Source organism: Cupressus sempervirens, chromosome 7, assembly GCF_028749045.1.
Source record: "Cupressus sempervirens isolate cs-2001-9-10 chromosome 7, ASM2874904v1, whole genome shotgun sequence".
NCBI classification, from domain to species: domain Eukaryota; kingdom Viridiplantae; phylum Streptophyta; class Pinopsida; order Cupressales; family Cupressaceae; genus Cupressus; species Cupressus sempervirens.
In genome coordinates, this window is record NC_143124.1 from 820,096,846 (window position 1) to 820,241,024 (window position 144,179).

The 144,179-nt window shown below is 33.9% G+C and overlaps 1 protein-coding gene and 1 pseudogene across 1 annotated transcript; both read right to left on the bottom strand.

The window, feature by feature from the left end:
- Positions 1 to 71,733: 71,733 nt before the first annotated feature.
- LOC149549909 (GDSL esterase/lipase At5g41890-like) lies at positions 71,734 to 118,506 on the bottom strand (annotated as a pseudogene).
- An 11,276-nt stretch (positions 118,507 to 129,782) lies between these two features.
- LOC149549910 (uncharacterized) lies at positions 129,783 to 131,704 on the bottom strand. Its single transcript, XM_089794978.1, has 3 exons — positions 131,542 to 131,704; positions 130,863 to 131,380; positions 129,783 to 130,564 (listed from the first exon to the last, which is right to left on the bottom strand). Exons 1-3 carry the CDS (start codon positions 131,682 to 131,684, stop codon positions 130,056 to 130,058), a joined length of 1,170 nt encoding a protein of 389 aa, XP_089651104.1. The 5' UTR covers positions 131,685 to 131,704; the 3' UTR covers positions 129,783 to 130,055.
- Positions 131,705 to 144,179: the final 12,475 nt, after the last annotated feature.

Here is a 144,179-nt window from a genome sequence, read left to right on the forward strand (position 1 = left end):
CAAGACGGTGATACTAAGGCCTAAAATAACCTATCTCATTTTTGAGATATCACATTCCATTTGGATTCAACACATCGATCTTGCTCGATGTCAAAACTCATAGTGTGCCTCAGTTCATAGGTGCACCACAACGTAACTTTGAAACCGCTGATCTTGGCATCGAATCGTCAGTGCCATTAGCTCCGGATGGGTGAGTGAACCCTAGTCACACCCTTGTTCTGGCCATGAAGACCATCCATCATTTGTCGCCACCCCGTACCAAGGAGTCTTCAAGGTGCTCTAAGTGCATTTTGAGGTCGGTCCTTCGAGGGTCATAACTCAGAGCTCGTGAGGGCTATCAATGAACCGTTAGAGGAGACAAGTTTGTAAGGATGGAGTGGCTTAGTGTTTTTGCTAAAATAAGTTAGTGGGAATGCTTTATTAGAGGGTCTTGGCCAAACTAGTGGGGTGTTTGCCCACTCTCTAATTTTAGAGACAGGTAGGTTTTGGAGGGAGATTAGGGGAGCTCTACTACAACTATTCTTACCCTAGCTTGGACCAAGGTTGGTATCTCAAACTTGCTTCTTTTCCATTTCTTTCTTTTAGCATGGTTAAGCAAATATGCAAGTGTGGAGTTTATCAATGGAGTATGCATTGCATTGCATTGTGGAGTAGCATTCATGTGAGTGCTTGAATGGTGTTCATTCCATGTAGATTAGTGTGACACCATTGTGCATCTTGTTGTATTGTGTGGAGTATTGTGAGTATGAGGTTTGGATTTCATCTATTTCCTTGTTGTATTATGGGTATTGATATTGTGTTGTGAAAATGTGATGTGCTCTTGAAAATTTATTGTTTTATTTCTACTTGGTTTTGTTTTCTTGTTTTGTGCTTGAGTATTGTTATGGGCGTGGGACTTACACTCACCCTTGTGGGAAGGGAAGAGAAGTCCAGGGTGAAGGGCTTAAGTTGGGTTCGAAAAATGTATTGAGAACCTTGGAGTATGGGGTCGATTGTATGCCATAACATTTCATATCTTGCTGGGGGTGATAAGGAAAGTATGGTGTAGAAAGGAAGTTTGAGGAGTTACAGCTGATGGTAGTGGGTTTGGAGGAGGAAATGTGGAGGCCTCGAGAGGGCATTAAATGGTTCATTTATGATAGCTCCGAGAGGGCATGAAATTTTCTGAATTATGATAGCCCCGAGAGGGCATGAAAATTGTTTATTGCAAATATGGTTTGGTATGTCAAGTCTCCATTTCGGAACACACCTTCACCCTATGTTTATGGTTCCATCTATGAAGCCATTGTGAAATAGTCTTGGGGGGAAATTGTTCAAGTTTGAAATGTAATGTTTATGCATTGAAAGATTGTATGTGTATCCCAGTTTGAGCCTTGTTCCCTAGCGCGGGGGTGGTCTCTTTGAGGCCTATGGTTGGGTGGAAAGCACCCATGGTCCTTGTTATTTTTTTGTGTTGCATATGTAGATTTGTGTCCAAGGGAGCAATGGAAATGGCTTGGAATGATCATCTTGCAGATTGATGTTGGATGAGAAAACTTTACATTGTGCCCTCATTTGTGAAGGAGGATTCACTAGCTTGTTCATGTTCTCAACGATCATGTTGGAAAATGTTCATGCTACTCATTGTCCATATCTTTCAATGTCCATGTTCCTTATGATTTTGAAAAGTCCCTTATGTTGCCCCATTGTGATGGAAGGAGATTGTATCATTGTTACCTAATGTACATGTAGAAGAAATAATTTATAAGGTTGTATATGCATGTTTCATTTGGAGTTTATATTGTTATGAAAGCATTGGTACGAGTCACAGATTTGCTTTGACATCATTTTTATCATTTGAAAATGTGAAAGAAAGTTTTCTCCTTGTGGTATTGTAAATGACTAGTTGATAATAACAATCCATACATGTTATGTGATACCATTGATTGTATAAATTTAAAACTTAGTAGATTGCTTACAATCTTGTTGTGCACTTAATAATTTGGAAGGAAAATTTTATGTTCATATCACATGCATGGATAACATTGATTTTAATTACCAAGCTTAATGCAATTCTAAGCAAGGAAATCATCAAATTAATTTTATGATATAACAAAATGAAGTTTGTTGTAAGAGAAGACATAATAAAATCTATGAGATACATTGCTGTAGGCATGCATTTTCCTCTCTAGAAAATGTATGGTAAAGGCAAATAAATCCCTTCCTTAATACAGAGCAATAAAATATTAAAGAATATTCCCAGATTCTAGACTGCTATCCAATAAAAATAAAAATAATAATAGCATGTAGAGACTAATGAGTGTCCTAGACTAATATATTTTCTAAGTGACATAATGGTACACATTACAATCTTGTAACCTCTAAGTCACATCCAACACTCAAATAATAAATTAGTAATTAAATAAATAAAGGCATATTAGTGTGCATGTTAGAGAATATGACAAATTTAAATATTTAACTCAAAAATAAAATAAAAGCCAAGATTGATTGGATGTACATATAATAGGGTTGATGTGAAGTAAGTTGTCGGGATGATGGGATTGGAGAATCAAGGATAAGGATGGATGGTGGATTAAAATAATAACTCAAATCTAGTTTTATCTAGTCAATAAAGCACATTGATACATTGATACATATATTTCAGAACGACAAGGTATGTTATATACAAACCTTATTTATACGCTTGCACCTAATCCTTGCATAAATAATTCATCTAACAAATTTAAATTGACACACTCAATACGATGGTGTAGTAGGATGTGTTTAAATACAGATCATGAATTATTATTGAGTTAAGTACTTTGAATTGGCCCTTAGACTTACTAAGAGTTCCTTATTTTATGTGCTTACTAATTCATACTATGAAACTACTTTGAATCTTAACATGTTTTGATAATAATAATATTGATAGTGAGAAAGTGAGCTTATGGTGAATAGTTAGATGTAATAATGTAAAAAGTAAATGTAATAGTATAGTAATTATAGTAATTAAAATAGTAAATGTAAAAGCATGGCAATGTAGCTAGATTAGTTAGTAGTTGATGAGCTAGATAGTTAGTAATTGTCTTTTAATAGAGTGAGTTTAATTTATGTATTGAAATAGTAATTTTTGTGTTTAGAAAACTGTAGTGAGTGCTAGTTTGGTGAGGAAGCAATGTTGATAAAATGCATAAGGATGACTAAATAGAGTAAAGAGGGAGAAAATGATTCAGTATTGGTCCAATCTTCGAGAGGACCTGTAACTAGTAAGATATGGATGCAAGCACATGATACATGTTTGGCACATAAAACAAATTGTTTATTCCATAAGTTGTGTAACTAATGTGTTGAATGATGGATACTATCAATGCAAGTGGCCCCTTCTCCATCATGTATACTTCAAAGCTACCTTTGGGGCATATCTTTTCTAATTTCCAATGGTTAGATCCGATATAGTGTGGTAGATAAGTGCACATTTTCTTATTTGACTAAGGGTGCTCATGTGATGAGTACTAAATCTAAATTCTCTAGATATGTGTGTTTAATCGATTAAGATACACTACACTTCCACACCATATAGTAATTGTCACATTAATATATATTGTAATGATTAATGAATGTGTACATTGGTAATGAGGATAATAAGTAATTCTGATCCCCTTCCCTTACATGCTAGAATCACGACCTAGTCCATATGATACAACCGATAGACCCTAATAGAATATTAGTATTAGAGGCTTGTTAGGATATGAATTACCTCACTAATTACCTCACTAACTTGAACTAGACTATCATCCAATCTATTTGAAAACCACCCGTGACTAAAATGTTAACACCTTCACACCATCCACATGAGTCTTGAACTCCTATTCAATGATAACCTTGTTTTACAATATGTAATTTCTTATGCGACTTCATAAGCTACAAAAAAAAAAAAAAATTGTTGTGTTTTTACTAGTAAAATTTAGGGCATGACACATGATCCACGATAAATTGAACAATACTATATACTAAATTAATATGTATATCATTGTGCACGTAAATGACAAAAATATATATCAAAGATCATGTATCCATAGACAAAGTACTAAAAAAAAAAAAATATATATATATCTATATATATATATATATATATATATATATATATATATATATATATATCAAAATACATAGATCCATATACAAAATGTGGCTGATCTTGCCATCAGAATGTGTATAATATCAATGTTTCTGTATACAATGTGGCATATGCCATCTCAAAATGTCTCATGATGCATCGTACGAAAACTATACTATCCTAGGGTGCTGGTGGATGATCAAAATGTAGCCTCTTCGCTGCACTAGGCAGATCGGATGCCTCCTACATAATCAAAAAAGGAAAACCCAAAGTTAGACTACTAAATTTATATGATTCTACATATCTAACATTGAATTACTCAAATGCATAATGATCTTTTCCGTAATGGAGATTAATACTATCAAAATTTCATAATAAATACCTCTCTCGTCGACCTCCTGCGCCAGTCAGGAGTCCTCTCGTATGGCCTCGACAATGCTGGTACCTCTCTGATTGTGGGTTGTATATGTTCAAATACCTTTGTCAGATGAATCTACAATTTAAACTATAACATTATAATTCATAGCATGCTAAATTTTTAACACATTTAATCATGAATTCAAACTACAACTTACTATTGTAGGTTCCTCCTCAAGAGTGAGTGGCCGCATCATCAAATCTACATCACTGTCTCGTCAAACCTCATGTGCACTAGGAGTCTCCTATGAGATACAAAATAGTAGTTGTTAATATCACGAAAATTAGTTTTGAATTTATTTATGAAGATAAGTGATGCAAGGGCATCCCATGCTCATTAGGGGAACATTGAAGATCCAAGGCATTACAGAGGTCATGGAACATCTCTTGAAGTCAATTGGGCAATCCTTGCACCAATTATGGCTCATGGAAGCATACAAAGTTATAATGTTGGACTCATATGTGGAAAAAAGTTGTAATTGGGCATGAGATAGGATTTTAGGATTTCATATGGTAGATGAGTCATTTGATAGGTTCATGTAGGTTATCATGATCATATCTTGTCATTAGACAAGTCAAAACGTTCTAGAATTGAGTTTTGGGGTTTGAACAAGCAGGCCCTGGTTTTTAAGCTATTTTAAGGAGGGTTTTGAAGTTTGGGTGTTTAGGAGTGTGACCAAAACCTATAATCTTGAAAATCCTTAGTGTGCTAGTCCCTTTGTTGAAGCCTTGGCATGTCTAATTCCTCCTTGTGTGTCCTAGAGTTGAAAGGTACATAAGTGGTGTCCAGAGATTTCTTGGTGAGGAAAGAAAGAGAATCAGTGAGTTGGCCCTTCGGAAGGAAGAAAAATTGTTGTGAAAATGCCTCCTAAAAATCAAATGGCTAGAGAACTTGAAGAATTGAGAGAAGAGTTGGTAAAAGAGAAAAGAGAGAGGAGAGAACTTGAAGCATCTAGAGTGAGGGAAGAAAGATAGATGAGAACAGAGAGGCTGAAGCTTATTGCAAGGATAGAATCCTTAGAAAAGGAAAGGCAAGAACCTAGAGGAGAAGAGGTTAGAGGAAGAAATCATGGAGAGAACCATGAAGAAGAAGAGGTTGGTAATGCAAGGCAAGAGCATGAGACAACAGATGATGCTGAAGAAAGGAGATTTATGAGAATCATTAAGGTAGTAAAAGGTAATGGTGGGAAGAACCATATTGATTTTCCAATATACCAGGGTAAAATGGATAGTGAAGAAGTGCTAGGGTGGATAGAGGCCCTTGAGAACTACTTTGATCTTGAAGACATAGAGGCAGATAAGAAGGTAAAAGTAGCAACAAAAAGACTGAGAGGAACATCACTCACTTGGTGAACTAGTGTTCAGAATGAGAGAGAGGAAAGGTGGTGTAGGGCACCTAACCTATGTGGGAGGGGGAAACAAGTATCTATGTTTCCGGACACCTTGCCACTCCATGAAAGTGAGGATTCAAGTAGATTAGGAAGTTGGAATAAAGGTTTGATCCATATTTTACAAGTTAGTCTATGTTTTGTAATAAAGGCACATGTAAGGCCCACAAGCATTTTGGTGTGGTTATAAACCAAGTGACTCCATGGGACCAAAAGGCCTTAGAATAGGGTATTTAGAGTCTAAACAGAATTAGCAAAAAGTGGTTGTTTGTTTGTTTTATGGTTGGGAACGCCTATATGGTTGTTCCAATGGTAATGTAGACCTTTATATATTTCATATGCGATCTCAGTTGAAAGGGGGAGATCAGAGTGTATGGTGGTTTGGAGAAAAAACAATAAAAACTTCATTTTTTTTGAAATTTACTGGTAATCGCTCAGCTGTTACGCTAGTACAGATCTGTACGGAACTTTTATGATTGCTAAGTGTATGAAATAGTTGTAGGGGTGAGTTAGGAAACTTTTGGTTTTGGTTTGACTCAAAAAGGAGTTGGGGTTTAAAAGTTATTTGCATTTTAGTAGAAAGTGGTCTGAAAAACCTTGTTTCCTAGACCCTTCCACAAATGCATCCCTAACTTGCATTCCCACCAGTGGAACCCTCTAAAACTGAGGGATATGAAAGTTAGGAGACTAGGCAACATAATTCTAGAGATTGGAGGCCTAGAGAGAAGGGCAAATATTTTTCCAAGTCGGCCCTAAGTCAAGCAAGCCCATGTGCTTGACCGGTTTTTGCAAGATAATTGGTGACAGTCATGGTTGCAAGCACTTCTGATTAGTTTGAGTGCTAGAGTTGGATGCATTGACTATGTTGGAGATTTCCTTAAGTGTTTTGGGTCTTGGGAACCCACCTTGCCCATTCTTCCTTGAAGCCCTAGCCTAACTTGATCAACTAGGCCTAGGTACCAAGAAGCAGTTTGGAGGGTGCTAGAGCAAGATCAGCCCAAAAGCTTTTGGATTCTTAGTAGGTGCTAAGAAGGGTGTTTGGACCTATGGAGAAGTCCCTATGCTATTAAGGGATATTGGGAGAAAAGTGCAAAGAATCTAATTGGAAGGCTACAAGGTTTGTAGGCCTAGAGTGCAAAGGTGTGTTGGGAGTTTGGTGGAACCAAACAAATTGATGAGTTTGGGTTGGAATAGTATGTCCATGATTTTCTCCATTTTTGGTGATAGTTGGTGAGGCTTTTGAAGTGGGATTGCCTTGTTTGGCTTGGAGGTTGAGTATACCCGGAGTGGGTAAGAGGACTTGTGAGAAGTCCTAGAATCCTAAGTTGGATTGTGACAGCCATTTATTGGCTTTTGGAAGGTAGTTGCTGCAGACTCTGCATCAAAAGGGGATTGAATAAGATTTCAAATTAGGAGATAATGAAGACCATGGTGAGAAATCAATTCTTGCCATCTGATTTAGCAATCCAAATTTAAAGATAAGAAGGAACAATTTGAAATAGAGGGATATGGATGTCATGTCCTATACTGAGAAATTCTATACCTTGAGTATTAGGGGAGGACTGGAAGATGAAGATGATAAGGTGGCTAGATACATTAATGGCCTCAAGTACAATATTCAAGATGAAATAGGATTAAATGTACCAAGGACACTTGGAGAATGCTTTCAGTTGGCAATTTGGGCAGAGGAGAAGTTGAAAAGAAAGAATGAGAGGCAAGAAAATCAGAGAGGAGGTGGAACAATGAGAGGAAGAGGTGTAAGAAGTCAGTTTGACACTTCAAACAATCAAGACAAAGATAAAGGAAAAGAGATTACATCTGAGACAAGAGGAAGTTTCAGGGGAGGAAGATTTGGAAGTGGAAGAGGTAATAGTGTTTTCACAAGTAAATGATTCACATGTGGAGGAGTAGGCAATCAGTCCTACAAGTACCCTGAGAAAGGTGTATTTTAGGAAGGAGGAGAGGAGAGTCACCTTGACCCAAGGAGAAGAGGAAGAAAAGAAGTACGATAATGCAGACCCTGAACTTGAAGGAGAATCTTTGATGGTGAGAAGAGGACCACAAATGTAGCATCAAAAGGAGACCATGCCATCCATTTTCAGGACAAATTGCATGAGCCATGGTAGGATTTGTAAGATGATAATAGACTCTAGTTCCTTAGATGATTTAGTGTCTTATGAAATGGTAAATAAACTAGGATTGAAGAAGTATCCTATTGATAGACCATATAGGGCATTTTGGGTCAGTGATGCACAAAATATTGTTGTAAGGGAGCAAGCAATAGTGGATTTCTCTATAGGAGAATATAAAAGATCAAGCTATATGTGATCACATTCTAATGACATGCTACCATGTAATCCTTGGAAGGCCTTGGCAAGCCTCAAGGAACACTATTCATTTTGGCTCATCAAATGTTTATATAGTACACAAAGATGGTGTGAAGTTTAAGCTAAATCCTTTGACTGGTCATGATGAGGAAAGAGTTATTTTTTTTGGCAAGAAAGATTTTGTGGACTTGCAGGAGCAGAGGGAGAGTAAACATGATATGACAGATCTACCACTGAAGCCATCTCTTTTGGTTATGAAGGATGAGATTGTTCAAGACAAAACTTAGAATTCTGCTTACAAGCAGACAGTGACAACAAAAGGAGTGATGATAGGAATAGTATGGTGTCCTTTGGTGACGAGAGTGAAAAAAGAAGTGAACATATCCATGGAGGATAAGAGATAGGGTCAGCATGACCTTAGACAACAAGTTATTCAGCCTTTGTCAAGGATAAAACATGACTGTTCACAATCAAAAGGCAGTAAGGTTACCATGACTAGTAACAAGGATCCAATGCTTTTTGTTTCTAATGATTTGTATGCAGGTGTGCAGGGTAATACATTGCAGGTGCAAAGTTGCAAACATCCCTCTAGAAGGATGGGAGGAAAGAAGATCGTACCCCTTAAATCTTGGGACAAGAGTTTCTTTGAAGGTGGGCTGTTTGGTGCAGGGCCACCTATTAAATCATCTAAGAGAGCCTTGGTACCAAATGAAGATAGAGGATCAAAGACATCATTGATTGTTAATTGGGATATATTAAAACCAATAATAGAATTATGTAATAAACAATGTAATTTGAAAGACAAAAGTCATAAAAGTCCTAGTAAGGACCTAAGGGCAACATGATGTAAAATGGCCAAAAGAGCCATATGGGGTAGTCTTAGGATAGTTCCATACTTAGTTGCATTTAATAAATCCATATGACCAATTTTGAGTCAATGGAATAGTTTAGAAAGTTAGGGAATGCATAAAAACTATAGTTTGAAATTTGAATTTCAAATTCAAACGGTCATATTAGTTTTGGAGGGAAAGTAGTAATTTGGTATTTTTTTGATTAAATAAACCTTTGTAACCAACTTGGTCGGTTGGACAGGTGCATATAAGCCTATTTAAGTTGTAATGAACATATGCAAGACATGAATCATTATTGGTACAAAAAAAATCACAGAAATTGTATAGAACAACAATCATACTTTCCTCTGCATCAATTAAAAAAAAAAAAAAAAATGATATTTATACATACAATGGGGCTCTCTGTGCGAATGAAAATCCGTGATGATCTAGGACGCCGAATCTGTATAGGCTCATTGCCAGTAGCCACACCCTATATATAATAAAGAATGTAATTAAATGAGATTACCACAAACATTTTACAAGAATGCATCAATATTTAATCAATTAGAAAACATCTAATTACCTTTCCTTTGTCAATGCATGCTGGCTCACCCCCCACACTTTGTCCCCCCGGGGTAGGTGGTATCTACAAGATAAAAGAAAGATTAGCAACCATATATGCTACAATATCAAATAGAAAAAAAAAATGTGAACACAACATAATGTACTGTAGATGTCTCAAGGCCAAATGAAATGTCTAAGAGTGTAGCATCATCTATCTATCTGAGCTCCTCCTCGGTCATCAACTAAACATGAATGAAGATCACATACATGTAAAAGTCAGTATGGCTTAAAAATTAAAATTACTCTATTATAAAAATTAACTTTAAATCACATATGTCATAACAAAAAAATGTATACACGTACCGACACCGAAGGAGTCCATGCCTCTACATTCCCCTCCTCTCTCGCATCAAGGTCTGTAGCCTCTGCACATGCGTCTAGTGTATCCTCCTCTAATACAAAATGATACTCAGGAAGATCACCTATGGGACCCAGGAAAATATTCTTGCATGTAATGCAAGTGTGAGGCACACAAACGTGTGATGAGCTAGCTGATGATGAACTGGCACCAACATCATCAACACGAGGAGGTAAGACTGACCTAGCTTGAGATATCATTAGGCTACTCAGCCTATGAATGGATTTGATGGTCTGAGAGCTAGCCTCTTCCATAATATCTGGATGCTGCACTCGAGGAGGGGGGGAGATATTAGGGGGGGGGACAAAAGTGCCAACTTTCTTCCGATGGGAAGAGGGTCTATCCTGAGGAGCTCCTAGTCCTAAGCCCATGTTGGATTTCATGCTCCAATAGTTCACTTTAAGTTTCAACACAAATTCTACATATAATTTTCTAAGGAAATAAAATGGTATGTCTAAATTGCCATGTAGAGGGATATCAAAGACCATCCACCAATGGTCCCAAAAATTTGCACGTATGGCGTCATTTGTGCACCATTTAATCGATAGTTTGGTTTTTTTTGGGTCAACTGGTATACCCATTTTTGGGTTAGCAAAAAGGCTAGCCAAATCGTCTTTGGTTATGTTGAGGGCCGCGACCTCATCATAATCCAAACCATCATCAAACATCTGGTGCATTTCATCACGCCAACGAAGAGCGGCATTTTGTTAGTTTGTAAGGGTTTCAATGTTATCCACTATGGTGTTTAATGTGGATAACATAGGAGCCAGTGCAGGTACATTATTGTATGTTCTATGCAAACCTCTCAACTTAGTGAGATTTTCATTTATCAAATCCTCGATTCGAGGAGGGTTTTGAGGAGGTAGAGGATCATTTGGTGGAGGGTTTTGTGGGGATACTGGATTGTTTGGTGGTGGGTTACAAGGAATATTATTCCCTATCTCAGTGTCATCATTTTGATCAGCCATTCCTATTGAATTGCAAAATGTAATATGTATTAAAAAAAATCTAAATTTTAACCATTTTTGTCAAAAAAACCCTAGATTCAACTAAAACAAACAAAATCATGTTAAAATCTATTAAATTTAGGTTAAAAATGAGTCGGGGGGGGGGGGGGGGGGGGGGGGGAACATACCTGATATCTGAGATTCAATCTCGTATCTGATATCTAATATTCGATCTCGTATCTGATATCTGATCTGCTATGGCAATACTGGCCCCAAATTCGCGTAAAATGAGGGCCCACGGGTTTGTGATTTTATTTAATCCAATGTATAGGTATCGGATCTCTGATACTATATCGGATATTCGATATAATATCAGATATCCGATACAGCACAATAACATAAAATGAGTACAATATATATAATATAACATATAATACATAATATATATTACATTTTATATATTTTTATATTATATTTTATATTTATTATATTAATATACTATATATTATAATATAAAATATTATATTATATAATAATATTATTATTATATTATATTATTATAATTTATTATATATTATACTTTTTTATTATATATTATATTATAAGATATTACTTTTTATTATTATATTATATCTTATATATATATTATATTACATTACTATATATTATAATATATGAAATATTATATTATATTATTATAATATAATATGTTATTATAATATAATACATTATAATATTATTATTATAGTATAATATTATACGATTATAATATAATAATAATAATAATATTATATTATAGTATAATAATAATAATAATAATAATATTATATTATAGTATAATAATAATAATAATAATATTATATTATAGTATAATAATAATTATAATAATATTATTATATTATAGTATAATAATAATTATAATAATAATATTAAATAATAATATTATTATTATAATATAATAGTATGATATATTATTTAATATTATTATTATTATTTAATATGATATATTATTTAATATACTAATAATAATAATAATATTTAATATAATAATAATAATATTATATTAAATAATAATATGATATTAAATAATAATTAAGTAAATATTAATATTAAATAATAATAATATCATTAAGTAAATATTAATATTAAATAATAATAATAATATTAAATAATATATCATACTATTATATGATTATAATTATTAGTCGGATATTTGATTTAAAATTGGATATCCGATATTATCGGATATTCGATGTCAAATCGGATATCCGATAAGGCTCGGCTTAACCTTCCAGGTTTGGTTCCTGGATAGGTAAAAAAAAGTTAGAGCGGATTTTGAAGCACTTTTAGGCATCTTCAAACTCTTTTTTTTTCACATCGCCACTTTTTGGCACACCATGATCCTGCACATACCCTATTATAAGCAACAAAAGATTGGTTAAATGGGCTGAACAATAATATAGCTCTTACAATAAGTTTAACCTTGAGTTTTAAGCTCAAATGACTTGGGACTCAAATTCCAAGCCATACTCTATAGGATACCTGAGATTATATATATGATGACTCTTAGGGCCTACATGTACATGGTGAGACAAACTTATTAGAATGCCAAAAGTAATATCATACGATGAAGCTCAAACCTCTAATGCTAACCCATACGTGTAGGATATCCAAGAAGAAAATCATTTGGGAGAGTAAAGGTCAATATAGCCTTTTCACATATTAGAAGATTATGAAGATGGAAGAAAATTACTTAATTTGTTGGTCATTTAAAATTTATATCCTTCTCAAATCAATCAAAATAGAATTTTCCCACTCGTATTAGATTCTAGAAGATGGTTAAGATAAAATTCAAAACTACAATAAGTACCAGGAAATAATGGAATGAACCCAGCTGCTAAATAAAATGCCCTATTCCAATTGTAATTACAATGGTTGCAAACATCCTGATTGAATTTGTATTATCTTCCCAAGTATATAAATGAAAAATAATATTATTGTCATGAACAAATCAAAGCACTAAGAAATACTGCTAAATAAATGCCCTATTCCAATTATAATTACAATGGTTGCAAACATCTTGATTGAATTTATATTATCTTGCCAAGTATATAAATGAAAAATAATATTATTGTCATGAAAAAATCAAAGCACTAAGAAATTAATCCATTAGGTTGAGGATTAAAAAGTGATCAATCATCACACAATGAAGAACTCCTATAGTGTGGCACTATATGTTGATATACAACATAACAAGAATATAGTTGATCATAAAAGTAATTTTTTATTTTCTAAACAAAAATAAAAGCATGGTATTATTGTTAAAGTTTCTTAGAGCCAATGACACACATAAAATTCAAATGGAGAATTTTTGAATCAATGACATAATGATATGATTTACAAACATATGCGATGTTGAGTACTTTTGTTTTTTGAAATAATAAGAGGAATAACTAAACAATATGATAGAAAAAATTCTTATTGGTTCAATGTTGAGCATTGAGTTCTTGAGGTGTATGTGAATCAAATGAACCCCTCATATTTTGACATTTATGTACATTGTAGAATTGGGTTCAATTTTCTTTTGCAAGACTCATAGATTGCTAATGTTATGGTTTGAACAATTTAGTCTATATATGTGATTATGGAAAGTTGCACATGCTAAGCATGCGTAGTTGAATGATTCAACCAACACCAATCATTGAATTGACAATTCCTTCAGCTCTAAAATTGAAAATACAAAAAATCCTTAATAGATGAAGTTTTTATGCGAGATGAGATTAAATTCCCAAAAGTTGTAAGTAACAAATCACCATACAAAATAGGTTAAAGGAAGAATTCATGTTTTGCATGCAAGGAAGTCAACTTGATTAGGGATATTGTTTATATGGGTATTGGAGTTTAAACAAGAATGAAATAAAGTAAAGGAAAACAATAAATACCACCACTAATTAGCAAGACATGACCATCTACAATGCTTTGTTAATCTAGGGCCAGTCTATCTCAAGTCTTTCTTTCTAATATAATGTTTCCACTGGTTAAATTGATAGTTTTTCCAACAATATCCCTGCACCCTTCAAGGGCATCTAGTTGTTTGAAAAAATGAGCTTTATAGCTAGGGATGCCATGCAACTTTTTCCATCGACCAATGAGTGCTAAATCCCTAGGTTCATCCTTCTTGCAAAGAACCTCAAAGTGTAATCCCCTACAATTATTGATCAAATCATGGTTTTGATTAGCCATATAATGATACAAAAAAATCTATATAAATGGGTTATGGGTTTGAATTAATGTCATATTTTAGTTAGGAGTACAAAAATAAGTCCCATTCGATGCCCCTCTAAAATCCTAACACAATATTAAATGCCCTCATATGTAGAGATTACATGAGAAACTTCCAATGGATTATGATTATCTAAAGCTCCAATTAAAAGCTAAACAAGTATCTACATGAGAAATAATGTGGTGGACTTGCATATTCTTTAGCATCACCACAACAATAGACCCCTCTTTTATTCCCCTTATAAACCCTACTAAATCCCATTGTCAAGTAAGGGCAAAACACAGTGAACATGCAATACACAATCATGAATCATAACTAATTTTGTAATATCCCCCTCTAGAAATAAATTTTAATAGAAAATCACAATAGAATTGAAATATTAAATAAAGGAGTGATAAGTAAATAAATAATATATAGTACGGGTATGTGCAGGATCATGGTCAACCAAACTATGGCCTTAAGTAGTAGTGAAAAACCAACAAATCAAGGTTATGGTAACTTGACACATAATTTTAAAGTAGTTATGGACTTTATATCAAAGAGTTGTAAAAAAGGAATTTGTAGCAAATTGAATGCAATTTCTAAACTGCTAGGCCTTATCTAGAGAAAAAACTATTTGATTGTTCAAAGTTTTTGATTTTAATGCAATACTGCAAAAATTTAAGGGTGAAAATAAAAAGTAGGTGTATGTCTGACCACCTTAATCAAAATCAAATGATAATATTTTAAATATAACTATAGATATAAAAAGTAAACTCATGCCCAAATGTGACACATATTTTTGAGTATTTTCATTCCAAATAAATAATTAAATATGAATTTTCTATTATAACTTTTTCATAATAAAAAACTCTTGTGTATGACCACCTTAACTAGTTGAAAACTTTACAAAATTATTTTTAAATTTTTTTCTTATACTAGGCGAAGCATAGAATGTGACGTAACTTTTAGATTTCAAAATTTTTATACCATTTGAAAGTTATGGCTATTTTTCAATCAATATGTCAATCATCAATTTACAAACATCTTCATTAGAAATTATTTGATAAATACTTATCGAAATCATAATTTGACAGTAATTATATCAATGGAATCTTGAGAGTGTTCTCAAAAAACCACTTGCATTTCATTGAATTTGGATGAATAAAATAATTTTAGATGGCCAGTCGAAGTTTGAATGTCAAAGAAACATGTCTCAAAAATTTTTTTTGAGATGACCAAAGAGGTTTGGTAAATACCAAGCCTAATTAGGTATCCGATCCAAAATTAGGTACCCAAAATGTTGCGACAAAATAAATAAATTTTAAATTTGAGATAGTGGGAACTAATTGTACATTTTAAACCAAAAGACTTACAAACATATTTAAATATGTTTTTACATTTAGGATATAATGATATTTGAATAATAATAATAATAATTATATAATATATAATAAAAAATTTGTTGTTATAATATTAAATATGATTCTACAGATAATATATTGGCATCATAATACCATATATTATTATATCGTATTCTATATTATCTATGATATTATAAATATTATCTAATTATTATTATTAAATACATATTATTACATATATTACTATAATATATATTTTAACATAGTATTATATAGTTTATTAAATTACATATGATTGATTACCATGTGTCCCTAAGGGTCCTATGACCCTTAGGGACACATGTCATGATGAAATGGGTCAAATTCAACCCATATGATCGATTACCATATGTCCCAAGGGGTCCTAGGACCCCTAGGGACACATGTTGTTCAAAATGAAATGGGTCAAAGTGGGTCATAGGTTAGTGTACAACCCCCTTTAGCCCATATGATCGATTACCATATGTCCCTAGGGGTCCTAGGACCCCTTAGAATAAATTTCATGATGAAATGGGTCAAAGTGGGTCATAGGTTAGCCTATGACCCCATTCAACCCATATGATTGATTACGATATGTCCCTAGGGGTCCTACACATCTCATGATGAAATGGGTCAAATAAACCTATGACCCCCTTAGACCCTTAAGATGGATTATGATAGGGATGTACATGTTGTGAGGAAATGGGTCAAAGGGTGTCGTAGGTTAGCTTATGACACCCTCCAAGCCTTAAGATGGATTATGATATGTCCCTAGGGGTCCTAGGACCACTAGGGACATATGTCACATGTTGTGATGAAATGGGTTGAAGGGGGTCATAGGTTACCCTACAACCCCATTTGACCTATATGATCGATTACCATATGTCCCTAGGGGTCCCCCCTATGAACACATTTTGTGATGAAATGGGTTGAAGGGGGTTGTTAGTTAGTCTACAACCCCATTTGACCCTTATGATCGATTACAATATGTCCCTAGGGGACCTAGGACCCCTAGGGACACATGTCATGATGAAATTGGTCAACCTACTACCCCATTCGACCCATATAATTGATTACCATATATCCCTAGAGATACATGTCATGAGCAATGGGTTGAAGGGGATCATAGGTTATCGTATGACCCCATTCAACCCATATGATCAATTACCATATGTCCCTAGGGGTCCTAGGACCCCTAGAGACACATGTCTTAATGAGATGAGTTGAAGGGGGTTGTAGGCTAAACAACCCCCTTCAACCCCCTAGGGACACATGTCACAATGAAATAGGTCGAAGAGGGTTGTAGGTTAGCCTATGATCCCATTCAACCCATATGATTGATTACAATATCTCCCTAGGGGTCCTAGGACTCCTGGGGACACATGTCATGATGAAATGGGTCAAAGGGGGTCGTAAGTTAGCCTACAACCCCCTTCAATATTTAAGATGGATTACAATATGTCCCTAGGGACACATGTCACGATTAAATGGGTCAAAAGGTGTCGTTAGTTAACCTATGACCCCATTCGACCCATATGATCAATTACCATATGTCCCTAGGGGTCTTAGAGCCCCTAGGGACAAATATTACGATGAAATGGGTCAAAGGGGGTCGTAGGTTAGCCTATGACCCCCTTTGACCTATATGATTGACTACCAATGCCCCTAGGGACACATGTCATGATCAAATGGGTCAAAGGTAGTTATAGGTTCGCCTATGACCCCCTTTGACCCATATGATCGATTACCATATGTCCTTAGGGGTTCTAGGACCCCTAAAGATACATATTGTGTTGAAATGGGTCAAAGGGGGTTGTAGGTTAGCCTACTACCCCATTCAACCCATATGATCAATTACCATATGTTCCTAGGGGTCCTAGGACTCCTATGGCACATGTCGCAATTAAATGGGTCAAACCTATGACCCCTTCGACCGTTATGATCGATTACCATATGTCCTTGGGGGTCCTAGGACCCCTTGGGACACATGTCACGATGAAATCGGTTGAAAGGGGTCATAGATTATCCAATGACCACATTCAACCCATATGATTAATTACCATATGTTTAGAGGGGTCCTAGGACCTCTAGGAATATATGTCACGATGAAATGGGCCAAAGAACCTACGACCCCATTTGACCCATATGATCAATTGCAAAATAATATATCTATATTATATAATAATATATAACAAGTAAATTCTATGGGTATGTGCAGGATCATGGTCAACCAAACTATGGCCTTAAGTGGCAATGAAAAACCAACAAATCAGAGTTATGTCAACTTAACACATAATTTTTAAGTGGTTTTGGACTTTATATAAAAAAGTTGTAAGAAAATAATCTGTAGGAAATTGAATGTAGTTTCTAAACTACTAGGCCTTATTTGGAGAAAAAATAATTGATTGGTCAAAAGTTTGGATTTTAATGCAGTACTATGAAAATTTCAGGGTGAAAATAAAAAGTAGGTGTATGTTTGACCACCTTAATCAAAATCAAATGATAATATTTTTTAATATAATTATAGATATAAAAAGTAGACTCATGCCTAGATGTGACACATATTTTTGGGTATTTTTAATTCCAAATAAATAATTAAATATAAATTTTCTACTTAAACTTTTTCAAAAAAAAAAAAACTCTCATGTCTGACCACCTTAACTAATAGAAAAATTTACCAAATTTAATTTTTATTTTATTTTTCTTATACTAGGCGAAGCATAGAATATGACATAACTTTTGGATTTAAAAAATATTATACCGTTTGAAAGTTGTAGCTATTTTTCAATCAGTATGTCAATCAACACTTTACAATCATCTTCATTGAAAATCAACTAATAAATACTTATCGAACTCTAAATTTGATAGATATTATATCGATGGAATCTCGAGAGTGTTATCAAAAAACCCTTTTCATTTCATTTAATTTCAATAAAAATAACATTGTCAGATGGCTACCCGAAGTCTAAGTGTCAGTGAAACCCTTCTCAAACAAGTTTTTTGGATTGACCAAATAGGCTTGGTAAATACTGAGCCTAATTGGATACTCAAAATAAAATTGGGCTATCTGATTAGGCCTGTGTTTTTTCAATTAAAATTTTGGAGGAAAATTTGAGAGGAAAGATATTCCAATTGCAATTTTAGAGGGAGGGAAATTTGAGAGGAAATAAATTTGAGAGGGAAACTTTAGAGTGTTTTAGAGGGAAATTTATTTGGGGGAAGTGTGAAAATTGATATTGTTATTATTATATATGATTATAATTATTATTATATTATAGTAATATGTATGATTATTTTTTTAAATATAATATAGAAATATATATAATAAATATTATTATTATTAAATATATATAGTAATATTATATGACTATTATTATATATAATAATATATATGGTTATTATTATTATTATATCTATAATCTAGTAACATATATGATTATTATTGTTATATAATCTAATAATATATTATTATTATATTAAAATATACAATATTATATTTTTATTAAATATAGTATTGTCATAAAATAAATCAAAAGGGGTCATAGGTTAACCTATGACCCCTTTTGATGCATTTCATGACAACATATGTCCCTAGGGCCCTTAGTGACCCCTTTTGATGCATTCCTAATGGGTCCCTAGGGGTCCTAGGGGTCTTAGAGACATAAATTTTCATGAAATGTATCGAGAGGGGTCATAGGTTAACCTATGACCCCTCTTGACACATTGGAACCAACCAAATAAGTCCCTAGGGGTCCTAGGACCCCTAGGGACATAGGTTGTGATGAAATGCGTGTAGAGGAGTCATAGGTCATCCTATGGCCCCTTTTGACCTATATAAATGATAATAATATGTCCTTAGGGGTCCTAAGACTCCTAGTGACATAAGTCATCATGGAATGTGTTGAAAGTTTCGACTCATATAAACAATTATAATATCTCCCTAAGGGACCTAGAACCCCTAGAGACAAATGTCATTATGGAATGTGTCAAAAGGACCTATGGCCCCTTTCGACCCATATAAACAATTCTAATATGTCCCTAGGGGTCCTAGGACCCCTAGAGACATATGTCATCATGGAATGTGTTACAAAGGGGCCATAGGATGACCTATGGCTCCTTTCGACCCATATAAATGATTCTAATGTCCCTAGGGGTCCTAGGACTCGTAGAGACATATGTCATATGGAATGTGTTGAAAGGGGTCATAGGTCATCCTGTGGCCCCTTTTGACCCATATAAATGGTTCTAATATGTCCCTAGGGCCTCTAGAGACATATGTTGTAATAAAATGTGTCGAAAGGGATCATAAGTCATCCTATGACCACTTTTGATCCATATAAATAATTATAATATGTCCCTAGGGGTCCTAGGACCCCTAGAGACATATGTTGTAATAAAATGTGTCATAAGGGGTCATAGGTCATCTTATGGCCCCTTTCCACCCATATAAATGATTATAATATGTCCCTAGGGGTCATAGGATCCTTAGAGACATATGTCGTCATGGAATGTGTTAAAAGGGGTAATAAGTCATCCTATGGCCCCTTTTGACCCATATAAATGATTCTAATGTCCCTAGGGGTCCTAAGGCCCCTAGAGACATATGTTGTAATAAAATGTGTCAAAAGGGGTCATGACCCTTTTCGACCCATATAAACAATTATAATATGTCCTTAGGGGTCCTAGGACCCCTAGAGACATATCTCATCACAAAATGTGTTGAAAGGGGTCATAGGTCATCTTATGGCCCCTTTCGACCCATATAAATTATTCTAATATGTCCCTAGGGGTCTTAGAACCCATAGAGACATATGTCATCATGGAATGTGTCAAAAACATAGGTCATCCTATGGCCCCTTTCAATCCATATAAATGATTATAATATGTACCTAGGGGTACTAGGACCCCTAGAGACATATGTTGTCATGGAATGTGTTGAAAGGGGTCATAGGTCATCCTATGACCCCTTTCAACCCATATAAACAATTATAATACGTCCCTAGGAGTCCTAGAACCCCTAGAGACATATGTTGTCATGGAATGTGTTGAAAGGGGTCATAGGTCATCCTATGGCCCCTTTTGACTCATATAAATGATTCAGATATGTTCCCAGGGGTCCTAGGACCCCTAGCGACATATGTCATCATAGAATGTGTTGAAAGGAGTCATAGGTCATCTTATGGCCCCTTTTGACCCATATAAATGATTCTAATGTCCCTAAGGGTCCTAGGACCCGAGAGACATATGTCATCATGGAATATTTCGAAAGGGATCATAGGTCATCCTATGGCCACTTTCGACCCATATATACAATTCTAATATGTCCCTAGGGGTCCTAGGGCCCCTAGCGACATGTGTTGTAATAAAATGTTTTGAAAGGGGTCATAGGTCATCGTATGTCCCCTTTCGACCCATATAAATGATTATAATATGTCCCTAGGGGTCCTAGGACCTCTAGAGACATATATCGTCATGGAATGTGTTAAAAGGGGTCATAGGTTATCCTATGGCCCCTTTCAACCTATATAAATGATTCTAACATGTCCTTAGGGGTCCTAGGGCCCCTAGAGACATATGTTGTAATAAAATGTGTCGAAAGGACCTATGACCCCTTTCGACCCGTATAAACAATTATAATGTCCCTAGGGGTCCTAGGACCCCTAAAGACATGTTGTAATAAAATATATCAAAAGAGGTCATAGGTAATTGTATGGCCCCTTTCGACCCATATAAACGATTATAATATGTCCCTAGGGGTCCTAAGATGCCTAGAGACATATGTCGTAATGGAATGTGTCAAGAGGGGTCATAGGTCATCCTATGGCCCCTTTCGACCCATATAAATGATTCTAATATGTCCCTACGTCATAGGTCATAATAATAATAATAATATTATTATATGTTGTTATAGTAACAAATAAAAATAATATAGTAAAAATATAATAATATAATAAAATAATAATAATATAATATAATAATCATATATATATATATTATATTTATAGATAATAATAATAATAATATATATTAATATATATTATATTTATAGATAATAATAATAATAATAACATAACATATTATTATATATTAATAGTTAACATAGGTCATAATAATAATAATAACATATATTATTATATTTAATAATAATATAATCTAATAATACATTATAAGCTAATACATTATAGTAATTCATTTTTCCCTCCAATATTTTGGTTCAATATCAAATATCCTATTTGAAATTGGGTATCTGATCTAAAATCAGATACCAGATTTTACTGGGATTATTTTCCCAAAATATTCCTTGTCACTGCAGACCCGACAACATCGCTTTTTATGGGCCTTTTTCACGAGTTTTAGAAAATGTCACATTTTTGGGCCCAAGCAATCAAAAAAAGTTTGATAATATATCCCTAGGTGTCCGATATTGTCATCTGAATGGGGAGCAGTAGTCGTCAAAAGGCTAAACACAAAAGGAAGGTATCCAATGAAGACATTGCGGCATATAGGGAAAGGGACAAAGTAGAACATCGAAGGAAAAGATAAGGTATACTAAATGTGAGTCAAGTTGACGATGAATTAGTTGAAATTGAAATCATAGAGTCAGATAATGAATATGTACAGTTGGAGAATGAAAATGTACCAATTGAAAATGATAATGTCGGGATTGAAAATTTAGAGAATGAAAATTTGGAGGATGAAATGCTACCAAGTCATAATGTAAATTGCATGATTGACCATGCTAGACATGACAATGCACAGGAACCTAATGCACATGAAACTTACATATCTCCTAATTATAATTGACATGAAGGTTCCAGAACACCAAAATGGATAATTAAAATTGATGAAATGATCATTACCAATTTGGAAGGAAAAAAATTAGAAAGAACCATTCAGTTATGGGCTTCAAGACTATATAAGATGTTTTTTTTGCAACAAGATAGTGGTGGAGCAATGTTAGCTTTTTATGCACTTATTAAAGATGCAAAAAATGAGACCTATGCTTTACAAATTGAAGATTCATGTTAATAAAAAATTGGAAAGAAATGCCATTATTGTGAAGAATCTTTTCAGTGCTCTCAATAGCATTGGTAAAAATAGTAGGGAGAAGGATAAGAGAGCTGCTCGAAGAGTTATTACAACCTCTTTGGTAAGTCATCATTTGAGAAAGGGTAGATATATGAGACAAAATTTTCTTGACTTGAACCTAAATTGTACAACTTTGAGAAGAACACTTAGTCGACGAGAGAGAATTGATGATCTTCTTCAAAATAAAATATGGACTTTTGGTGAGAGACTTCCACGTTCTGATAAGAAGCTATCTAATGATGTGAAGGAAGAAATTACACAATTTTTCCACTCTAGCTCACAAGTATCACCTAATGCTAAACATGTTTTAAAGTTGAGAATTGACATTAGAGACTACATGCCACATCCTAAACACTATTTGGAGGTAAGTCAAACTATGTTGTTCAAAGAATTTAGAGAGAGTCATCCAAGTCTTCATATATCACAAAGGGCTTTTGAATCTTTGAAGTCATTTTATTGTGTGCCACTAAAAATTTGAAATACATGTTGCAAATATCATGTCGATTTTTCTATGCACCATGAACTATTACACTTTGTCCATTCTACTCTGCATAGTAAATAAATGTTGGAGAATTGTGGTGCTAGTGGGCTTCCAAAATCATCAAGAGACTTGCTAGATCAATTTTTATGTCGTAGAGTTGATGGTTGTTTCTTTTATAAAAATGCTTGCTTAAATGAGAAGTGTTCAGAATGTGGTGGCTTATCCAAGTTTGACACATGTTTCCATGAGGGGTGTGAACAAGATCTTGGAAAGACAATAGTAAAAGAAAAGGTATATGAAACAGTGAAATACACATTGAAGAGTGGGGGTGGGGGCTCTAGATGTGAATTGGTTGCAAAAAAAATCAGTGTGGCTAGTTTTATTTCAGATTTCAAGGCAAATATTTTCTACAAGTATGCAAGACATAGTCACAGGTCTCAGTGGTTGGATCAACAATTTAGAATGTGTAAGGATACTTTTCCCATTGGCACTATTATATCAATTATTTTTTTTCTTTTGAGAACTACACATTGAAACCTCAAAATGAGACACAACCTTAGTATTACAACTCCATTCAAATTGCTATTTTCATCCACATAACATATAGACATGCCCCTGATAGTGTGGAAGATAATCGAAAGATTATTAGAGAGTATCATTTTTATATGAGTGATGATAGATCTCACTCTCAGGAGTTTGTACAACATTGTTTCGAGAATTATTTTGATTTCTTATAGGTGCATGCAATTGCTATGGATAGACATATCATTTGGTTAGATAACTGTACAGGTCAATTGAAGAATGCTTGCATGTTTTATTGGTTGTGTAGGATACACATAGAGATGGGGTTGCCTCATATTTGGAGTTTTTTTGAGTCTAGCCTTGGGAAAGGGGAACATGATGGAGCAGGGGCACGTGTGAAGAGAGCTCTAGTTAAGGAGCAATTGAAAATTTTAGCAGCAGAGCTTCTTGGTGCTCAGAGCATTGTTGATTGGTGTAGTTTAGCATTATCATAGGGGGGACTCTTGATTCAGTGGTACGCAGGTTCTTTTGGTTGGTTGAGGAAGGGTCCATAGGTGATAGATCAGATTGTGCTATAGTGAGAGACTTATCAAAAATGCATTCATTATGGAGCTCTAATTCTAGTACATGGACCTTTTGGACATGACAACTAGCTTGCTTTGGTCCTAGTTGTTTTTAGTGTGATTGGGATCACTATGAGTCAAGTGAGTGGGTGGACACATAGACTCCACATTATCTTACTCCATTTTCTATCATACCCTCTATCAAAAATGATGACATGGAATGTTCACTTGAGCATAACCATCTATCAGATCTTCTTCAGCCAGGACATGTCTTTGCATTAGTTGCACTACAGGGGAATGATGAGAAATCTAATTAGTGGTTAGCACGTTGTGTAAGAGGTAAACAAAAGCTTACACAACTGATGAAAAATGATGATGGATTCACATATCCTATTGGTTTAGTGGTTGTCAATGGAATATGGCTGTGAACATACATGCTTAGAAGGAATGGAATTCCTACATTCAAAGACTATCCAAAGCACAAAATAATTCTCATATATTCACATCTTATTATTGCAACAAATGTAAAGTTGTTGAAGCATCAAGGAAGACCAAAAGTAAAAGAACTTTTTACTATTACTAATGCTAATCATGAAGCCCTGTTGGAGACCCTAAAATAGAGAGAGGACCCTATTGGAACACTCAACTAGGTATATTTACTTCTTATGTTATTTTCTTCATAATGATTCAATGAACTGATGATTATCTTGTTTAATACAATAAGTTACTAATATTTTTTATGATATTAGAATGTAGGTACATCATGAAGAGTTGGGGGGGGGGGGGTGTGGGCAGTGTGTTGGGGAGAATTCTTATGATTTATGATGTATTATGATGTAAAATGTGAAGTTTTTTTATATACGGTTTTTTTAATAATGAAAAAGATAGGTTAAATTAATTACATATCCTAATTTGTATTTTGGTAGGTTCTTTGTAAGGAATTATAAGAGGAAGGTTATTGAACAAGTTCTTGCAAATCATATTTGCATGTGATACAAGGCTAGAAGGACAATTTTAAGAGCATTTATAGCTATATGATCATTGAAGCAAGGAGACAATGAAAGAAAATTACTTGTAGATATCTTATTACAAGTTTGGCTTTTTTCTTATTTGACATAGAGCTGACATTATGATTATTAAAACCATTTTTATCAAACTAATCAAATAAGACAAATCTAGAAAATATGGATGAACAATTAGAATACTTGATTCCTTAAAAAACAATCTGGGGAAGGTGTCAATAAGCTTGAATACTCATTCGCAATGAGGCATTGAAACAAGAAGTGATTTTATGATGCTAATATTGTGTAAGCCTTTTACTACAAGTCTTATCAATGCACTTTATTTCTTTTTATGGTGCGAGGTTTCCATTTTATATTTTACTCATTATTTTATTCTAATAATGTGATCTTGTATATTGTCAAAGTTAAACCCTTGTCTTTTTTTTCTCTTTACCTATTTGCGACAAGTTCTTGCGTGCATGTGTTCTTTAGGGTTTCATGAATTTATATTGCTCAAATTCTACAATGGGAAAAAACAAAGCAAGCCTCCAAGTCTCCTTGTGACCATCCACTTTTGTAATGGACACAAGACCCCATGGTGCAACTATAAGCCTTGGGCATCAATTGGTCCAATAAAGTGGATTTTCAGTTATTTCTATATTTTCTAGGTAGTCTAGGTGTTTAGAACACTAGTAGGGTCCCAAGGAGTTTGTGGAATTCATTTACAAGCAAATTTGCAATAAAAGTTGTCTTAGCACAAAAATTGCAAAAAGTTGCTTAGCAACTTTTCTAATTTTCTTGACAACTTTTCAAAATGTAACTCCTTATAGCCACAACTATCCATAGGTTGGTTTAATCAGTTGAAAATAGCCTATAAAGGCTCTGAACATTCAAAGAAGGAGATAGATTGAAAAAACACATTGTGCTTGCTCTCAAATCAATAAAAACTTGCTATTTCCAGTGCATTTTTTTCTGATTTCTCACGTGTAGTACGGAACCAAATGGTTGAAGGTTGAAATTTTTACATTGATAAGTTGGTTGAACCTTGTTTGTGTTGAGACCAAGTTGTTCCAAGCCCTTGCTGGTGGTGGAAAGGCCTAGAATTGTAAAATCCTCATTTTGCCCATTTTGAGGGAGGTTGTCATATTTGCATTGAATTGGGTGCATGTGGTTTTGGGTCTTACTTGTGGAAGGTAAGTCTAGAAACCTTTTTCAGTGTTTGTTAGGAGGAGTATCCATTGAAGGAAGTAGACCAAGTCTTTTGTTAAATCCTTGTGAAAACCTTCAAGGTTGTGTAGGATTTTTGTGTAGATTCAATGTCACCCAAACATGTTGAGCCCTTATGCCCACCCATTTGAATTAGTAGGAAAATTGATTGGTTATCCAATAATGCTCATGCTAAGAAAGCTTGTTAATTGATCACATATGAACAAAATCTCATCAAAATAAAATAAAATCAAGTAACGCATACATGAGATATGCACAATCACTAACCATTCCATGCACTTTTTTATCACATCAATACATGGAACACTGGTGCAGAGCACCTAATCTTTTTTCTTTTCTTGATGTAATAAGGTCTAGGGATAGATGTCTTCATTTTTCTATTTGGGGTTCTTGACTTTATGTGATTTGTCATCTTGTGTATGCATTTGGTACATGTCATGACAATCTGTATGCACTTGGCTCTTGTAATGCCTCAATGGTTCTTTACTAAATGTGAATTTGTAAATGTTCTTTGTTAATGTTCTTATTAAAATTATTGTCATTGTGATGTATGTGAATGGTGTATGATGTTGAAATTTTGTATGTCATGTGTTGATCAATTGCATGCCAAGCATAACACAAGAAATGCAACACATATTTCCAAATACACATCCATAAAAGTGCATAAAAATAACATTCGACGACATTAAAAGATCGTCACAACGTAACTTTGAAATCACTAATCTTGGCATCGAATTGTCAATGCCATTAGCTTTGGGTGGGTGGGTGAACCCTAGTGACACCCTTGTTTCGGCCACAGAGACCATCCATCATTTGCGACCACTTTGTACCAAGGAGTCTCCAAGGTGCTTTAAGTGCATTTCAAGGTTGATCTTTTGAAGGTTGTAACTCAGAGCTCATGAGGACTATCGATGAAATGTTGAATGCTATAGGACGGTGATGCTAAGGCCTAAAATAACCTATCACACTTTTGAGAGATCATGTTCCATTTGGATTCGGCATAGCAATCTCGCTTGATGCCAAAACTCGCAGTGTGCCTCAGTTCATAGGTACACCATAGTGTAACTTTGAAATTGCTAATCCTGGTATTGAATCATCAGTGCCATTAGCTCCAGATGGGTAGGTGAACCCTAGTGACACCCTTTTTTTGATCGCGAAGACCCTCCATTGTCTGCAGCCACCCTATATCGAGGAGTCTCCTAGGTGCTCTAAGTGCGTTTCGAGGTCAATCTTCCAAGGGTCATAACTCAAAGCTCATGAGGACTATCAATAAAATGTTAAATACTACATGATGGTGATTTTGAGGCCTAAAATAACCTATCTCATTTTTGAGAGATAATATTCTCTTTAGATTCGACGCAACGATCTCGCTTGATGCCAAAACTCGCAGTGTGCCTTAGTTAATAGGATCACCACAACATAACTTTGAAACCATTGATCTTGGTATCAAATCATCAGTGCCATTAGCTCCAGATGGGCAAGTGAACCCTAGTGACACCCTTTTTCTATCCACAGAGACCATCCATCATTTGCAGCCACTCTGTACCGAGGAGTCTACAAGGTGCTCTAAGTGCGTTTCAAGGTCGATATTTTTAGGGTCGTAACTTGGAGCTTGTAAGGGATATCAATGAAACGTAAAATGTTACAAGATGGTGATGCTAAGGTCTATAATAACCTATCTCATTTTCAAGAGATCACATTTCGTTTGGATTCGGCACAACGATCTTTCTCTATACCAAAACTCATAGTGTTCCTCAGTTCATACGATCACCACAACATAACTTTGAAACCATTGATCTTGGAATCAAATCATCAGTGCCATTAGCTCTAGATGTGTGGGCAAACCCTAGTGACACCCTTGTTCTGGCCATGGAGACCATCCATCATTTGTAGTCACTCCGTACCAAAGAGTCTCCAAGGTGCTCTAAGTGCGTTTTGAGGTCGATCTTTCAAAGGGTCATAACTCGGAGCTCGTGAGGGCTATTGATGAACCATTGAATGCTATAGGATGGTGATGTTGAGGCCTAAAATAACCTATCTCATTTTTGAGAGATCACATTCCATTTAAATTTGGCACATCGATCTTGCTCAATACCAAAACTTGCAGTGTGCCTCAGTTCATAGTGCACCACAACGTAACTTTCAAACCACTAATCTTGGCATCAAATTGTCAATGCCATTAGCTTTAGATGGGTGGCTGAACCTTAGTGACACCATTTTTCTAGCTGTGGAAACCCTCCATTATCTATGGCCACCTCGTACCAAGGAGTCTCTAAGTGTGTTTCGAGGTTGATCTTTCGAGGGTCATAGCTCAGAGCTCATGAGGGCTATTGATAAACCGTCAAATGTTATAGGAAGATGATGTTGAGGCATAAAATAACCCATCTCATTTTTAAGAGATCACATTCCATTTGGATTTGGCACAATGATCTCACTTGATGCCAAAACTTGCAGTGTGCCTTAGTTCATAGGTGCACCACAGTGTAAGTTTGAAACCGTTGATCTTGGAAAATAATTGTTAGTGCCATTATCTCCAGATGAGCAAGTGAACCCTACTAACCCCCTTGTTCCAACTGCGGAGAACCTCCATTGTCTGCGGCCACCTCGTATTGAGGAGTCTCCAAGGTGCTCTAAGTGTGTTTCAAGGTCGATCTTCCAAGGGTCATAACTCAGAGCTTGTGAGGGCTATCAATGAACCATAAAATGCTACAAGATGATTATGTTGAGGCCTAAAATAAACTATCTCATTTTTTAGAGATAACATTCCATTTGGATTCAGCACAGCAATTTTGGTCAATGCAAAAACTTGTAGTGTGCCTCAGTTCATAGGTGCACCACAACATAACTTTGAAACCGTTGATCTTGGCATCGAATCATCAATGCCATTAGCTTTGGAAGGGCAAGAAAACCCTAGTGACACCCTTGTTCTAGTTGCATAGAGCCTCCATCATCCATGGCCACAACATACTGAGGAGTCTCCAAGGTGCTCTAAGTACATTTTGAGGTCGATCTTTTGAGAGTCATAACTCGGAGCTTGTGAGGGCTATTGATGAACCATCAAATGCTATGAGATGATGATTTAGAGGCATAAAATAACTTATCTCATTTTTGAGAGATCACATTATGTTTGGATTCAACACAACGATCTCGCTTGATGTCAAAACTCGCAGTGTGCCTCAGTTCATAGGTGCATCACACTGTAACTTTGAAATCATTGATCTTGACATTGAATCATTAGGGCCATTAGCTTTGGATGGGCAGGTGAACCCTACTAACACCTTTGTTCTAACCATAGAGACCATCCATCATCCACGGCCACCCTATACTGAGGAGACTCCAAGGTGCTCTAAGTGCGTTCTGAGTTCGATCTTTCGAGGGCTGTAACTCAAAGCTCGTGAGGGCTATCGATGAACTGTCAAATGTTATAGGAAAATGAGCCACAAATTTTTCTTACAAAGTGAAAATGAGTGCAAAGAGTTAGTTAGGGGTTTGAGCATGACCATACAAGGTTGGAAACACCTATATAAGGTGTGAAATGATAACATGCATTAATGAAGCCAGTTTTGTTAAGTGGATCAGTATGGGTAATCTGATCAATGTGAGAAATGTATAGATGCTATTCATATGGATATGGTATTGGGGAACCAAGTTAGAAAGGTTTGATCCAATCAAGTCTCTTAAGTTAGGATATTTTGAGGTTATGTTGAAACTGAAAAGTTGTAGTATGAGGATAGTAACAAAGTGAAGTGCTAGTTATCAAAGATTATGAGTTGAGGGATGAGTTCATGGTTGGGAATAGAATCCATGGTTGAGGAGTGGATTCCTTAAGTGTGTTGAGATTATATTTGAAGCCAAGAGTTAGTTTCAAGGTTGAAGGTGGAGTTTAAAATCAAATTTGGGGTTATGTGAACCTTGTGTAGGAGGTTAACAAGTGTGTTTATGTCATGATAGTACTTCAAATTAAACATTGCATCCAAATTTGATAATAAAGGTTGGTAAAATTTTATTCACAAATTATTACATTTTAATCGAATATAAAAAACATAATCAAAATTAGTGATATTCCATAAACATGAACAATACACATGATCCACGATAAATTGAACAATACTGGATACTGAATTAATAGGTATATCATTGTGCACATAAATGATAAAAAAAATATCAAAATAGATGTATCCATAGAAAAATTACACAAATATATATCAAAGATCATGTATCCATAGACAAAGTACACAAATATATCAAAATACATAGATCCATATACAAAATGTGGCTGATCATGTCATCGAAATGTGTATAATATCAATGTTTCTGTAAATAATATGGCATATGTCATCTCAAAATGTCTCATGAAGCAACTTACGACAACTATACTATCCTAGGGTGCTAGTGGATGATCAAAATGTAGCCTCTTTTCTGCACTAGGTGGATTAGATGCCTCCTACATAAACAAAAAAAGGAAAACCCAAAGTTAGACTACTAAATTTATATGATTCTTTGTATCTAACATTGAATTACTCAAATGCATGATGATCTTTTTTTTAATGAAGATTTATACTATTAAACTTTCATAATAAATACCTCTCTCTTCAACCTCCTACACCGGTCAGGAGTCCTCTTGTATGCCCTTGACAATGCTTGTACCTTGCTGATTGTGGGTTGTGTATCTTCAAATATGTTTGTTAGATGAATCTACAACTTAAACTATAACATTATAATTCACAACATGGTAAATTTATAACAAATTTTATCATGAGTTCAAACTACGACTTGCTAGTGTAGGCTCCTCCTCAAGATATAGTGGTTGCATCATCAAATCTACAAAACTCTCCCATCAAACCTCATGTGCACCAGGAGTCTCCTATGAGATACAAAATAGTAGTTGTTAGTATCATGGAAATCAGTTTTGAATTTATTTATGAAGATAAGGAAAATTTAAAAAAATGATACTTATACATATAATGAGGCTCTCGATGCAAATGGAAATGCCTAAGCGTCTGAGACACAAAATCTGTATGGGCTCATTGCCAGTAGCCACACCCTATATACAATAAAGAAAATAATTAAATTTCATTACCACAAACATTTTACAAGAATGCATTGATATTTAATCAAAAAGAAAACAAATAATTACCTTTCCTTTGTCAATGGGTGCTAGCTCATCCCCCACACTTTGTCCCCTAGGGATAGGTGGTACTTGCAAGATAAAAAAAAGATTAACAACCATATATGCTACAATATCAAATAGAAAAAACAATGAGAACACAACACAATGTACCATAGATGTCTCAAGGCCAAATGAAATGGCCAATAGTGTGGGATCATCAACCTATCTGAGCTCCTCCTCAGTCATCAACTAAACATGAATGAAGATCACATACATGTATAAGTCAGTATGGCTTAAAAATTAAAATTAATCTATTATAAAAATTAACTTTAAATCATGTATGTCATAACAAAAAAATGTATACACGTACTGACACAGAAGGAGTCCATGCCTCTGCATTCCCCTCCTCTCTCACATCAGGGTTTGTAGCCTCTACACGTGCGTTTGGTGTATTTGGGTCTAATACAAAATGATACTCAAGAAGATCACCTATGGGACCCGGGAAAATATTCTTGCACATAATGCAAGTGTGAGGCACACAAACATGTGATGAGCTAGCTAATGATGAATTGGTGCCAACATCATCAACATGGGGAAGCAAGAATGACCTAGTTTGAGATAATATTAGGATGTTGCACTCGAGGAGGGGGGGGAGATATCAGTAGGGGGGACAAAAGTGCTAGCTTTTTTCCATTGGGAAGATGGTCTATCCTGAGGAGCTCCTAGTCCTATAACCAAGCTGGGCTTCATGCTCCAATAGTTCACTTTGAGTTTCTACACAAATTTTGCATATAATTTTCTAAGGAAATAAAATGCACCTCTAAATTTCTATGTAGAGGGATATCGAAAACCATCCACCATCAATCCCAAAAGTTTACACGTATGGCATCATTTGTGCACCATTCAATCGATAGTTTGGATTTTTTGCAGTCAACTGGTGTAATGGTTTTTGGGCTTGCAAAAAGACTAGCCAAATCATCTTTGGTTATATTGAGGGCTGCAACCTCATCATAGTCCAAGCCATCATCAAACATCTCATGCATTTTGTCATGCCAATGAAGAGCGGTATTTTGTTGGTTGGTAAGGGTTTCAATGTTATCCACTATGGTGTTTAACGTGGATAACATAGGAGCCAATGTGGGTACATTATTATATGTTCTTTGGAAAGCCCTCAATTGGGTGATATTTTCAATTATTAAATCCTCGATTCAAGGAGGTTTTTGAGGGGGTAATGGATCATTTGGTGGATGATTTTGCCAGGGCATAGGATTGTTTGGTGGGGGGTTACCAAGAATAGTATTCCTTGCCTCATGGTCATCATTTTGATTAGCCATTCCTATTAATTTGCAAAACATTATGTATATTAAAAAAACCTAAATTTTAACAATTTCTATCAAAAAACCTTGAATTCTAAAAAATTGAACTAAAACTAACAAATTTATGATAAAATTTATTAAATTTATATTAAAATTGATAAAAAAACAAAAAAAACCTACCTTATATCGAATACATGATATAAAACCTGATATTTGAGTGGTTAGCACGAAATAACACTTTGAAAACAACCCGCGAGTTATCTTTTTTTTATTAACAATGTCAAATATTGGGTATCCGATATAATATCAGATATTCGACATAATATCGGATATCCAATATCTGTGGCTATTAAAAAACAACCCGCGAGTTGCTTTTTTTTATTTTAATAATGTTGACAAATATTGGGTATTTGATATTATATCAAATATTCTATATCAAATCAGATACCCGGTAAGGGTTGGGTCTTACTTTCCAGGTTTGGTACTTGGATAGGTGAAAAAAGTCAGAGAAAATTTTGAGACGATTTTAGACATTTTCAAACTCTATTTTTTTCACATCGCCACTTTTTGGCACACCATGATCCTACATATACCCCTATATATTGATATAATTGTTCTCAGATATATATGACTATATAATAGATAATATATATGGTTATATTTATACTATATAATAATAGTAGTAGTAATAATACATTACTATATTATATATGATAATAATAATAATAATTTATTACTATATTATATAATAACACTATATTATTATATAATAATAATATATAATTATTCTCAAGTAAATAATATATATGACTATAAATATTATATATTATTGTCCCCACTTGATTTACCTCCAAATTTTGGGCACAAATTTCAGGTACTCGATATCATATCGGGTATCTAATTTGGGATCAGATACCTGATATGGGATCGGGTGGCCGAATCTGTTTATTGGAAAACTTTTACCAAAATATTCTCTGTCACTGCAAACTTGACAATCATGTTTTTTTAGCTTTTTCATGGGTTTGTAGAAAAAAATTTGTTTGGGGCTCATTGTTTGAAAAAGTGGCTAGAAAATTTGGTTAGGTGTCTAGTATTGTTTTTTGAATGGGAAGCAGTAGTCATCGAAAGGTCAAATGCAAAAGAAAGTTATCGAATGAAGACATTGCAACATATAGGGAAAGAGACATGGTAAATCACTGAAGGAAGAGACAAGGTATGTTAAATGTTAATCAAGTTGATGATATATTGCTCAAATGTGAAATCATAGAGTCAAAAAATTAATATGTTCAGTTGGGGAATGAAAATGTACTAATTGATAATGACAATGCCAAGATTGAAAATTTGGAGAATGAAAATTTACCAATTCATAATATGAACGCCATGATAGACCATGTCAAAAATGAAAATGCACAAGAACATTACATATCTTGTAATTATAATCGAAGTGAAGTTCCTAGAACATCAAAATGGTTAATTGAAATTGATGAAATGATTATTAGTAATTTGGAAGGAAAAAATTTGCAAAGAACCATTTGGTTATGGGCTTTAAGACTATAATATTTTTTTGAGCAATAAGACAGTGGTGGAGAAATGTCATCTTTTTATTCACTTATTATTAGATGTAAAAGATGAGACCTATGCTTTCCAAATTGAAGATTTGTATCAATAAAAAATAAAAAGAAATATCATTATTGTGAAGAATATTTTTAGTGATCTCAATAGAATTGGAAAAAATAGCAAGTAGAAGGATAAGAGAGGCACTCAAAGGGTTATTACAACCTCTTTAGTAAGTCATCATTTATGAAATGATAGATATATGAGACAAACTTGTATTGACTTGAACCTAAATTGTACTACTTTGAGAAGAGCACTTACTAGACGAGAGAGAATTGATGACCCTCTTCAAAATGATATATGGGTTTTTGGTGGGAGACTTCCACATTTTGATAAGAAGCTAACCAATGATGTGAAGCAAGAAATTACATAGTTTTGGCACTCTATCTTGAGAGTCTCACCCAATGCTAAAAATGTGTTGAAGTTGAGAATTGGCATTAGAGACCGCATGCCACATCCTAAACATTATTTAGAGTTAAGTCAAGCTATGTTGTTCAAAGAATTTAGAGAGAGTCATCCAAGATTGTATGTATCATAAAGGGATTTTGAATCCTTGAAGTCATTTTATTTGTGCCACTTAAGATTTGAAACACATGTTATTGAAAATATCATGTTCCAATTTTTTATGCACCATGAACTATTATGCTCCATCCATTCTACTTTGCATAATAATGAAATGTTGGAGAATTGTGGTGCTAGTGGACTTCCAAAATAATCAAGAGACTTGCTAGATAAATGTTTATGTCCTAGAGTTGATGGTTGTTTCTTTTATAAAAATTCTTGCTTAAATGAGAAGTGTTCATAATGTGGCAGCTTATCCAAGTTTGACACATATTTCCATGAGGGGTGTGAACAAGATCTTGGGAGGTCAATAGTAAAAAAAAAAAGTATATGAAATGTTGAAATACACATTGAAGAGTGGAGGTGAGGGCTCTAGATGAGAATTGGTTCCAAAAGAAATAAGTATGGCTACTTTTATTTCAAATTTCAAGATAAATATTTTCTATAAGTATGCAAGGCATAGTCATAGGTCTTAGTGGTTGGATTGACAATTTATAATGTGTAAGTATACTTTTCTCATTGGCACTATTATATCTATTGTTGACTCTGTAGAGAACTACACATTGCAACCCCAAAATGAGACACAATATTAGTATTACAACTCCATTCATATTGCTATTTTTGTCCACATAACATATAGACATGCCCCTAATAGTGTGGGAGATAATAAGAAGATTATTAGAGAGTGCCATTTTTGCATGAGTGATGATAGATTTCACCCTCACCAGTTTGTACAACATTGTTTCAAGAATTATTTTACTTTCTTACAAGAGCATGACATTGCTATGGATAGACATATCAATTATTTAGATAATTGCATAGGTCAATTCAAGAATGCTTGTATTTTTTATTGGTTGTGTAGGATGCATGTAGAGAGTGGGGTGCCTCATATTTGGATTTCTTTTGAGTCTGACCATGGGAAAGGGGAACATGATGGAGCAGGGGCATGTGTGAAGAGAGCTCTAATTAAGGAGCTATTGAAGGTTTCAGGAGTAGGGCTTCTTGATACCCATAACATTGTTGATTTGTGTAGTTAACCACTATCATAAGGGGGAAACTTGATTCAATAGTACATAGTTTCTTTTGGTTGGTTGAGGAAGGGTCCATAGGTGATATAGATCAAATTGTGCTACTATTAGAGATTCATCAGAAATGTATTCAGTTCGGAGCTCTGATTCTAGTACATGGACCATTTGGACATGACAACTAGCTTGCTATGTCCTATTTCTTTTAGTGTGATTGGGATCACTATGATTCAAGTGAGTAGGACACATGGGATCCACATTATCTTATTCCAATGTCTATAATACTTTGCTATAAGAAATGATGACATAGAAAGTTCAGTTGAGCATAATCATCTATCGGATCTTCTTCAGCTAGGACATGTCTTTGCATTGGTTGCACCACAACAAAATGATGAGAAATCAACTTATTGGTTAACACATTTTGTAAGTGGTAAACAAAAGCTTGCACAACCAATTACAAATGATGATGGATTCACATATCCTACTTGTTGAGTTGTTGTTATTGGAACATGCCTACAAACATACATGCTTAGAAGGATTTGAATTCCCACATTCAAAGACTATTAGAAGGACAAAAAAATTCTCATATATTCACATCTTGTTAAGCAACAAATGTGAATTTTTGAAGCATCAAAAAAGACCAAAAATAAAAGAATTTTTTACAATTACTAATGTTGATCATGAGTCCCTATTGGAGACCCTAAAATAGAGAGGACCCTATAGAAACACTCGACTAGGTATATTTACTTATATTCTTTTGTTCATAATGATCTGGTGAACTAATGAATATCCTATTTAATATGATTATTTATTGATATTTTTATGATATTGGAATGCAAGTACATCATGAAGGGTAGTCATGCATGAAGATAACAACTAAATAAGGAGTGCAATGAAGAAAAATCTATTCTATTTTTGATACTATGATTTTTGACACTACGATTTTTGGTAGTTGTGTATTGATGTAATAAAGATGAAATACTTGAGATATTGTAAATATAAACTTGTTGATTTAACTTAAGAAACAAGGATGTTTTTACTTAATGTAATTAATATGGAGGGACCTTAAAAATGATGTTTTTACTTAATACTAACACCAAACTTGCACTATGCCCAATGCCAAAAACTTGTGGGAGCCAAAAATAATATTTTTACTTAATATTAACCCTAGTGACACCCTTGTTGCAATTGTGGAGAGCCTGCAACTTTCGCAGCCACCCCATACTGAAGAGTCTCCAAGATGCTCTAAGTACGTTTGGAGATCGATCTTTTGAGGATCATAACTCAAAGCTCATGGGGGCTATCAGTGGACCTTCAAATATTATAGGATGATGATGTCAAGGTCTACAACAACCTATCTCATTTTGGAGAGATCACATTTTTTTTGGATTTGGCATAATGATCTTGCTCGATGCCAAAACTTGTACTGTGCCTCAGTTCATTGGTTCATCACTACATAACCTTGAAACCAATAATATTGGAATAAAATCATTAGTGCCATTAGCTCCAAATGGGAGGGTGAACCCTAGTGAAACCCTTGTTTTGACCGTAGAGAGCCTGTAACATTTACAACCACCCCGTACTGAAGAGTCTCCAAGACGCTCTAAGTGTGTTTGGAGATTGATCTTCCAAGGGTCATAACTTAGAGCTCATGGGGGCTATGGGTGAAATTTTGAATGCTATAGGACAATCATGTTGAGGTCTACAATAACTTATCTCATTTCAAAGAGACCACATTTCATTTGGATTTTGCATAATGATCTTGTTTGATTCTAAAATTTGTAGTGTGCCTTAATTCATTAGTGCATCATTGCATAACTTTGAAACTGCTAATCTTGGCATCGAATTGTCAATGTCATTATTTCTAGATGGGAAAGTGAAGACCAGTAACACCCTTGTTTTGACTATAGACTCATGAAGGGCCTACAACATTCGTGGCCACCCATACTGAAGAGTCTCCAAGATGCTCTAAGTGCATTTGGAGATCAATCTTCTGAGGGTCGTAACTCAAAGCTCATGGGGGCTATCACTGAAAGGTTGAATGCTAGAAGATAGTGATGTCGAGGTCTACAATAACCTATCTCATCTTGGAGAGATCACATTCTATTTGGATTTGGCACAACAATCTCATTCAATGCTAAAACTTGCAGTATGTCTTAGTTCATTGGTGCATCAGTATGTAATTTTGAAACCACTAATCTTGGCATACATTATCAATGCCATTAGCTTCAAATGGGTAGGCTAACCCTAGTGACACCCTTGTTCTGACCATAGAGAGCCTACAACATTCATGACCACCCCATACCAAAGACTCTCTAAGATTCTCTAAGTGCGTTTGGAGATTGATCTTATGAGGGTCATAACTTAGAGCTCGTGGGGGCTATCATTGAAATGTTGAATGGTACAGGATGATAATCTTGAGGTCTATAATGACCTATCTCATTTTAGAGAGATCACATTTCATTTGGATTTGGCACAATGATCTCACTCGATGCCAAAACTTGTAGTGTGCCTCAGTTCATTGATGCATCACTGCGTAACTTTAAAACCGATGATCTTGACATCAAATCATCAATGCTATTAGCTTTGAATGAGTAGATGAACCCTAGTGACACCCTTGTTCTAACTATGGAGAGCTTGCAACATCCATGACCACACTGTATCAAAGAGTCTCCAAGATACTCTAAGTGCATTTAGAGATCAATCTTTGAGAGTTGTAACTCAATGCTCATGGGGGATATCAGTGGAACATAAAATGCTACATGATGGTGATGTTGAGGTCTATAATTACCTATCTCATTTATAAGATATCACATTTTGTGCTATTAAGTGTGGAGCCTAATTAGTCCCCAATTGGGAGATTGTTAGATTGTGGTGACTAATTAGGGAAGTACTGCACATACTCCATAATTCCTTGGTAGGGTTTGGGGCCAGGTTGGGCTCTGAGTAGGGGTTTGGGGGCAAAGCCCCTAAGAATTTTTTTTGGGCCCTATCTTATCGAGATTTTGGGCCAACATGTAATTATTAATTATAACCCTAAAGCAATAAAAATACTTGTATAAAAGGGCTTAGGGTTAGGGATTGATTCATCGGGGTGATGTAAAAATTGGTTCTTGTGCCGATATTGAGTTGTCAGGGATTACAGACTATAATTAGGTTATAATCACTGGATCGTAGAGTAAAAGTGGGTGAGAGTACAAAACTGTGTCACCCTTTGTGATATTGAAGAAGGTTATGGCTGAAATGCTTATGGGCATACCAATTTTGGCTGTACTAGTTTCGACCAGACATACGTGGCAATTTTGTATGCCTATGTGGCCTGTACTATTTTGGCTGAAAGGGTTTCAGCCGAAATGCTTTTGGCTGAAACACTACAGTTTTATAAAACTGTTGAAAGCACTTTGTGGCTACCATTTTCAGTGTAGTAGTTCCAAATTTCTTGGAGAGCGGTCTAGGTGTTTTAGCCGTAACAGGTTAGTGGCTTTTTTTCCTAATTTTTTAATTTTTTAATTTTTTTATTAGTAAATGTTAATGTTAGTCAAATTAATTATTTTTTACATGTTTAATGAATGAATTATTTAGATTTGTTAATTTTTTAATATATTTAAATTGTTTTTTAGATTTTTTAGTAAATTATTTAAAACATAAGAAAGAATATAGTCAAACATTAGGTAAAAATCTAGAAAAACATTAGTTAAAAATGTAGAAAAACATTAGGTAAAAATGTAAAAAAATATTAGTTAAAAAATGTAGAAAAATATTAGGTAAAAATGTAAAAAAACATTAGTTAAACAAGAGATGCAAAGCATCATAGTTCCTCCCTATACCGACAATCCCTGTCCTCCCAATGCAAGTGTCAATTAATAGGCTAACACAAAGATGAATGCTCATTTAATTTAGATGGACAACTAATAGGCCTCATTTAATTTAGATGGACAACTAACAAGCTTTCATTAAATGATATTCGTGCAAATTGAGTTGCTCAAGCTTTGATTTTTTTAGTTTTTTCCTAATTTCTAATTGCAAAAGATATTTTTCTTCTTGCCTTTATTGTTTGAAGACAATGAAATCTTATATAGATAGTATTTTAATTGTTTGAAAAATATGTGAAAAATAATAGACTTTGTAATAGACTATTGAACTACAAAAATGTTGAAATCCCATTGGACAATTTAATAATGTATAAGAATAAGTAACAATTGCATAAGTATTCCTGCCATGGGCAGGAACTAAAAATGCAAAAAAATATTAGGTAAAAATGTAGAAAAACATTAGGTAAAATGTACCTTTATATGAATTTATATAAAATTTAGAAAAAAATGTTTAACCCTACAGTTAAATCAAAATCTAATTTAGTCAAGAATTTTAATTTTTTTATCGCATATACATGTGTACACTTAGTTATAATTTAATCAAGAAATTTTATTTTTTAAATTATCACATGTACATGTACATGTACGAATATTTATTTTTCACATTTGCATGAGCATGCTAAAATACATTAGAAATGGTCTCTAAGATAATCTGTTTTAAAAAATACATACATTACATGATTGAATAACACCATACATTTAATGTTGTGTCTTTATATGTACGTGTGCTTCAAATTAAATTTAACTTTTAATGATTTAAATTTATACACTTGTATGTTTGTATGTGTATAAATATATGCATGTGCAGATCTCTAGATATTTATTAGTCTGGTAGCTTCACACTCATATCCTCATACATTATATACATATATACATTATGGCATCTGGTTCTAAGGATTGTGGTCCTGCATCCTTAGGGGATGCTAGTGTCCATAGAGGGGGTCAGAGTGCTGATTCTAGCATAACACGCAAATTGACATCCTCTACTAAGGATAGAGAGTGGTTATTTAGAGATACGCTTGCCAGATTATCTCGTGCTATAGGGGTTTTGGACTCCTTGCTTTCCTCTTCTACCACCCTCCCTAATAGGGAGAAGATCATAGAGATGCAAGAGGAGTTGTTTCGTATGATTTAGACCATTGAATCATACAACCCTTTTGATGATATTAGTATTGAGACATTTTATTCTTCTCTATCTCACAGTGTCACTGGCACTGTGAAGTATAGACAATTTGACACTGAGGCCTCCACTGCCATGGTGAAGACCAGGTTTCCATTTTATATAGATAGAGCTAGAGTTAGAGGCTACTCTATGATGAAGTGTACTAACGAGCTCGTCACACCATTCATATATCCTTGTTGGTTGGCTACTCATCATAGATGACCCAGAAGGATGAGTTCCCTTTGTATTTCTACAAGCAATTGTTTGCAGAATTTCATTTACACCACAATGTTGATTACATAGATTATCCAAGTCATGTTGGGAAAGGTCTAGTGATACTTTCAGATAGATTTAGACCCACAAACACTCCAACACCCATTAAAAAATGAGCAAGGGTGGGTCCAAACCTTTTGGTTATGCTAAGAGGTCCATAGATGGTTGTTGTAGGCCAGAGTGTTCCTGATGACACAATTAGGACATAGATTTATTCAAGCATTGCCTTTGTTGCCACATGGTTGTAGGAGATTTCTTATGATCGGTGTGTTTGATATATGTTACGGTCTTGAGGTACCGATGTAGCTACATCATCTAGCACATGTGTTGATGATGCATATGGGGTAGTAGACATGCCTTCTCCACTAGAGGTTTCTATAGTCTCAGATTTGGATGCATTGTGTCATTTGGGATCCTGTTTAGTATTTGATCTTTTGGATTCATATCGAGCATTATCTACAGTCACAAGGATTCCACTTTATGACATCAGCTTTCAAATTAGTTATATTCTATCATGTACAATAGGATCAAAGGGTTCATAGAGGCAGGAGGACATTCTTGCACCTTCTACTGCTCCTATTGCTACACAGGCCCCTACAACACCAACCCTAGCTACTCAAGACCCTACAATAGCCCCCCTACTCAGGATTTCACTACTAGACAACCTAGTCTATTTACCTCTATGCTTTTAGGTAGCACTATCCACTTGGATGCTGGTAATGTTTTATCATTGCATGATTCATCTATCGGTCAGATTAGCAGAGCATTACATGATGCTATGGTAAATATGTCGATATGTTTAAATTTATTTTAATTATGGTAAATATGTCTATAATTTATATATATGTGTGTGTTTGTGTATGTGTTATAGGGTCTAAATGATAGTATGTTACATTTTGGTGATCTGCAAACATCGACAGATCCTATACATCTCGAGTCTTAGGTATGAATATTACAATTTAAATATATATTTGATTTATATGTATGATATAATTTGTCTGTACATAATTTGACACTATCATTTGACATAGGGTTCAGACATAGCTGATAGACCCTTTTGGCCACATCTAGGATCAGGAGGGGGATGTAGCTTATTAGATCATGGCCTTTTATTTTATACATGTTATTTTGGAAACATTTGATATAGTATTTTGGATTTACATGTTTATATGGACACTTCAATGATGTTTTATATGTTATTTCTAAATAATTTTTATATGGAGACATTTGATACATGATATTTTTATACATTTGATATGCGTACATTATTCTCCAGATATATTTTAGTATATATATGTACATGTCTCAGATGTTATTTCATAGATGTATATGTAAATATGTTCATGTTGAATGTGCATGCATGTTTTCAATATTCTTATTTTTATTAATGTTTATGTACATGTTATTAATCTTTTAATGTCTTAATCTTTTATGTTTATGTATGTGTTATTCATGTTTCTGTAAATGTTATTCATCTTAATGCCTTATTCATATTTTCAATATTCAAGTTTACATGTATATGTTATTCATTTTAATGCCTTAATCTAAGTGTAATTAACTGTATTTAATGACATGACTTAAGGGGAGACCCTAAATTATACATAAGAATGTAGATTAATTTAATGTATTGTTTATTTCATAGATGTATGTATATATGTTCATGTTAAAAGTAGATGTGTATGTTTTCAATATTCAAATTTTTATTTATATGTTATTGATTTTAACATCTTTCTCTAAGTGTATTTGACTATATTTAATGACATGTCTAAAGGGAAGATCCTAAATTATACATAAGAATGTAGATTAATGTATATTTTATTTCATAGATGTATGTAAATATGTTCATGTTAAATGTAGAGTACATGTATGTTTTCAATATTCATGTTTATGTATATGTTATTATTTTTAATGCCTTAATCTAAGTATAATTAACTATATTTAATGACATGTCTTAAGAGGGGATCCTAAATTTAATATGTTATAAGAATGAAGATTAATGCACAAGTAAGAATATAACATATACATGTACATAAGAACATATAAAGTGTATGACCTAAAGAATGCATCTTACAACATTTAATTAATAAAAGTTAATAGATATAAGAACATAACTTAGATTATATACAAACATAAAGAATGTATATTTTATTTCATAGATGTATGTAAATATGTTCATGTTAAATGTACACATGTATGTTTTCAATATTCATGTTTATGTATATGTTATTGTTTTTAATGCCTTAGTCTAAGTATAATTAACTATATTTAATGGCATGTCTTAAGGGGAGATCCTAAATTAAATATGTTATAAGAACGTAGACTAATGCACTAGTAAGAATATAACATATACATAAACATAAGAACATATAAAGAGTATGATCTAGAGAATGCATTTTACAACATTTAATTAATAAAATTTAATACATATAAGAACATAAAGATTATATACAAACATAAAGAACATGTATCATATAAGAACAGAAATATTATATACATGAATATATAAGAGCATTAACAATCAATAAGAAAACATAAACAATGTATATAAATACATACAAATTTACTAAAGGGGCTGTCTTAAGGAGAGGTCCTAAAAGGTGGTACTAAGGGGATGTCCTAATAGGTGGTCTTAAGGGGAGGTTAGGTAATAGGTAGTCCTAAGGGGAGGTCTTAAAAGATTTTCTTATGGGGAGGTCCTAAGAGGTTGTCTTAAATGAGATATCCATGTCTAATTTAAATAAAAATAACAAAACATGTCTAATTTTGCATATCCACTTGATAAATGATCTAATGTATACAAATTTATAAAACAAATATCCTATCAAAATTAAATGTGAAAGTATAACCTAGCTATATAGACATAGTTGAACTAGAGCTCCAGAATAAGTACATAGGTAAAATAGAGCTCCACAAACATTGTATTGTTAGGATCCTCTCTAGTTTTTATTATCTTTAGAATTTTTTCATGTTCTTCAATAGATAGTTTGCACTTTTGATTTCCATGACATCCTCTTCTTTGTATTGCTTCAAATTGTAACTTTGTTTCTATAACATGGTTACTGTAATGTAAAACTTTTCATCCAGCCTTGTATTCAATAAATTCAATACCACTATCAGTTACCCTTGTTTGTTGATAATATGTTCCTTCAATAACAACTGATCCAATTAGATATGATTGTCCATCAGCATCTATAGTTCCTTCTAGCAACTTGTGTTTTTCTTTTGCGCATCTTAAAAGATAATAGTCCACATTTTCCGCATTATCTAGTAAGGCTTGAGCTGCAAAAAATCTCTTGCATGTATATAAAAATAGACAAATATAAAATAATTTTAAAATGAATATACATGCATATTAATTTATATATATGTATATATGCACACAAACCTACCATAACTAAATAAAAAATGGGCTCATAATCAACTAAATATAGAGGATCATGAATGTCAATGTCAATGTCAACATCTTCAAAAGGAGGATTTCTAACTATCTCCTTCAAATTCCAATGTGAAACATATCCATTCACAATATTTTCACATACACTCACTGGATTGTCCTTAATGCAATCATCACAAAAACATATTTTCTCTCTTACTTTAATTACTAGAGGTTTATGGTTTTCTATAGTCATCACTTGATGTAAACTTCTAATACCAGGAATCATTTGACAATTGTAAGGATTAGATCGATCTATATCTATTAAAAATACAAAAAAGTAATTGTCATATTTCAAAATAAATATTTAATAAAAAATTCAACAATTTGAAAAATACATTAAAAATAAATATAACTTAGTTCACCTTTCACTTTCCAAAAGTAACGCTTATTGTATTCAGTATCTCTAGTAACAAAATGAACTTTGCACCATTCAACAATTTGATTTGTACTCTCTACCTATACCATGTATGTACATACAACATGCATATATATAATTTAAAATATATGCTACTAGTATTAAACATGCACATTAAATGCATATTTACCTGCAAGTTCATGTTGTCAAAGCACATGCTTTGTACATGCTCCTATTCCATCATGCTCCCCTTTTCCATTTCCACTTTCAAAGAAATTCCATAAAAAACCTAACATTGGTTCTAGCACGTTGCATTGCTAACCAATTAAATGCTTTTGTAGATTTGAATTGTCCCATGAACATGAAACATGATAAGTAGAAACAATTATCTATGTACATGTATCAAATTGAAATAGGCATGTCCAAATAAATATAAGTTAAAATAAAGTTAACTAAATGTGTAAGTTCATGTATACTAACCTGCACATCCATTAGACCAAATCTAGTGCTCTAAAACATTTATTCCACAATTTCTAAAATCTTCAGAGAACATTGCAAAACAATGAGCCACATAACTCCTATCATGAATGCTATCATCACTAATATAGAAATGAACCTCTTTGATGATGATGCATTCACTTTCATCCAACCTTTCTATCTCATCCACCTCAAATTGTGCATGTCTATAGGTCACTTGCACTAATATTGCAACTTGTTCAGAATGATAATATTGCCCTTGAAGCTCTATTGAGGTGAAAATGTATAATTCTCAGAAAATCTACAACTGAAAGTATAGAACTAGGTGGAAAATAATTTTTGGAATCAAGAAACTGTTTAGCTTTCCATCGCACACCATGACAACGTTGGATATGTGGATATATCAATGGACGAAACTTGGTCATAAACTCATCATAACGCAATTCACTCTCCTTCAATACAATTTTTTTGGATTCATCTCCTGTCTTATTTTGGTATGTCTCATATTCATAGCCCATCCATGAAAATGGTGTCGATTCATTAATATTCTTAATTTGCATTTCAAAAAATTTGCATAAATCTCCACAATCTTCACATTGATTTTTGATGCATTACACTTTGAACTCATATGAATCTTCTAATTTATCACATAATATGGACTTCACAAATTGTGTTGTACTACTAGGGATGACCAAATTAAGATCAAATACTACCATAAATTTTTTTATATGATTGCAAGTGTAGATCAAATTCAACATGATTTCGACAACAAGTTCCACACATCTTATTTATGCGTACAAAGGAAGGACACAAACTCTCAAATATTCTTTGACATATTTTGACATTTGAAATTCTTGCTTGAATGTTTGAAATAATTCATGTTGAGTTATATCTATGATATATTCTAGATTTTCAATTTTGGTCCCTGTCTCTTGATCTTTAATTTGTATAGTATCACATCTGTTGGAAGAAACATGAGAATTTGTGGTCCAAAATTCAATAACTTGTCTTTTCACATCTTCAAAAAAATTTTCTTTTTGAGGAACTCTACAAATATTCATCCAGTTATTCTCAATGTTATTATCTAGCATATTTCTCCTCTTGATGTATCTTTGAATAGTTATTCTAGATATATGCAGTACATCAGAAATTGCATGTACCTATTTTCTATGTGTCAATTTTCTACTAGATATAGTAGTCATCAATGCTCTACATATTAATTAAATCACCTCCTTGAGTTGTGTTGTCACTTTTGTTATAAGCATTTTGCAAGTTTTCAACTATTGTTTTATTAATATTATGTGCATGGTTTTTCCTATTATCAACACCCAACAACTCCAAAATAGGTCTCATATCTTTTCTCCTAAATAACTTGACAAATAATTGTGCCTATCCAAATATACTTTTATCTTTGAAATATTCATCCCACATGTTCTGACAATGCTTTCTAATAGTGTTATAATTTATCATATCTTTAGATGGAATTTGGTTAAAAAGTCATTCCTCATCCAAATCCATCAAATTTGTTATGCCTTCTAATTTGTTTCTATAAGTAGAACTGCCAATTTCTTCCTCTTCATTACTTTCATTCTTTTCATGAATCTCATCCTATTCAAATTTTTTAGTAGTTTAGCTTTGGTTACATTTTGTATGACCTTTCATTTTGTCATCTCTTATTCTATCATATTTCCTTAATCTTTTCCTTTTACTGCCCATTGAATACTTTAATCTATAGAAAAAAAAAGATTTTGAACACTAAATACCAGCCAATGCTTCAATTTTAGAATACATAAAAATAAAAATAAGTAGACAGGAAAAAACAACTTAAAAATATTTAATCCTTTGCAATTTTGATTAAATCTGTGAAATAGTTACTGAAAATGGCTTCAAAAGTCATTGTCTTCCAGAAATGTTCTTCTATTTTTTTTTGTTTTCTATATTTATTAAAAAAAGAAAACACAAATCTTATTTTATACATGAAACAACCAAACTAACCACTAGTGGTTTGATGGGCTAACAGGCATTTCAACTGAAACACTTTCAACCAAAAGGGTTACGGCTCAAAGTGTTTTGGCCGTAACTGTCTATGTGGCATCCTAGGTGGCAACCAAATAAGCAAATTAAGAACTTCTGCAAACATCTCACTTTGAAGGTCAATCTGACCTACTAAATTGAAGTTCTTTTAAAACTAAAAATATACTTTTGTAGGTCTCAGAGTCAAGATTATGATCATATAATTTTATTATTATTTTGATTATGGATAATATGTTATAATTTGAAAATATTACAAGTAGGTATTTTAAGATCCAGGAAGATGTCTATTCAAAAATAGAAAAAAAAAGGTAAATCATGTTCAAAAGTTATTATTTTTTAATGCTGCACTAGAGGAGAGAGTCTTCTTCAAGAATATGTAATTTGTTTTTAAAAAATATGTAGATTTGATGGAAAAAGTTTGACGGGAGAAAAAAAATTGTCAATTTTTGATAACTTTGACTTTGACCAATTATAACTTGAAAAATATTAGCCGAATTTCAAGTTTTCTTTTTTGGTGTACTAGGTATACATGTCAACTCTAACATATTCCATAATCAGACCAACATATGAATATTTTCATATATTTGTGAGGGGAAGAAACTCTATATTTTAGCATTTAAAAAAAATTAAACAATAGACTTAAAAAATTCAAAAATAAATAACATTTTCATCAATTTTTTTTTTAAATTACAGACATAAACTTCATCCAAATTTACACATTTCATTAGTTTACATCATCTTCAAATTCTAAACACAAATGCCACTTTGATGTCGTTAAAGTTGATGAGTTTAAATTTTGATATCAGTTTTCCTTTATAAAAGGTGACACAGGTTTGTGCTTTTACCCAAGTACAAAGCTGTGTCACCTTTTAGGCTGACTAATCAGATTGACTAAATTTCAGTATTCCTATCTAAAAACCAATTTTTTCAAACTTATGATCTTGTTAAATTTATTTTAGCTAAGTTATATATGGTCTCACACTTTTCCAATTGGAAATTTTTATTAAATGCATGTTTTATAGTGGTTAGTATCAAATTACAAAAGAAATTAAATTATTTCAGAAATTTGAATAACTCTTACTTTTTTTTTGATATTTTTTAAATAACATATAAACACCATTTTATAGAGCTCAAAGTAAAGAATATTTTCATATAGAGTTCATAGTGTTTTAATTAGATATAATATATATATTATAATTTAAAAAATTAACACTCGAGAAGATGTTGATTTTGAGAAAGAAAAAAATAGTAAATCATATTAGAAAAATTTAAAAATCATATGACATTCTAGAGGAGAGAGTCCTCTTCAAGAATCTATAATTTTTCTTTTGGTTGGAATAAATTTATTTTTAAAAATGTGGGGGGAGATGAAAACTATCAATTTGAATAAGTTGAAATTTGAATCGTTATAAGAGAGAAAATATAGGTCTAAAGTCAATTTTTGTTTTTGATTGTTCTAGCTACATATATTATATATAGCATAATCTAAGATTAAAAAGAAATAAGTTTATTTCCTTATAGTTTTGTGGTGGGAAATAGACCCCTAATTTCAAACATTTTTCAACAACTAAAAAGTTATCTTTAAACAATAGGAAAATTTGTCATTTCTTTTTGCAAATAATTATGAAAAATTATAATCCTAAACTTCATCGATTTCTACACATTTCATTTGTTTACTTCATTTTCAAATTCTAAATAATAATACATGATTTATGGCATTGAAGTTGAGCCTTTGTAAAAGGGTGACACAGGTTTGTACTTTTACCTTGTAATAATATCAGACTTGTTGTTTGGTGGATGTAGCCCAGGGACTGGGTGAACCATGTTAAAATCTTGGTGTCTTGTGTTCTTTCTATGTGATCTATTATTTTCTAATATTTTTTATATTTTCATGTAATTTTTATTTATATCTGTGGTTTAATCCTAACATTCTATTTAGATTTGGCAGAACAATCTCGCTCGATGCCAAAACTTGTAGTGTGCCTTAGTTCATTAGTGCATCACTACATAACTTTGAAACTATTGATCTTAGCATCAAATCATTAATGCCATTATCTCTAGATGGGTAGGTTAACTCTAGTGACACCCTTGTTCCAATTGCAGATAGCTTGTAACATTCACAACCACCCCATACCGAAGAGTCTCCATGATCCTCTAAGTGCATTTGGAGATGGATCTTCCAAGGGTCATAAATCAAAGCTCATAGGGGCTACTGGTGAAACCTAAAAGGATACAAGATGGTGATGTTGATCTCTATAATAACCTATCTCATTTCAGAGAGATCACATTCTGTTTGGATTTGGCACAACGATCTCGCTCTATTGCAAAACTTGTAGTGTGCCTTAGGTTAATTGGTGCATCATTGCGTAACTTTAAAGCCACTGATCTTGGAATAAAATCATCAAATCCATTAGCTCTAGATGGGTAGGTGAACCCTAGTGAAACCCTTGCTTTGATAGTGAAGAGCTTGCAATGGTCACTGCCACCCCGAACTAAAGAGTCTCCAAGATGATTTAAGTGTGTTTAGAGATCTATCTTTCAAGGGTTGTAACTCAAAGCTCATGGGGGATATTGGTGAAATGTTGAATGCTATAGGATGGTGATATCAAGAACTATAATAACCTATCTCATTTTGGAAAGATCACATTTCATTTGGATTTGGCACAACAATCTTGCTCGATGCCAAAACTTGCAGTGTGCCTCATTTTGTTGGTGCATCATTGTGTAACTTTAAAACTGCTAATATTGGCATCAAATTATTAGTGCCATTAGGTCTAGATGGGTGAGTGAACCCTAATGACACCCTTGTTCCAACCATAGAGAGCATACAATGTTGGCAGACACCCTATATCAAAGAGTCTCCAAGATGCTCTAAGTGCATTTGGAGATCGATCTTCTAAGGGTCATAACTTGGAGCTCGTGGGGGCTATCAGTGAAATGTTGAATGATACAGGAGGGTCATGTTGAAGTCTATAATAACCTAGTGACACCTAGTGATACCCCAATTTTGACCACAAAGCCCCTATAATGTTTGTGACTAGTACATACTAAAATGTCTCAAAAGACCAAAGATGGGCTCCTAAGACCAAATTGGTGATAGATTTGGCTAATTGTAGACATCTTAACTGATTGGAGAGATAATTTAAATTTAAACACAAATGATCTAATTTTAAATTGAAAATTTCTTCAAAATTTGATAGTAAAGGTTGTTAAAATGTCTTTACAAATTATTGCATTTGAATCGAATATAACAAACATGATCAAAATGAATGATATTCCATAAACATGAATAATACACATGATCCACAATAAATTGAACAATAATATACTAAATTAATATGTATATCCTTGTGCACATAAATGAAAAAATAAATAAAATACATGTATCCATAGACAAATTATGAAAATATATATCAAGTTCATGTATCCATAGACAAATTACGTAATTATATATCAAAATACATGGATCAAAATGTGTATAATATCAATGTTTCTATATACAATATGGCATATTCCATCTCAATATTTCTCATGACACATCCTATGTTGTTGGTGAATCATCAAAATGCAACCTCTTCCCTAAACTAGGTAGATTAGATGCCTCCCACATAAACCAAAAAGGAAAATCCAAAGTTAGACTACTAAATTTATATGATTATATGTATCTAACATTGAATTACTAAAATTTATAATGATCCTTTTTTTAATGAAGATTTATAGGTTTAAACATACATCATGAATACTCTATCATTGACCTCCTATGATAGTTAGGAGTCATCTCATATGTCATTGGTAATGCTTGAACCTCATTGATTGTGGCTTGTATATGTCCAAGTATGGTTGTCATATGGATCTACAACTTAAAATATAACATTATAATTCATAGCATACTAAATTTATAACATATAATCAAGAATTAAAACTAAAACTTAGCTCTTTCCACTCCTTTAGATATAATGGCTATGTGAGCAAAGATACAAAACTCTGACGTCTAGCCTCCTATGCACTAGGTGTTTCCTATGAGATACAAAAGCCTAGTTGTTAATATCATGGAAATTGGTTTTGAATTTGTTTATGAAAATAAGGAAAATAAAAAATAAATGATACTTATACATATAATGAGGCTCTCATTGCAAATGCAAAATCTAGAGGGTCTGTGATGTCAAATCTTCCTGGATCATCAATGGTAGCCACACTCTATATAATAAAGAATGTAATTAAATTTCATTAGCACAAATATTTTAAAAGATTGAATCGATATTTAATCTCTTTAAAAATAGCCTAACTACCTTTCCCTTGTCAATGGGTTGTGCCTCATACCCTGCACTCTACCCCCCACTGATGGGTGATACCTGCAAGAGAAAAGAAAGATTAGAAACCATATATGTTCCAATATAAAATAAAAAAAATAATGAGACCACAACATAATTTATTGTTTGACCTCATTGAATCAGAATTTATAAAATAATAAAATAATATAGTGGCTTGCCACTTTTGCCTAAAAAAAAAAAAAAACATAATGTACTATAGATGTCTCAAAGCCAAATGAAATATTCAAGAGCATGGCATCATTAACCTATCTGAGCCCCTCATCACTCATCAACTAAATATGAATGAAGATTAGATACATGTATAAGTCAGTATGGGTTAAAATTATTCTATTATAAAGATTATCTTTAAATTGTAACATATGCCATAACAAAAAATGTATACATGTACCAACACAAAAGGATCCCATCGCTCTGCATGCCCCTCCTCTCTCACATGAGGGTTTGTAGTCTCTATAGGTGCATCTACTGTATCATCCTCCTCAAATATAAACTAATACTTAGAAGGATCACCAATGGGACCCAGACAAATATTCTTGCACGTTATACAAGTATGGGACACACAAACATGTGATGAGCTCGCCAATGCTGAACTCACATCAGCATCATCAACATGGGGAGGCAACATTGACCTAGCCTGGGATATCAATAGGTTACTCAATCTATGGGTGGATCTAATAGTCTGAGAGCTAGCCTGTGCAATGATATCAGGATGTTGCACTAGAAAAGGGGGGGAGATATTAGTAGGGGCAAAAAAGTGCTAGCCAGCTTTCTTCCTCTAGGAAAAGGGTATATCCTAAGGAGCTCCTCCTCCTACACCCATGTTGGGCCTTATAGTCTAGTAGTTCACCTTGACGTCCAACACAAATTCAACATACAATTTTATAATGAAATGGAATGACACCTCTAAATTGTTGCACCATGTGGAGGTTTGTCAAAAACCATCCACCAACAATCCCAAAAGATCACATGCATAAACTCATTTGTGCAACATTTAATTGATAATTTGGGCTTTGTGTGGTCTAGTTTTTTTATCATTTTTTGGGTTTGAAAAAAGGTTAACTATATCATCTTTACTTATGTTTACGGCTGCAACCTCATCATGGTCCAACCCATCATCAAAGATGGCATGCATTTGCTCATGCCAGTAAAGAGTAGCATTTTGTTCATCAATAAGAGTCTGAATATTATCCACAATGGTGTTTAATGTGGATAACATGGGAGCCAATGTAGGTATAATGTTATATGTGGTTTGCAAACCCCTCAGTTTGGTAAGATTTTCTTTTATCAAATCTTCAATTCAAGGAGGATTTTGAGGGGGTAGGAGATTGTTTGGTGGATAGTTTTGTTTGGTGGAGAGTTTTGAGGAACATTGTTTCATGTCTCAGTTTTATCATTATCATTCAAGTTAGCCATACCTATTAAATTGCAAAACCACATTTTAGTTTTTAATTAAAATAAAACAAATCAATAATTTCTATTAAAAAACCAAATTTTAAATATAATTCATTGAAAAAAATCAAATAAAACATATTTAAAATATAATTCATTGAAAACATCAAATAAACAAAAGAATTAACTTCAATCATACATCCATTTTCATATCAGGTACCCAAAATAGGGAACAAAAACAATGCCAAATGATTGATTGCTCTCAGCTTTTTGTTTATTTCTAGTCGCAAGTTTCTGATATCATATTAGATACCCATATGACATCAGGTACTCAATAAGGGTTTTCCTAACCTTTTTGCCTTGGTATCAGGATGGGTGGAAAAAAGTCAAAGTGGATTGTGAAACACTTTTAGACGTTTTAAAACTCCACTTTTTGGCACACCATGATCTTGCACATACCCTTAAATTATATATTAAGCAATTGCTACTATTATGTAAAAGAAATAAATATTGATCAATAACATTTTTGAAAATAACATATATAAAATATTATTACAATTATTCACTAGCCAAGGGTGAAATGGTACATTGAAATTTTTGTTGTTAGATAAAGATTAAATATAAGTGCACTAATAGGCATATCTTTCTTAGACCAATCATGACATTGCCATTTCATACAAATGGAGGATAAGCACATATATTATTAGAAGCATATGAAATACTCAATGACTAACTGTTAGGTTGTAAATGAAAATATTAAGTATCAAGTAGTAATTATGAGAGGGAATTGATCTATAGTTAGCAATGATGTTAATAATAAATTTATGATTAATAAACTACTGTGGCTATTGCTAGCATCTGGAATCCAATGTTTATCAAGTAAAATCCCAATAATGATAACAATAAATATGGAAGTGACGTATCAATAAAAATAATTAAATGGAATGGTACAAATATCAATTACATGTATCAAGTGAAAACAACATGTAGTTCATTGTCAAATTAAGGGGATTGTTATCAATATTAAGGTAACATTGATACATGAGTATCATAAGACAATTAAAGAATATCTAGAGATCATTGGCATTAGTAAGTGTAACTCTAAACATTTAGCCCACCAACATATAAGAAATATCAGGTGGTGTAAGAAAGGGAATATACATCATCAACACCAATTAATATTGTTAAAGACAATGCCATTATCATAGACACCATTGTGATTCACTCAATTGGAACTGAGAATTAATAATAAAAGATATATGATCAACTACAAACTTTCTTAGTTACCACTGATCATGAATATAATCTAATGTGAATGGGCATGATTAGGGAAATGATACAAGTCATATCTTTTGGCAATATGGTTGGTAGTCTCATGTTAATATATTATACCATCTTTGAGTGGAAGAACCTGTTTGCAGGAACTTGGTCACACTTCTATAGGCCATTATTCTCAAGAATACCCATGGTGAAGAGCATTTTAAGATGCATCCTATAGCTTCCTATCTATGATGTGCAAGAGCTACGAGATTGTGACTCTTAAATGAACTCAATTAGAAAACCCTTGCAAGGTGCACCACAAAATGGAAGATTCAAATAGTAGAGGCAGGAATGCCAATATCCAAGAATTAGAAGCATGTAATGCAAAAGCAAGCTAAATGAAATGAGATGCAAGATCTAAGCTAACAAGAAGTTACAAAACCACCTAATTAAGCTATGTGACTTAAGCTACTGTATGAATGAAAATCTAAGCTAGAGAGTATGTCATAATGCAAGTAAAATGAAGATTAAGATAAGAATGCAAGTGCAAGATGAGTGCCCCACGTGCTCTAGAATGAAACATGCAACATAACAATAACATCAACTAGCATCCATTCATAGAGAGTGAGGAGAGAGCATCCCTTTTAAAGAAAACAAAAGGTAGAGATTTAAAAATATACTTGGAGGAGAATTAAAGTTATTCTAAGAACAAAGATTCCTATAGACAAGTGTGCCCTTGCATGAGAGGCAAAAATACTTGTATTTTTATTTCTAAAATAGGAATATTCCTTTTCATGTGCCTAATTAGGATAAAGGAAAATTGAGGATTTTTATTTATTAAAAGGAAGAAAGTGTTTTCAATTAAATAAAGTACTTAGGATAAAGTGGTCAAACCATAGGTTATAATCAAATAAATAAAAAAGTGACAATTTAACAAAAAATAAGCGATAGATAAATTATTCATATTTGTTAGAAAGGGGGCTCATAGTCTAGATGACCATTTTTGGGTGATTTCATTTACCCCTCCTTGAATTGATGTGTGAGCAACACATTGATTCAAAGAACAATCCAATTTTGAAGCATAGAATGAGAACTAATATCGGTTTTGAGTTTTATGATTTGAAGAGTGGTAGATAAGATAGAATTAATTCTAAGCTTGGTTGGATGAAAGTTAATCCTTAAAAGTTTTGCTGATATAGATGGCGAGAAGTTGAATACCTTCCCATTGCAAAGAGTTTACGATTATCTCCAGAATGAAGCTTGATCCTCTAGAGTCCAGATAGAACACCTAGATATCAGTCCATTGAAAAGAGGTTAGGATTATCTCCAAGATGAAGCTTAACTCTCATAAGTCTAGATAGAACACCTAGATACCTATCCATAAAAGAAAATAAGAATTGTCATGAGGCATAGGATCATCCCTAGAATTTGGTTTAGTCCCTAAGAGTCTAGATAGAACACCTACATACATGTAGTGCAGGAGCACCCACATAAAGTATTTAGGTCAAGTTTTATGCATGGGCCAACTCGAGAAATTTATTTTGATTTTGTCATTAGGATAAGATATTTTCTTGAAATTTGTTCAAATCATTGTGGGGTCATTCTTCCCCATTCTATATCAATCTAGAGTACTCTATAGACTATTTTTTCCTATTTTGTAATAATCTAGAATTTTTTGAAGATCATCTTAGCAAGTATAAATAGAGTTTTAGGTTTAGGTTTAGGTTTAGGGAAAGTCTTTGGAATTTGAAATTATGGGAGAAGAAATTTGTTGGAGAGCAAATGTATTTACTATTCATTTGAAGAATTAATTAAGAAGAAATTTCAATATATATTTCTTGCTGGTGCTAGTTCCTTTTTTTAATATTGCTTTTGTTGAATTTATCTCTGCATCATTTTTGGTATCAGAGCTTGGGGAAAGCTCCTGAGGCAATTAGATTTTATGTCTAGATCAAAGTTAGAAGCTGAAACATCAAACATGGTCACCAATTCTGAATTGGCAAAGAAGATGCAAGAATAGGAGAAAATCAATAAGTGGTTATTAGATGAATTTGAGAAGATGAAGTGCCCGATGGAAAAGAAAGCAAAGGTTTCCTTAGAGAAAGAGCAAGAAGGGGAAGAAGAGGATACCCCTGAGTAGGAGGTGGTTAACTTACCCGCAGACCAGAGATACTTTATAGAAGCCCTTGAAAGAGTTGGTAAGAAGGATGCCAAAGGTCACCTAACCATCTTCTCAGGAAAGATGGATGCTAATGTTGTTGTGGATTGGATAGAAGCCTTGAACAACCATTTTGAATGTGAAAATATAGTAGAGAAGGATAAGGTAAAAATTGCCAAGTCAAAGTTGAAGGGACTAGCCCTCACTTGGTGGAATTTTATTCAAGGAGAAAGGGTCAAAGAAGGTAAGAACATGATAACTTCCTGGGAAAGGATGTGTGTCAAGGTGAGAGAAACATACTTACCTGAGGATTATGAAATCCAACTTCATCGAAGGAGAAAAAGTTTAAGACAAAAGGAGCTAGATGTCACTGCCTATACTGTAGAATTCCAAAAACTAAGCTTGAGGGCAAAGAAGAGTGAATGTGAAAGTGTAAAAGTTGCTAGATATCTCAATGTATTGAGGTTTACCATTTAAGAACTTAATTTATTATGTCTAGATATAGTACAAAAATGTTATCAACTAGCATTGAAGGTGGAAGCCAAATTGAAAAGATGGCAAGAACAAAATAATAGAGGAAGAGGAAGAAATCAAAGGGGAAGAGGAAATTTCCAAGGAAGAGGACAAAACGAAGAAGATCATAAGGAGATAAAGCAAGAAACCAATAAAAGGGAAGGAAATTTTAGAGGTAACTTTAGAGGTAGAAGAGGCAATTCAAGAGGTGGATTTGGTGGCAGAACGGTGAGTCCAATTGTTTGTTTCAATTGCAATAAAGAAGGACATTATGCATCTAGGTGTCCAGATAAAGCTAGTTCAAGTTCACAAGGTGAAAGAAGAACACATTTGGTACAAGATGATGAATACCAAGAGAAGGAGATGGCTGACTTAGATAGTGTACCTGAAAGAGGAGAAATTTTGATGATGAGAAGAACACTTTTGAAAGTGTCTACTACCATGGAACCACCACAAAGGAAAATTATCTTTAGGATTGCTTGCAAATTTGGAGGTAAGGTATGTAAAGTCATTATTGATTCAGGATCTACTGAGAATTTAGTTTCTCTTGAGATGGTGAAGAAGTTAAAACTTAGGATAATACCTCATCCTTTTCCTTATAAGGTTTCATGTCTAACAAAGGGTCAACACACTCTTGTAAATGAGCAAGTATGGGTTGATTTTTACATTGAAAAGTATAAGGACATAATTTTGTGTGATATAGTTGACATGGATGCATGCCACCTATTATTTGGTAGGCCCTGGCAGCATGATTTGCAGACACAACATGATGGAAAACTCAATATATACACCATCAAGAAGGATGGAAAGGTGATCAGATTAATTCCATTTGCTGATCATGAGGAAATGGAAGAAAATAAAGAGAGGGAAGCCAAAATTATGATGGTTGATAAAAAAGAATTCTTATGAGACATGAAGGATGAACCTAAGCCTTGTTTTCTTTTGATGTCTAACCCACAACCATAAGACCCTGTTGGAAATGAAAAAAAAGGAGGCTGAAAAAAAGAAGGCAATTCCTAATGAAGTGAAAAAACTTTTGGATAAATATGAAGGTTTGATTTCAAAAGGTATGCCAAAATCTTTACCACCTATATGAGACATTAGTCATTGTATTGATTTCATTCCTAGAGCTACTTTACCCAATAAGGCTACATACAAGATGACACCACAACAAAATGAAGAGATTGCTAGACAAGTAAAAGAGTTACTCAATTCTGGCTTGATTATGAAAAGCTTAAGCCCATTGCCGTACCTGCTATTTTGACACCCAAGAAGGAAGGAACCTAGAGGTTGTGCATTGATTCTAGAGCCATTAATAAGATTACAATCAGATATAGGTTTCTAATGCCAAGAATTGAAGATTTGCTTGATTGTTTGGGAGGTGCAAAGTATTTCTCCAAGATTGACTTAAAAAGTGGGTACCATCAAATAAGGATAAGAGCTGGAGATGAGTGGAAGACAACATTCAAAACCAATGATGGATTATATGAATGGAAGGTAATGCCATTTGGACTCTCTAATGCTCCTAGTACTTTCATGAGACTTATGAATGAAATCCTCAAAGACTTCAATGGCAAGTTCTTCATAGTATATTTGGATGACATATTAATTTTCAGCAAGACAAAGGAAGAACACCTAGAGCACATTGACATGGTTTTGAGAAGACTTCATGAGGAGAAATTAGTAATATATTTGAAAAAGTGTTTGTTTATGCAAGAGGAGCTCACATATCTAGGTTTTGTGATCTCCCAAGGTAGCTTGAAGATGGATAAAGAAAAAGTAAGTGCTATACTATCTTGGCCACCCTCGAGAACAATTGGAGATGTTAGAATCTTTCATGGTCTTGCTACATTTTATAGGAATTTCATAAGAAATTTTAGTCATATGTGTGCTCCTATGTTAGAAACTAGTAAAGGAGGAAGGAAGTGTAAGTTTGCATGGAGTCAATAAGAAAATGAAGCTTTTGAATTACTTAAGAAAAAGGTTAGTGAGCAGCCAATTCTTTCTTTACCTGATTTTAACAAAGTTTTCCAAGTAGAATGTGATGCTAGCAAGGTTGCTATAGGAGTAGTTCTTAGTCAAGAAGGAAAACCAATGGCTTTCTCAAGTGAAAAACTCAATGAAGCCAAGCAAAAATATTCTTTCTATGACCTAGAAATGTATGCATTCATTCAAGCTCTCAAAAGGTGCAGACACTACTTGTTGCCAAAGGAGTTTGTTGTGTATATTGATAACCAAGCACTTAGTTTTTTGAATAGCCAAGACAAATTAAGTCATAGGCACATGAAATGGATGGAGTATTTATAGGCATATACCTTCACCATCAAGCATAAGAAGGGCATATCAAACAAGGTTGCTGATGCTCTTAGTAGAAGGAATCTGACTGTCTCCTAGATATAGCTATAAAGTGTGAGAATTAAAGCACTCAAGGACATGTATGTAGCAGATCTAGATTTTGGAGACATCTACAAGGTATGTATGGAGTTTGGTGAAAGGTACCATACTGATTTTCCTAATTTTTTGATACAAGATGCACTTCTTTTCAAAGGAGGACAACTATGTGTACCCAGGTGCTCTATGAGAACAAACATTATCAAAGAGAAGCATAGTGGAATAATGGGTGGACATTTTGGTTTGGATAAAACCTTAGAATTGGTTAGAAGGTACTACTATTGGCCTAAAATTCAAATTGATGTTAGAAACTTTGTGGAAACATGTATGATTTGTCAAAGGGCCAAAGGAAGGACTACAAATGCAGGGCTTTATCAACCTTTGCCAATACCATCTAGACCCTGGGAAAGCATAACAATGGATTTTGTAATGGGGCTGCTAGGAACACAAAAGGGGCATGATAGTGTATTTGTTGTAGTAGATAGGTTCAACAAAATGGCTCACTTCTTACCATGTAAATCGACCAATGATGCTTCTCATATAGTAGATCTCTTTTTCAAGGAAGTCATAAGGATTCATGGGCTACCTCTTAGCATAGTTTTAGATAGGGATGTGAAGTTTGTAGGACACATTTTGGAGAATTTTATGGAGGAAACTTGGAACCAATCTATCGTTCTCATCAGCCTACCACCCTCAAACTAATGGCCAAACAGAGGTAGTTAATAGAACTTTGGGCAATTTGTTAAGACCACTCACAAGACAACATGCAACAAAATGGGATGTAATCCTTCCCCAAGCTGAATTTTCATATAATGACTCCATCAATAGAAGTAAAGGAAAGTCACCATTTCAAGTGATATATGGAATTCATTCTAGAGGGATTTTTGAGTTAAGAGATATGAGTTCACAGCAACAAGTTAGTGCCCAAGGAGAAGAATTTGCTATTTCCATAAAAGAAATTCATGATGAAGTCAAAGCACAACTCCAACAAACCTCTAACAAGTATAAGAAGCTTACAAATTAGAAATAGAGACACTTAGAATTTGAAGTGGGAGATTTAGTATGGGTAAATCTCAAGAAGGAGAGGTTACCAAAAGGTAAATCTACCAAACTTATGTTGAGAAAACTAGGTCCTTGTCAAATATTAAAGAAGTTTGGACCAAATGCTTATGAGATTCAATTGCCATCTGAGATTGGAATTTCTCCCATCTTCAACATAGCAGACCTCACACCATTCAAAGAACCCATTGAAGAAATTGATATAGGACAAATTTTTGACACAAAAGACATTCAACGTCTACCATTTTAGTAGACACCACAACTAGAAAGGATACTTGACACCAAAGTCATTAAGCAGAGAAGAGGAAAGGAGTCCAAGCAGTATTTGGTAAAACTAAAGGTTATTCAAATGTAGATCATGTTGTGTGGATGACTGAAAAAGATATCAAGAGGCAAGGTACCACTCTACAAGAGCTCATCTCAAGTGGGCTTGAGATCAAATTCCCTAGGGAGTATGGTGCAGGAGAACCCACATAAAGTATTTAGGTCAAGTTTTATCCACGGGCCGACTCAAGAAATTTATTCCAATTTTGTCATTAGGATAAGATCTTTTCTTGGAATTTATTTAGATCATTGTGGGGTCATTCTTCCCCATTCTATATCAATCTAGAGTACTCTATAGACTATTTTTTCCTATTTTGTAATAATCTAGATTTTTTCATAGATCGTCTTAGCAAGTATAAATAGACTTTTAGGTTTAGGTTTAGGTTTAGGGCAAGTCTTTGGAATATGAAATTATGGGAGAAGAAATATGTTGGAGAAAAAATGTATTTACTATTCATTTGAAGAATTAATTAAGAAGAAATTTCAATATATATTTATTGCTGGTGCTGGTTCCTTTTTTTGATATTGCTTCCATTGAATTTATCTTTGCATCAACATGTCCATTGAGAGATGACAAGAACTATCGTGAGCTTACCAAAATGACCAATAGAAAGTGAATCACTTGATCAATAGATAAGACAATACGAGATTAATTTTAACTAGAGATAGTTGTGGGATACCAATTCAAAATGCGATATGAATAATGTGTGATCAATCTAGGAATACATTTAGACAAAGAATAGAGATGTTAATCTGACGAATAGATTTAACTTTGAAGAACAAAGAATAGAGAGAATAATTTATCCTTAATGAACAATCAATAAGAAATAGAAATGAACATTAGGAGATAGATAGATCAAGAGAAAATAGAAAGGTCAAGCATACGTGCACCAAGAAGAATAACATATGTAATATAAATTGATTTGCAGTATTGAGAAGCAATGATATAGTATTCCTAACCCTTTGGGATAAAAATTGAAATGAGGTAGATGAGGTGTATAAATAAGATAAATTTGATCAAATTGAGATAAGCCAAGGTACATGATGATGGATAAGAGATTAAGACGAAAGGTTGATCACTAAGTGTTGATAATATGCCCTAGTGTGACTAGGTTTGACCATGAAAGATAAAGCATAAGAATTCGGTCAAAATGAGAAGAAAGATGAAGTAAAATGAAAATAGAATGAAATAGGAGAAGTGAAGAGATTAGAAATGATGAAGATATGAAGAAATGATGATTGCCTCAGCAATATTCAAAAAATAAGCTTCAAAAAGTCAATCAACAACATAGGGGGCATTATTTAAAATCACAAATTTGACCATCAAGATAAATTCAAATTTCTCTTTCAATCCCAAAAATGGATCTAGGATGTTGAGATTAGGTAAGGGTGGAATTTTTGCAGAAATTTGAAGTGATAAAAAATGCTATATAAGGGATCTATATGTGTGTGTGTGTGTGTGTGTGTGTGTGTGTTGAAATAAGAAACGATGAGATGAAAAGATTAAAAGAACATGAAGGCATGATTGAGAAAAAAAAAGGAGATAAATGCAGTTGACTGACATGTCCATGGAAGATAAAGAAAACTCTCTTGTCACTCAAACTAGAAAGCTAACCTAGAATAAAGCCTAGAATGCAAGCTTGTATGCAAAGTGCAATTCCAAGAGTTATATAAGTAGGTCCTAGTTTTTATCATTGATCCTTATTAGGAACATCAAAAGATCATACAATCATCACTAGTATTAACTATGAGGATATGAATATGATCTATATCTCATAGGAATGTGGGAACCTAACTTATGCCTCAAAGACAAAGGTCAAGATGACAGTGCAATTGGATTCCCTAGGTTTAGTGTAGCAAGATTATGCTTGCATCAAGGCACAAATGTTGAGATGGCCAAAAGCATAGTCTTGTGGGAGCAAACACAATGATCAAACAATGATGCACCTTTGAATATCCTAAGTGGCAAGTGGGTCAAGCAAGAAGCTCAAGACACCTAAGATCTACAAAGTACACTCAAAGACATAAATCAAATGAAAACATGCACCATGCCCCCAATCCTCTAGTTCATGACATTCTTGAAAGACTATTAGGGAAGGAACAGTCAAAAAAGAAATCATCATAGACAACACACAAAGAAAATAAGACAAGTCTCAACTAGTTTTAGTTTGTGTACATGTGTGTGTGAAAGTCACATGACCATCTTCCTAAGATCTACCAATGAGAAATATTGCATCCTAGACTAGAAAAATGTGTCAACTCAAGGTAAGGTATCTAGTAAGTATTGAGAAATACTCAATGTCAAGGGAAAGTGTTGAAAAACACTATTTGGAAACAAACTGTATTTTGGAAACAAATTATGAATTTGGGAATTTTGGTATTTGTAGTTTTCAATTTTAGCTCAATTCTAGGAACCATACAAGCCCTTAGATTGTTAAACATTGTGCCTCTTGTTTATTTTTATATAAATTTTATTTATGGGAAGACAATCATTGTAGAAATAGATTTTAATTTTAATACTATTTACATTGAATTAACTACTTTGTTCTAAAATTATATAAATACATTAATTTCAACTTTTTAGAAGGATTATCTAGTAAAATATAGAGAATTTTTTACAACAAAATATATCTATAGGTTAATCAATTTTATTTTAAAATGACACTCCTCAACATACTTTGTATAATTTTTTAAAATACAAAAATACCAATTTTAAAAGTAAACTCTCTTCATTATTACCATTCTAATATTTTTTCTATTAATGATAGAGGATCAAAAAAACTTCAGATTACATTAGGCCAAAATCTAGATGCCACCAAAACTACATCTAGAGATGCTTTTTTTCTAGTTAAAAAGACCATCAACTAAACTAAGCCAACTACCAAAACAACTAAGTTGGACATATCATGACTATACAACACAAGTTTAGTTATACACAAAAGAGAGCTATTCAACTTAAAACTAGTTAGTCCCAACCATCCTTTGGGCTACTAGTTATTAAGACTGATATTGCTGAAGTTCCAACCATCTTCATAGACATTATTCTCAAGAGGTCTAATAACATTATCCTCTTCACTATTAGTATATAGATTAGTTTGATGATTTTCCTATTGACTATCATTAATATCTATTGGGCTAGCAATCACAACTTCTTGAGGCAATCTTCTATTAACGTTGTTGGTAATCTCCTACTCTTTGCATCTCTTGCATCAGAATATTTTCCATGAGTACATCCTCTTTGAACAACACCATATTGTTTTATTTCAAAAAATCCATGAACCTTTCTTTTGGGACCTCGATAACAACCATAACCTGAGAAGAAATGATGAGAAGGGTGAGTTTTAAAAAAAAACTAGTAAGATCTTGTTGTCTCCCTTGAAAAATCTCCTCATTCCTTTGCCTCCAAACGAACCATAGAACTTCATTACTAAGAGTGAACCAAAAAGCATTCATTTTAAGGTCAAATGACTCAACAAATCTAGTGAGGACCTCATGCCAAGAAAGAATAGGTTTGTGATTCCAAACAAGGGGGTTACTCAAGAAAAAAGACCAAATACATTCAAAGAAAAGCTGTTCAAAAGTTTCATCACAATTGCATAACGAACAAACAATTGGTTTCTTACCATTACTAGACAAAAAATAACCAATAGGGAATTTTTTAAGAAAAAACATCCATATAAAACAAACTTTCTTAGGTTTAAAAGGAGAATGCCAAAACATATCAAAAATGAAAACCCATCTAGTATGAGATAACTAAAACCCCCATACCTAGTTGATTTTGTCAAAGATATCCATTTTCTAATTAAGAAGAGAGTAAATCTATTTACTAGAGAACTAATTTAACATCTTACCATCTTACTAGTGAAGTTGTTCAATAAACTATTTAGTAATCAAATATTTACTCAGGAATCAGGAACCCAAATCCTTGCTAACTAAAGTGAATGTCTTTTTTTGATTGTTAGGAATATTGAATTTTCTTTTAATATCCTCCCAAGAACCCATTTGATGATCAATAACCACATCCTGAATTAAAGAAATATTCTTTTTATTCCAAAATTTAGCTAAGCAACATTGTGTTAGAGCCAATGGCTTCCCATTAAGATACAATCCCCACCAAAGAGATATGTATTTCACTAAATAATGACAAGTATCTTTACCAACAACATACCTTGATTGGATCAAAAGTCTCACCTGGACCTAGGCCTTCCAAATAGAGTGAAAAAACTTTGAACCAACAATTTTGACATCAAAATCCCCAAGAACAATATCCAAAAAAGGAGTGTTTCCCCAATGCTTACCCTTTTTGATGATAGCCCTAGAAATATTTTTTCAAACCAATATCTTCCATGGTTCACTTCCCTCCAAAGAGTCAAGAAACCACTTGGCTGCCAAAGCAATTCCTTGATTCTTGATGTCTCTCATGCCAAGACCCCCTAATTTCTTTGATTAATAGCACCACTCCCATTTAACATTATGTCTCTTTTTATTGCCTAATACCATCTAACCATAGAAAGTGTCTAAAAGTCTTCTCAATCCTATTAGTTTGATACTTAACAAACAACCATTATCATTCTAATCTTACAAATTGATTGCTAATGGATAATATTTCACTAACTACCATTATTGTAAGTGAATTTACATCTTTGTGAATTATTTCTTATAATTGTTGAATACATACTTCACATTTAATTTTGCATTTTGTTGAATGTCTACTACTTTCTTTGTAAGAAAATTAATGAATTGGTCTTCATTTCTATATTAGTTCCTGCCAATAGGTAGGATACTACAACATTTGTGAGTTAATTTTTTTTCTTCTATCTAATCAGATCATTTAGTATTTTAAATACTTTTTCCATCTATATAGTACTTATTCATATATTAAAATTTCAGTAATTCGATGGAAAATATTTATTTATAATCCTATTGGCCAAATTTTCATATGATAATTGTGTCCTCATTGTAGAATTTGGAATTCACATTTATTTCTCCAACACTTCCAAACAATCTATGACTTTTGTTTTCTTTTGAGTTGTAACGCCCCGCCAAGGGATCCAAAGAATTAACCTAAAGTTTCACTAAGTTTGGTAGCATTTTTTTTTTTTTTTGAAAAATGAAAGTCAAACCATTCATAACATAGTAGCGAAAGCAATAACAATATTCAACTGAAAGTAAATGTAACATACATACATAACAGGTTACATTCTTTAAGGATCCCTTAACATTGAATCACATCTAAATTAACTATTAATGAATCCTTCTAATACAACGTCCACATGATATAATAATGAAAAGTCCAATGTTCATACATTACATTCCTGATTGCTCGATCATCCACTGTACATGTCACAGGGTATGAAAGGCTTAAAAGAATATACATATGTATAAATAAAGTAAATCATCATTAATGATATTAACATCCATCAAAAGGATAACCATTTAACACAAACATAACTAACTAAGTGCACGATTCCTCCCAACTATAAATAGCATCATTAGACCATTGTGGGTCCTAGCCATCCCTCTGTGCGTAACATTCCAAATCACTGAGGATATCATTGGTATTAACATAGTAGGAATGTCACTCCTAATTCATATTACATCATATGCAGAAAATAATTCTAACATGCAAAATAAAGCATAGAATAACATCATCTAACATATTCTAATTATCAATGAAGGATACATGTCCACCATCATAAAGAATGCATTAGCTACAGTGTCTCAAATGGATCTCATAAGGTAAGAGTGAAAAAGCACTACCACCCGACCATGTGGTACCTAAGTGGTCCACTCCCACCGTGTTGAGGAGATAATATCAAGTCCCAAACAGGCTATCAAAATCACATAGCATAATACTCTCTAAGTCCAAGAATCCTAAAAGTATACTAACTCAAAGGTTCCAATCACAAACTGACATCTAATCGCAGAAGCACAACAAAGACATGTAGGAAACCTACTATGTAAGCAAGAAAGTGTCATCGCACGGATCACGCTAGAGTTACCTTGGTAGTCTCCCAATAGACCCTGCCCCCCTAGTGATCCCTATGCGGCCACTAGTATCCTCTCATATAGATGAGGCATACTACAGAATGCAAGGTCGCAAACAAGCATTCTCTCTACTCCCATCCTAGTCTGTACTAGCACTCGAGGCATGGGTGAGAACAAAACAATTATCTTTTTAGGTTCATTAAGTCAGTATTAAGTGTGAATGTTTTCACTTATTAAGAAAACTTACAATGAGTTACCCTAGCAGCCTCTTAGGGCCCCGACCCCCATTGCAAGCCACTTCCCGTCACTACAAGTAGATAACCTACCCTAAACTCATGGAATCATAAATCTCAAAATCACAAAAGATAATCCACAACATAAACATCAAATCTCCATGAGCAACTGAAAAACATCCATAGATAATCATGACCACAACAGTTCTCTATTGGCAACTGAAGGTATCCCTGATAATCACAATAATCTTTGGTTCTTAATAAGCAACCAAAAAGTATCTCAAAGTAATACTGATCGAAGACTTTAAAATGGTCGAGTCAAAACATGTCACAACATGATATCATCAAGATCAAATAACAATTTCAATTCCATCAAATGATTGGAAAGCAACCCAAGTATAATTGATCGATGACTGAAAATGGTTAAGTCAAGTGTCTCATACATATGAATCTCAGCTTCACACAAGAAGACTGAAAAGCAATAACAATTAGTAAATACAAACATCACATAGAGCATACCATCACATAACCATGGTTGGGTTTATAAAGATCAGAATTAAAAGACATCATCATGACATCACAACCATAACCCCCGAGCCTCTGGTAGACGTCCTATAACTGCTCAACACTAGTCAATCCAAAAACCAAAACAAGAAGCATAGAGAAAACATAATGCAAGCACATGTTTTGGTTTGCTAAATTTCCATAGTTGAATAAAATGTGGAGGTCTCAGTTTTCATTTTCAAATTTAGATATCAAGTGGAGAAATTTGAACGTTTTTACCTAACCCATGTGTTGTTTTGAGGAATAAAAGTTTTTCCCTCTAGCTCTTATAACTCAAATTTTTAAATGTTCTAAGAATATACGTTATATGTTATTTTGGTAATGAGTTATCATTTTTCAAATAACCAATTCTTCTTTTGAAAATCTCCAAAATAATAATCTTAAATATTTTATTTAAATATTCTTAATAACCCTAATTAAATTGAATTCTAATTAAGCAAATTGATTAATTTAATATATATATATATATATATATATATAATTTAAAAAAAAAAATCTAAAATCTAATTAACTTGAATGTTAAAAATTCATCAATATTATACACACACACACACACACACACACACACACACACACACACACACACACACACACACACACTCACGTATATTTATATATAACAACATATAACCATCTCTTAATATTTAATATTATTAATCTCATATGAAAATGAATCTCAAATCATAACATAACTTTTAGTCAAAATAATATTAAACTTGCGCTTATGAAATTCGACCGTGGAGTGTACCCATGGTCGACCCGTCAACCAAACATGGGACGACAGTTGCCGTAGCAGCCTGTTGACGCAGGTTTGCAATAGCACTACTGTTGCAGTGCCTACAGTAGTAGAGTTACCAGCTCTCGAGCACTATGAGAGGGGGTGGGGGTACGGGATTCATCCCTCCTCACCTCCCTTTTATATATATATATATATATATATATATAATTTGTTTGTAAAACGTTTTCAATAATGTTTCCTATCATGTGCTTAAACTTTTATAATAACTTTCTTTAAAACGTTTTTTCTCAAAAGTGAAATCACATATTATAAATGTTACTCCATTCTGTTATATTAAAATAATATGTAGCGCGATTTCTTTTTAATATATATATATATATATATATGGGCATGTATGTATATTTCAAATAGGAGACATTTACAATATTGATTGCAAATATAATTTTTTTAAAAACGAATAGGGCTTTTAATTTCTATGAATTAAGAATTCTCTCTATAATGATTAATCTCTAGATTTACCTATTGATCCTTCTAATAGATTTGACTATAAATCTTTAACCCTAGTCCATCGAATTCTCAGATCTATGCATGTGGGGTTTTCTCAATAAGGAATTAAATATCCATGACAAGATTAAAACAATTAGAACATTCACACATAGAATCTTCAGAAAGCATTTAGAAGACACGAAGAAGACACGAAGTGCAAGAAGTGAAAATGACATATGCAAAAATCATGAGTGTCTACCTAGACACTGATGCTAATCACTTCTCTTCAGAATTTCGTAGAGCAAGCTCCTTCCTTCTCCAACATCCCCGGGTCCTCCAAACGCTCTCCCTAAGCTTCTAGGAGTGCTTGAATATAAAGAATTCTCAGAAAGCATCTAGAATGTCTCTAGAAACAACCAGAAGGTGTTGACAACTAAGCATGAGTCTTTTCCAACTTTCTAGATGAGTCATAAGGTTGTAGACACCATGTGCTTAATTTGTGCGCTAACTCTTGTGTTGTTGACATATGTGCAATCAAAAAGTGCGTTTACTCCTAGGCAAGCTTATAACTTTTATTTTAATTCTTTTATTACTTTTTATTATTATTACTTATTTATTAATTTATTATTATTATTATTATTAATTTTAATTTCTAATTTCTTTTATTTAATTCTTTTCTCAATTAATTTCCATTTAATTAATTAAAATCAAAATATCTAAAGATCATGATATTATATTAATTTTTTTTAAACAATTAAATTATTAATTAAATCTTTTAATTTTAGACTTAATTAATAGAAAATTCACCATAGACCTCCAAGATAAAATATGAAAATTCATCATAGAACAATCCATAAAAAATTAGTCTAAAGGGTTAAAAATCATGAATTATGTCATCTAACACATTCGGAAGGTAAAATATCTCAGATACTTGTCTTACCTTACTAGGACAAATGGTTTAGGGGTTTAGGATTTGGACTTGAGAATTTATCTCCCTTCTCTTACCATTGAGACAGTGCGATAGGGTACGCTCATCCTAGCAATTCAGAGAAATCAATACCCGGTACCTACAACCTGCATAAAAATCATGCATGTACATAGAATATATATATATACACACACACACACACACAAAGCTAAACAGACAATGGCAGGAAGTGGTGCATCGTGTAGATCCCGACTAGCAGGTGACTACGACTCCCTTCCTTAACCACATCAGAAATGCCATACATAAGAACAAACACGCACACCATACACATGCAAGTATGGGATAAGTATCCATAAGAAAACACATGTGATAATAAACCATCTAACTAATCATCATCAATAACTGAAAATAATGTAATAATCATCATGCACATATGAAATGTAGAGTCTAAGTAATCTCATCATACATCAACTAAATCCATAGCATACTATCTGATAGTCTCAAAACAATGCTACTAACTATCAACATAAAACTAGTCTAACGTAGTTCGATAATAATAACAACAATGTGTCTAGAAAGATGTGAACGAGGGAAAGCAATACAGTTCTTAACATTTTTCTCTATTATATGAATTCCATCTTGATAAATTAGAAGAGAATCCATGGTCTTTGACCATATGATGGCTCCCTTTAATTTTAATAGATTGACTATTGGTTTATTTCTTTTTATTGTCTAGTACAATTCGGTAGAGAGAGAGCAATTTGATATTTTTATATGTTTTATTTAAATATTGATTTCCTAATTTTGAAAATAATTGCATTAGTTCATCTATATGTTTGAAGTACATATTATTTTGTTTACTTGAATACCGTTGGGTATAAATGTCTTTTCAGATTGTAGAAATTGTGGATATTAAATTTGTTTTTACAATTCTGTACAAATAGTTCCTATAAGTTCGTTGCAACTAATAAAAGGTGATTGAAAGAGTCTCCTGAAGTTTTGGAAAACAATATAACCAACAAGAAATGCTTTGCATCAAGCGTCTAGTATGTGCAAAAGTAATGTTAAGATTTGTTTTCTTCTTTTTAAAAACATAACATATTTATACGACTTAAAGTTAATTTCATTGAGATGTAGAATAATTGAAATAATAGATTGCTTGAATTATTTTTATATATTAGTTACCATATACTTGAATACATTTATTCAAATGCATGTCATATGTTTCTGATACAATTTAACAACTTTTATTTATTTGATTGTGGCAAGACTTTTCAAAAAAATAGTAGACATAAGACATGTTAGATGCCGAACACTATTGTTTTTGTTCGAACAGACGTTGAATAGATTGTTCATTTTTCTTTCCATATATTTTCAAATAAATTCTTTGTTTTTTAATGCGAATGCTAGGTAATTCCCATAAAAGACTGTTACCACAGAGATAACATAGATCAATTTTGAATTAATTTAGGAATAATATCATCCTTTGGTAGAGCAATTTAAAAATTACAAATAGATTAACTACTGTTACCTTTTGGCAAAGTAGTATTTTATTTTCAATCAAGAGTTCTACACATATTTGTACATATAGAAGGAATAAAAGTAATTTTTCTATCTACTATCTAGAAAATTTGGAAGTGGATAGTGTAGTGAAGTCATGAAGGAGATTTCTAAGTAATTGGTTGCATGCTTTCACCAGTTCGTTTGATGATTCAGAAGAGATACGACTTTGTAAGAAGTTGATGGGAGGGTCTAGTCATGGGATGCACCCAGGGGGTCATACTTCTGCCATTACAATCTTAGCGACTCCCAAGCCACATATATTCTGTGCAGTAGAAGTAAGAAGAAAACATAATACTGTAATTTTATAAAGTTTAATATTATAATAATCATTTTATTTTTCTAATGATAAAATATGAAGGGAAACAGGCATGCTAATTAATCTCATTCAATTGAATCTAGTATAATGAATTATAAAAATCTAATATTGCTCATTATTAATATTATTCGTTAAGTTTTCCTCAGTGTTTAAATGGTACTGGGCAACCAGGGATTCTTCAAAGCTGTAAGGTGTTTGTCTTTTGGTACCAACTGTGTTGAGAATTTTTTTTAGAAAATCATTTGCACCTGTAGTGATGGAAAAGAGGCTCTTCCCTACAATTTCCTCTACAGTTTTGTCACCAAGCATTTTGACGAGCTCCTCCTTTGTGTCCTCAAAGTAGTCAATCTGTTTCTCAAGAAGAAGTCGTTCAATCTACCGTCCAAAATAAATTATGGGTATAAGTATTCCAGAATGCTTTTGTATGATTTGAACTATTGAAAAAAATAAATCAAAATTCCACTAATTGCTCAATTTATGTATAAGGACTAGCATCCTACTAAACACTCCACATCATCCATTTCAGTAAAGCTTGGAGAGGTCAAAGAAAATCAAGGTCAAACATGCATTTGACTAATCAATGAAAAATAATTCCACAAAAGAATGAATATTTATGAGTTCCACCCATATTTATCAAGTAATTTAAACTATCATGTATCATAAAATTTTAATACTTATTCAATTACAATGATATCAACATCCTTGTCGAACACTTCCAACATCATAATAAATTAAAATTACATAAAATTGAAATGCATTATGGAGAATTTACACAATAGTGCCCTCGAACGATAGTCGATTAAGAAGTCCTAGTCTCATAGCCCTTGAACATGAGTCCATTTGCGTCTCGAGATAGGAGTGTGGCCTACGAACTTTTGCTGCCCAACCACAAAGTGGTTAGCTCCCCCGAGGCTCATCATGACACGAAGAGCTCCCTGACCCTGCTCGAGAAGCCTAGCAACCCGAAACAATAGGATCAGATGGATCTGGTGTAGCCGTGAAACTAATTACAATAGCACACATGCCTAACATGTAAAACATAATCATGGATGTGGCAAGGAGATGAAACAATATACCAAACATAATCACAGAGGCACAAAGTGGCTTTGGCCAAAGCACTTAAACCTAGAATTTAAAACTGGTAAATACAATGAAATGTAAATCACTTCCAATTCTGCCCTTCCTTGTTACTCCACATTCAACACCCCTCCTATATTACTACCTTACATGAAAATCAATAGATATATGCTAACATAATAACTCATGGGCATGAAGTCAAGGTCATAGGGACACACATGACATTTTGCCTTAATAGAAATGTTGGAAGTCGATTCTAATTCAATTAAAATTAAAATTACTTCACACTAATCATGGTCAACATTACTTTATAATTTATCTTTCATTAACACAATAATCAAAGAAAAATAAGAAAATCTCACTACCCACAACAATTAAAAGATAGTTATGAGATTTGTATTTGTAATTCTAATTAACTTCACCATTGGATTTCACCAAAAATAAATTAATTAATTAAATAAAAGAAAATAATTTATCTTTAACTTTTTTACATAAATAGATGATTTAAATTTATCACCATTAACAAAAATTAAAAAATGAAGGTAACTCTTTCTTTGGGTGAACCCACAATACTCGGTACCACTTTTGTGGCACGAAGGAAATCTTAGAATGATGCAAAATTCTCATATTCAATTTTATGTATATTTGCGTGAACTCTGTAATGGGCACCTACCTGTTATAAGTTCGTGAAACACTTTGCAAGTAAACTCTAATACCACTGTAATGGGCACCCTATAAATGCCCAAAAAACTAAACCAATGGTTAAAAGCAATTTTAATGTCTTTGCATAGATTTCAATCCACATAACATAAGCAAGAAGGAATTTATGCAAATTGAAGATTGAATGGCTACTAAAATAATATTAATTCTCAAAATGATAAAATCAAATACACAGTAGTGTATTCCAAAGGCCAAACCCCAAGGGAATGATGTCTAGAATGTTACAAGAGAGGATGACTCTTCCACCTCTATTTATACTTTTCCTATACCCTTCTAGAAAGAAATCAAATATTAATAAGTTGCAAGTCCTAGAAGCTTCCCCCTTCCAATAATTATTGCACTCTCTAGAAACTCCTCCTTTGCAATACAATAATTATTTGTGCTTCTAGAAAATTAAATTACTAGAGGCTTCCCCCTTTCCAATAATTAATACACACTCTAGAAGCTTCTCCCTTGTAATACAATAATTAATTTAATTAATTAAATATAAAGTCACCTTTTAATTTTTAATTTATTTAATGACTTTATAAGAAATTAATTTAACTACTAAAGTGGGGAATTGCAAACTCATTAGTGATGTTCGTGAGAACATAAAAGAATTTCATGTTCGCACAAACATATTTCGTTTAAATAAGGGATGTTTGTGCAAACATCCCTTATTAATATGTTCACATGGACATATTTTTACGATGATTTTGAGCCATTTTACCATTTTCCATTAGGCTTGTATGTTCACCCAAATATTAATATGTTTTCGTGAACGTATTTTTACGGTAATTTTGAGCCATTTTTCCATTTTCCATTAGGCTTGTATGTTCACGTGAACATATTTTATATGTTTTCTTAAACATAGTGTTCGTGGGAACATGTTAATTTATAAAATTTTGGTGCTTTTCTCTAAAAACAATGAAATTGGCTCTTTTGAAGCCCAAAATTGAGATTGAATATTCTCCTACAATAAAATAAAAAATGCCAATTTGTGTTGCTCAGTGCAAGCTTTCCAACGACTATAATTATAATACATATTATATTCAATAAGACTTTCAAATATGAGTTTAACTCATTATAGATTCATTACCAATTGAACATCAACTAACTTCGACACTTCAAAAAAATTTGTAAATTATGTCAAATTTTTTTCGCAAAATATCTAGGAAATAAGTTGTTGAGATAGCTTTCTATTAAAAAAAAGAAAATTAGATTTATGATAAATTGAGTTCAAGTTATCTTTGTCAAAACGAATGTATGTCTGAATTACGATTGATGTCACTTCAAAACTTCATAAACTATACAATATTCAACCAAATTGAATCAAACCAAATGCATCCTCTAGATATTGATGCTACAAATCCAACACCAAAAGAATTGCCTCATTATCATTTCTAGAAAAAAAAGTTGTGTGTCAAACAAACTATCACTCTTTAAAAATATTGATTTATCATATGTACCAAATTTCAGAGGAGAAGAAAAAATTGACTTAAATAATTTATTTATTTTAAATTAAAAATTATAATTACAAAGTAGGAATAGAGTACTAGAAATCACTAGCTTACATCATCTTGAAATTATTCATAGTTTTAGAGATACAGTCACTCGAATGTGAGGTTTGTTTCAAAAGTATTGATTTCAATGTCAAAATTGGTCAAAAAGTGGAACCCATTATTGTGGGATCACCAATTTACTATCTAATATCTCAAGATAGTATAATTTTTACTCTAAAAATGATGCTTTCTAGCAATATCATGGTAAATAAAACTATCATTTTTACTTAACAACATTTTATATAATATTTTCTTTTTCTAATTGACATATCAAGAATCTATTCATTTCCACTAACCTTTTAAATGAAGGAATGAGCTTTATCTATTAAAACCATTCTATATATAAATTTTTAAATAATGAGTTTACCAATTTATTTTTTTACTTTTGGAAGAGTTTCTGATTATACCACAAATTCCATTACAGTAAATAGAATAAAAAGAGAATTTGATTGTTTCACAGATTAGACATTCGTAATGTGGAAGGAAACATCTATTGGTTTACTGTGGAATGATAGAATTTCCATAACTGTGCTACTTTAGTGCTGAAAATAGTGGCTAATATGATATAAAAATAATGTGTTTGTAAGGTAGAAGAGTTGCATAAATAGAAAGCAACCAGCTTGGAGAACTAGTAGCAATAATACTCTTTGGTAGGCATCAAGTGAATGGATTTTATCCCATCTCCACTCACAACCAAAAATAATAATTAAAGAGAGTTGCTAGCAACTTATAAATGAATAAGATGGAGGCTACTTATTTGAGTACAGTAAAAATAAGAAATGATCATACTTACATGAGCATTGAAATCATAGGAATAAAAACAAATGATAAGAGATAAATTCATAATAAGATAGGCTTAGGCGAGACATAGAAGAAGAAGAACAAAAAAAAAAACCTACTAACTCAAAATCTAGGTGAATGGGAAATGAACTAATTTCCAGCCATAAGGTAAGATATGTAAAAATAAAAATAAGCATCTTGAATACATTAAGAACTTGGGCTCAATTTTTTTTTCTATTCAGCATCTGTTACTTCCCAATTTCACTGCTTGAACTCTCCTATTTTCCCCAAATCTTGTGTCTTTTTCCTTTCTCCGTTTTGTTTTTTTTCCTCCCCCCTCTTTTTACCCTGTTAAAGGCTTTATATTTCTCCACTCCAATTAAATGCACAACACTGTGATTAGAAGTTAGATATGCAATTTAATAAAGTGGTTGAGACAGGTGGCTTGGACGGCTGAAGGAACAACTGTCATATTTTAGTAAATCAAGAAAAAAAATGGATACCCATGCTCAATAAATAGAAAAAGCCATCCACACTTAATAAATAGATATTGTTGCCAATTCTTATTAAATAACTATGTAATAAATTTATTGTTGGGGTAACATTTCATATATTTTAAAATTTATTTTTGGGGTAACATTTTATTTATTTTAACTTGGTTTTAGTAATATTTACTTTCAGTTGATTTTAGTAATATTTACACATTTAGTTACATTGTAAAGAAAATAATTAATGGAACTATGTATTTTATTTCATCATTTTATGCGTGCATTCTATGTTTTTTTCAAATTAGAAATGAAATGAATAAGCTATGTGTTCTATCTTCACATTCTCATTTTAAAATTTCTAACATTTCCTTTGCTCGAGAATAATATATTTTGTTTAATATAAGGAGCAAAGTAGAGATAACATGCAAGGTAAGAGTAGAATGGAATCAATATTCTAGCATGTAATAATGTCTATGTGGTGTGTGCGGCTATCAGACCATCCCCACCTATCCTTCCAAAGAGCTAATCTCCTCTACCTCGGCCACACTCTCACCTTCTTCCTACAACCACTCAGACACACTCAAAGACACATCAGTGGGTCAATGTCCAATAATCCATAATCAATATTAACTCATAACTCATATAGTAAATTTCATACATTACATAAGTCACTTGATATTATAATTAACATAACAATATGGAACATAGTATCAGATTGAACATCATCATCAACTAAAGAGAATTTAAAACACTCCATAATATTATTTAACTACTATCATATAATCTATCCAAAATAGCATACTAAGGTCAAAGTCCAATGATCCAATCAATAGTCACATAGTCTTAGAAATATACTAGAAAGCACGTATCTAAGGACAAGTTGTGACATTATGTTGCACATGTCATTTAAAAGTAGCTAATATAAAGACGGATAATAGTGATATATTTATTCTATAAATTTCATTAGATATGGATTGTTTTAATTATATCTATTTTTTGCTTTTGAATTTGATTGGATGAGTTCTTTTTATAGCAATGTTTCAAGTCACACTGTATGATTTTTCATCATTTAGCATCCTAAAGGATCATAAAATTTGTTCCAAATTATTAAATAAAAAAACGTAAACACACTAATCTTAAAGAAGCATAGAGTATAAAAATCTACTAACTTTCACTTAGACTAAACTACAGATGGAAGGGGTGAAAGAGCTCATTATTTTGAGGTTTAAAACTATCTGGCTGATATCCACAGAGATAGAACCAATATCATTGAGGATTGTTGCTGCCCCTGAAGCATAATTGAGTCATCCCAAAATGGCAGTTCTGTAAGTGGGGGTGTATGGATTTGGCCCCCCACTTCTCCCTTGCAACATAATACATTACGAAAACATCATAGCATTAATTAATATATACCATTAACAAATGTCTGGAATGAAGTCATCTAAAGTTATTGACCTATACACGCAATCTCAAGTTACAAAGTCCCCACAATTTCAAATGCCAAAACTATTGAATCTGTAGCCCTCTAAATTCACAATACATAAGCATTATGTTGCACATTACACCAACAATATCTGAGATTGTTTTGCCATTACTAAACCTTTTTGTTGGATGCTCTCTAGAGGGTGAAAAATCAATGCAAAAATATGGGGGTGAATCAGCTTTCAAAAATGAGAAAAGATAAATATTATTCCTTGCATCCACTACAGAATCCCCAAAGACAAATCATACATATTCATTAGTAAATGGGGTTCATTCCAAAGAAAAATGATATATAGATCATAGAAAGCACGAAACGTATTGAAAAGGCCATTAGTGAAGAAAATGTCACATGGAAATAGGAGAATAGTTGGAGATTTGTTTCTGGTGTGAAATGTACTTCACTTGTTCAAAATCTATTTTCCATACTTTATTTTTTTCTCCATGAGTTTCTTTGCAGAGCTACTCCCAAGTAAAAAATTTGAATCTCCAAAAGCTAGTGAGGAAATGAGAGGAACAATGTTGATGAGTCATTCACACTACTATATAGAGGGGCATTCAATTAGTGAGACAATTATATTGCTAATCGTCCTGCTAATTGTCGTAATTTGAGGTGAAACAAAAGTTGTACATTATCTTTAATTAAGCAGAGAGGCTTTGTACAATGGAAGCATTCATCAATGTAAACATTTGGTTGTTTTAATAAAATTTGGCATTTACTTGAATATTTTATAAAATGGTGAGCTGGTAGAATAATGAGTTGACAAGTCACACTTAGTAATAATTTAAGAATTAGTAATAATTTATAGTCTATCCATCTGTCCATATAGCTATAAAGAAAGATGTTTGATTCCATTTAATTGTGTAACTGCAAATATTGAAGAGCCACTTGTTAGAACTAATAAAGACATATACACAAATAAAGAAACTTCTTACTTTTTAAATTGAAATTGAAGATGTTTCTAAAGTAGTGGAAAAATTTCTCTTTTTCTAATGCAAATATTAGAAAAAAAAATCTTTTAGTAAATACATAAATAAAAAATATATAACTTTATTATTTTTCAATATTTAAAAAAAAAAAAAAGTTTACAGAAGATCTAAAAAAGCTTATAGGAAAATAAGATATTTCTAAATATTTCCATTGCATGATATTTCTAAATTATTTATCATATATACAAAATACAAATTGAGCTTTAATGTCAAATGAATCTATTGTGCTAAACACATTGCATCAAGAATGCTACTAGCTTATATATATTCAAAGGATATCTCTCGGCTTATTATATATATATATATAGAATATGTATATAAGCTAGTTCTAGTCTTCAAATATTGTCTATATACAATGAAGTTTTATTTTCTCTTTAAGACAAAGGTGATAATTAAATATTGTCTCTTATAGACAAATATAGACAAATACAATGAAAGTTTTATTGTCTATTTATGACAATAGTGATAGTTAAATCTTAGCTCATAACGACAAAATACAATGAAAGTTTTATTGTCTATTTATCACAAAAGTGACAATTTATTTCTAAATCTCAACTAATTACTCTTGAGACAATGTGAATATATTTATGAAAAAAGAGATAATTTATTTTTAATATTTTATAAATAAATTTTTAACATCTAATATTACCAAACATCAATACTTTAAAATTCATTATATTGAACATTTTACTCTTGTAAAGCACTCAACAAAGTAGTATAAGACTAGCTTGAAATACCTCACTTATTGTATTTATTCTCAATGTTGTGTTACAAAATATTGTGGGAGTTTCTCCACAAATAAATAAGCATATCATAGAAATGATATTAAACATTATTGAATAATGAATAATTTTTTCAAACTTATGATAGGGTAAGTGCACCAAGTTGTGGTGCCAAAAAGATGACACCCTTTTTTTTTCAAACTTTAGAAAGCACGTATGCGCTATAGTGCATACGCACTTTTTAAAACTCAAAATTTTTATAAATAGGCTGCAAACCCGCAGCCCATTCATTTTTTCATCATTTTGCAACTTCCTCTCTTCACAGCACGTACGTGAATTCAACAAATTGAAGATTTTCACCACCCACCTCCTCAATATGCCTCCTCGTCATTGAAGTTCGAGATCACGATCACACCGTATGTTGTCTAGCCTTCTTTTTGCATTGTTTTATATGTTTTTGTATTATTTTGTAGGTTTTTTCAATTTTGCTTTAAATTTGTTTATTTATTTAGATTGCAATTGGTTTCTTATCAAGAAATGTGAATAATGAACTGGCAAATCCCCAACAAGATCAAAACCAAAACCCTCAACAAGATGAGAATCAAAATCCTCCACAACAAGAACAAGAAATTTTGCAACCTGCACCGATTGGAAGACCTCCTCCTGGCACACAAGGCAACATAATAAATGAAATAAAAATAGAAAAAAATGAATTAGAAGAACTCATTGGTAGGTTGAAAGCATGTGGACAAACCAATCCAATGAGAGCTCAATTGGCATCCTCCCTCGAGTCCATTATGACCCACATAGCTTCTGTTAGTGATCAATTGGATATTTAGCAAGTTAAGAGGGATGAAGAAAAAAGATATTATGCAAACAAATTATCATATCAAGATGTAAAAAAAATGAAATACTGGAAAAGGTAGCATTTGTGCATTGTTTAAAAAAACTGGTGAACAAAATGTTGTTAGAGAGACAACTAAACAGTTCCCCATCCATTGGTGCATACACGATGGTATTAGAAATAATTTTTGGGATAGATGGTGGATGGTTTTTGATGCCCCTCCCTACAATAATCACAAGGTCCCAATGTATTTCTTAAAAAAATTATATTCTGAGTTTGTCCTTGGGGAGATCCCCAATTATTTTGATATATTAGAATCTCAGGGTAGAGGTGGGGGGTCATCATTTGAGAGGTCGGGGGCACATCATGACCCTACTATAGTTAGGGCACCTATTGTCAAGCCACAGGGTGAGCATGTGACTATTCCTTTAGTTGTGAAGGAACATGTAGAGGCCAACACTCTAGAGACTATTAATGCTTTGGCGCAAACCCTCATTCATTGCACAAGTCCATTAGTTGAGGAGGAGCCTTCTATTCATCGCAGTCACATGTGCACATCATACGGATCCTTATGTACATTTGGCAGTCATGCTAGAGATAGGGTGGATGATGGGCTAGTCACTGATCAGTTCCTAAATGAGATATTTGACATTGACATACATGTAAATTACAATTATAATAAACTAATTTGATCACATTTCATATGTATAGTGAATGACTAATTAATTATCATGTAATTGTTCAAAATTTAGGGTCAAAGTGTTGGCGGCCCTAGTAGCAATCCCCTGGCCCCATTTTTCATCCTGTTGATGAGTCTAGAGGTATGTATCAATTTAATCATTTAAATTAATACATATATTTATTAAGTAATCATATGAAGGATTGATAAAAAAATTTATGCATGTGCATCAGTTCTCTATAGGACCGTCGACATTCACTAGGGACTCCGAGCCTAGATGTGATACAAGTTTTGTAGAGGTATATTTATTTCATGTTAATTTAATTCATTTGATTATATTTGTTTCATGTTTCATGTTAAATGTAACATGTATTGTATGACATGTAGCTCTTGACATCTGAGACTCCTCCTCATCTTCAGCAGTCCATCGATCATGGAGTGGCTACAGCTACGACTAGTTCATAGCCATTGACTAAGGTATGAAAGAATTTTCTTGGTTTTAGTTGTTGTTTATAATAGTTAGTATCAAAATTTATAATGTTATTTATAAGTGATTATATTGATTGAATTATTGTGGGGTCTTGTTACACCCGATTGTCCACGAGCCTTTGAGGTGGACTTGCAGAGTGACTATTTGATGGCGGTAAGAAAATAATTAATTTTCTGTTTACATATATTTGATTTCAATGTATAATAATTATTGATTCATATCTACTTTGTTTGTATTAGCTTGAGTTAGAGAAGAGCCTCAACAAGAGGACGAGCGAGTGTGTGAGGAAGACCCCATCATCTCCATCATCTCCCTCCACATGACGACCGAAGACCTCTAAAGATTTGTTTCCTTCCCCTCATGGGAAGGAGAAGATATAGTTGATAGACACACATGTATATGCATCAACGGACATATATGTTAGATTTTATGTCAGTGGACATATTCGATATACATTTGATTTATATAAGACATTTTATATTTGATGTATGACATTTATTTGATGCATGACATTATTAGACTTATGAAATTATTGGTTAATATATGATATGTTTGTTCATGTATGGCATTATTGGTGATCATAATATATTATGTGTTTGTTAATGTATGACATTATTGGTTATCATTTTATATTATATGTTTGTCCATGTATGACATTATTGGTTATCATAATATATTATATGTTCCTTCATGTATGACATTATTGGTTAACATAATATATTATATGTTTGTTCATGTATGACATTATTGGTTATCATAATATATTATATGTTCGTTCATCTATGACATTATTGGTTATCATAATATATTATGAGGTTGCATGGGTACTTGTACCCACACCCCTAGTACTTGTACCCACGTACCTAAGTACCAGGTACACGTATCCCAAGTATCAGATACTCAGTCGAGAGCATCATAGCTAAGGACCCTGACTGAGATTTTGGATTATTCTTTTCAGTTTTTGTTTGTGTATCAGCTTGTTGTTTATCAAGATTAATTCAATACCTAATTAGTTTGAAACTTTGCTAGAATATTGATTAACAATAAACTTTAACACTATTCAAGCATAAGTTTATCATTTCTAATATGTCATCATCATATGATTTATGATCTTATTCATGTTTAAAGTTTTCCTTCTCTTTTATTTGTTTATCAAGCTTAATTCAATACCTAAACAGTTTGAAACTTTGATACAATATTGATCAATAATAAACTTTATCAGTGTTACAACCAGCAATTTATCATTTGCAATATGTCATTGTCATATGATTTATGATCTTCTTGTTCATGTTTAAAGGTTTTCTTCTATGTTATGCATCTAAACATTTATAATAAATTATTATTACAAACATATAACAAATTTGAAATTGAAAACAATACATTACATTTGCAAACTTTACCACTGTTCTTGATTTGAAAAATCATTGTCATGACTCATAAATTCAGGCTTTCTATAAATATAAAAGTATAATTAAAAATAAAGTTTGACATACCCAAGTACCCTTGTCACCTATTATAAAAAATAACTATACCCATACCCATACCCATACCCTAAGTACCCCAATTACCCCCGTCCCCATGCAATCTTGTATATGGGTAAAAGCAAGGAGTTGGGTCTCAATTCCACGGAAGTTCATGGATTGAGATCATTCTCTTTTAGAAAAGGGTACCCATTTTAGGCTCGGGCACCTGATCTGAAATTTTAAAAATGGGCACACATTTTTTAAAAAAATCGGGTACCCATTTTTTAAAACATAAAAAAATTGTATTTTTTAGAAATGGGTACCCATTTTTGAAAAGTAAAAAATGGGTACCCATTTCTAAAATTTTAAAACTTTGTTTTTTGGGAGAGATTTTATATGCTGATTTGACTTTTTCAAAATAGTTACCCATTTTTTGAATTTAAATAACAGGTACCGATTTCTTACAACATTGGGTGGGATTTTTTTCTCCTACCTCAAATTTTGGTTTAGGATAGGCTTGGTGAGACCAAGACTTTGCCTTGACCTCTCAAGATTTGTCTAAGGCATTGAACTAACAAATTCATGCCTTGCCATAATTTTTTGAGGGTCTTCCTAATCAATTTTTTTATGAAACAAAAACTCATTAGAGCTCTCATTGTCCTGACTTCAGAAATATAAATTTTATAGTGCTATGATTTTATTTACTATTTTTGCATTATTTTTTAATGTTAGGTGGTACCTAAATGTAAAATAGTGAATTTCACTAACACTTTAATAACTTTTTTATTTTATAATTTTTCTAAAATTAATTTATATGTCATCAATCTACATACAATTCTTTTGAGGTTAAAAAAAGAATTTTTGAAAAAAGTGAAATTTTGATCAAATTATGGTGTCCGTACATGAGAGGTTTTAAAATTTATCTTTATAGTCAATTATTAATTAATAACAATAATAAAATTGTTCAATAAAAAAATAAGGAAAAATATTATCATCAATCTTAGGTATATTAGGTAACTCTCTTTAAAAGGATTTATGAAAATTCATTTACTTGTGTCAAATTATGCTGTCCATACATGAGTGTGGTATGGTACTGAAACATGCATTTTGAAAAAGTGGGTTTTAATGATCTATACAAAAAACAAAATCTATCATATGGTTATACAAATAAATTACATATTCAAAAACTAGATTATGAACAAAAATATTTTTATTTCTAAAGTATTTTTATATTCAATATCTAATTGCCTCAAATTTTGACATCAAATGACAAGAAATTTCAAAAATAAGAAAAACACTTCCACTTTTTGCCCAAAAGTGAGACCCAACTTCTTGCACTTACCCATATTATATGTGGATCTTGGTGTTTTCTCTACACTTGTGTGGTCTATTGGATCTCTTGCTACTTAGAACATCCCCTAACCTTTCCCAACCTCTTCACCAAGTTAATTGATCCAAACTTGCAGCATCACTCCCTTACTCTTCTAGGAACAATATCCCTCCAAAGGTTTTATAGGTCTACTAGGGTACCATAGCACTCCCCAATCTAACCAAGGTTTCCATGATGTCCTAAGGTGTCATCGGAACACTTGTACGATGCTTGAATGGATAACAACACTGGGTTTGTACCCAATTTCAAGATTTCTTCACAAAAGGGCTACAAGGAGAGCCCCTAATTAGGCCTCCACCCAGATTTCTAGGGCCAATAGTTCCTTTGTCTTAGAGTTTCAACATCTTTTTCCTTAAGAAAAATTGATTCATAGTACCCATGCTCAAGGATTTTTAGGGTCTCAGGGTCCGTACAGGCCGTACAACAAAAATAGTAAAATTGAGGGTTTGGTAGGGTTTTCTTGGTTGCTTGTTGTCCCCACTTTTAAGACACCTTCCACACTTCATCAAGACTCTTCCTCCACAAGTTAGAACCTCCTCATAGCCCCCTTCAATCCCTCAGAAGGGAAAGTCTTCATTCTTCAAGCTTTGCTCTTGAGAGCTCTCTCTTTGTTGACAGTCCCTAGTTGGGCATTGCCTAGCTCGCCTAGGGCTTGGTGAAATAATTCTTTGCACTCAATTTCAAGGACCTTTCTTGAATAATATAATACATTAGGGTCTATAGAATTGAAATCCAGAAGATCATGGAATTTCCATGGTGGACACAAGACTTACAACCCTTTCATGATATACAACTCCAAAACTGGCAGTAGACAGGTATCTTTGAAGAAATTTACAAAACCTTTCAAAACTTGGTCACAAACTATAACTAATGCATGGAAAATGGAAAGAAAACAATAAGACAACTACAACATGCAAAAAAATGATAATATCCATGTGATTTGCCTCCAAACAAGATTAAAAACTAGTAAAATCTGTGCTAAAACAGTCATAGTCTGTTGCATACATTCCAATAGTATGGATTCATACAAGAAATGAATTGCCAACCCTTGATTAGGGTTCCTCCAAGAATAAATAGGTTACTCCTCAGGTTAGAGATAGGTTTTAGGGCTTTTTCAAAGCTTCTTTACAAAGCACATGAAAATATTATACCTATGTTGGAACCCAATATTGGTTTTCACGACAAGAGAGAAGATATTCTTAGTCAGTTAAATATTCTTGATTGGTAGTCTAGGAGAACTCGAGAATATTAGCATAGGGCTAGTAGAGTTCTTAGGGAGGAAGAAGTTATAGATGATGTTCTTAGATAGCTACAACAACAAAGACAAAGACAAAACTGACTAACCTCTAGAAACCAAGAATCCCAAATATCTTAGTCTGTGAATCATTGTTGGGAAAATTGGAGTTTGTATTCTCTAGACAATATAGTAGATCTCAAGAAAGGGAAGTTATCCCTAATTCTATATTTCAATAATTACAAGACCTTAACTTCTCACCAAACCTTAGAGGGTCTAGGAGAAAAGAAAAAAGTAGACATTCACCTCCTTTGAAGGAAACCCAATCAACTCCCACCCTACTATTTGGAAAACTTAAAATTTACATGGGATAAATCTTCCCCCTGAAGTCACTATCTCAACTCTAATTGTTGCAATGGCACAACCATGGGGAGTTTCTTCCTCATAAGTGCTAATCTAAACAACCTACCCAAAGGAGCTAACAAAATCTTGCCCAAGTTCAATGGTAATTCCTATTGAGAGATGGTTGAAAATGTAGGAAATCCTTAAATGTCTATCGACTCTATAAATTGTCATCTTGAATATAAATTTGATGTAAACATATAGGGAAATATCCTGGTAACGTTAGAATATCCTTCATGCACTATTTCAACAAGAAGCCAATAGATCCTTAAGACTTAGGGCAATACATTGTGCCCAAACTAGCTGAACAAAGGTAAATATCATTTTCGTCAAACCTTTGGTTCAAAGTTTCAAAGTTCAATGACTCTAAAATCTCATTTGCTAAAAAAATCCATACTTTTTTAAGTCATCCAAAAGTTAAAAAATCCCCCCTATGAGTACCTTAAATCGAACCCTAACAAATTGGATAAGTTGATTGAATATGTCATAGGTCATCAATTTGTGCCTAAAGTTGTTGATAAATAATAAACTAATGTTTTATCTTTAGAAATCGGTCAAAATTATGTAATTCATTCCTTCATTATTAAATTTGAGGCTAAAGTTGGTTCATATGACAAATATGTCTCATTAAATATGAAGCTCAAACCATTCTATATTTCTATGTTCATACACAACCATAAGATCAATAATTGTATAATTGACTCTAAGGCCTCTGACAACACAATGCCTTGTATGTTCTGAAATTCTTAGATCCACCCCCCTCCCCTCTAACTAAAATCTTTGCTAAATGGTCTTTTATGGATTATAAGAAGTCCCCCCTAGTACAACAAATAAAAAATGCTCAATTTACATTAGCCACTCATCCAGGCAAGACACTAAAGATAACTATTTTGGTTCCTAATTTCCTAGTTAGTAATGACATGTCAAGAAAGAGTTTTTGTAGGGACCTAGGAGGAAAAGTTAAATTGGATTGGTCCCAAGATAATATACTAGTGGGTAAGGAAATTGTGACACTCCAACCAAATGGAAAGTCTATGTACATTCCCTTCATTAGAAGATCCCCAAGCCCAAATTATATGCAATAGGTGTCAAATTTCTAACTACATTATTTTAGGAGGGGAAGAGGTTGTTGAATCTAAACTTAATAATAAGGATTCCCTATAGGATATTGAGTTCAATGGTATATGTTCATCCAATAGTAGAGGAGTTGGTGTAGTGCTGATATCACCACAAGGTGATAAATTCCCTTATTCTTTTAAACTAGAATAAAACAACACAAATACAACAATGGAGTATGAAGCCTTGTTGGTAGGAATTGTTCAGCCTTGTTGTTAGGGGAATATTAAATGTGAAAAACCCAAGGTTGAAGAAGTATCAAAATAGGGCATGGGAAAAAGTAGAAATATTTAAAGATTACCATATTACCGTCAAAAAATATGTTCAAAATGATGTGCATGATCACCCCTTTACCTTCTATCACGAGTCTCCATCATTGGATGAGATGACATATCTAGTTGCCATAGTCAAAGATCGCTGCCCTATGGCATTTAGTGACCCTTAGGGATGTTTTAGTTTGGCATGCCCGAGAACGTTCGAGTGCTCAATGGGATAGGACAAGATTGGGGCTAGTGTTTACCTAGCGACCTAGAGCTAACAGAGTAGACAATTCAATCCCATGACTAAAGGTGAGAGAGATTTGGCAGTTGGCAACTTTGTACTAGCCAACACTACAAGTTTCAGCATCACCCAAGATGGCATCACAAAATCAAAATGGAGTGAGATCACCAAAAAGTGAGAGATTTTATTGTAGGTATCCACAACATGGTCCTATAGGTCTTGGAATCGCATCCATACCTCACACGAGCTCCAAGATATGCCTTGTCAAAGATTGCTGCCTTATGGCATTTACTGACCCTTAGGGACATTTTGGTTCGGCTTGCCCGAGAACATTTGAGTGCTCAACGGGATGAGATGAGCTTGGGGCTAGGGTTTACCTAGCCACCTAGAGCTCATGGAACAGATAGTTTGATCCCACAACGAATGGTGAGGGAGATTTGGTAGTTGGCAACTTTGTACTAGCCAACACTACAAGTTTCAGCATCACCCAAGATGGCATCGCAAAATCAAAAAAAGTAAGATCACAAAAAAGTGAGAGAGTTTATTGTAGGTCTTTGCAACATGGTTCTATAGGACCTAGAATTGCATCCATACGTTGCACGAGCTTCGAGATACACCCCATCAAAGATCGCTGCCCTATGGCATTTAGTTACCCTTAGGGACGTTTTAGTTCGGTGTGTTCGAGAACATTCGAGCACTCAATGGGATGATACAAGCTTGGGGCTAGGGTTTATCCAGCCACCTAGAGCTAACAGAATAGACAATTTGATCTCACGACTAATGGTGAGGGAGATTTGTCAGTTGGTAACTTTGTGCTAGCTAACACTACAAGTTTCAGCATCACCCGAGATGGTGTCGCAAAATCAAAATGGAGTAAGATTTCCAAAAAGAGAGAGAGGTTATTGTAGGTCTCTGCAACATGGTCCTATAGGACCTAGAATCACATCCATACCTGACACGAGCTCCAAGATATGCCCCATCAAAGATCATTGCCCTATGGCATTTAGTAACCCTGAGGGACGTTTCAGTTCGGCATGCCCGAGAATGTTTGAGTGCTTAATGGGATAGGACAAGCTTGGGGCTAGGGTTTACCTAGCCACTTGGAGCTAATGGAATAGATAGTTTGATTTCATGATGAATGGTGAGGGAGAGTTGGCAGTTGGCAACTTTGTACTGGCCAACACTACGAGTTTCAGCATCACCTGAGATGGCGTCGCAAAATCAAAATGGAGTAAGATCTCCAAAAAGTGAGAGATTTTATTATAGGTCTCCACAACATGGTCCTATAGGATCTAGAATTGCATTCATACTTCACACGAGCTCCGATATATGTCCCGTCAAAGATCGTTACCCTATGACATTTAGTGACCCTTAAGGACATTTTGATTTGGCGTGCTCGAGAAAATTTGAGTGGTCAATGGGATGGGATGAGCTTGAGGCTAGGGTTTACCAAGCCACTTGGAGCTAACAAAATAGGCAGTTCAATCCCACGACAAATGGTGAGGGAGATTTGGCAGTTGACAACTTTGTACTGGCCAACACTACGAGTTTTAGCATCATCCAAGATGACATCGTAAAATCAAAATGGAGTAAGATCTCCAAAAAGTGAGAGAATTTATTGTAGGTATCTGCAACATGGTCCTATAGGACCTAGAATCACATCCATACTTCACACAAGCTTCGAGATATGCCCCGTCAAAGATTGTTGCCCTATGGCATTTAGTGACCCTTAGGTACATTTTGGTTTGGTGTGCCTAAGAATGTTCGAGTGCTCAATAGGATGGGATGAGCTTTGGGATAGGCTTTACCCTGCCACCCAGAGCTAAAAGAATAGACAGATCAATCCTACAACTCTTTTCCCACTAAGTTGCAAATTTGAGCAACTTTTACAACTTTCAACAATGCAAGTTTGCACAAAAAGTGTAATTTTTACATTTTTCACTTGATTCCACTTCTACAACTTGGAAAAGGTTTAGAAAAACTAAAATAAATTATTTCCAAATACTCAGCCCTTCACCAATTCCCAAACTCCTTCCATTCACAAATCAACACGCTACAAGAGGTCAAATCCTTCATGGTTCTTGATCTAGGGCTTGATTGGAAAATTCACAAAACGCATCCTCTAATATTGAAACCATAGAATATTAAAAAGGACCCTACTAACTACCATTTTCCAAGTGGGCATGAAATTTTAACCAAAGAAATTGCAGTTAGAGGGCCATTTTTGCTGTGTGCACCAAAATGTTGTCCTAAAAACCTAGTTTCACTAAAAATATAATAACTTGAGTTAGAAAACATGTAGAACAATGAGACTAGAAGAAAAAGAAAGCTAATTCAAATATCTATCTAAAAAATCCATCACATCTGGTCTAATTTTTTTTACATTTCATCCAACATGAAAACAATAGCAAAAATGACTCAAAAATTGAATTTCTTTCTTTGCAACTTCTTCCAATCAGTATATTAATGTCCTCTAGACCTCACAAATGAGGTATATATATGTCCTATGAAAAATCCCAAATTTTCCTAATGAGCAACTTTAGCTTATAAATTGCATAAAGTGCCTCAAGCATACAAAATGGTGTCTTTCTTTTACAACCATGGACTTCTCATCCAAGGGTTGTTTATTATAGCCTAAGTAGGTAAAAAAAAATGAAAACCAAAATATAAACCAAGTTGCAAGCACCTATCGGATTATTGGTTTCAAATTTGGTATAACATCTAAATTGGAGGTTGATGCTTTTTCCTATTAGTATGATGAGAACTCTACCATGGTTGTCTATCGTTCCATTAAATTATAGGAAATCTCATGATGTATTTGAAGAGGCCCTTTGATACCTTTTTATGTCTCTATGAACTTTGTAAAAACCATTAGATTGGGATAGTATCTAAGATCATGGAGGGAACATTGCATCTACTAATCCTATTTATCATTATGATGATGTATATTAGCATGTATATCTTTAGACTATTGTGTATTTTAGACTTGATGATCCCCTTTGTTGCATCAATTGGGTCATATGAATAATCCACACCATTTTTCCCACCAACTAGTCTCAAAACTCTAATTAGAGACTTTTACGTTTGTGCAATTCTTGCTCATATGAATAAAGATCTTACAAAGTATATAAAAATACCTCAAATGATTAGAAAACCTATCTCAACTTTCTCTATTAAAAAAAATCATCATTGCTCAGTGCTTTTTTGGATTTGGCCTTGTAATAAGTTCCACTCTATACTCTAAAGATAGGTGTGAACCAAGTTCAGTAAGAGGTGTGAACAAAACAATGTTTATGTCTCCTCTGTTAGGTCTATTTGATACACAAGAATACAAATGAATTTGGAAAAGCTAGGACTTGACCAAATGACCCTAAGGACTATTAAAACCTTCTAAGGATCACAAAACTCCTATTTGCATTGAAAAACCACCAAAATTGCTTATTTTTGACCCATTAGTATAGTTTGGCACTTTGGCTTATAATGGCACCTAGAGCCCAATTGACCTTACATTTTGGTCTTATTACAACATTCTTATTAATGTTCCAAATCCAAAACTAGGACCACTATCCATTTGCCTTGGTGCCTTACACCAGTTTGCTTCAAGAAAAATGTTGTAACCATCCCCTTTCTATTCTAACTGTGACATGTGGATGGATTATTAACATGTATCATATGTAATTATTCATGCTAATGTAGGGAACAATCAGAGGATGCAGATGATTGGTGCAGAGTCTACAACCTTAATCCACCAAAACCTTCTTAATTTCCTAGTAGCACCCAACCCACTACAAGATGCCAAACAAGGTTTCCAGCCTTTACCTAATGCTAACCTCTATCTCTTCAAGTGGAATTCACTCCTCCAAGGTCTTACTCTCTCCCTAGGGTTCTTAGCAAACTTGGGCCAAAATAAGGCTTTTGGGACACTAGCCCTCAACTAGGCCAAATAGGGAAAATTAGGAAAAATTCTTTTAGGGGTTCAAATTTTTTTTTTTTTTCATACTTATTCCTATCCCATTGGAATTCATCCACTTTTACGGTTCCCACACCACCAATAGACCTATTTCCCAAATCTAGGCTTAGAAATCCTAATAGGTCTATTTTTAGTTTCCAAAGGTTAACTCTCAAACTCCCCAAACAATGTGTCAAAAGAAAAACCTTTTTGGATACCCTTTTCTAGACTCTTGAAGATTCCAAAGACTCATGGGCTGATCCTACTCCAGCATACCCAAACACTAACTAGGTTCACAGTCCTAATATGCCTAATTAGGCCGGCTTTCCAAGGCAAGTGTCAAGAGATGGGGTAATAGAATTAGAAAAACCACTTGTGACTCTTCCTCACCATGCCAAAAATACATTCCACCCTTCACCTAGGTCATTACAACAAGTTTGAGAGTTTTACACCAATTTCTCTTCAAAATCGGGCTGAACACATGATGATGTTCAACCTAGGGCCTACAAGAAAAAATAGTAAACCAACTTTTCTGCCTCTAAAACTCTGCCATATGTAAGAATAGACCCCTAAATTTATTCCCACCAAATGGTATCAAGATCCCATAGTTGGATTGCAAGTTAGAGGGCCATAAGTGGAATCTAATCAATTTACAAGCTTACTTAGGCAACCCTCAGTAAAATGGTAATATCTTACACAAATGAATAGATAAAAACCTCAAACCAAATAAAAATGAAATATACTTCAAATACCTATCCAACCATATGAAATTTTTACATGTTCCAATCATTACGCATCCGTACAACATAAAAACATAGGAAAAATGGCAGAAAATCAAATTTTTATTGGTTCAAAAGACATCAAATCCATACAACCATCACCCACTGAGGCCTGTACAGTCATATCATACATATATGCTTCCATTCCAATAGTTATAACCAAATTTCAAATTGTGGTTGTAACATACACTTGGTTTTTCAACAAAATTGCAAAGTTGTTAGCATTTTTGCAATTTTGCTTTGACAACTTTTGCAATTTTTTGCACTTTTTGACATCTTAACTCCTAGCACCTAAAACTTAACCCAATTACTCTAAGGACATTTATAACCTTCTAAAAACCATAAAAATATCTTTTTCCTTGAATAATCACCTATATTGCTCAATTTTGACCCCTTGGTTCAATTTGGCACTTTGGCTTATAATGGCACCTAGAGTCCAACTGACGTTACATCTTGGGTCTTATTACATAATTTTGCAACCTTATTCCTAATTTACAACTATGATGATACCTATTTATTTTCCTTGGTGCCCTACACCAATGATCATCCAATTGGACAAGTTTGGAGTGCTTAGGTGCATGAAAATGCATTAAATTTGATGTCATAGGTATAGCAGTAGGAGATATGCCTAAAGGAGGCCATGGTTTTATGTAAAAAAGTAAAATTAATGATCATAAACATGGTTTAGGGTCAACTAACAGGTCCTAGAAGTGATTTCTTGGTCAGATTTGAAGAGGCCCTAGTTTTTGGCTTTGTTTGGTGAGCGTTTCATAAAAAGAACATATAGAGAGTTGATGGGTTCAATCCAATTTAAGAATCCTCAACTTAGGATCATGTTAAGATACTTTAAAAAAATTTATGGTTGGGGGATAATTATTCCATATAGTTCCTTTGTAAATGGAGGGGTTTTTATGCTTAAAAAGTGGCCCATAGTGTAACAGCAGAGACTTGGTCCAAAACAGCCATACCTCATATTTTGATATGTTATAGAGAAGCCAAATGAGTATCCTAATATTCAATTTATTTTCTTGATGTTATGGAAAAATGTGGAGAAAAATGCAAGAGAACAACATTTGAGGGCTAATTGGGGCTTGTAGGCCTAGTAGGCCGGGATGATTGGTTTACCTTAGAAATAGGCTCTTGGTATTTAGTAAACTAGTTATTTGGGGTGTATTAGGGTATTCAAAACCATTATACTACTAAGAAGTCTTTGGATAAGTCATTTACTTGATTTAGGAAACTCAAGCCTTAAGGTTGCATTCAGAAACCTATATAATTTAAACTTCTACTACATGCAAAATACTTTCTAACATTTACAACTTGTTAAATGGGCTATCCCTTAGCAATTCCATGCTAGGGACCCTTTCCTCAGCTAGATACTTATCCCTTAAGTTGCTCATTGCTCTATGGTAAGGTATGCCTTGGCTTTTAGGCCAATTAGTGACTCTTCCAAATACATTATGACTTCCTACACCCTAGCTATCACAGCTAGGTCTAATGACCCTTATTGATGCAGAGCACACATCCTACTTTTTCCACTTGGTTCTTAAACCTCTAAGGGTACCCACACCCCATTCAAGATGATGTCTTGGTTACCAGACTTTGCCAAATGATGACCTTTACTTATCCAAGTGGACTCCACTCTCCTAAGATCCTTCCCTTTTCCTAGGTCTCTTGGAAAACTTGGATCAAAATATGGCTTTAGGGGCACTTGCCCTAAACTAGGCAAGGAAAAACAAGTAAAAAGGTTTCAAGACTTCAAACTTAGACTTGATTTAGCATTTCTAGGACTAAACCACTAGGATTCATGCACATTGAACGCCCCAACACCTTCAAAGGATCAATATCCCTAACTTAGGCCTAGAAGTCCTAGTAGGTCAAAATTTAGTTTTCCTTGGCAAACTTCCAAAATTTCCAAAGGACAAGGCCAACTTATCACCTTTTCAAATACCTTTTATCTAGTTCTTGAAGACTCAATGAAGTCTCAATTATCTTTGGATTAAAATATTACACAAATGTAAAAAATGTTAGATTTTTAAGATAGATATCAACTTTAAACAACATATAAAATGGCACTAGCTTTTTATCTAGAATTACCCATCTCAAATGAAAACAACAAATAAGTTCTACCCAAATAAAAAAACACATGAACTATCTAAACAAATTATAACATAAAATATACTATTTAGATGAAACCATGAATGATGATAATGTACCTAGATTGACATGCATGTCATCATCAACTTTAACATAGAAATCAGCATCCCATTTAGTGAGTGTTGTAGAGAAGTAGATCTTGGTCTTTGTTGAGAGCTGATGGTAGCCTTCAACATGTTCAAGTCTAAGGAAGTCATTATGCTATGCATCTTCTTCTTCAATTGCATGATCAAATTTAAAAACTTACAATTGTTACAAGTGTTTTAATTGCATATAGTTGTTGACCTTGTGGCATCCAAGTGTGTCAGATAGAATTATGTCATTTTCTACTGCTAAAAGTAGTGTTGATTCCCACCACAATAAATTATTTTTTGGTAGAAGATTTATTTTATTTCTCCACTCCATTCATCTTCATTCCACTCACAACTCTTCCTACTCCTAATTCCATTTCCAGTGAAGATATTGTTTTGTGTAATGACCTGCATCACTCATGCCCCTTTATATTCTTCAAATGAATCTTAAAACTATCCATTACAATAGAACTTATCCCAATAGATTCAACTAATTTAAACTTCTCATACATTTATATATATCTTAGATGATAACACATCAAAATTCAATCTAGCATTATAAGATGGGTTTTATAAGTTTATGATTTGAAAATAAATTTATTTTCGAGTTTATCTAAAATGACTATAGATGAAAAAACAAATAAAAGATAAAAGCATGTTAGTCATTATATAATTATTGGTAACATTGTTACAAATGCAAAGAATTACTTGTTTGAGCTTCTAGCAATGATCAAGCAGCTTATTGAATGGCTTGATGAGTCTTGGAAACTTCTCCCATTATATCCTTGCTTTCATCAGTTTCAAGTTTCTAATTACATGCACACAATCATGACTTTATATCACAAAGCATTCACATTCTAACAATTTTCATGTTATTTCATTACATTTTGATCTAAACAACAAATTCTAAACTTTCACTTATTCAAATGACTAATTTGAAAATGGGTCCTATTAAAGAATCTAATATAAATTCAAATAATGTATGTAGATTCTAAACAAATCAAAACATAAAATCTATGATTTAAACTTATCTCATCACTTACACATAATAACAATACCCACCTTTTCATGTGGACAGTCTTGGGGGAAAGGTTGCAACATTGAATTTGGATCCAATTGATCGCTCTTTCTCTCTCTCTCCCTCTCTCCCTATTCAATCTAATGAATGACCTAGATTTTATCTACATTTTAATGTCTCAAGTATTGCCTCGTGGTCTAACTCGCAAACTTTCCAAAGAATCTTATTATGTGGTTTTCCATCACATTTTATCAAGTGGACATTTGATGCAACAACAAGGTTTAAATAATGAAGAATCTTCCTCTCTATTTGCCAATCCTCAAATAACCACAAGCTAGGGTTCTTCATAGAATATCGTCTAAGCCATGTGCCAGTTACAACCACCACACCAATATGGTACTCTAAACCTTCACCATCTATAACTGAGTGATCCAAATTTTTTTTGGCTTGGACACAATGACACAAATAATAATATATACCTTCTTCATTGTCTTCAGGTGCAATAACAACAAAAACATGGCCTACAGTGAAAAATGTACAAAATGTGGTCATTAATTTAGAAAGTACTTAGGTAAAAGTTATAAAGTTACATATTGAAATGACAAAGATATATAAATATATATATTACCAAGTCACACTAGATCAGAAAAGCGGTCAAAGTCAATAGATGAATCCATCTCTACCATTTCTAGTGCTTGTGGGGGACAATAGGTGTCAATTGGGTCCAAAACCTATATATCCCATTTGTCCACCCATTCAGTTGACTCACAGTCATCCCAATTTTCCTCTGCACATGATGGACAATAGCATGCCATTTTTCATGTGTGGATACTCTATGAAACTACATTAGAGCTTCTAAAAGAATGCAACTCATTGAATCCAATTAGTGTGCAACAATTCTCATATGGTGCACTATTAGTATTATCTATCAACCAAAAAAATTATGAACCATAGACTCACCTTCCTTACCTGGACCGATTGTAACATTACACCACTCGATGATGGATTTTGCATCTATCAATATTGCTCCAACTTTGTACTTTAGTTCTTCATGAGCTAAGGCTCTTTTGATGCATGTGCCTGCACCATCGCTCTCCCTTTCCATGACAAGCCTCTATGAAATTTCACATATATTGAATTCTACATAACCTGTGCATCCTAATCAACCAATAAAATATCTGTGCATTCTTGAATTGAGATGTGCAATTGTCTGACCAAATAATGTGCTGACAATATGTTATGCCCTTATTAGCCAAATCTCCATACAATACTTGAAAAAAACCATGTACAAACTCCATAGAATGTGATTTCTAATTGCTGATGTAAAAATGGTACTCCATCAAAATCTTTCTGTCATCCTCTGTACTTGTAGGTGAATGCATGAATGTTATGTGAACATATATGGAAACCTATTGAGAAGTATAATACTTTTCTTGCACCTTATTTTTTGGTTGTAGTGTGTAGTTCTCTATGAAGTCTACAATCAAAACAATGGTATCTAGTGGAAACGTATCCTTGCACAACTTGAATTGAAAATCCAACCATCAAGCGATATGTGTATACCTTGCATACTCGTAAATAATATTTTTACAAAAAAATTTCATGAACTCATACATTAGAATATTTTCAATGACTAAATCACATCTTCACCCTGTTTCCCATCTTTTAGAGCATATGTCACTGTATTAAATTTTTTGTAATCTACTATTTCATTTCTAATTGCATGTGTACTATCCATATGTTCAAAAGCTAATAAAAGTTGCAAAGAACCACAAAATAAGCATGTACCATCCAAGCATGATTTCTTGTAAAATTGTTGGCCATCCCCTATTTCACAAAAAATATTGGATATGAATTCTCTTGAAGATCTTTGTGGTTCATTCATGTTACAATCCTACAAAATAAACTTAGAATGCAAAAACACACATATATGCCTAAAAAAATCAAAATGGTTAGAAAATTCAATATGTATCCTACAACAATAAGTTGTGTGTGTGTGTGTCATTTATCTTCACATAAAAAGATTTACCCATCTCAAAAAATCTTTGACTTATTCAAATTTGAGGATACACACCAATAAATTTTGAAAAAAATTGTGTTTAAGTTGAGTCCAAAAAATGTTTCGCATGTGGGTCACGATGTTGGTTACCAATCCTCCTTAGAACATCTCTTCGATTAGGGGAAACACATGTGTTATTTTTTTAAAAATATTCGATCAATGATTTCAAACCTTCACTAATTTCTTTATCCTTTCATGGTAGTCTACTGCTAAATGTCCATAACTCATTTTTTGTTGGATCTTCCAATCTCTCACGCTTTAGCATGGCTCTCATTAGAGTACCTCTACCAATTTTCAATATTTTTCTTGTCTTTCTCATGAGTTCAGCTTTCTTCGTTTGGGTACTTACTATTGTCGATGTAAGTACTCGTCTTTTGGTATTACTATCTTTGGTGCGTGATTTAGAACCCACTTTGTCATAAGCGCTCATTAGATTCTTTACAATGCTTTTTTCATTTGAATCGTCCATTTTTCTTAGCCCAAGAATCTTCATGATAGGCCTAAATTTCAAATTCCTCATCATTTCAACAAATAATTAGCATTGACCTATAATATTTAATTCTTCAAAGAATAATCTCCACATACAATTAGCTTTTCTATGACAAGTACGCTTGCTAATCTTGTCAGGCATTGTATTCAAAATGTTAGTATCAATATCAATCAAATATTTTGGTCTTCTAAAATGAATTCTAGAAGGTGTTATAATCTCTTCCATTCCCTCAAAATTTTGAACATCAACATAAGGTTGAGTGTTTTGGGTTCCTTGAACCAAAGATGATGTGCCTTGGCAATAAGATGCAAAAGATGGAATATCACCTACTTGATATATTGATGTTGTGCCTTCAACATGACATGATGGAGTGTGTACATCATCAGATCTACAAATTTACATCTCTTCAACATGAGAGGATGATATGACTCCAACATTGGAAGATGGTGTAGCTTCACAATTCAGTTTTCTTCTTGAGTGTAATAGTCTCATTCATTCTCTTTATCTTTCCAATTCTTCCTCTTTGTTTATTTGTATCGGTGGTTCTTGTTCCTCTTTGAAAGTCAATTCTTCATTATTGCTTTGAAATTTTCTTTGTTCACATAGTAGTTTCATTTTATCTCTTTTAATTGCCAAATCTCTCTCCCTCTCTTCATTTGTTTGAATTTTTGGTTTCTTCCTTGGCATGATGATGATTTCTATATGTCAAATCATTCAAACATCTGAATTACTTAGAATTTGAAAATTACAAAGCATTCAAATATATATAAAAATTACAATTATTTCAATGAATACACAATATATATCAAACAACTTGCCAAATTTCTAACCGTTTCCAAATAACAATTCATTCAAACATACAAATTTCAATGAATTCACTATATATTAAACAACATGTCAAATTATAATCAAATTTGTCTCTATATATCAACAAAAAATATTTAAAAAGGACTGCACTAACCTTTTCTATATAAAGAATATGCAAAAAGCCTTCAAATAGCATATCCAATGATTGAATTTGGTGTTTACTAGCTTCAAAAAGTCTTCAAATAGTGTTTGCTAACTTTCAACAGCTTGAAACTTGTGTTTTCTATCAGAACAACATAATGCACAATAGAAAAAAAGAAAAATATGGATCAAAAGGGACCCAAACATGCTTTGTGATCATTTTTTGATAATTTCACAGTGTGTATGCACTATAACGTGTATGCACTATAAAGCACATACACACTATGTGAAAATACATCTCTCCCTATCCCATCATTCCCCATCCTCTACTCTCTCTCTCTCCCTACTCTCTCTCCTCTCCCATCCCCTACTCTCTCTCACTCTCCCATTGCCTACTCTCTCTCACTCTCTCTCTCTTTCCAATCCCCTACTCTCTCACTCTCTATCCTCTCCCATCGCCTACTCTCTCTCGCTCTCTCTCTCTCCTCTCCCATCCCCTACTCTCTCTTGCTCTCTCTCTTCTTCCATCCCCTACTCTCTCTCTTCTTCCATCCCCTACTCTCTCTCGCTCTCCCTTTCCCATCGCCTACTCTCTCACCCTCTCTCCTCTCCCATCCCCTACTCTCTTTGTCTCGCACAATCCCATCCCCCCTCTCTCTCTCCCACCACCTACTCTCTCTCTCTCCCCTCTCCCATCCCCTACTCTCTCTCTCCCTCTCTCTCTCCCACCACCTACTCTCTCTCTCCCATCCCCTACTCTCTCTCACCCTCTCTCCTCTCCCATCCCCTACTCTCTCTCTCTCTCACTCCCATCCCCCTCTTTATCTCCCTCTCCCACCACCTACTCTCTCTCTCCCATCCCCTACTCCCTCTCTCCCATTCCCTACTCTCTCTTGCTCTCCCTCTCCTACTCCCTCTCCCATCCCCTAGTCTCTCTCTTTCACATGCCCTTCTCTCTCTCACTCTCTCTCAAGTCTCCCATCCTCTACTCTCTCTCACTCTCTCTCTCCTCTCCCATCCCCTACTCTCTCTTGCTCTCTCTCTCCTCTCCCATCCCCTATTCTCTCACACTCTCCCTCTCCTACTCCCACCACCTACTCTCTCCCTCCCATCCCCTTCTCTCTCTCTCTCTCTCACACACACACACACACACTCTCTCTCTCTCTCTCTCTCTCTCTCTCTCTCTCATTCTCCTCTCTCTCTCTCTCACTCTCCCTCTCCCTCTCCCTCTCCCACCACCTACTCTCTCTCTCTCTCTCCATCCCCTACTCTCACTCTCTCTCTCCCATCCTGTTCTCTCTCTCTACCACCCCCTACTCTCTCTCACACTCTCTTCCATCCCCTACTCTCTCTCTCTCTTGCACACACTCCCATCCCCTCTCTCTTTCTCTCCCTCTCCCACTCCCTCTCCCACCAGCTACTATCTCTCTCTCTCTCTCTCTCTCTCGAGCTACTCTCTCTCTCCCATCCCCTACTCTCACTCACTCTCTCCCATCCTATTCTCTCTCTGCCACCCCTACTCTCTCTCTCACTCTCTCCCATCCCCTACTCTCTCTATTACACACACTCCCATCCCCCTCTCTCTCCCTCTCCCACTCCCTCTCCCACCACCTACTCTCTCTCTCTCTCTCTCTCTCTCTCTCTCTCTCTCTCTCTCTCTCTCTCTCTCCCTCTCCCCTCTCCCATCCCCTACCCTCTCTCTTTCATAGGCATACACTCCCATCCCCTCTCTCTCCCCTCTCACATCCGCTACTCTCTAGATCTCTCACACACACTCCCATCCCCCCCTCTCTCTCTCCCTCTCCCAACACCTACTATCTCTCTCTCCCTCTCTACTCTCTCTCTTATCCCCTACTCTCTCTCTCTCCCATCCCCTACTCTCTCTCACACTCTCTCCCATCCCCTACTCTCACTCACTCTCTCCCATCTTGTTCTCTCTCTCTCTGCCACCCCCTACTCTCTCTCGAACTCTCTCCCATCCCCTACTCTCTCTCTTACACACACTCCCATACCCCCTCTCTCTCTCCTCTCCCATCCCCTCCTCTCCAGATCTCTCACACACACTCCCATCCCCCCTCTCTCTCCCTCTTCCACTCCCTCTCCCACCACCTACTGTCTCTCTGTCTCACTCTCTCCCTCTCTACTCTCTCTCTCTCTCTCCCATTCCCTACTCTCACTCTCTCTCTCCCATCCCCTAATCTCTCTCTGCCACCCCTACTCTCTCTCAATCTCTCACACTCTCTCCCATCCCCTACTCTCTCTCTTACAAACATTTACAGCCCCCTCTCTCTCCCCCTCTCCCACTACCTACTCTCTCTCCCCCATCCCCTACTCTCTCTCTCTCTATCTCTCTCCCCCCTCTCTCATTCCATACTCTCTCTCTTTCACACACAAACACACACCCATCCCCCCTCTCTCTCTCCTCTTTCATCCCCTACTCTGTCTCTCATTTTCTTTCCCTCTCTCTCTCTCTCTCTCTCTCTCTCTCTCTCTCTCTCTCTCTCTCCCTTTCTACTCTCTCCCTACCACCCCCTACTCTCTCTCACATTTTCACACTCTCTCCCATCCCCTACTCTCTCTCTCTCTCTTACACACATTTCCATCCCCCACCCTCTCTCCCATACTCTACTCTCTCTCTCCCATCCCCTACTCTCTCTCGGGCGACTCTCTCTCCCCTCTCTCCCATACTCTACTCTCTCTCTTTCACACACATGCACTCCCATTCTCCTCCTCCTCCTCCTCCTCCTCCTCTCTCTCTCTCTCTCTCTCTCTCTCTCTCTCTCTCTCTCTCCCAATGCCTACTCTCTCTCTCTCCCCCATCCCCTACTCCCAATCTCTCTCTCCCATACTATACTCTCTCTGCCACCCCTACTGACTCTTACACTTCCTCTCTCTCACATCCCCTACTCTCTCTCTCTCTTACACACATTTCCATTCCCCCCTCTCTCCCTCTCCCACTCCCTCTCCCACCACCTACTCTCTCTCTTTCTCCCATCCCCTACTCTCTCTCTTTCACACTCCCATCCCCCCTCTCTCTCCTCTCACATCCCCTACTCTCTAGATCTCTCACATACACTCCCATCCCCCTTTCTCTCCCTCTCTCATCGCCTACTATCTCTCTCTCTCACTCTCTCCCTGTCTACTCTCTCTTCCCCATCCCCTACTCTCTCTCTCCCCTCTCCCATCCCTTACTTTCTCTCTCTTCCACCCCTACTCTCTCTCACACTCTCACACTCTCTCCCATTCTCTCTCACACACACTCTCTCATCCTCCTCTCTCTCTCTCTCTCTCTCTCTCTCTCTCTCTCTCGCTCCCTCTCCCACTGCCTACTCTCTCTCTCTCTCTTCCATACCCTACTTTCAATCTCTCTCTCTCTCATCCCGCACTCTCTCTACCACCCCTGCTCTCTCTCTCTCTCATCCCCTACTCTCAATATCTCTCTCCCATCTCATACTCTCTCTTTGCCACCCCTACTCTTTCTCACACTTCCTATCTCTCCCATTCCATAATATCTCTACCACCCCTTCTCTGTGTGTGTGTGTGTGTCTCTCTCTCTCTCTCTCTCTCTCTCTCTCTCTCTCTCTCTCTCTCACACACACACACACACACACACACACACACACACATCCTCCCCCCCTCTCTCTCTCACACTCTTGCTCTGCTTTTCTTCTTCCCTCTCTATGCTCTATTTAGGTCTCAATAGTACGTGTGCACTAAAACACATACTTGCTATTAATACCCAAATTTAAAAATCTTTAAATAGCGCGCACATGCTATAGAGCATACAAATTATTCAAACCTTTCCATTCTACCAAGCCTAAGACTTGGTTTTTCCTTGGGGATCCAACCCAAAGGTTTGGAGTCTATAAACTAGTATAAGATGTGTTTTGCTGCAAACATACAAAAAATGATTTATTTTTCTTATGTGCTCTCCTTCAAGATTCCTCGTGGTTGAGCATCAATAAGATCAGGTTACATGAAATTGTAGGTCTCTGTGTTAGCTATATAACCATATAATTTATTTTTTATTTGAACTATTTCAAGCCTTTCATCTATAACTTCTTTTGAATGTATGTCCATTTTTTGTCAAAAACCAACATTTATTAATTGGTCTGTAGATTTTAGCTCATTCATCAAATTTTGCAACAACTTAGTTTTTTAGAAACTAGACTCCATTCTACACACTTTGAAAAAAAGAAGTTTTGATTTTAGATTAGTTTTCAATCATTTCTAGTGGGAGCACAGAGATATTTCACATTTTTGGGATGTGTCTAGTTAAAAAATTCATTAAAAAAAATACACATTATAAAATAACCCAAAAAGTCTAGGATAAACTAAATAGTGTTAAGTAAATTTTGACCAAAGCGATTAAAGAATTTCAAAAAAAAGTTAAAATTTTAGGGGGCCACACTTTGTATTGTGTTATGTTTTTTTGGAATAAATAGTACCACTTTCTATGGCCCCCTTTTTTGAGGACCTAAAACTAAACCATTTAAAAAAAAAATTAGTAGTTTAGAAACTAGATTCAAAGGACTACTACTTTCATTTTTTCCATTTCTTAAAATTTTGAGAGTAACTATCTTCAAATTCTTGTTGAAGTTTAGAAATTGCTGATTTCAGAAAATGGTGTCCACTTATACCCCCCTTTTGGCACCACAACTTGATGCACTTACTCAACACTGCTTTATCAAACATTGAGGCTTTATAATTTTGTACTTAAAAAATCCTCCATACTATAAATTCTCTCCAAGCTCGGTGGTGTAGTAGAAAACTTCCATGATTTAACAACATATTTTTAAGAAGACAACAAGTATTTCCATTTCAGTATGTTGGAGCTATAGTAGCATATCATATACAAAAAGACCACTTGTAAATGCAATTGCCCCCAAACAAACAAAAAGTGTATCTTATTCTTCAATTTTCCTCGATAGCCTAAGAGAGGGAAAATAAGTATAAGAAAATTATAAAAATAATTAACATCTTATAAAGTGCACAAATAGCTCCAAACAATTACAATACCAAAACAACCAAATGGAAAAAGAGATTTCTCTAATCCATGGTATGCTACAAAAGTTCATGGTGTGAATGAAGTAGGATAAATATTTGACAACATTAATGTTATCACAAGGAGCAAATAAATGTAGTTAGTTAGTAAAGGTAATACTACACAAACATATGCACAAATGGGAGTCATGTAACAATGTTGAATATCCATCAAAGGTGCATATAGAGGGAAAAAGACCTCAACAAAGCAATTCTATCACATATGTCTTGTTGTACATGCGTGGAATGTGAATAGGATGATTAAATAATAAAGTAATTCAAATTAGAAAATCTACATTCATATTTAACACACTCTTACATATCATTGTAATCAAGGTAAACATGGACAACCAAGTAATTTTATTTATGTTTTGAGAAGCCAAGGTTAAATGTGAAATAAGATAAAATAATAGAAATCCTTTAATTAATATTCTGATTAATTCAACACATAAAAGATGAAACAAATCTTCTCTTTCACATTCTAATGCACTAGAGAAGCAAGGCTACCACAAGGACCCCAAATAAATATAAAGAAAACTTGAAAACCATCACAAATACTACAAAAGAACAAAAGAGGGAATAAATGGATGAGAAGATGGAAAAAGCTACAATTTTTTTGGCCAACTAGAAGCTATGTATGCTAATAACAATAATAAAGTTAGTGGGTAAATAATAGTAAGCAACTATTGATGTTAATAGTAAGAAAACATTGATGTCAACAAGAATAACATCAACAATAATAGTAAGAAAATATTGACGTTAAAGTTGTGGTTATTTATAGACACGGAGGGAATGGAATGAAAAATTTAGCCACTATCAATTTCAACAAACTCAACCTAATTACAAATTTTGCAAAGTTGACATACACCAAAATTGTCCACAGAAAGAGGTGCAAAACCTCTTGTCTGTTTGCTAATTTGGGCAATGAAAAAAAAGTTTCTTTGATCCCACAATAGATATTGATAATGTACTCCAAATATGCCAATAAATTCCACATTTTCGTAAATTGGCTAGAGCAGGGTTATGGGATTATACTCAGCCTATGAATGTGTGAGATTGTAGACAGGTAATTGTAAATCTCAAGTTAGAGTTACTAAGGGCTTGTTTGGTTGCTCAAATATGATTTAGAAATTGGAATCTAAAATCTTTGATTTGGGATTCTAGAACTTGAAATCCATATTACAATTTCTAGAATTTATTAGGGACCATTTGGTTCAAACCCAAAAAATATTTGATATTCAAAATTTGTTATTCCAAGCCTATTTGGTTCAAAATACAAATATAAAAGTTATAGTGAGAAAGATGATTCATATCTCCAATTTGTTCAAGGTCCTATCCTCTTGGTTTGCCAATCCTTGAATAACCACAAGTTAGGGTTCTTCATAGAATATTGTCTAAGTCATGTGCTGGTTACAACCACTGCACTGATATGGTACTCTAAACCTTCACCATCTATAATCAAGCGATCCAATTTTTGTTTGGCCTGGACACAATGATACAAATAATAATATGTCCCTTCTTCATTGTATTTAGGTGCAATAACAAGAAAAACATGGCCTATAGTGATAAATGTACAAAATGCAGTCACTAATTTAGAAAATACTTAAGTAAAAGTTATAAAGTTACATATTGAAATTACAAAGATATATATATATATATATAATCAGGTTGCACTAGATCAGACAAGTGCTCAAAGTCAATGGACGAATCCATCTCTACCATTTTTAGTGCTTGTATGGGGCGATAGGTGTCAATTGGGTCCAAAACTCGTATATCTCATTTGTCCACCCATTCAGTCGACTCACACTCATCCCAATTTTCCTCTACACATGATGGAAAATAACATGTCATTTTTCATGTATGTATACTCCATGAACCTTCATTAGAGCTTCTAAATGAGCACAACTCACTTGATTATGTTAGTGTGCAACAATCCTCATATGGTGAAATGTTAGTATTATCTATCAACCAAAAAAATTTACGAACTATAGACTCACCTTCATTACCTGGACCCATTGGAGCACTACACCACTGGACGATAGATTTTGCATCTGTCAATATTGCTCCATCTTTTTACTTTAGTTATTTACAACCTAAGGCTCTCTTGATGCATGTGCCTACACCATCATGCTCTCCCTTTCCATGACCAACCTTTGTGAAATTCCACACATAATGAATTCTAGACAACCTGTGCATCCTACTCCTCCTATAGAACATCTATGCATTCTTGAATTGAGATGCACAATTGTTTGACCAAATAATGTGTTGATGATATGATATGCCCCTATTAGCCAAATCTCCATAAAATAGTAGAAAACAACCATGTACAAACTCTGTAGAATGTGATCAATCATCGCTAATGTAAAAATGATACTCTCTCAAAATCTTCCTACCATCCTCTATACTTGTAGGTGAATGCATGAATGTTATGTGAACAAATACGGAAACCTATTAAGAAGTATAATACTTTTCTTGCACCTCATTTTGTGTTTATAGTGTGTAGTTCTCTCTTAAGTCTACAACCAAAACAATGGTATCTAGTGGAAACATATCCTTGCACAAATTGAATTGCAAATCCAGTCATCAAGCTCTATGTGTATGCTTTGCATACTCGTAAATAATCTTTTCATGAAAATCTTCATGAACTCATACATTGGAATATTTTCAGTAACTAAATGACATCTTTTACCCTGTTTTCCATCTTTTAGGGCATATGTCACTGTCTTATATTTTCTGTAATCTAGTATTTCATTTCCAATTGCATGTGTACTATTCATATGTTCGCAAGTTGATAAAAGTTGCAAAGAACCACAAAATAAGCATGTACCATCCAAGCATGATGTCTTGCAAAATTGTTGGCCATCTCCTATTTTACATAAAATGTTGGATATGAATTCCCTTGAAGATCTTTGTAGCTCATTCATGTCAAAATCCTACAAAACAAACTTAGAATGCAAAAACACACATATATGCCTAAAAACATCAAAATGGTTAGAAAATTCAATATGTATCCTACAACAATAAGTTGTACATGTGATTTATATTCACATAAAAAGGTTTACCCATCTCAAAAAATCTTTGACTTATTTGAATTTGAGGATACATACCAATAAATTTCGAAAAAAATTGTTTCTGAGTTGAGTCCAAAAAATGTTTTGCATGCGGGTCCCAATGTTGGCTACCAATCCTACTTCTTAGAACATATCTTTGATTAAGGGAAACACGTGTGTTATTTTTTCAAAAATCTTCGATCAGTGATTTCAAAGCTTCACTAATTTCTTTATCCTTTTGTGGTAGTCTACCACTAAATGTCCATAACTCATTTTTTGTTGGATCTTCTAATCTCTCACACCTTAGCATGGCTCTCCTTAGAGTACCTCTACCAATTTTCAATTTTTTTCTTGTTTTTCTCATGAGTCTAGCTTTCTTCATTTGGGTACTTACTATTGTTGATGTAAGTACTTGTTTTGTGATATTACTATCTTTGGTGTGTGATTTAGAACCCACTTTTTCATAAGCACTTATTAGATTCTTTACAATACTTTTTTCATTTGAATCATCCATCTTTCTTAGCCCAAGAATCTTCATGATAGGCCTAAACTTCAAATTTTTCATTATTTCAACAAATAATTAGCATTGACCTATAATATTTAATTCTTCAAAAAATAATCTCCACATATGATTAACCTTTCTTTAACAAGTACACTTGCTAATCTTGTCAGGCATTGATTTCAAAATGTTAGTATCAATATCAATCAAATAGTTTGGTCTTCTAAAACAAATTCTAGAAGGTTTTATAATCTCTTCCATTCCCTCAACATTTTGAACGTCAACATAAGGTTGAGTGTTTTGCATACACTGAACTGAAGATGATGTGCCTTGGCAATAAGATGTAAAAGATGGAATATCACCTACTTGATATGTTGATGTTGTGTCTTCAACATGACATGATGGAGTGTGTACATCGTCAGATCTACAAATTGTTGTCTCTTCAACAAGATAGGATGATATGACTCCAACATTGGTAGATGGTGTAGCTTTACAATTAAATTGTCTTCTTGAGCGTAACAATCTCATTTATTCTCTTTGTCTTTCCAATTCTTCCTCTTTGTTTACTTGTATCGGTGGTTCTTATTCCTCTTTGAAAGTCAATTCTTCATTATTGCTTTGCAATTTTCTTTGTTCATGTAGTAGTTTAATTTTATCTCTTTTAATTGCCAAATCTCTCTCTATCTCTTCATTTGTTTGAGTTTTTGGTTTCTTCCTTGGCATGATGATGATTTCTACATGTCAAATTATTCAAACATCTGAATTACTTACAATTTGTCAATTACAAATCATTGAAATACATATAAAAATTACAATTATTTCAATGAATACACAATATATATCAAACAACTTGCCAAATTCTAACCATTTCCAAATAACAATTCATTCAAACATACAGATTTCAATGAATTCACTATATATTAAACCATATCAAATTATAATCAAATTTGTCTCTATATATCAACAAAAAATATTTTAAAAGGACTACACTAACCTTTTCTATAGAAAGAATATTCAAAAAGCCTTCAAATAGAGTATCCAATGATTGAATTTGGTGTTTGCTAGCTTCAAAAAGTCTTCAAATAGTGTTTTCTAACTTCAATAGCTTCAAACACATGTTTTCTGTTAGAACAACAAAACACACAAAAGACAAAAAGTAGAATATGGATCAAAAGGGACCCAAACTTGCTTTGTGACCATTTTTTGGTGATTTCACATAGTGCGTATGCACTATAGCATGTATGCACTAAAGCGCATACACACTATAGTGCATAGGCACTATGTGAAAATACATTTCTCCCTATCCCACCATCCCCCATCCCCTACTCTCTCTCTCTCTCTCTCTCCCTACTCTCTCTCTCTCCTCTCCCATCCCCACTCTCTCTCCTCTCCCATCCCCACTCTCTCTCTTTCTCTCCCTCTCCTACTCCCTCTCCCATCACCTACTCTCTCTCACTCTCTCTCCCATCCCCTACTCTCTCTCACTCTCTCTCTCTCTCCCCTCTCCCATCCCCTACTCTCTCTCTCACTCTCTCTCCTCTTTCATCCCCTACTCTCTCTCTCTCTCTCTCACTCTCTCTCCTCTTTCATCCCCTACTCTCTCTGGCTCTCCCTCTCCCACTGCCTACTCTCTCTCACCCTCTCTCTCCTCTTCCATCCCCTACTCTCTGTCTCACACATTCCCATCCCCCCTCTCTCTCTCCCACCACCTACTCTCTCTCCCCTCTCTCATCCCCTACTCTCTCTCTCTCTCACTCTCCCTCTCCCACTACCTACTCTCTCTCTGTCCCATCCCCTACACTCTCTCACCCTCTCTCCTCCCCCATCCCCTACTCTCTCTCACCCTCCCTCTCCTACTCCCTCTCCCACCGCCTACTCTCTCTCTCTCACTCTTTCTCTCACATCCCCTACTCTCTCTCACTCTCTCTAGGGTCTCTTATCCCCTACTCTCTCTCACTCTCTCTCCTCTCCCATCCCCTACTCTCTCTCTCTCTCTTGCTCTTTCTCTCTCCTCTTCCATCCACTACTCTCTCTCGCTCTCCCTCTCCTAATCCCTCTCCTACCACCTACTCTATCTCCCCCATCCCCTACTCTCTCTCTCTCTCTCACTCACACACTCTCATCTTTTATTCTCTCCCTCTTGCTCTCCCTCTCCCACTCCCTCTCCCACCACCTACTCTCTCTCTCATCCCCTACTCTCAATCTCTCTCTCCCATCCCATTCTCTCTCTTTGCTACCCCCTGCTCTCTCTCACACTCTCTCTCCCATCCCTTACTCTCTCTCCTACACACACTCCCATCCCCCCTCTCTTTCTCTCCCTCTCCTACTCCCTCTCCCACCACCTACTCTCTCTCTCAAGCTACTCTCTCTCTCCCCCCTACTCTCTCTCTTTCATAGACACACACTCTCATCCCCCCTCTCTCTCCTCTCCCATCCCCTACTCTCTAGATCTCTCACACACACTCCCATCCCCCCTCTCTCTCCCTCTCCCACTCTATCTCCCATCACCTACTATCTCTCTCTCTCTCTCACACTCTCTCCCCCTCTCTACTCTCTCTCTCATCCCTTACTCTCACTCTCTCTCCCATCCCCTACTCTCTCACACACTCTCTCCCATCCCCTACTCTCACTCTCTCTCTCCCATTTTGTTCTCTCTCTCTACCACTCCCTACTCTCTCTTACACTCTCACACTCTCTCCCATCCCCTACTCTCTCTCTTACACACACTCCCATCTCCCCTCTCTCTGTCTCCCACTCCCTCTCCCACCACCTACTCTCTCTATCCCATCCGCTACTCTCTCTCTCTCTCTCGCTACTCTCTCTCCCCTCTCCCATCCCTTACTCTCTCTCTTTCACAGACGTACACTCCCATCCCCCTCTCTCCTCTCCTATCCCCTACTCTCTAGATCTCTCACACACACTCCCATCCCCCCTCTCTCTCTCCCTCTCCCACTCCCTCTCCCACCGCCTACTATATCTCTCTCTCACTCTCTCTCTTCCTCTCTACTCTCTCTCTCTCTCCCATCCCCTACTCCCACTCTCTCTCCCATCCCCCTACTCTCTCTCACACTCTCTCCCGTCCCCTACTCTCTCTCTCTCCCATCTTGTTCTCTCTCTCTATCACCCCCTACTCTCTCACACTCTCTACCTTCCCCCACTCTCTCTCTTACACACATTCCCATCCCCCCCTCTCTCCCTCTCCCACTCCCTCTCCCACCACCTACTCTCTCTCCCATCCGCTACTCTCTCTCTCTCTCTATCTCTATCTGTCTCTCTCTCTCTCTCATACTACTCTCTATCTCCCCTCTCCCATCCCCTACTCTCTCTCTTTCATAGACAGACACTCCCATCCCCCTTCTCTCTCTCCTCTCCCATCCCCTACTCTCTAGATCTCTCACACACACTCCCATCCCCCCTCGCTCTCTCCTCTCCCATCCCCTACTCTCTAGATCTCTTACACACACTCCCATCCCCCCTCGCTCTCTCCCTCTCCCACTCCCTCTACCACTGCCTACTACCTCTCTCTCTCACTCTCTCTCTCTCTCTCCCTCTTTACTTTCTCTCTCCCATCCCCTACTCTCACTCTCTCTTCCCCCATCCCCTACTCTCTCACACTCTCTCCCATCCCCTACTCTCACCCTCTCTCTCCCATCCCATACTCTCTCTCTGCTATGCCCTACTCTTTCTCACACTCTCACACTCTCCCATCCCCTACTCTCTCTCTCTCTCTTACACACATTCTCATTCCCCCTCTCTCTCTCCCTCTCCCACTCTGTCTCCCACCACCTACTCTCTCTCTCTCTCTCTCTCTCCCCTCTCCCATCCCCTAATCTCTCTCTTTCACACACCCACACACTCCCATCCCTCCTCTCTCTCCTTTCCCACCCCCTACTCTTTAGATCTCTCACACATACTCCCATCCCCTGCTCCCTCTCCCTCTCCCACTTCCTCTCCCACTACCTACTGTCTCACTCTCTCACTCTCTCCCTCTCTACTCTCTCTCTCCCATCCCCTACTCTCTCTTTGCCACCCCTACTCTCTCTCAAACTCTCACACTCTCTCCCATCCCCTACTCTCTCTCTTATACACACTCCCATCCCCCTCTCTCTCCCTCTCCCACACCCTCTCCCACCGCCTACTCTCTCTCTATCTCTCTCTCCACTCTCCCATCCCTTTCTCTCTTTCACACACACACACCCATCCCCCCTCTCTCTCCTCTCCCATCCCCTACTCTATCTCTCATTCACTCTCCCTCTCCCACTCCCTACTCTCTCTCACTCTCACTCTCACTCTCTCTCTCTCACTCTCACTCTCACTCTCACTCTCTACCTCTCTACTCTCTCTGCCACCCCTACTCTCTCTCACATTTTAACACTCTCTGGCATCCCCTACTCTCTCTCTCTCTCTCTCTCTCTCTCACACACACACACACACACACACACACACACACATTTCCATCCCCCCTCTCTCTCCCTCTCCCACTCCCTTTCCCACTACCTCCTCTCTCTCTCTCACATCCCCTACTCTCTCTCTCGAGCTACTCTCTCTCCCCCCTCTCCCATCCCCTACTCTCTCTCTTTCACACACACGCACTCCCATCCTCCTCTCTCTCTCTCACTCTCCCTCTCCCACTATGTCTCCCACCACCTACTCTCTCTCTCTCTGTCTCTCTCTCTCTCTCTCTCGCATCCCCTACTCTCAATCTCTCTCTTCCATCCTATACTCTCTTTGTCACCCATACTCTCTCTCACACTTCCTCTCTCTCCCATCCCCTACTCTCTCTCTCTTACACACATTCCCATTCCCCCCTCTCTCTCCCTCTCCCATCGCCTACTCTCTCTCCCATCCCCTACTCTCTCTCTCTCTCTCTCCCCTCTCCCATCTGCTACTCTCTCTCTTTCACACACCCACACACTCCCATCCCCCCTCTCTAGATCTCTCACACACACTCCCATCCCCGCCTCTCTCTCTCCCTCTCCCACTCCCTCTCCCACTGCCTACTCTCTCTCTCACTCTCCCTCTCTACTCTCTCTCCCCCATCCCCTACTCTCTCTCTCCGCTCTCCCATCCCCTACTTTCTCTCTCTTCCACCCCTACTCTCTCTCAGACTCTCAGACTCTCTCCCATGCCCTACTGTCTCTCACAAACATTCTCATCCCCCCTCTCTCTCTCTCTTGCTCCCTCTCCCATTGCCTACTCTCTCTCTACCATCCCCTACTCTCAATTTCTCTCTACCACCCCTACTCTCTCTCTCACACTTCCTCTCTCTCCCATCCCCTACTCTCAATCTATCTCTCCCATATTGTACTCTCTCTTTGCCACCCCTACTCTCTCTCTCACACTTCCTCTATCTCCCATCCCATACTATCTCTACCACCCCTACTCTCTCTCACTTCCTCTCTCTCCCATCCCCTACTCTCTCTCTCTCTCCCCTCTCCCATCCCCTACTCTCTCTCTCTCACTCACTCACACACACACACACACACCCATCCTCCTCCCCTCTCTCTCTTACTCTTGCTTTGCCTCTCTTCTTCTCTCTTTATGCACTATTTAGGTCTCAATAGTGTGTGCGCACTAAATCATGCATGCACTATTAAGACCCAAATTTAAAATTCTTTAAATAGCATGCATGCACTATAGGGCATACATGCTATTCAAACCTTTGTATTCTAACAAGCCTAGGGCTTGGTTTTGCCTTGGTGTTCCAACCCAAAGGTTTGGAGTCTATAAACTGGTCTAAGATGTGTTTTGTTGCAAACATACAAAAAAGGATTGATTTTTCTTGTGTGCTCTCCTTCAAGATACCTCATGGTTGAGCATCAATAAGATCAGGTTACATGATATCGTAGGTCTCTATGTTAGCTATATAACTATATAATTTATTTTTTATTTGAACTTTTTCAAGCCTTTCATCTATAATTTCTTTTGAATGTATATCCACTTTTTGTCAAAAACCAACATGTACTAATTGGGTTGTAGATTTTAGCTCATTCATCAAATTTTGCAACAACTTAGTTTTTTGGAAACTAGACTCCATTTTACACACTTTGAAAAAAAGAAGTTTTGATTTTAGATTAGTTTTCAATCATTTCTAGGGGGAGCACATAGATAATTCACGTTTTTGAGATGTTTCTAGTTTAAAAATTCATTTAAAAAAAAACACACATTATAAAATTACCCGAAAAATCTAGTATAAACTACATAGTGTTAAGTAACTTTTGACTTTCTGAGGCCCCCTTTTTTGAGGACCTAAAACTAAACCATTTAAAAAAAAAATTAGTAGTTTAGAAACTAGATTCAAAGGACTACTACTTTTGTTTTTGTATACTCCTACAATAGTTATTGACAGTGTACTCCAAATATGCCAAGGAATTCCATGTGTTCTTGAATTGGCTAGAGCAGGGTTATGGGATTATACTCAGCCTATGAATGTGTGAGATTACAAAGAAGTAATTGAAAATCTCAAGTTAGAATTACTAAGGACTCGTTTGGTTGCTCGAATATGATTTAGGAATTGGAATCTAAAATCTTTGATTTGGGATTCTAGAACTTGAAATCCATATTACAGTTTCTAGAATTTATTAAGGACCATTTGGTTTGAACCCAAAAAATATTTGATATTCAAAATTTTTTATTCCAAGCCTATTTGGTTCAAAATATGAATATAAAAGTTATAGTGAGAAAGATGATTCATATCTCCAATTTGTTCAAGGTCCTATTATGGTGCTTCCAACTCCACACATGCCAAAAATGTCGATGTTTGTTACAAAATAAAAATTCAAAAAAAAATTAAAGAAAGATGAAAGAAATTAGATATGTGTGGTACTAGTTATTTTATTTAATCCAAACATATGAGTAGGTGCAACAATAGCTGAAAATTTTCCCCCAATTTTAAAAGAATTGTATTTGTAAGAATTTATCCAATAATCTTTCTAATTTCTTCAAGTAGCACCTACTAATTTTTACAAAATGGTGTTCAAAGGGTGCCCAAAGTAGATACAAAGGGTATCATTTCTTGGAATGCCTCACTCTCTCAGTTACAACTCAATTAAATTTAAAAAATAGGTGCTCCCAAATGAGCATCCAAATGTCAAACCCAATTAAATTTTACTTTAGTTGAAATCCTCATTTTCAAAAAAAGGAAATTAAAATAGGAATTCTAAATAACAATTATTTTGAGGGGAGACATAATTCTTGTTTGGGGGGTCAAATGGGGATACTGAATCCACATTTCCCTGAATTCCAATTCTTATTTTGTAGACCCAAACAGTAGATTAAGAATTTTGGAGGATTCTAAATTCCAATTTCCACTCAAATCCATGATCCAAATGGACCCTAAGAGAAGAGGAGGAGGATTTTAGTGAGTGTATGTTGGACTTTTTCTATAATCGCTTGAAATCCTCATATAAAGAAGTGTTTCTTCAAATAGTCTTTTTTTGTTATTGGGAGTGGGATCCAGTGGCATATAGTGTTGGAGAGATAGAGTTTGAAGAGATTCAAAAGGCTACACTTGTAAATGTGACTAATGTTAGTTGGGAAAATGTTGATGATATAGTGCAAGCATGTGGCAAAATATTGTCATTGGATGGGGAAAGAATCAATGACCACAATCTCTCACTAGTGTTCTTGGAGATGAAGAGGTATATTTTATAGAATGATATCTATATGGCATACTAATTCAGTTTTCATAAATATCCTCATAACCAATTTCAATTGGAAAAATACCACTGTTACACCACTATTGGGGTACGTCGGGGTGGTGGTACGCTAGGACAAGTTTTTGGGATGAGGGGGAAAGGGACCTCATTTTTGAGATGGCGGAGGAATGGCTAGGGGATGGTGACAAGGGGAGGACAAGGCAAGGAGGGGTGCTGTATAGTATATAAATAGAACTTGAAATGCTTGTTATGAAATGAAGTTTTAATAGAACATACCAATTTAAAATACTTGAACATAGCAAAAATGCAACATGAACTAGAACCATTGAACATTCAACATAATAACATATTACATACCCAATAATAACAATAAAAAATTCAAATTCAAATAGAAATCCAAGTAGCCATTACAACGGCAACATGGTTATGGAATGGCAAAGGTGGGGGTACTTGGGTATGCAAGTACCAGTGCAGGGATGTCTCGAGGACAAGTACTTTGAGATTCGGGAGGGGGGTGAGAGTCCCTATGTTACATTGAAAAATTAAAAAAGAAATCATATAGTGATCCATACTTGAATGTACATTTGAGGTGCAAACATTCTATAGAGGATAAAGAAAATAGAGTGGATTCCACTCTCTAGATTGTTCCACCTTGAAGCAAGTCATCTCAACATACTGAAGAGAGTTTTGAACTTGGACATAATAATACTTGGAACATAAATAATAAATAGGAACTCTATTGCAATTAAGGTTTTGAAAGCATGGTCCCAATATTATGAGTCAACCAGACAAGGGACATTACATCTGTGCTATGGTGAAATGTATTCTTTGGCTCTGGCATATAGAGACACATCAAATAGAAAAGTCATACATTATCTATTGCACTTATTGTCTCAGATGTCTGTGATGATGTCAGAAGAATTGAAGTGATGTCACATGGATTTTGTTTATACTTTGAACTTGAGTGGACTCTAAGATACAATGATAGAAGAAATGGAACATATCTTACCTGTATTTATTTATTCATAACCAACCCTATATAGCTCTGTGGAGACCAGAGAATCGACTGAATCAAGCACACTATAGGATGACCAATTAAATTGGAATACTCAACACCTTGAATTTATGATGAATTCACTATTAATAACTGATGAATACTGTTAGAACAATGATTGCTGAACATCACATGTACTCAAACACATATTTAATCAAGCCCAAAATGGATACTACTTGTATTGAAGTCCAAAAACATTCACTTGCGGTAACAAAACAAATAAAAAAGGTGTCTTAGAAACTACTATGGAACAAAATACAAACGTCTAAACCTACCAAAAAATAAAACTAAATTAGCAATTTTAGAGTACAAATCACAAGCATTAAATAATACTATACAAAACATTGTCATCCAACATAACCCTAAGTTGACATCAATAAGAACATATTAATTAACCATTTTAGCAAATAATCTATACCACATACCTCTCAATATAATTTGTATCAAATATGTCAATAGTTTGAATTGTTTTCAATTAACTTCTGTCTATACTCCACAATAAAATGTAATTAAAAAACACAAGGAGGAAATGGATTACTCCCTATTCCTCTACAAATTAGAAACTCATAATTAGGCAAAGACCATGAACTATGCATGTTATATCTAGGATTGTGTTCATCATCAAGTTAAAAAGGGAGTAACTCCTTTTCATGCTTGGACCGATCAAAAACCCAAAGCAAACACTTTTGATTGTTTTGGTGTCCTACATGGGCCCAATTCCAACTAAAAAACACAAGGATATGGATCCAAAGAGAAATCCTTATATGTTTGGTAGGTATTTAAATGGTATAAAGGAATATAGACTTCTCTATACTACCACACATGAGATTTTCATTCAAAGGAGTGTTCATTAGAAAGATACCACCAAATCCTCTTCTACCACTTCTCAGTCCTACATTTATATGGAAACATTGTGATTGCATGATGATGGTTATTCTGATAATCTTGATCCTCATAATCTTGTTGACCCTAAAGAAAATCTTAGTATTATCCATTAATATAAAAGACTTAGTCATTTACAAAGTAGAGTTGGTTGATCAACACTGCAACCTAACAGATCGTACAATTTGTTCCAAATTATTGATAAAAAACAGTAAACACACTAATCTTAAAGAAGCATAGTGATAGTCTCATAGACTATAAAAATATACTTACTTTCACTTAGACTAAACTATAGATGGAAGGGGCAAAAGAGCTCATTATTTTGAGTTTTAAAACTATCTGGCTGATACCCACAGAACCAGTATCATTAAGGATTGTTGCTGCCCCTGAAGCATAATTAAGTCATCCCAAAATGGCAGTTCCGTAAGTGGAGGGTGCTAAATATGGAGGGGTCAAGGACTTGACTCCCAAGTTCTCCCCTGCAACATAATATATTACGAAAACATCATAGCATTAATTAACATATACCATTAACAGATGTCTGAAACGAAGTCATCTAAAGTTATTGAGCTATACACACAATCTCGAGTTACCAAGTACCCACAATTTCAAATGCTAAAACTATTGAATCTGAAGCCCTCTAAATTCACAATACACAAGCATTATGTTGCGCATTACACCAACAATATCTGAGATTGTTTTGCCTTTACTAAACCTTCCCGTTGGATGTTCTCTAGAGGGTGAAAAATCAATGTCATATGGAGGTGAATCAGCTATTGAAAGTGTGAAAAGACACATATTATTCCCCGCATCCAGCAGAGAATCCCCAATGATAAATCCTAAATATTCATTATTAGTGTCAGAGTAAATGGGGCTCATTCCAAAGCAAAATGATATTGCATAGATCATAGAAAGCATAAAACGTATTAAAAAGGCCATTGGTGAAGAAAATGTCACGTGGAAATAGGAGAATAGTTGGAGACTTGTCTCTGGTGTGAAATGTACTTCGCCTGTTCAAAATCTCCATTCCATACTTTATTTTATTCTCCTTCTTTGCAGAGCAACTCCCAAGTTAAAAATCCGAATCTCCAAAAGCTACAAAGGCAATGGCAGGAACAACGTTGATGATGGCAAACACGTCATTCAGCTGAAAAGGTTTATGTCTAGGCCTGTAAGAGACTGTCAAAGAAAAGTGGATGTTCAATGAGAAGAGGATAACTGAAGTTAACCGATTTCCTAGTGTAAAAATGTATTAAATTCAATTTTATACCTCATGCATGTGCCACAAGGAGCCATGGAAGAGAGGTAGTTGTGCCCAGTGAGTCCAAAACTCCATTGCAATCTGCATAGATATAGTTGATTTTGGTATCAACTAAATGTCAAATACATTCTCAAATATCACTGTTTTGAGTCTTGAAATCTTCCCAGAGCTTGTGGTGTTATATTCACTGCGTTCAACATTGCAAAATTGAAAAGGCTTAAATGAAGGGAGCAGTTTATCCAGCACATTAGAAGCGTTGAATAGTAGTGCCTTCCAGTGGGCCCAGACACGACTAGTCAATACTCTGCCCCCAATGCATAACAGTGGTCCCAAGTTATTGATTAAGAGTGGCTGGGCCCACTGGAAGGCACTATTATGCGATGCTTCCAGTGTGCCAGATAAGCCTGGCCTAAAGGAAGCTACACAAATTCAGGGTTCATTTGGCAACAGGAATATGAGTGGAATAGGCAGATGTAAATTCTTAAATTTTCAAATTTTTCGTTTGGGTGCACTAAATCGGAATTGTGAATAAGAATATGTATTCCAATTTTTGCCCAAAAAGGAACATTTACAATTCCACCTAAATAGATGGAATTGGAATACGTATTCCTATTCCAGTTTTATTTATTTTAGAAAATATAAATTGTTGGGTCCATGTATTCCCATCAAATTCCAACTGAACCAAACAAGAATAGGAATATGTATTCTTATTTTCTATTCTAGAATAACAATTCCAGAATACGTATTCCTATTCCTATATTCTTTTTCCCATTGTGTAATTTGCTTGCAATATTCAAAAGGACATGATGTTGGGTTGAGAAGAAACAAAGAAAATTTAATGACATCACAATTGAAATCCATCAAGACATGGTAGATATCCACACACTCAGGTTGAAATTTTAAGGTAGAAGAACTTGTGCCCAAATGTTAACCCAAACTTAATAGAAGCCCTAAACTGGAAGTTATGAAATGGAGACAATATCTAGGTAGCAAACTTACTAGCCAGAAACTTATTAACCTTTTCATCCAAGCCCGAATAACTCAAAATCACATAATCAATAAACGTAAACATTCAAACTAAGTTACCCATGTAATCCAACGCCTCACTTCATGAATCAGATGCCTTACAAACTCAAATTACCCGGTGTTCTAAGCTTTTCTGCAACCGCTGAAGTCAGAAAAGACAATATAAAGAATAAAAGAACAATAACTTAATCTTTAGCAGTTTCTTTAGATTCAAATCAATGGGCAAGAGCACCCATGTCCTTCACTGATCGATGTGGCCTTTTGGGAGAAACGTGATAAAATATACTGGGCAAGACATGAATAAAATAATGGTATTTATGAAAGCAAAATAAATAAGAATTTTCATTTTTTTGCGCATTTAATATGAGAAGACAAATATAGACGCAACAATATTATAGAGCAATGGATTCTAGTTGCTGGTCATCACTCATAACATTCATCATAAGTAGGATTAAGAGAAATAACTTATTGAGAAACAAAGATGCAAGTAACATCAGTACACATGTAACAATAATTGTAAGTTTAATTTTAAATTCTGGGATCTCCTTCAATAGAAGTGCAAGTATTGGGATTCCTATTGTTCATTAAATGTTCAATTATTGAATGGTCAATAGAACGCTGAATTGTTTTCTTATTTTCAAGAACCAACAGTGTCTTCAGTTGAAGTTTGTGCACATAGGTGACATCCTGGTTACACTTGCTGCAGTCAGAAGTTTCTTCATCCATAACTCCATAGAATCTACTCAAGTTATAATTCTTGAAATTCTAGAAAACAGTCACGTTGTAGAGGTAAACCCATACATGCATCTTGCATCATCATAGTTTATGCCTTTAAAGCATTACAACTAGAACTTAGGACATTCAAATATGAAATCGGTAAAACAAAGTTTGTGTCATAGTAATCAGCTATTATGAATTATTTTACTATAAATTAGAAAAGCAAAGCAATTATTTTTTAAATGTTTAATAGTTTTTGGTTTCGTTTGAATTTTGAGACGTGAACTTTTAACAATTATTGTGTCCTATGTATTTTCCACATTATTGGAAACTTCTGAATATCAATAATTTCACAAATGGAATTTCCCAATTTCATGATTACTCTAAATTAAAGTAGAAAACATTTAATATATGCGTTGAAGAAACATCTCCAAGTGCAAATATACAACACAAGCAAGAAAGAATTGATTCAAATTTAGTTGTGAAACTGTCTAAAACATACTAAACGTTTTCCTTATTAAGCTTACTTTATGTTATGCCTAAAAATACAAAAAATCTACTATTGTATAGTCTACTATATGAAGTGAAAGTGGAAACAGTATGAAACAAATTTTCATAACCAAAATTAGTTTTCTATTTTTAGATATATGGCATTTGACTATAAAAAGGAAAATAAAACAAATTGTGAAAGGTTGGCTTTTACACTTAGCGGTTACAGCTTTAACCGAGTGTCTTTCTTTCCTAAAGAAGAGTTGCCTCAGTAGATAAGCAAGCCCGGGAGTACAGATATCAGGACCAACTATTACTTTGCTATAAATGGAAATCATTCATTACTATTATAGTAAAATTGAAATCTACAGCCAAAGATCCAGTTTCTTTATTTTCAAATGTATGAATTCCTTGTAGTCATATACATTAAAGAAATAAAATGAAATAGGAATTGCTTTTGGACAGAAGTGCCAACAAAATCTAGAGAAATTATTTGAAGTCTGGGCTGATAAGTATTTTTTATGTAGATAAAATATAGAGGAAACCACATGTTATGTGCATTTTACTATTGTTGTTTACATTTACAATATGTCACTAATAAAGAAAATGTTAATAATTCATAAAAATACGTGCATGAAAAAGAGAACATCAGATTATTCGAAGCTACTATTTTCAGTATGCTAAAAAGTTGACTTAAATAAGGGTTTCTAAGGTTTTAGTTTACAGAAAATGTGAAAAATAAATATTAACTTTAAGATTTCTGTGACACTACCAACTGCCTTTCCAGTTTTTCACATTATTTTGACAACTTCGAAAAAGATTTTTAATTGTCAAAGCTAACAATAACATGGAAAACGAGCATTGTCTATAGTGGACAATGCTAACACAATGTTCTCATGCTGCTTATTAGTGTTTTCTGCTTAATAATAAGCAGTTTTATGTTCTCATGAGACATTAAAATTGTTTCAAAAAAAGATAATATAGAATCTTCTCTTTTAAAGTGGAGTCAGTATTTTGTAGCCAATGAAATAAGCTGGGGGAAAATGTGGGGGGCTGAAGATAGGCAGTCACTGCTTATTAAAAAAACTGCCACGTGTCTTCATAAAATTCTTTTCTTCCTTTTTGAACTATCAAAATAATTAATTTAAATTTTTTTATTTAAAAATCAATAAAAATTGCTGCTTAAAATCAGCAGTAAAATAAGCAGCTGCATGGGGCCACTACTTAGCTCCACAAATTTCTCTTATAAAATTTGAGCAACCACTACTAGCTAAAATAAGTTAACCAGTGGCATGAGAACATGATGTAAATGACTAAATAAAGACAACTGAATACATGGATATGAAATGAGTAAATGGAAATAAATGAATACATGCAAAGGTTAAAAAATAACTTAAGTTCTCCTAATTAATAGAAATGAAATATGGGTAGGTCGGGAAAGAGTAAAGAAGTCTGGATAATAAATCTATTTAAAATCATCATAAATATATAATTAAAGAGTTCAATTTCAATATACTAATATTTTATACAAGAAGTATTAATTTACAAGAACAAATGTTAATATTAATTTATTATAATAATTTATTAAAATAAATTTAAAAATTAAAATAACTAATCTATTTTAAAATAGTTCTTATAGAAAGTAGAATTAAAGAGATGATTAGTTACATCATTAAAAAAAAAATATTTGAAATTTTTTTATTTAAATTACATTAAGAATTATTTTTTATTCTATTTATTTTAATTACATTAATCATAAATAAAAGATAGCCAATAAAATTATTTAACAAAAGAAAAAGAAAAGAAAGATAGAAAAAGAAATCAAATTTTTACACTCAATTATTTGCTATATTAATAAGAAAGTTATTTTGTTCTAACATTATTAAACTATATTGAACTAGTTCCTTTCTAATAATTTACATAACAATACTATATATTATTTGTACACCTATAAAATATACTTTTGTATGCATTTCCTTCACTACGCAATAAATGGACTTATAAAACAATTGAATGCACTAGGATCTAAGGGCTGATCTATCATTTCTATATCATTTTCAAATATTAAAAAAAACATTTTTAACAAGAGCTCTGAAAGAGATGGAACTTTGATTACATCTAAATATATAGTCCTTCAATTTTGAAATGTATGATTTTAAAATTATTTTATATAACAATTTTTTTTTAATTATAATAAGCTAATAAAGTTTATTTAGTTTTGAACCTTGGAAACCTAAGATGTGTGCTACTTTCATACTTTTGGTTGATCTAACAAGGCAACCAAATTATTTCATTAAACTAACCAAAAATGCACAAAGAGGTTTAACTCAAATAAATAATCTTAAAAATTTAAAGTATTTATACAAATAGATATATGTTGAAAAGCTTAAATTTTTATCTTCTATTTTAAATATAATAATAAGTAAAATTAAATTATAGAATTTGTATTCTATTGAACAAGATTAATTTTTGGCTTCCACTTTTTTAATAAAAGCTCAGTCTTGCAAATAGATTTAAAATGAACCTAGAGTGTATCATGTCGAGTAAAAAAATCATAGAAATTTTTGCACAAAAAATTGAAAAGTAAGACAAATGAATGTAATTGAGCTTTAGATCATCCATCTCTACATCACTTGTTCAAACGTCATTGATATAATAATAACAATGTATTAATAATAAAATATAACATTAATTAGTAAATCGATAAAAAGTTGAATCAAAATATAGTTGAAGATGTTATTAACTCAAAACACTTATAATGCACAATAGGTGTCCTATGGATAATCCACTCAAAAGTTGATAGAGAGGGAAGTATGTCGGTTAGTCTTGAAGCTTCAAGATTTGTAGTGCGGGTCTCCCCATTAGGTATGAATGGGGCCAAAAGTCACTTTGATGCACAATGTTTCACAATGATCTCTAGGTATCTGGTGCATTAACCTTTAATTTCTCCCAACAAACACACAACCATTGAATTTGAGTTGTTATTTTCACTATCTTCCTATACCTCCATTTTCATTTACATGTGAATTATTCATTTCTTGTGCATTGGATGATGCTCTAGTTTTCTACAGCTTCATGCCATTTTGTGTTTTAGATCTGACGTCAGCCAATAGCTTCTACATAGTTACCTTAGAAAGTTTAGGGTTTGAAGAGGAGTCAGAGAGATAGATGTTGGAATTGTCAGCATCCATTGACTGATCAAACAAACTTTGATTCTCATAACATAGGAAATAGTCATTGAAAATCATGTGTGTCCCCTCAAAGGGACAATATTTCACAATTTGTCATGTAGCCATTGTGTAGCACTAAGTGCAGTCTATCATTAACAAGTCATTTCTATATTGGGCAAGTGCATATACCTTATTTTTGTTGTTCCTTGACAAAGTCATAATGAAGCCTCTCGAAGATATATTTTTAGCAAGCAAAGAGAAAACATTTATGCAATTTTTAGTCAAAGTGGTGGAATTCAAAGTGAACCAAACTATAGCCATGCCAATTTGAGGATTGGATTCTAAATGTAGAACAAAATTTTATATGACAAGAAAGCAATTAAAATTTTGGATCTCAAATCATAGAGAGTCTAGAGCTTTTTCAATATAGTGTTCTTAGAGCACAATTGATGGTGTTTTTACCCAAAGTTTTTGTGGTTTTAGGGGGTTTTGTGGTCTCAAGGGGTACGCATACTATTTTTGCATAGATTTTCTTTCAAGCAAGCTTGGATAAGAAATACTAGGAAGATTGGCAAGGAGGATGGGTAGGGCAGTTGATTTCAGATCATAGTGTTCTAAGCTATTTTTCATTGATCCCTAGTTATCCTTTTTTCTTAAACTATGAAAAATTCTATATTTCACTCTATAAAGAATATGGAAGAAATCTCCATAAACTATTTTTTTTTTCAAATTTTTTATGTTTGGAAATCTTTTTGACCCTTGGCAAAATTTCCATAAGCTAATCAAAAAATAAGAATTGTTGATTAAAAATTAATTTTAAAAAAACTTCATTTTAAACTTTAGTAAATGATTAGTTTTGATTGTAAAAATTAATTGTGACCTCAAGTGAAATTCTAAATATTTATGCTTTTGAATCTGCTTGTCAATGGCTAGAAACCCAAACCCTTATTGGGTATTTTGTGGGTCGCACTCCATTTGAAAGCACAATGTGTGAATGGGTATCAAAGGTCTGATCCTCCTAGGGGATTCACCTTGAAGGGGTTTAGAACCTCACTAAGGAATTTTTTTTGTTTCATTTTTGTAACCCCTCCCATGTTAAGAGCATTTTCAGCCATGGGTCGTGGACAATTCGCACGTCTCTGCTTCTTTTTTAGAGATGGTCTTGAGACTTTTGCATCTTGGATGACAACAAACTTAGGGTTCCAATTTGGGTAGAGTTCCCTGGGCTACCCATCCCTTGCTAGACTTTTCTCCTTAAAATTTACCAAACTATGGGCAAAGTGATTTGCATTGAACCGGACAAATTTTTTAATGCCCACCCTCAACAGAGGGTCTCTGTTGAGGTCAACCTCTCTAGAGACCTTAAAGAATGTGTGGAAATTTAGATTGGTGCTACCACCTTCACCCAAAAGGTGCTTTACCTAAATCTCTCGAATACTTTCTTTCATTGTCAATTTGCTAGCCATAAGATAAAGGATTGTCCTCTTCTTGAGCGTAATCGCTCTTCTATGTAGGAACCCTTGCCGGCGCCGACAGTTAAAACAGATGAGTGGACAATGGTTGTCAAGAAAGGCAAGGGCGTTGCTAAGCTAAGCCCTATTTCTCAAGAACCTAGCCATCCTAGCTCCAGTGTGGCTCCTCTTGTGCCTACGACACCAGAGGTTCCCACGGTTATGCCACTACCTATTTCAAACCCTCAATCGTAGGGGACAAAACAACTAGAGGTCCAAGCTGCTTGGGTTCGTATGCCTCATGCAGCTTCTATGATTTCCTCTGTGTCTCTCTGTCACTCTCGTAGCCCTGAAGGATGGAATGTAGTTTCTATCACTAAAGATAAACAAAGAGCCATCACTTTGGGTGACCTCTTGTTTGAATCCTTTGCTTTCTTTCATAACAAATTTTCCTCGCTTGAGGATGAGAAGAATATGCAAGCTGGTTTATAATGAATTTTCTCTCCTAGAATGTGCGGGGGCTAATAGACCTCCCTAGAAAATATTATGTTCATGATACCAAGCATAGGCTTGGAAATATTGATGTTTCATGCCTGCAAGAAGTCAAAGTCTTTGGGTTTCTTCTCAACTTGGTTTTAATTTTAATAGTTTATAAGATGGTTTTGTGTTTAAATTTTATTTGAAAGTTATGAGATTTTGGTAAGTGAAGTTTGTTTTTATACTAAAGTTGTCAAAATGAGGGGATTGTCTCAAAATTACAAGGCATAGAGAAATATTACAACATGTACAATAAGAGACAATAACAATTTATAAATAATATACTAACAACAAACTATCAACTAATCCCCACCTTCTCTTTTAATATCAAAAGCTCATCCCAATTGCTAATGGAAAATAAAATTAGCATAATCTCATCTTGTCCCATGACATCCACAACCAGACAGTAAAATATGAAGTGATCATAATAAATCATCTACATAAGTCTTGATCATATTAATAAATGTAAACCTAAAGCCATAAGGTTGGCCATAGAGAAATCAATCCAAAAACTAATAACTAAACTATATATAGTATCACACAGGGTAAGGCTATAAAAGATATCTTTGTGGTTCCACCAAAGTCTACTAAAGATGAGAAAACAAAACCTAAAACTAGAGAAAGCCTAAAAACTTGGAACACCAAGCCACAAAATGCCCTACGCAAAAACATGTAACCTTAAATTGTTAATTGTTCTTTTCATCCTCCTTCAACTTTGACAACATCACTAGTGTACAATCATCTTAAAATTTTAAACAACTCCTTGGTGACATCTTCAATAATGCCCTTATTTTTCTCCTCAAGACCTGTTGGAAAAGGCACAAGGTTGTAGCTAAAGAGTGCATAACTTTATAACTTTAGCGCAAAGTTGGCCATCGTGAAGAAGCTTTTATCTAAAATATCCAACTCCTTTTTTATTTTCATGATTTCCTCACCATTGACATCACAACCCCTATAACTACTAGCATTGGTCTTCTTACCACCAACATCTTTAGTAATCTTACCACCAATAGAAACTAGTTTACTTCCATCCAAAGTATTAGGCAAGAAAGTAGTAGTCATAGGAGAGAGATTTTTTCTTTCCTCCACATATTTGTTAATGGTGAGATATGAGATTTCTATGTTTATGCTCACAGTGACATGTGCAAAGTTGGTGTTGTTATTTGTGGTATCTTTGCCAAATAGAGACTTATCGCTACCCTTAGAATTAGTTGAGTCCTTATCCTCCACGAGAACTCCCTCTCTCACCATCATCTCCTTAATTTCTTAGTTTAGCAAAAATCCTACTAAATTAGTAATGGATTTCACTAGCCTCAGTTGCAAAATCCACCATATGGACTTTGGGCTCAGTTTTAGGTTTCTTAAGTCTTGAACTTGAAGGGACTTGAAAGAAGATTTTATTGAAATTTGTATGGAATTAAGTGTAGGAAAGCCTCTTCTCCTTTCCTAATAATCTTGTATGCATTATTTAAAATGAATAGACTCAATAAATACCAACACATATAAAACAAAATATTAAAGGTCATGTTCTACAACTAATTATGTATGACATTAGATTAGAAGTACAAAATGATGAATTTGCAACAGTCCATTACAAACAAAAATGTTATTTCTATAAACTAAAAACTATTATTTTAATTCATCAAATGTTATTTACTATCAACTAACATTGGTATTTCAATTCATCAAAAATTATTTATTATGAACTAAATGTTATTATTTAAATCTATGCCTATTGGCAATTAATCCCATAATAAAAGGAAAGACCTAACCAAATGGTTGATTGAACAAGAACTTTATGAATGTAACAACATTAAGAACATAAATTTTGAGTTGTGATTTTGCGGCTTAATGCTAGGATACTTTATAGACTTTCATTTTTCTAATTAATTTTATTTGAATTATTCTATATTTTGTTTGTTAAGTGTATGAAGTCCAATCGTTTTTGTAACAGTTATTGTGGCTAGAGAATATTCTGACTAACATGATCAATCCTCTAGTAATGGTTAAAAATCTTGGTCTTCCACATATTCCATATATTGAAGATGTAGCTAGAATAGCAAGCAATGAATGGACAAGTGTAGTTAGAAGAGAAAGCAAAGTAGGCAATGCATATATATATGGATTGAGATAGAAGTAGGCATGACTTTGTTTTGAGCTTCTACAGATGGAGGATTAGATGCAACTCTACCTTTCATCATGTCCACACCATTTTGAATGGTTTTGATCTCTAGGGTTTCAATTTGTTGTTGGATAGATTTGATCCTTCCACTCATGTGGAATGGTAGGAGACATTTGTGAGTCCAATTTATTGGATGTTGACAATCTCATGTAATATCTTCTATATCTTGAGGAATTTTATAAATAGCTTTTACTAATTTCTAACATTTAACTTTAATAGAACTAGATCTTGGACTTTAGATTTTACCTTGCTCGCTAAGAAATACCTAAGGTTTTCACATTGGTTTAAAATTTTCAGGTAATGAGATTTGCAAAATAAATTGCTTACTCTAAGTATCTTCATCTAATCATGTGTAGGTAAATCATTGACAGCGGAGGTGAAGATTATCAAGGGGTGTGAGAATGTAACCTTTATACTTTTCTTCATTGGAAATAGAAGAAAGTCCTTAGCTATGATGTCCCATAATAAGATTCAAATTAAAATATTTGAAACTTGAATGACTTGTCAATCTATTATCATGAAATCTCATCAAGTACAAAACATATTCATATATCTCAACTTGTTTACATCAAGGTTTCAAGTGTAATGCAGTACCAGTCAAGAAGAGTCTAGGAAAAGCCACGTCTTGAAGACCCTCAATGTTATATTCATTTATTGGAGAAGTGTCAAATTATGGTGAGTGAGAAGAGGTATCATCTTTATTTTTAATTTTTAAGGTTTCTTTGATGATTTTTATGTGTTTGTTAAGAAAAATCTAGACGATTGCATCCCAACCGCAGTGAAAACCTTGCATCCACATACAACAATTCTCCAAAACTCAATTGGCGCGAGAATAGATGCATTTTGGATCTTCCTTGTGGGAAACTCGAGCATACTAGAGAAAATATTGTGGTGAGATTTCAAATACATATGATTAACTAACTAGAATCCCTTACTCTATTCTTCATCTTTATGTCGTGGATACTAAATGGCTAGAATTTCAATAATTATTTCAAGTGGCATTCCATCTATCCATAAAAGTAACAAATAATATTATTAATAAGTTGCATACCAGTCCATATTCTTGCATCAAAGGTTCACAATTTTCTACAAAGTGATAGAGAAATTCTTTTCTACGACAAACTAGTGGTATAGATAAGAATGGCAAATGAATTAAAGAACAAAGTATGTATACGACCCACTATTTATTATTTAACTATGTTAATTTTGTTTTCCTCTTTTAAATTTCCTTTCATATTATAACAAAAATAATCCCTCCATATTACACCAAAAATAATATATGTGAAACCATCGTATATAAGAATCCACTTTTTGTCACTATCAGCGTACCCCTTGCTCGTGCAAGTGCTAGTTATATATTTTTAATTATACTAAACATTAGTTTATTTTATTCATTTCTGTAAGAAATTTTTTATAAAGTTTCCGTGGACAGCTTTTCCGGAAGCGCCGGCCAAATCGACATTGTCAATTCAAACATCCTCTTAAAATACCGACAGTTTTCCAAACGCGGAAGGTACTAGATTCAGTCCGAAAAGCTCGGAGGGCATTTAATCTGCTAAAAATAGATAAACATTCGAAGCCTGCCCAAAAGAAAAGTGGGTCCCACTGCCAAGTTGAGAAAGAACTCGTGATAATTTAACATTTGACTAGCGCAATTAAAATGCGACACTCCTTGATCTTTTCACACCACTGTGGAACGACGGGGTCGGTGTATACATCGGTAGATCGATCCACAGCCGTCGATCCCCGCTCGTCAAACTTGATGGCCATTTACACGTAAAACATACCGCCGGCCAAATGACTTCTCGCAGAATGAAGATCGCTACAGAAATAAATCCTCCCATTTGAGCCAACGCGGTGAACAAATTCCACGACAAAGAATTCAACTTCAAATGCTCACAGTAGCTTGGAGAACAAACTTCCATGTATTCCGTCCAGTTGAACTTTATTTCGATTGCCACCTCCATTTTCGTGAGGTTTCGATTCGCGGCCTTCGCTTGTTCAACGTACAACTCTTCATTCGGCAGCGGCCAACTGCTGTAGTTCGAACACATTCTCAGAGTGGTCTGCATTAGCTTTTCAAATTTGTCTAGTTGCCGGGCCGTCTTTTTATTCATTCCGAAATGAGACACCAGAAAAGATAAGCTCGCCTGGGATAAGCCTCCTACACATTCAAATTCATGAACATAATCTTTGAGTTCCATTGTCGTTTCTCAAATTAATATCTAGACTGCTTAGCCTAGTCCTGATCATTATTATGATTTCATGCATCGCAAACTAGAATTAATACACAATTGGAATAAAAAACTATTTTCACTAATTCGCGAACTAAAGAAAATTAGCATATTGGATAGGCGCTGGGTATGTAATTTTTTATCCTAAACAAAGTGATTTTTTCCAATTTTTCCCTTTCAATTAACAAAGTAATCAATAGACAATGTTTCACGAAAAGTAATGATTACCTGCCCAGGACATGCAAACATCGTACATGAATGCGACTGGATTGAGGCTGCTAGTTGTAATAGAATTAGGGTACAATGTGTTGGTGGAGTACAAACTCCATCCGCTCCATTGAAACCCGCTGCTCAGAATTTCCTCGCACGACGAGTAAAATCCAGTAAAACCGGAAGACTCGTTCAGAGCAGAACAGAAGTGAGTGATAGTCTTGATCTGGAGCGGCTCCTTGCGTTCTCTGAGAAGAAAGAAATCGACGATGTGATCATAGTTTTTGCGCTCGGAAACCGTATTCGATGTCTTGCAGGGGCAATTCAATTCAGCGGAGTTCAATTGCGGGGCCATTTTGTCGAGGAAGTGTTGGGCATTATCATAATCATGTGGTGTGATCCAAAACCTGTGTGACCGTTTTGGAGGCTGGTTTATCAACAACATGATCACCGCCACGGCGAAGCACAAAACCGCCGCTAAACTTATCATGAACCGGCAAATCTGTCGAACGGCGGGACCTTCGATTTCCCTTGGTCTGTTACAAACAATCACGACAATGTTGACAAAATCAAAGGCCATAATTTTAATCTTGGGTCTATCATTTTACATCTTTCTCCACAATATAATTCGAAACATTGACAGAAACTCAATAACAAATTAATTAATAACAAGATCCTATTATGATATTTTTCATACCTCTCGCGATCCGCCAGCAAAGAAGCCGTGCCGAAGCTTATGCCGTTTCGAAGCTTTTTCATCGTTATGCGAGGCATGATTTCGTTGGCTTGAAGCTCACACAAAAAACAATTCATTTTCTCCACATTTCTAGTTGAAATCATTATTAAATAAGGACGAGAGGTTTCGCCTGGGCCGACAGAAGAGCAGAAAATGGGCGTAGAGAGAATAAAATAGGCATATTTTATCCTCACCGAATTGTTCGTTGAGGGTTTTCCTTCCCTGGACGCGCATTCGCAGGAATTGTCAATACGGGCGTATGGTAAAACAGCTCGTTTTGTTTGACTTCTCTGCAACTGTCCATTTCGGGCTATTAATGTCAGAGAAATATGTGGCGGAGAAAATGTAGCTTATATTTGGTCAATTGGTGGGGTCTGATGTGTGCCCTTTCTTAATTCAAAGTTTATTAGGTCCCACAGTTTTAAATGTGCTTTATAAGGTTTTATTTTAAAATTAAACTATTTCAATTTATATTATTTTGGTTGAAAATTTAAAAATATGGTAGTCATGTAACAAAGTTCTTTTATGATCTTACAAGACTACTTGTAAGAAAACGATACTTAAAGCATATACCATAGAATAATATATATAAAAAGTTAAAAGACTACATTTCTATGTGTAGATTTATTAGTATTTTTTTTTATCTAAGTTAATTTTCTATTTGTAATTTTGATATATGATCTTGCAATACACATTGGAAATATTTGAATTTTACATATTTATATACAATCAATTTAATGGATAATTTGTGACAACTTTCATATTGTTCAAGTGTAAGCTATAATTTCTTATGTTTATGTCAAATGAGTTTAGGACAAACTTTTTATAGATTTATTTTTAATTTTGACACATTAGAACAAAATGTGTTTAGTCTCATGTTAAAATTATATTTTTTTCATATTAAAAAATTGATTTGCATTAACCAAAAGAAATAAAGATAATAACTAATGTTTATTGAAGAAAAAAAAGATTTATTTTATTTGATCATTATTGTATTGTATACATTCTACAAAGATAATAATAAAAACTAATACAATAAATAATAAGAAAAAAAAATTAGATATCATTATAAAAAAAGATATATAAGATAATTGAAAGTTAAAAAACTTTTGATGATAAATTTTTAATATTTATTTATTAATTATTATAAGTCCATATAAATAAATAAAAATAATTAAAATCTAATAGTTAATTATTAATCATTATATAGATCCCTACAAATAAATATAATTAGTTAAAATCTTAGGTAAGTTTAATCTATTATTATCTTTTCACTTTTCTTTTTTTTCACTTATATTACTTTATAATGGTTGCTAAATTATTATATATCATTTCTTATTGTGTTCACAATATATATAATCACAAGTGCAAAAAGAATAATTTGTTTTTTGGATAGGAGAATATATGAAACTATGAGAAAAATTAAAGTAACTTCAATTTTTTTTAAACAAATAATTATTCAATTATTATGGCATTCCTCAAAGTTCTTATATCCATTTCTTTTGTATTGCAGAAGATTGTGCCTACAATATAGACTTCACCATTAAACTAAATATTCTTTGATTGTCATACTTATTTTGTCTTTAAGATTTTGATTAGAAAACTATGTGCAATAAACATTTCATCCAATTCTTATGCTCTTTATAGCTAGTAAATTTACTCATAGCAATGCATAGGATACAAGATGAAACCTTATACATAACCAAAATATTTCTTTGATTGTATTTTTTATTATATTAAGATAACAAATATCATAGTACAAAACAGACAAAAAGAACATTAATACTCACAATACAAAAATAAATTAACTAGATATAGAAATTTAATTGTAATAGTAATTAAATATTAATACTCAACAAAAAAAATTATTTTATGATTTCAAATTATAATAAAGATTTAACTTATCTAATGTGTTTAGTTTTTAAAATAAAATGAAAGTATGTCTTCTTCTTTTTTTTGAAGTAAAATACTTTTGATCTAAAAAATTACAAATGAGAAATATCATTTTCTTTTGAATATTCAACAATAAAAAAAAAAAATTAACATACATTTGAAATACAAATTCATTGACAATTCATTCAGCAATTAACATACAATTTAATAAAAGATTCCAAAATAGGTTTTGTTTCCATTCAATAAGTCACTTCATGGAACCTTACAAAAGAACGTTATAAGTTGGATGGATGCTCAAATTGTTTCTGGAACACACGATTTCCTCAATGGAGTTAGTTTGTGATCAGCCAGCAAATCATGATCATCCATCTCTCTCATACTCTCTTCCAAATTGCTTTCACTGGTGGGAATATATGTCGTTTCAGAATATTACATTCAGATAAAAAAAAATTCTAAAAAGAGAGTTTATGGATAACACATTTTTTTAACGTAAATTTAACCGGCTGATTTCTATGATTAGGATTGATTGTTTAAACATCACACAATTAGCTAAGAGTGACCGGATTAGTACTGATAGATTTCAAAATAGCTCGCAATTACATATTTGTCCCCAACGAATTCCCTTCGATGAACGCAGATACAAGTAGTTGTCATATGAGTATCGTTTTACATTTAGGGACAGTAGAGAACAACCTAGTTAGATATGTTCCACACGGGGAGGCGGTCGATTTTGATGGTATGCGAACCCCTTTTCAATTGAAGTTGAATGGTTTGATATGTTCTCCTAAGAATCTTATGTTGAAGCAGTCTAAACTTGATTGGCTTCTCCGTAAGCGTAACATACACGGAATACAAGAATATCAGCACATCGCTGTATCAATGACTTTCTTTGCTCCCTTTGATGGTGAATTTCTTTGGAAGGACCCGCATTCAGGCAAATGTCAAAGTCTTTATTTGGAGACAATTCTAATGTGAGTTTGGGGGAAAATGATTTCTGATATTGTTTCTTTGTTGGTGTGCTCAATCACACAAGTTGAGAGGGCTTCTTCTTGCATGTGGTTTTCCTAAGGGAGACGATCCATTACTCATTCACACATGAATTTTTTTTTGAAGTTATAAGTCAGATTTTAACAAATTTTTGATGTATCAATTTTCCGATGTATCAATGCATACGAGTTCACAACTTATGAGTAACTTTTTTATTTCTAAATATTTACGAATCTCTTCTTAAGCCATAAATTAGATCTCAACAAATTTTCATTATATATTTGTATACAAGTTAACAAATTGAAGCTAAGGTTTTGATTTCTAGACATTTAGAGATCTCTCTATAGAAATCGCCAAGCAAAAGTGGTCAAAAAATGACATTTACAAAGTACCACATGGAACTCAATCCTTCGACCCCCAATAACTGACAATGATATATCTAAAAATAAATACTAGGCCCCAGTTACTACACATGTAAACATATAATTATAAGATGTTTTTAATGTTGGTCTGCCCAACATGGTGACATTCCCATTAATAATATTGTACTATAATGCAACAACTTGAAGCATTGCATTAATCAAGGTCCCATATAATTATACCCCACTTCAGACCATTCAAAATCAATCAATACCATATAAGTATTCATGGTTAAATGTTTCTCACGCATTGTTTTTCATGTAACCTCCCAAAGTCAAGCCATAACATACCCACCATGAGCCCTAAAGTTGTCTAGATTTCACCTTCATTCTATCATTTTCTTGACTTCATCTCTTGTGAATGCTTCCTAGTGACTTCATTTCTCTACATGTGCAAGGGTTCCACAAGTGAGCAATTCCATCATTCATTAACAAGTACCAATAATTGCATAGTCATGTATCATTCAAGAGCATTTGTAGAAAGATTTATAATGAATTGTGTTTATGGTCCCCTATAGGGTTGAATCATTTCTCCATTTTTAATCAAAGGTTTCAATTATTGTATGGAATCCAATGGAAATATATGGCATTGTCAAAAATAAGATTTAATCTACTATTTTAATCATAAAATATGATTGCAATCAATTTTTTATACAAATTCTTGATGTAGATAAGGTTTGAGATGATTCATTTCATTTTTATATTATCGTGTGAAATTTTATTACATGAAATGTCAAAGAAATAGGGTACATTGTTGAAATTATGATTAGAGTTGCAAATTTTAATCATGAAAATTTATTGTATTATTTTTCTTTTACATTTCTTGTTTGTTTCAACTAGTTTTGTGTTCCATTCAAGGGTTTGACTATGTTATTTTGCTTGTATATCATATTGTTAAATTATTGCATGAACTGTCAAATAAATAGTGTACAACATTGAAGGCAATTAGATTTACATAATTGATGATAAAAATAGATTTTAACACAAGTTTCAATAGTCATCTAAGTATATAATTTATGATTTTGTATCTTTTTCATTACTATCCAAAATTAATCCTAAACATATTGGAAAAACATCGACTCACTTTATACAAATAAAGATACAAATGTTGATCATGTAAAAAAAAAATTAAATTAAAATTGAGGACAACAAATCTCTTTATTCTGTGTTTTCTAAACATTTTAAAGGTTGATTTTATTTTCTATATAAACAATATATTATATACATGAACTCATTTTTTAAATAAATATAACACATATAAAGGATATTTTTCTTAGGTATAATGTATGATCGCCTAAATGATGGCTCAAATGTCCTCAATAAATATAAAGACTACAAAAATATTTTCCTATAATATTTTTCCTTAGCTATGACACCATCACTTCTTTTTTTGTTAATTACAGATTGCAAATGTAAGAATTAAGAAATACTTCAAATGTACAAGTTAAAAGCTATATTATGCAGGGGAAGGAAAAATTAAGTAGGAACGACAAATGCCTTTAAACCTCTAATTGTTCTTGCATAAATAGAAGTACATTAATAAAATACCAAAAAAGCTACTATCATGCTATGACACTCTCACTTTTTTTGTTACATGCAGATTGCAAATGTAAGAATTAAGAAATACTTCAAATGTACAAGTTAAAAGCTATATTATGTTAGGGAAGGAAAAATTGAGTAAGAAGGACAAATGCCTTTGAACCCTAATTGTTCTTGCATAAATAAAAGTACATTAATAAAATACCAAAAAAAAGCTACTACCATGGGTTTCATTGGGAATAATAGTACATTAATAAAATTTAAAAAAAGCTACCACCATGAGTTCCATTGTGAATAATGTTAGCTATATAAACACCTCTGATATAAGCATGTCATGTATAGTGAGGTCGTACCTAACACCTCGATCTTTAATTTTGTTTCTCATGATTGTTTTAGCTTGCACAAGGTTGTGCTATTCACGTTTAGGGTTGAAATAAGGATTTCCGCACTCTTCACAGAAATAAGCTTTGATAGGTTGTGAGCATGTAATACCACTCTAAACTTCTTGTTTTAGAGAACAACACAGGCAATAACGAACGAGAGTTGGAGCGTTGAAGAGGGACTATGTCTTCTCCCTATGCTCCAAGATTTTTGTTTGCGTCACTTCAGGCTCTACGACCATCATATGCCTATCAATGCAGTGCTGTGAAATATATTTAAGAAAACAATTTGCACTAGATTAGAGTTGGTGGGACTTAGGGAAGTGGTAGAGGTGGCCCGTGGCTATACAGCCACGAAAATGCACTCCCTTTACATTGTTTTTTCTATCTTTTCAAAAAAAATTCTAAGTCCTCTCCTTCGTAAGGAAGTGCATTTTTGTGGCTGTATAGACGTTGCCGTAGAGGTGCCTTTATTGCACATATTTCAACCTAATTGACAATGAGTGAATCTTATCAACTACATTTAAACGATAGTAATTTCAAGTCACTAGCAGTTGTTTAAACGTATTCACTCCATGGCTATATATCAATAATAATAAAAAGAAACAACTGTGGTCGACTGCGTGTGGTGAAAGACTATATCTTGAGGAATTTTTTTGGTTTTAAAAACGAAGATGATGAGATATTTTCCAATTAATTTTTGTTGACATTTTTTCAAGCAGAAGACCAAAAAAAAGTTGGACTTTCATACAAGAGAGACACTTGTTGCGCTTTAATTACACTCATTTTGTTGAGATTTACGCTTGAACATCTCTTGAGAGTCCCTCCGAGATATCTAACTCTTTTAATGCTTTTAGATGATAAAATTTCTCTACCTTCAATCTTTCATTCTTAGAATGGAACTTTTCCATCCTTCTAATTAATTCAACAAGAGCTCTAGTCGAGCTAGAGTCCCTGCTTTATGAAGGGTGGAGAATAATGAGAAGGGTAATATGAAGAGTTTTAAAGTTTGGTAGGACTTTAGCGACAAGATTGTAATGTGGGAGGACATAATTGCTGAAATGTTTACTATTGTATTTTGGATATTTTAGTATATACTTCTATATTCTAAAATTATGCACTTCTAAAACTTACTAAAAAAATTAAGTTATGATAAGTTTGAATTTAAAAAATAAGAATAAAATTTTAAAGAACAATGAATGATTTCAGTAAAAACAATTTTTATTTTTGAATTTCTCATTGTTCAACTCATTTGAATTTCTAAACATAAATATCACATAACATAAGAGTAATATAATTATTGGTAACATAAAAAAATTCTTATAATGTTTAACTAGTAATTTCAATGCATAGTAGAATGGTGAAACATACAATAGTAGAAAATTTAAATATGATTATTCAAATAAAATATTCACCTGTAATGTACTATTTATAAAATTAATTCAAATAAATTATTTTAAAAACTTAATAAAAATATTGTTTGATGTTATTAGTTAGAAAGTAAAAAGTAGAAAATTGACATAGTTAATATTATTATTTTAATTGTTATTATAGAAGTTTCAATCATGTAAAGTTATAAATCTGAAAATAATAAATACAAAAATATTTAAACTATTGTTTAAATAGCCAAAACATTAATACATCCTTTTTTATGTGAAGAGACCAAAAGGACTAATAATTTTATTGTTGCTTTGACTTGTTATTATTATTTTTCTATTTACAAAATATTAGATCTAGTATTTTGCATCTATTATAAAGTATTCATTATAATCTTTATTAAAAAATAGAGATTTATAAAATATTACAAATTTGAAAAATGAAAATTGAAGGAAAAGGATAAAGTAATATGAATTTGGAAAATTATCAATTAATCCTTCCCGTCTAAAATCAAATTTAATCGAAACTTTTAAAAAATACTAATCCTCGCAAAAGACAACCTTTGAAATTGTACAGATCAGGTAAAGTGGTGTATGAAAAAGTTACAACAGAAAATGGAATTGAAAAGAATATATGTCAAAGCAAGATGATTTAGAGGGCATATAATTGCCCATTGTACAATTCTATGGCAGGTAGCTTTATCACCACCTTTTCTACAGGCAAATATTGAAAACAAAGTCATTGAAGTCTGATGCTCTGACAATGCATTTATTTCATAATTATCTTATCCCTATTATCAAAAGTATTTAACCACAGCCTCAATTACCTAGATCCAATGAGTGCTAAGTGTTCCATTTATTCTCATGAGAGATGGATTCATGTTGAATCACTACTCATGAAATATGGGTCAATGAGTTTGACTCAAAAATCACACAGTTAAATCCTAATAGCAATATCACAATTTGACTTGCTATGGAAATTATCTCCTACTTATCAATTGATGAGCTTAAGGGGCTTTATAATGAATGGTTCATAAGGCACAACACTTGGTGAAGGTTTTGCAAATGGGGTTGCAAGCTTTGGGTTTAACCATGGAGGAAACTCTATAGTTAAGCGCGCTCAGGCTGGAGTAGTACTAATATGGGTGACCTCCTAGGAAGTCCTGGTGCTTCACCCGTGTGAGCATCACCTAGATCCAATGAGTGCTAAGTGTTTCATTTATTCTCATGAGAGATGGATTCATGTTGAATCACTACTCATGAAATATGGGTCAATGAGTTTGACTCAAAAAACACATGGTTAAATCTTGATAGCAATATCACAATTATAGACATTGACCAATTTTTTTTGTTGAGAACTCTTATATTGGAGTTTGAAAGATATGGTAGGCTTCCTTCCCTCCTGTAGGGATTCTTGTTCAAAACCTAGGCCTCTAAAGGTATAATATTTCTCAATGATAAAATCAAAGAAGAACACATGATCTTATGGAAAGTTCTTTATAAGGAATATGATCTTCTACCCAACCATCAAAGGACTTTTTTTTTTAATAAGAGAAGCTTTTTTTCCCTTGTCCCTTTGTGGATTTTATGTCTCTCTTGAGGAAACATTCTCCCACTTCATTTGGCCAAATGAGGAGATATTATCCCTTGTTTGAAAGCCAAATCCATATACAATTTTCTTGTTGATAAAATGGATATCATTTTCCACCTCTCTAACTCTTGGAATGTAGATTTTGACCCTTCTACTTAGTAGGAAAATCTTATTAATATGTTTCCTAGGCTCATTGAGCCCAAGAAAAGATGTTTAATTTGGAATTTTTTGTTACTTAAGTTTGTAATGTGCAAATCTGAAGATTATTTAAATGTTTGTATTGTATGTAAAATCCGTGAGTCTGTAAAACATATTTGTTTGAATGCTTGTTTACGAAGGAAGTATGAAATCTCTTTTGTGATCATCTTATTGGCTTTTCTCTCATCCTTGTAGATGTCATGTTGGGATAGGTTTTCTACCTTAAGAAAGGATCTACTATCATTTTAACTAAAATTTCTAGTGAGATTCTTTGGTTAATATGGGAAGCTATGAATGATGATCTTTTCAATGCTCATAGTAGAGTACTTACTGAGTCTCTTAAGATACTAATTGTTCATGACATTGATTGACAAGTTTCAATCACCATGAGGATTGCTAGAGACAAATATGAAAGGTTACTCTGAGATGGTACAATGAGGATGTACACTTGGGAAATTTCTTGAGAGCACACTTGGGCTAGGAGATTAGAAGAAACAACCCCATTTGAGATAAAGTTAGATGATGACCTTATCTCATGAGATTGTGTTTGGAACTTGTTAATCAAGTTAGAGATGGTACAATGAGGGTGTATGCTTGAGAAATTTCTCACAAGCACACTTTCACTAGGAGATCAAAAGAAAGAACCACATTCAAGATAGGGGACCTTATCTCATAAGATTGTGTTTGAAATTTTTGTTAATAAGTATTTTTATTTTTTGATACACAATCTAAGCCTATCAATGTTGTAAGACCACAATGTCCTAATTTTGTATAGGTGCTAAATATAACTATTTATCTATAAAAGTCATTATTCGAGGTTTTCCTTTGACATCTCAAAGTAGAAGTTGGTTTTCATTTTGATGAATCACATATACTAAACTTTCCCTATATTTAATAGAAAAAAAAAATGTACGTCATTATGTTCTTACTAATTTAACTTCTTTTCTATATTTAAAAATATTAATATAATAAGTATTTTTAAATTATGTTATACAATTATAATTATATATTTCTTTATTGAATTATTAATACTACATCTCTAATATAATTTAGAAAGAAAAAAAGTAATTGGTAGTATAAATTTCATTAAAATAATAATATTTATTTCAAAGTTTACTTAACATTAATTATTTAAATTATATAAATGATTACCTAACTAAGGTTAAAGATAGCTCTAGGATATTTTTAAGATAACAATTAACTCTGGACTATGAGCAAGGTTTCAATACAAGTAAGAATTTGAGTGATATTATAATAATAATATAAGATGGTAAAATAGTAACAAAATTCTATATTAAAAATTTATATTATTATCATATTTTTTAATATTATAATATTTAAAATAAATTATTTTAAATCAATTTACAATTAATGTTATTATTTCAATATGAAATACTACATAATATCATTTTCAAGGAAGCAAATGAACAATACAAATGTGCAAACAATTTATATATGTCCCATCTTTAAATCAATTTGTATCTCAAATATCTATTGGCCTTCCCATTGTACCTCCTTTTGGTACAAGCACTTGCAAATACTTCACATTTAAAAGAAGGGGCCTCGTTTAATATTTAAGCCAATAGGCTTCACTCCTTGGGAATCCTTGACTGATTCATTTGGATTTCCCAACGGTCTTACAATGAAAAAGGTGGAAAACATCTAAAAGTAGACACTGCAGATGAGATGTTCTGCTTGTGTGGAGTTTGTTTTGGATCAAGTGTTTTGTACTGTAAGTATGACATTTACAATAACATTGGACAACTATTAGCAACTACCATATTTTTTTATATAGTTACAAGTTGGAATTTTTTACATTTTTCTATTGCTTGCTGGTTTTATTTAAGTTGTACTCTAAATTAGAATACATGGGCTTTTTACTTCTTTTTGTATGGACTACTTCTTTGGGCTTTAAATCTAACATTTTACAAACTATTTCATTAAAACTTAAATCTTGGATTTGGGTGATTGTTTTTTTGTGGGTGCAGGCTGCCATTGTGAGCGTGGAGGGTCCAGAAAAATGGCCCATTAATAAAGGAGATCCAGGACATCATGATAATCAACTAGTCAATCCTCTAAAAGAACCAAGGAAGGATACAATCTTTGATCACCATGAAAAGCTAGTAGAGAAAAATAATAAGAAGATGTAGCATAGGAAAGATGATGTGTGTGTAATTTATACTTTAGGAAGAGAATAAGGAAGTGAAATTAGTGTTTGTTAGTTCTACTTTCTCCCCTATTTAAACATCTCTCACGTGTCGAGCTGTTTAAAGCCTTCAAAATATTTATTATTTAGGTGTAGATTATAGAATATGGTAGTGGAAGTTGTGCATGTTTTCTCTTAGCTCTCCTACAAAGTTGTGTTAGCTCTACTCAACGATCATGTCTTTTTTAAACTATTTGACAGACCTCAAAAATGAAGAGACATTAATGCTAAAGCTCAAAGTAATGTGTTATCAATGTTCTTCCATAAAGCAAGGATTGTAGTTATAAATGTTGCATTTCATTCGTATATGTGTGTTTCTCTATACGATAGTAAATAATACATTAACAATGTATTTGACTTGAGATATTGCTACATAAATGTTCACATTACTTTCTTTAAGTTGATTCAACGGATTGGAATTCTGTGTGTGTGTGTGCGCGCGCGTGTGCGTGCCTGTGTGCATGCATGCGTGTGTCCATGCATATGTGTGTGTGAATATTTTTTAAACAAATCATGAAATTAGACCTCTTTCATTTGCATTAGTTTATTTTTATTTTTAGTTTTTAATTTAACAAATAAAATAAATAATTATATACTTACATATTAGTTTTGAATTTATATGTAATATTTGACAGCATTTTAAGTTTTTTTTAAAATTTATTTATTCTAGTATAACACCTTATATAAATTGAATATCAAATACAACATGCTGACAGTGATACTAACACATCTCAAGACATGATCCTAGTAGGCTCTTTGTGAACCTTTCAACTTCACCAATAGACCAAGATCCATTTGACACTCTCTTGAATATTAAGAAAGATATACCTTATAGTTTACTTTTTAAAAAAAATTGTAAACTCAAATGTTTTTAATGGCTGTAAAAGAAGTATAATAGCCAGTAGTGATGATGAGTTGGGAATAGTATTCAATACCCACTATGAACAACATTTGGAGAAGATCTATTGTATCCACATCAACTTATTTTTATTTTCATTTCAAATTCCTTAGACTTGGTGCAGTCGTTATCTTCTATAGATAATTTGGTTGAGAAATGTGTGCCAAGTTTTAAACAACTTGCTTCACATTGCCAAGTCACTTAGTGTAATCTAGACCAACTTACAAGATCTAGACCCAAATAGTTATATTTCTACTACTAAATTTATATGCTTCATACAATAGAATATGGGCTCTTTTGAAGCTCTGGTAAAATAACCAAAACTATGTGAACAACATCATATGCTCAAATTCACTGAAATCCACTTTCCCATTGAATTTAATGTCAACTTTACTTATCATGCTCTCACAAGCTGAAATATTTCTTCATTCCTTCAGTCCTAAAGAATGTAGAATATGTTGCAATTGAGAAGCACAAATATGTGGATCCCCATCTTTGTCAAATACATTAAAAGCCTCCATTATCTCATCAACATCCTCATCCTCCACACCACCTCCATGATATTCATTCCACAACCTATTTTAGAGGCCCAAAAACTCATCAAACCCTAAGAAATTTGGTGTAATGTCCACATATTTTGAGGTGACAATTAATCCAAAGTTCTCCAATATGCATCTAATATCGTCACTGCTAATCAACTCACCAACATCCCTATCAAACATACTAAACACTCTCTATAAGCTTGGGGAGCACCAATGCATGGTTCACTTCTGATTCAAAACTAATAAATTTTTCTTCAAAAAAATGCTCATCTTCCTTGTCGGCATTGCAATTTGAGATCTCTAAGACCTTATTGTAGTGGAATTTCAGTAGAGAATGAAGCTTAGGGTGATGCATAAATCACACTAAGAACCCAATCCATGACCTCAGCCTCTAAATTGCTCCATGGATGAGACTATAATTGGTGCTCTCATCTCCTTAAACTTTGGACGAGAGACAATCAAATCTAAACCAAGCCTCCTAACCCTAATATAACATTGCATTGAGCCATCTCTAGCTACACATATAGAATGCAAATATATGGGCTCTATTATTTGGTTGATTATAAGTAA

Coding starts and splice junctions, on each gene's coding strand:
- LOC149549910 (XM_089794978.1), bottom strand. CDS start 131,684: ATGATTTCAACTAGAAATGTGGAGAAAATGAATTGTTTTTTGTGTGAG. Junction 131,381..131,541: donor TTGCTGGCGGATCGCGAGAG/GTATGAAAAATA, acceptor TGTTTGTAACAG/ACCAAGGGAAATCGAAGGTC. Junction 130,565..130,862: donor TGTTTGCATGTCCTGGGCAG/GTAATCATTACT, acceptor TTGAATGTGTAG/GAGGCTTATCCCAGGCGAGC.